We start from the raw sequence: 144,179 nt of genomic DNA on the forward strand, positions 1-144,179 counted from the left end.
AGGTTTGACATTCTTAGAGAGATTTCTCATACAGAGAGATATTTGAGAGAGATTTCACATACTTAGAGGGATTTGGGAGAGATTTGACATTCTTGGAGAGATTTCTCATACAGAGTGATATTTGGGAGAGATTTCACATACGTGGAGAGATTTGGGAGAGGTTTGACATTCTTAGAGAGATTTCTCACACAGAGAGATATTTGAGAGAGATTTCACATACTTAGAGGGATTTGGGAGAGATTTGACATTCTTGGAGAGATTTCTCATACAGAGAGATATTTGGGAGAGATTTCACATACGTGGAGAGATTTGGGAGAGATTTGACATAGTCAGAGATAGAGTGAAAACGATTGAGAGGGGATCCGTGTGTGACAAATGTGAGTGTCCGGCATCGCAATGCATGGTTCGTAAACCATGTTAAGCCTTGTTTAAGGATCTTACACATTCCCGATGAGTATGCATCATTGTTTTATCAGTTTGGCTCGCCACGTAGTACAGTTTTTAGGTTAAAGAGATCTAGTTGTACGTACTTTTCGATTCGTGTTTTCTTATTAGAGTAGCGACTTGTTTAGTAGATACTGAGCGTAAGTCCAAGTACACAAGGGTCAGTTGAGCTGACCGGTTTGACTTGTTGACTTTATTTGACTTTGAATTGACCAGAATTTGACGGTTGTCACATCATCCCCCCGTTAAAGGGAATTTCGTCCCGAAATTTGCACTTCGAATGGGCATCCAGGAATTTAGAGGAAAGATGGGGATGACTTTTCGTAGTACAAGAATTTGATTATGGCTAGGAATAACTCGCCCGATGTCACATGATTACTACTATGCATGCTTTAATCGATGCTAGATTTATCATATAAAGAAATTCGGGATTTAAATGTCGATGTTAGAAACACGTACTGATATTTGCGGGCAGTTCCGGAGTGGTTTCTCCCTCGGTGATTGCAAACACCCTCCCGCCACCACCAGCATCTCTTGTCCTTGGGCATTCCCTTTTAAAGTGTCCTGTTTCTCCACACTCGTAACAGGTTGGGCTTGCTCCAGAGCCGGGTACCTGGTTGATGGGTCGTGCTGGTGCCTTACAGAAACGAGCAGTATGCCCCTCTCTGTCGCAGTTTTTGCAATGCAACTTTCGGCAAGCCCCAGTGTGATGGAAGTTACACTTGTTGCATTTTGGAAGTGTTCCAGCGTATGGTTTCATGGGAGTTGGTGTGGTGAGGGTTGTGGCAGCATGAACAGCAAGGATCTGTTGCTTCCTAGCGAGGCCTTGGGTTGATTGGTCCTTCTTGTTATCCCAAAACTTTCTTTCATTGTTCCCTCCTCTTGCTTGGGTAAGGGTGGTTGTCATAGTGTCATGGTGGGCATGATGGTCAATGAGTTGTTGTGCTAACTCCTTGGCGCTGTCGAAGGTAGTTGGTCTTGAGGCGAGCACGCTATCTTGAATTTCGGGGGACAATCCCCAGAGGTAACGCTCCAACTTTTTGTCTTCCGGGGTGACCATAGCGGGACAAAGGAGTGCTAGATCACAAAATCGGTTGGTGTAAGTTGTAAGGTCGGAGCCTGCCATTCTGAGATTCCATAGTTCTTTCTCCAGCTTTTGCACTTCACCTCTTGGGCAATATTCCTTCAACATCATCTTCTTTAAGTCCTCCCAACTTAACGAGTTGGCCACTGCAAGCGTAAGCGACTTAACTTTGCCGTTCCACAAAGTGAGAGCTCTTCCGATGAAGGTGAATGTCGCGTACTTGACTTTGCTCGCTTCGGGGCAAGCACAAACATCAAAGATTGCTTCAGTCCTCTCGAACCATTGAATTAATGCGAGGACACCCCCACTTCCATCGAAGGAATCGGGTTTGCCATTTGTGAAGTCCTTGTAAGTGCATTCCCTTGTGCGTCCTGCACTATCCCCGTGGTTAGGGTTTGTGGCTCCAGATCCAGCACCACCAGTGCTATTTGTGCCAATTTGTGACATTGCAGCTACCACGGCTGCTGTTACTGCAGCTTGGAACATTTCGGGATCAAACTGGGGAGGTGGCGTCGGAGGTGGTGGCGCTGTGCTGCCCGAAGGTCTGGGTCTTTTCCTTGGTGGCATCGTTCTGTCATGAGTTTGCAAAAAGGAAAACTGATCAGATGGTAAGTTCCTACTAGTAAAGACAAGTCAGTTGTTATAGAATCTGATTTTTCCAGCATTTTTCTTCGATTTAAGAATTCCTTATATATAGTTCATAAAGGAAGTCCATATGAATGAAGTTCACGAGTTAGTGGGTTTTGTGGTCTCTCTTAGATTTTTCACGAGTGTGCTCAAGGCGATTGGTGCGGATCGTATGTATTCTTGTATTTTCATCAACCTCTGCGATACTATGGAGAGTTGTTCTACCCTGAATCTCGTTTCGGGCAATTCTATAGTCTAGGATTGGAAAAATTTTATCTGCTGAGTTTCCTTCGTTTATGTTGTAGAAGCTTCGTTCTCTATTAAACGACATATGTTGGTTTTGTTCTTTGCTCCAGGTTTCCAAGCACTCTACCCAAGGAGGCGTCAAGCCTTGATAGCCGGTCGAGGGTTGGGATTCGGAACAAGAGTCATCGGGGTTAAGTTCTCCACTTCAGGGTCGGAGTCAGAACCATCGGCATAGCCTTCAGCTTGGTGACCATCTACAGGGTTTGGGTAATCATTCTCTGGCTCCTCTCCGAGCCATTTGGTATCATCGCGGTTAGGGTAGTATGGGTCGTCGTGTGGATGGAAATCCAGCCATGATATCTTCGCGAGAAATGGGGATATAAGAAATAATTAAGCAAAAGTACTAATTGGCTAATTATACGATGATCTTTATCAGGTACTTCAACAAATTGTTTAGTGCATACTAATTATATGTATTCGGGACAGGATAGACCTTCGAATAAGCGACCCTAACTCTAAATCCCCAATCCAACGAGAACAGGAAGTAGAGCAAAGATCCACAGATTCTAAGTCTATGACGGTCCTGGATACATAAAATTTTAATGTATCCACTAAGCAACTATTGACCTATTGATAAAGATCTATTTAGTTCTCGCAGATGTAATTTTAATAATGCCAAAATACCCCTATGGTATTTCATTGTGGTAGTGTTGGTAGGTTTTTAGACTTGTTGCCACATCACAACCATTCTTGGGCATATGCTAATCACTCCTCGGACCAGCATAGTTGATCAGGCTATGCTATTCCCAAGACTGATCATACATCCCCAGGCTTACCTGTGATATCCAACAATCATTACTTTTGTTTTGTCCTAAAATAATGCTGACCTTAGTATGTATGCATGCATGTATACTTTTAACAAGAGTTATTTATTCTTAAAGGTATAGTGGTTTTGAAATCTTAAAATCAGAGACCTTAGTCCCAATGCATTTATAGTTTGTATATCTTATGTGGTTCGATATACTTAGTTCACTATAAACAATGCTCTGATACCAATCTGTCACACCCCCCAAACCAAGGATGGCGGAAACGTCTGGGGGTGGAGGACTTCATGTACAGTATCACAACAACGTGTATAATAGTGCTCAAAGTAAAAACAACCACCATAAATATAATTGCAAAAGTTACACCAAAGTATATGTTTATATGTTTCAAAAGCAATTACATTATGATGACAAAATAAGTTGTTGACGGTTTAGCGTCCCATCCTCAAAGCGATGAAGTTTTCCTGTTTCACTGATTTCCTGAGAATACAAGTAGTTTTAAAAAGTGTCAACACAAAGGTTGGTGAGTTCATAAGAGTTTTGTTTGAAGTAGAAACCGTTTTTCCTTGTAAAATCGATATAGTTTGATTTCCAGAAAATCCAATATTTTCTTAGTTAAGTATGAATAGAAATAATCCTACATGATGCATTAATGAACCTTAGAGCAATCCGTAGAGTTCCTCTATAATCGTCCAACATATATAAGTTATATAAGGTTTAACTTAGATAAAACGTTGAATATAGTGGGTCTGCCCCAGGTCCACAACCCAACGAGGAACAGGAGATGAGGCGGGCACCACCAATTCTAGGCCAATCATGACTAAATTCTTATATGACTCAAACATATACGCTCATCAACTATAGTTGAAATCTAACAATTCTAGAGGAAATATAGTTTTATTATCATAATAACTTTGTATAGAGACCCGACACTTTGTATTTGTACCCATAGAGATAAAAGGTGATTTTAAATCGACATAAAACTCATTTAGGTTTTAAAAATAAAATCCCGTAAACTATTGGATTGTTCCCTATGTGAGCCGTTATAATCATACTATGACTATGTGAACCTGCCACGACGTTCTCAGTGTCGCGAAAAATAAAATGACATTTGTCACCCGTAGACCTGCAGGTCCAACTGTAGCTAGCAGCAAGGTGTGGGGTGTCAATCCCAATATAGATCTATATACAAGTATCACGTTCTCCCTCAAGGAGATTCTGATTATAACTACCAGGAATTATATCCCGCACTCGGACGTACGGGGAGAGAGAGAGAGAGAGAGAGAGAGAGAGAGAGAGAAAAAAATAGAGAAACTCACAATATAGGATAACAAGTTTACATTAAATGTGTGTGAAATATAAATATTTCTTGTATGAATGTACCCTTCTTGTACGAGTGCGTAGAGTGATGTATCATAAACTATACCTATTATAGTTTATCTAAAATGTATGTAATATGTATGAATCCTTTTATGGAAATGTATTAGTGTTGTAAATATATTCAAACTATACTTTTTATAGTTAAATAATACGTGTTCCAAAATGAATGGATAATATTTAATATGAATGTCTTAGTTCCAGTTCATAATGATAAACTAACTAGGAAACACATTCAAACATTAAAACTTATGATTATACACTTTGCTCAACATAATACAAAGTGTTATGATATTTACATGCTGTTGGTAAAAATTTAGCAATTCTGCCCTGTTTTGGAAAAATCATAGAAAAATCATACGAAGTCGAAAACTAGATCCGTAAATTCTGAGAGTTCACAAAATGTGTCTAGTTTGCTCATAATTTTTATCACAATTTATAATGACCTCTAACTTGGGTGAAAAAGTCCAAAATCACAGACTGGTCCGGATTGTTGTTTGAAATGATAGGCAGTCTTGTAATAATCACCATAAATTGTAGAAAAATCGTATGGAGATGTGCAAGTAGCCATTTTAAAGCTAAAAACTTGAACTATTTGCACCTTGTACAGTTTTGAAAACAAAAATGTTTAAGATGCCCAAAACAGTCCGTGAATGGAGTTGAACTTTTCTGATGAAGGCTGTTAGAAAAATTTAGATATGTTCTTAGTGTTTTAACTTGTATTCCCCCCCTGAAAACTTGAGAAAACATGAAAATGTAGGGGTATGAACTCACCTTGAGTGATTTCAGTAGGTAAGTGTTGAAGAAGAGAAGTGTTCAACCCAAGAACACTTGAAGAATCACTTGAAGATTCGAAGCTCTAACGCTAATATGATGGAGTTTGTGTAAGATATTCATGATTTGAGTAGAATGAAGTGAAATAATCATAAGGAGGATGAATTATACTTACTAAGAGTGGAAGAACACGTGAAGATCAGCCTTGAATCTCGAGTTTGGAGTGGGAAAAGTTTGAGAGAAAGTGGTGTTTGATACTTAGTGAAATGAGGGCAAATGAGAGGAAATGAGGAGAGAGGATGTTTGTTCCAGCTCTAAAAACGTGGGAATGAGTGTAAATTGAGTGGAAATGACATTGATGTGACCTAGGTAAGGTGGGGAGGTGTGGTTAGTCAAAGAGTGGGTGTGAGGTGGTTGCTTGTGACTTTGGATAAGGCAAAGTCAACACTCCACCTTTAATAATTCACCCATTTGATTTTTATTATTTAAATAATGATTTTCATCAAAATATGTTTAAATTATGAATATTTAGAGTTTATAGTGTTAAAATATAATTTCTGGAGAAAATCCCGATTTAAAATCATGAAAAACGGGCTTAAAATGTTAAAAATATCAAAAATGGGCTGAAAATGACAAAAATGCGAAGCCTGGCCGAGGTTCGGCCCTCTTATGCTGAACCGAGAGAGAGAGGGAGGCGGAACCGAGAGAAGAAGAAGAGAGAAGGGAAGGAGCCGAGAGGAGAGGAGAAGGAGGGAAGAAAGCGAGAGGTGGGAGGGGACAGAGGAGCACGCGAGCAGAGAGTGAGAAGAGAGCAGAGAGTGAGAAGAGAGCAGAGAGTGAGCAGAGAGGCGGAGGCGGACCGAGAGTGCGGCGCGAACAGAGAGTGGGACGGACCGAGAGGGACCGAGAGGGACCGACCGCTCGGTTGTGAACAGTACTCTCGGTTCCGGTTCTTGCTTCTTGGGCTCGGTCTCGGTTCGGTTCAGCATCAGGAGGGTTCGGCTTGCTTCTTGCTCTCGGTTTCGGTTCTCTTGGCCACCAGAGGCTCGGTCTCTGGTCTCTTGGCCACCAGAGGCTCGGTCTCTCGTCCTAAGAAGCCTCTCATTCCGGTTTCAGTTCCTAAAGCCTATTTTTCTCGTTTTCGCCCCGTTTTAAGCCGTTTTTGACCCAGTTAAGGGCCGGAATGACCCGAATGATTCCAAAAAGTTACGGGAAACTTTTGAGAGGGATTTGGGAGAGATTTCTCACACTTGGAGAGATTTGGGAGAGATTTGACATTCTTGGAGAGATTTCTCATACAAAGAGATATTTGAGGGAGATTTCACATACTTAGAGGGATTTGGGAGAGATTTGACATTCTTGGAGAGATTTCTCATACAGAGTGATATTTGGGAGAGATTTCACATACGTGGAGAGATTTGGGAGAGGTTTGACATTCTTAGAGAGATTTCTCATACAGAGAGATATTTGAGAGAGATTTCACATACTTAGAGGGATTTGGGAGAGATTTGACATTCTTGGAGAGATTTCTCATACAGAGTGATATTTGGGAGAGATTTCACATACGTGGAGAGATTTGGGAGAGGTTTGACATTCTTAGAGAGATTTCTCACACAGAGAGATATTTGAGAGAGATTTCACATACTTAGAGGGATTTGGGAGAGATTTGACATTCTTGGAGAGATTTCTCATACAGAGAGATATTTGGGAGAGATTTCACATACGTGGAGAGATTTGGGAGAGATTTGACATAGTCAGAGATAGAGTGAAAACGATTGAGAGGGGATCCGTGTGTGACAAATGTTAGTGTCCGGCATCGCAATGCATGGTTCGTAAACCATGTTAAGCCTTGTTTAAGGATCTTACACATTCCCGATGAGTATGCATCATTGTTTTATCAGTTTGGCTCGCCACGCAGTACAGTTTTTAGGTTAAAGAGATCTAGTTGTACGTACTTTTCGATTCATGTTTTCTTATTAGAGTAGCGACTTGTTTAGTAGATACTGAGCGTAAGTCCAAGTACACAAGGGTCAGTTGAGCTGACCGGTTTGACTTGTTGACTTTATTTGACTTTGAATTGACCAGAATTTGATGGTTGTCACAGCGGGAGGTGTGATAACTCTGAAAAGGTGGATAGAAATGGTGGAATCGGTATTCAAGATCTGCGGATGTCCTGAGAAGTGCAAGGTGAAGTTTGCAGCTTGCACATTCGTCGATCAAGCTCTCTCTTGGTGGAATGGTCATGTGGAGGCCATGACACTCCCTTTGGTGAATGCTATGCCATGGGAGGAGCTTAAGGAAATGCTGATGGCCGAGTACTATCCAAGGGGAGAAATCCAGAACATGTAGCAAGAACTGTGGAATCTGACAGTTCAAAACTCCGACATTGATGCTTACATCTCGAGGTTTAGCGAGTTGTCTCTCTTGTGTCCAGCGACAATCACGCCCGAAGGGAAGAATATTGAAAGATTCATCTGGGGATTGGCCTCTCCATTTCAAGGGAATGTAATCACAATGAACCCGGAAACATATGACAGTGTTAAGAGACTAGCCAAGAAGTTATACGATCATGGAAACAAGAAAGGTGCCAAATCAAGAGAAATGGAAGTCGAGAAGGAAGGTGATAACAAGAAAGGCAAGAACAACAAGCGAAAAGGGCGACAAACCCAAGAGTCAACAAAGAAGCAACAAACAGTAGCAGTCCACGCTACTACTACCCAAGTTACCACAACACCACATGCTCCAGCATGATCTACACCAACTACTACCAGGCAGTACTCAGGGACCCTACCCAAGTGTAACAAATGCAGTTTTCACCAAATGGGGAATGCAAGGAGATGCATTGCACAAGTTGCAAAAAAAAGGTTCATACCGCATAAAACTGTAGAACTCAGCCTCAACAGAACCAACATTCAAACAACAACAACAACAATCGCAACAACAACAACAACAATAACTATAGGGCCAGTTACACTTGTTACGTGTCACACCCCAAAACCGGAACGGCGGAAATGTTCGGGGGTGGAGGACGTCATGTTTAGTATCGCAAGACATGCATCATAGTAATAAAAGTAATAAAAAACCATTTCATTAGAAAGAAAGTGTTTACAAAGTATGTGATTCACATAACATAGACTACAAAGTAAATAACAAAAAGACATGAAGCCACTATGCTCCTTCTTCTGAATCCCAGTGCGCGTACTTGTCTACTAGTCTCTTGAGAATACAAGCTATTTTGAAAGATTAGATCAACATTTAAGCTGGTGAGTCCATAAGATTTTAGTCATGTAATTAAGTTGTAAGTTCTTTTTAGAAAAGTCCGCCTGTTGCTCCATAAAATCCTATATTTCCTGCTTTGATGAAAGATAAGTAAAAATAACTCTACAATCCTTTCTATGAGTACTAAATGGATACAAGTTATATAAAAATCAGAGTAAACTAACAATCAATTGTGTGAATCTGCCCTAAGCCCACAACCAAACAAGGAATAGGAAATGAGGTGGAAGTCACACATCCCATTGGTTGTTAGATCATCATTGTATATAACCCTAGTGTATTCACTTGGTACTCATGGAGTTAACTGTAATGGTTCCTTTATATTTGATGAAAATATTCTTTAAGAAAATCCTTATTTATTTTAGTAAAAATGGTAACCACAGTGGTTCCTTCTAAAATCACTTAGTTTATACTAGCTATATATAATCTAATATTGAACATATAGTTAATTGTGTGAATCTACCCTAAGCCCACAACCAAACAAGGAACATGAAATGAAGCGGAAAGCACACATCCAACTACTTCTTGGGTATTAATTATATATAACCCTATTGTATAAACTAAGGTATTATAGAATTAACCACCTAAGGTCCTTTAAGTTATATTGGTTTACTAAAATGGATTAAACCCTTTACTGGCAAGTTTCTAGTTTTGAATACCAGATGTTCTATTTGAAAAGTATGTTTTGTACTAGAAAACTGTGCATTGAATTAGTGTCCTATGACCTGACCCATACCTGGTAACCCTTATGATTACTTTGTGTATACGATATATATATATATATATATATATATATATATATATATATATATATATATATATACCTATGATCGAATAAATAGTAGGCTGGGTGAATCTGCTCTAAACCCACAACCAAACAAGGAACCAGAAATGAAGCGGAAAGCACACATCCTACTACCTGTCGGATCCGATTAATATATATCTGTAGTGACATAAGAACATGGTTTGGCATGCGGAATTAAAGCTTACACAATTGAACAGGGTGACTTGGGTGTTTAAGATATGTACTGATTGTATATCGTGCTACAAAAAGGATCTAGATCTAGCCTACATAAATAACACACACTTACACACTCACTTTTACATCTCTCAAGCACACCTCTACAAGTGGACAAACCCATCTTATATAGAGGTGTTTACATGTCTCTCTCTCTCACTCTCTATCTCTCATGTGTCACAAGGCCAATACTCCACATACAAGTGGGTTTTACAAAAGTCAAACATTACAAAGTCATTCATGGAAAACATTGTACCCCAACATTCTCCCCCTCAAAGTTAGGAATGAATGACCCACTTCAAATCTTCCAAAACCAAGCAACTACGCGGTTCGAGCCTCAAAGGTGACACATGTCGAAACAAAATTCAATCTTCAATTCTTCCATGATTCTTCAATTTGGGCTCTAGGATGTGAGACAATACAATTCGAGCAGCAACGAATGATTAACTCCAAATAATCACCCTAAAGTTGCGCATAAAAACACCCCCCGAAAATCTTCAATAATTCCAAACCCATTTCGAATACATCATTTCCGAACTTCCAATTGCATCATCTCGTAAGCTTCAAAACTTCAAGATCACTTCGGTCTTCAAATCCGCGTAATATGAAAAATTCAAGTTCGAATTTCCATATAAAACTTCTCCCCTTTTTTATAATCGAAATTTGATTATAAAACTCCAAGGAAAAAGAACGTGCTCTATTTGGAATTTTTCGTATCAAAACTCCCCCTTAACATGTGGCATAAACTTTGTGCTTCAATCCGGAAAACCCAAAAAAATATTCAATTTTATTGTTGTTCACAGATTGCCTTCGACAAAATTTCTCAAAAATGGGTAGAAATTGTCAATTTCAAAATTCTGTAGTGACCCGTTGCGCTCAAAACAGCCAAAAATGCAAAACTCTCCCCTTTTTTCAAAGCTGGGTAGAAAGCATCAATTTGCACAAACTGTAAGGGCTTAAAATGCATATTCTTCAAATTCTCAGCAAAAACAGTCCTTTTTCGAAAATAGATATGAACCGCCAAATTTTTGAAACCTCAGGAACTGTTTTCAAGAAATCTGCCCTTTGTTCCCCAAACATACGAAGAGTACCCCAAAAGTCGAAGTTGGACAAAAACTGCCAAACATTTGAAAGTATAAGGATTGCATACGAAATTCTTCCTTCTTTTGTCAAAACTAACGAAACATTTTGCCAATTCGTACGAAAGATTTTAAACTTTGTCAAACTGTCGAAACTTTAAGGGCCATATACAAAACTTTGGGTTTCTTCTTCAATTCACACGAATCCACAACTCTTCGTAGAAAATCTTTTTCACCCTTTGTATGCAGTCTTTCACTCCTTCGTTAGTTTTATTCACCAAATCCAAAATACGATTTCGACTGTCTCCAAAATTGAATTCGTTAGCCTTCGAAACATCAAAGCCTTCGTCCTTTTTTTTTTTTTAAATCTTCATTATTTCTAGTCTAACCATTCGATCATTCGTTCACAGGTTCGTTTGCCCCTGAACCAAACCCATAAACAAACGAACATTGACCCTTCGTTCTTAATTACTCAGCAACAAGTCTCAAAATCATCGATTCTTGACCTAACTCACGATCGATTTCAAATTAACGAACATAGACTCCAACTTAACCATTCGAAATCCAATCGACACCAAGAAACAAACTTCCTTTCGCACATCACATTTCGATTACATCTCTAAATCAACATCATGTAAGTCGACTCCAAACTAACAGATTTTGGAATCGATATTACCACCAAACCTAAAATCGAATCCAATTAACCCATCCCTGTAGATGCGAACGAATACAAAATCGACTCCAAATCATAGCATCTAATTTTGATTAACAACCATATAGTCAAACAGTGAGAAATCAACTTCATTCGAACAATTTTGACTTTTAGGTTGACTAATCTTCAAATACAAATTCACTTTTCTCTTCTCGATTTTCATCCGATTTCCAAATCAAGATCAACAAACAACACAAATTAAGATACAAGACAAAGATCGATCACATGATTATCAATGAAAAGAGAATTTGAGAAAGAGCTCAACCAAAAGAATTATAGATCAGTGAAATTAAGAGTAAAATAGAGATGATCTTTGCTTTAAAAAACAGATTCGAACATAATCCATTCAAACGGTTTCAAGATCAATTGGATTTTACTTTGAATTTCAATCTTCATCGAACAAGACTCAAGAAGTCAACAAAAAAATTAATGCGACTTCAGAATGTTTGTTGGACAAGAAAATGACGAAGACCGCATATATGTTTGACTGAATTTCGATGAACCAATGGGCTCCACCATTAAAATCAGATTCACTAACATTTGGGCTTAAAAAAATGGACATGAATAGTAACTGACATCGAATTTGGGTTTAAAATATGGATATGAACAGTATCGAACATCAAGAACATCCACTTAAGATAACAAAATGTAATAAATGGATCCACAACACGATTTTTGGGCCAAATTCTTGATTTAAACAAATAATTGCAATTGAGAATTGAATCGAACAACAAATATGAGATTGGACCGGACTCGATCAACAAAAGAATTATTGGATCATAACAAATGGGTTTTTCAAGAAAATTTTGATCCAACTAGTCAAACGATCACAAATAAAAAAACGCAACGCACGAATTCAATGAAATTAAGAGAGATCATAGAGAGAGACTCACCAAAATTATTCAAATTGTGACAAAAATTGCCAAACCGAGAATCGTTCTTCAAAAATCACCTTGATGTTCAAGACCCGCTCTGATACTAATTGTAGTGACATAAGAACATGGTTGGGCATGCGGAATTAAAGCTTGCACAATTGAACAGGGTGATTTGGGTGTTTAAGAGATGTACTGTTTGTATATGGTATTACAAAAAGGATCTAGATCTAGCCTACATAAATAACACACACTTACACACTCACTTTTACATCTCTCAAGCACACCTCTACAAGTGGACAAACCCATCTTATATAGAGGTGTTTACATGTCTCTCTCTTACTCTCTATCTCTCATGTGTCACAAGCCTAATACTCCACATACAAGTGGGTTTTACAAAAGTCAAACATTACAAAGTCATTCATGGAAAACTTTGTACCCCAACAATATCCCTGATGTATAAACTAAGGAATCATACAATTAGCATTATAGGCCCCTCTCTACTGAATGTACTAGATTCGACTGTTTTGTTTGTCATTTTGAAAAGATATAAGTTTTCCCTAGTTTATAACTATCTTAACTCGAAAATAGTTTGCATTACCCTTAAAGTGGAACTGTCACAATATGAAAGTAATGGGAAAATGTAAGTACACAGTTTTCTTTTGAATTGACATCCTAGCATACTGATTGCCTTAAAACATGTTTGTTTTATTAAGGTCATAATGTGATGGATAGTACCCATACTATACGCTCTCCCTACATGAGATTCTGGGGACCAAACACGACTTCCACAAACAAATTGCTAGGCCATGTAAATTCACATTAAAGTTATATGATCATGTATACCCAATTTACTATCACCTTTTGTTTAGAACGATGAGTTAGTGATTATTGGTATAATTAGATCTTGTATTGTTCTTCTGCTATAGCATTTAGTATGTTCCTTCTGTTATCGTATCTTAGTATGTTCCTTCTACTATCATGTATTGTATCTTAGTATGCTCTAGTATCTAGTATGAACTGAACCCCTAAACTATACCTATTATAGTTTACTAGTATGTTTACTTGAACTGTTATTGAAAAGACTCATTTATCTACTAAGTTAGGATTGTACTTTAAAAACAGAGTTGTATATACTATAAAGTAACATAACTTAAAAAGAGTTTTTGAAATGTTTTGATCACTTATAAAAACATAAGCAACCTTTGAAAGATGTTTGTATCAAACATTTACAGAATTATCAATAATGTTCAACATGTATTCCCCCCCCCCCCCCCTTTAAAAGCATTTAAAACATTTTAAAAGATTTATTGTAAGGGTATGAACTCACCTTATGTGGGTGATTCAAACGAATATGCGCGTAAGGATGACAAGTTCCACGAATGAATTCCCAAGACACAAACAAGTCCTAATGACATATAATGGCATATATTGGCATGAATATAGTGTTTTAAACAACTAACATGTTAGGAAACACCCTTAGTGACTTGGACTAAGTGTTGGAATCACATGTGATTGATCAAAGGTAGTTTGCGGCCACCACTTGGTGTGTACGGCCATGGGTTTTCGGCCATGGAGTTTATGGTCGTAAACTCATGGTAAAATGTGCACAAGAGGGTGTTTTAAAGTCCTATCTATCATCTATTAGGGGTTCAAGGTCTAATTCTTGGATATGAAAAGGGTTTGCGACCAACATGTGACCAAAACAAGGGTTTACGGCCAAGGGAGATTCTATGGCCGTAAACTCTTGATGTTTATGCTAAGGTGGTTGTTTCAAGACTATGATCTAGTGTTTAACATGTCTAACTAGATGATATATGGAATACTCACACTTTTGAGGGCTTTTGAGGAGTCTTCGGCCACCAAGAACAAGTGTGTGTTCTTGGTGTTCTTGGTGATCTAATAAAAAAGGGATGATTTCATGGATGAAATCATGGAGTGATACTAGATCAATGAGCGAATCAACTAAAAAAAGGAAGAATTCACTTACATATTTGAAGATCAAGGTTAAAGGCTCGATGATACTTGAGAGAGAATGGAAGTTTCTTGAGTTGAAAGTGTAAGAATGAAAGAAAAGTGAAGGAAATGAGACTTAAGGGGGAGTTTACGGCCAACCTTGAGTTTACGGACGTAAACTCATGTGCTATGGCCTTGAACTACTTTTGGTGGTGTTTAAGGATTGAATGTTGTACAGTGACTCTAGAAGGTTTTTCCTAACACTCATTCCTTGAATGTACTAGGCTTAGAACACTCAAACAGACTTTGAATAGCGCTAAAAGATAGCAGGAGCGAGTCTGACTTAAGGTTGATTGTAATGACTTTACACGGAAAATTTTTTGGGTTGTCACATCATCTCCCTATTAAAGGGAATTTCGTCCCGAAATTAGCTTTCTTAGTAGTACTACTGGGGTTGTGCTCCTCTGATTGGCGGACTACTCACTCGTAGACCTAGAAACTTTTCCCGAATGTCCATAATAGGATTCATACTTGGTCCATCTATCATTACCTCGTGTATACAAGTCGTATATAGTTAGAATTAGTAAGATGGCAGATGTGCGACTCTGTCCCAGGTCCACAACCAAATAAGGAACATGAGATAAGGCGGAAACACACATACTAAATCTGTGTAATCATAATCATATACCACCCTCGCGTATACACTAAATAGTGATAGGTGGGTTGTATCCATCCTTAGCCTTTGTCTCGAACTTGATCTGCTAGACGAGTGGTAGTTCGTGATGGTCTGCTGAACATACGGTGGCAAGGCTCCAGAAGGCAAAGTACTCTTCGCACGAGTACTTAAGGTTTTAGAATACGAGAGACAAAACTGAGGTCTGGGTTGGACTGTCGTTATGAATGGTGAAGGTTTCGTGAATTTGACGTTCAAAGCGATTGAAACATATGAACTTAGTATGGTGAGGACCACACCAACTCATGACGAATGATAGCAGCGGACTCTTTACTGAACAAAGTTTGGCCGATCTGAAAGAAATGTTTGTTATACAATGATGTAACCCTAGTGTGTTCGACAATGTACTCTTTGTAAACATTCTAGTGCTTTCTGTTTTCTCCTTGATGTTAACACTTCTACGTATCATACTACGATGATCGAGTACATACAATGAAAGTGCTTTGATAACTAGTATCGATAATTTATACTACAATCCTCTTTGGTACCACAATGGTTGCCTGTCATATACAAGTTATGAATAATTAAGATGAATAAGACAATCGACTGAGTAACTCTACCTCAATTCCACAACCAAACAAGGAACTTGAGTTAACGCGGAATCACTCACTCTAGGTCTGCAAAATCTTAGCTATGCACAACCCTGATGTACATATTAAGCCATCATCGCTTCTCTGAACGAATCTTTTAGTTCTCTTGAATATTGTGACTTATTCCAATAAGTGAGTTATTATAATTACTTTTAAATGTTTTCCCTAAGTTTTAATCTTATATAAATATAAATTAATTTTTAAAGTAATCTCTATTTCGAAAACGTACCGCTGCTCGCTGACGATTCCGGGGTTGATTCTCCTGCGGTGATCATCAGAATTCATCTCACCACAGCCATAACAGGCTTGGTTTTCTTTAGCTCCGGGGACTTGGGAGATCGGTTGAGCCGGTGCCCTACAAAAACGGATTGTGTGTCCTTTTCTGTGGCAGTTCAGACACTGCATTTCCCGGCATACTCCAGTGTGGTGATAGTTGCACTTTCCACACTTTAGGAGAGTTCCAGCATATCGACTGGCAGGTGTTGGAGCAGCAGGTGTTGTAGCGGCGTATATAGTACCCATTTGTTGCTCATGTGGGGTTTCTTGTGTTGTTCGCTCCTTCCTCTTTTTCCCCGACTTTTGTTTATTGTCCCCTCCCTTAGATGGCTCGGGGATGGGGACCACCACGCCATGGAGGACTCCATGGTCAATGAGTCGCAGGCCAGACGCTAGGCGCAATCGAATGTAGTTGGTCTAAAAGACAACACATCTCCTTGAATCGGGGTAGGTAAATCCCAGATGTACCTTTCTATCTTCTTACTTTCCATGTTAACCATCCCTGGACACTGTGTTGCCAGGTCGCTAAACTTGTCAGTGTAGGTCACTATGTCCGAGCCAACCATAGTGTGCTCCCATAGTTCTTGTTCCAGCTTTTGAACTTCGCCCCTCGGGCAGTATTCTTCCGAAATTATCTCTTTTAGGTTCTCCCAACCTATTGATTTATCCATTGATAGGGTCAGTGACTTAACATGGCTATTCCACCATGTCAGGGCTCCGTCGGAGAAGGTGCATGCAGCAAACTTCACTTTGCTCCCTTCTGGGCATGAACAGATTCAGAAGAACGAATAAGTTTTCTCGAACCATCACATCAGAGCGATGACTCCTCCATTCCCATTAAAGGATTTGGGTTTTCAGTTCATGAAGTCTTTGTACCAACACTCCCTTGGGTGTCTGTGAGTAACTCCTAGGTATGTTAAGTGGGTACCGCTACTAGTCTCGTAGGTACCACTTTTGCTGATGTGAGATAGAGCAGCTGCCACGGTGGCTGATATCGTTGCTTGGAGAGTAGTAGGATTGAACTGAGGAGGAGATGGTGGAGTTTGAGTTGTAGTTATCGGAGTAGTACGTCTATTTCATATGCGAGGAGGCATCTTTGCTAAAAAGAACACAAAGATGAGATGGAAATAAGTCTATAGTAGTGGATAAAAGCTGAAAGCTAAAAGATTAGGTTATCCTAGTTCTGAATGTATCTGGTTCAGAATTTCACAGGGTTCTGAAAACAATTCATAAAAGAGTCTATACCAAATAAAATTTATGAATTAGAAATGTCTATCCTCAAATGAATATTTGAGACTTCAATAACTGTTACCAGTTGCACGAAAAGAAAATAATCTAAACACATAGTGTGAGCAGTGTCTCCGCTAACTCATTAAGTTAAACTGATTATTATTTATTAGTGTGACGCATATGATGTTTTGGTTACTTCGGCTGATCCTTCTTTGAAAACTTCTCATAAATCTGCTCTTGTTCTTCCTTGACTCTTATGTTGACTGCTATGGGGAAGTGGTTACATCTATCTGGGTTTGTTGTGCGAGAATGGAAGTGTCTAAAGAATCTATTAGATTTAGGTGAAACATCATGTGGTGATCCTTACAGAGTCATCCTATAATTACACAATGTATACAAGTTATATATAATTTAAGATTAAATAGACCTTCGAATGAGTGATCCTACTCCAAAACCACAACCAAACAAGGAACAGGTAGTGAAGCATAGACCACAAATTCTAAGTCTATAAAATCTCAATTATATAAAACCTTGGAAGTATACACTCTAAAATTATAGATCTGTCCATAAGGGTCTTTTAAGTTGTCACATAAGTTATTTATAGTGCCTAAAATACTCCTATAGTATTTTAATGTAATGTACTTGGTATGTTTAAAACTTGTTATCATGTTATAGTATCATAAAATACTCCCATAGTATCTTATCCTTATGTTCTGATCTGGAATTCCCTTGAATAGAGTTAGGTAAGTCTTAAGACTGTTGCAACACCACATCACTCCCAAATACATGTCGGTCACATCTCGCATGAATATAGTTGATCAGGCTATATTGATCCTAGCTATGATTACATAACTGTCCAGGTTTGACCGTAGTGTTCAACCTTTAAATACTTTTGTTCTGTTCTTCTTGTGATACTTGTTCTAGTATGTATATATGTATAGGCATGTATGTATACTTTTATAAGGTATCGTTATATATTTAAAATATGTTATTATCCAGAGCACTTTGGCCCCATTGTATTTATAGTTGTATATCTTTTATCAGCTGGTATACTAAGTTCACTATAAACAATGCTCTGATACCAATCTGTCACACCCTAAAACCGAAACGGTGGAAACGTTCGGGGGTCGAGGACGTCATGTTTAGTATCACAAGTCATGCATCATAGTAATCAAAGTAATAAACAACCATTTCATTAGAAAGAAAGTGTTTACAAACTATATGATTAACATAACATAGACTAAAAGTAAATAACAAAAAGACATGAAGCTACTATGCTCCTTCTTCTGAATCCCAGTGCGCATACCTTTCTACTGGTCTCCTGAGAATACAAGTTATTTTGAAAGAGTAGATCAACATTTAAGCTGGTGAGTCCATAAGATTTTAGTGATGTAAGTAAGTTGTAAGTTCTTTTTAGAAAATTTTGCATGTTCCTCCAGAAAATCCTATATTTCCTGCCTTGATGAAAGATAAGTAAAAATGACTCTACAATCCTTTCTATGAGTACTAAATGAATACAACTTATATAAAACTCGGAGTAAACAAACAATCGGTTGTGTAAATCTGCCCTAAGCCCACAACCAAACAAGGAACAGGAAATGACGTGGAAGTTACACATCTCATTGGTTGTTAGATCATCGTTGTATATAACCCCGATGTATTCACTTGGTACTCACGGAGTTAACTGTAATAGTTACTTTATATTTGATAAAAAGATTTTTTAAGAAAACCCGTATTTCTTTTAGTAAAAATGGCAACCACAGTGGTTCCTTCTATAATCACTTAGTTTATACTAGCTATATATACTCTAATATCGAACAGATAGTTAATTGTGTGAATCTGCCCTAAGCCCACAACCAAACAAGGAACAGGAAATGAAGCGGAAAGCACACATCCAACTACTTATCGGGTATTAATTATGTATAACCCTGTTGTATAAACTAAGGTATTATAGAATTAACCACCTAAGGTCCTTTAAGTTATATTGGTTTAATAAAATGGAATAAACCCTTTATTGGTAAGTTTCTAGTTTTGAATACCAGATGTTCTATTTGAAAAGTATGTTTTGTACTAGAAAACTGTGCATTGAATTAGTGTCCTATGACCTGACCCATACCTAGTACCCCTTATGATATCTTTATGTATACGAAATATATATATATATATATATATATATATATATATATATATATATATATATATATATAGCTAAGATCAAATAAATAGTAGGCTGCGTGAATATGCTCTAAGACCACAACTAAACAAGGAACAGGATTTGCAGGTATCATAAATTGAGTATATATTTTGAGTCTAAGAGAGGGAATCGATGATTTGGCACCTAAACTCGTCAAATAGGATCACGACTGCTAACTCGGATTAATGAATGGACTCGATGAGTCTGCGCTGAGGGAAGAAACCCTAAATCCTTGGACCTAAGCCCTATTTAAAGGTCCTTATGGCCTTCATTTGCGGCCACACACCCTTGAGAAACCATAAATGAACCAGAGAGCGTAGAGAGTGAAGGAAGGAGCTAATTTCATCACCTTTTAGTGCATTCTTGTGAGAATGAGAGAAGGGATTTAAGCTAGGATGGTTGAGGAGCTCAGAACTACCAATTCTTCTTCAAAAGGGTGCTATTAAGGTACGAATCCATGACTATTTTCGTGTATTTGGTGGATCTCTTGAATCTAGGGTTTCTTTAACCTTGTTTTAGTTGGAATGTGGAGTATGTGAAGTCCCATTGTGGAATAAACTTCAGATCTAGACCTTGAGAAGTCTAGAGAGTCCCAACAACCAAGCTTTATGCTGTAACATTAGAACATTGAGCCTAGGACTTACTTTTTAGAGTTATTTCTTGAAGGAGGGCCTTATGTGCGATGCATAAACGTAAAGTTTAGATCTTTACGTAATTATTGAGTATGGGGAAGTCAGATATATAGGTTAGAGAAATAGATCTGACCTCACAAGGTCATTTGAGTATGGGTATGGAAGAAACTCGTTGAGTCCATAAGAGAACTCGACGAGTCTAGTCGGGGTTGCCCCACGATTCATGACCAGTGGTAATCCATCGAGTGGAAGGTTCACTCGATGATTCGAGTGAGGCCTTATAAGGATTCAGAGGACACGCTTGGACTCGACAAGTCACCCAAGTGCACTCGACGAGTCTGGCCAAAGTTTGACCTTTGACTGGAGTTGACTTCAGTTGACCTTAGGGTTTTGTTCAAGCTGGTTCATGAGAGATCAAGGACGGGTAGAATTGACTTCTACCCATCCTTTAGAAGTGAGGACATGAGGAGGTATTGATTAGAAATGTTATTATGTTAATAGGAGGAGACTAGGTCGGGTTATCAAGCACGAGAGGTTATCCGACATCGTACGAGGTGACTCTTCTCACTATACTTCACCTAGAGTGGTAATTATGTATGACCGGAAGGTCTTATGTGCTACGAGTAGTGTGCAATGTATGTTGTTATGTGATATGTATGTGCTATATATGTTTTGAATAGTATAGTATGGACCGGAAGGTCAATAGTGTATGGACCGGAAGATCAAGATGACGAGGACTGGAAGGTCATCAGGGTAGAGCCGGAAGGTCTACCCGAGTTGTGGAACCGGAAGCTCCACTGAGACACATTGGCCGGAAGGCATCATAGATCTATAGCCTCGAGTGGCTAGTTGATATGTATGTGGTATTTTGGGGAACTCACTAAGCTTTTATTCTTACTGTTTTTGTGATATGTGTTTCAGGTACGAGTGAGGATCACGGGAAGGCGCCGGCATGATCTGTACACACTGGAGGAAGAGTAATTGGAGATTCTGGGATTTGTTATTATTATGACATTTGACATTATGAGATTTTGAGAACAATTGTATGAGTTATGGTTGTTTTTAAAAATGAAAAATTGTTTTAAATTTTTACCTTGTTACAAGTTGGTATCAGAGCCTTGGTTTGAGGGATTTGGATGCACCTTCGGGCGTATTTGAACTCAAACTGAGGATTTGAGAAAGTTTTTCATAAAATAAACAATTTTTCTAAAAAGAGTAAAAGATTTTCGAGAAAAGTAGAATAGAGCAGTGTGTACGATCAGCCATCACCCGAACGATGATTTCCCAAAATACCCTTACCTTATGTGTTACGAGATATTATGTAAGAGGCTATGCATGCTAGAGTAGGCTTGGTATTCCTATTAGGACTAGGGTGGCCTGATTTGTGATGCCTTAGCCTAGGAAATTTCTGCTACTATGAGATGCTTTGGGAGTGCGTAGGTAGCAGTGAGGAGCTTATGAGAAGTCTACCGAAGGGTAGCCTATGCTTAGCGAGATATAGAGTACTTGTGATCTAGGATCCTAGGAGGAGGACTTGGAATGAATGCTGATGCGGTGTGGAAGGTAGTATAGGGCCCATACTGGTTGGGACACGCCACAGACCAGAAACCAGCGGCGTGAGTGACGAGGAGCTTCATCAGATGATCCACGATGAGGTGGTTGCGGCTATCCACACAGAGATACCGGAGATGTTTGGGTCTATCAAGACCACCCTGATTGAGACGTTTGACGAGAGATACACAATTGTTACTGAGGCTGCGGCTGCTGACGATACTGCAACTGTGGCTGCTGCTAGACCTTAGGGAGGTGACTCGTTGCTGTTCCGGGAGTTCATCAACATGAAGCCACCAGAGTTTAATGGGACGCAGGATCCGATTACCGCGATGAAATGGATTCCTGATATCAAGGGATGATTCTACACCTATTCGTGTCCGAAGCATCTGAGGGTTCGATTTGCGCTGAACCAGCTTTGCTTAGGAGTGAAGGACTGGTGGAAGTTTGTTACGGAAAACTTTAGTCTAGCGGAGATCTCAGAGGTGACCTGGAAGAGGTTCACCAACATGTTAAGAGACAAGTATGTTCGCCCGATGGAGATGGAATGGTTGGCACTAGAGTTCTTTTCCCTCAAGCAGGGGACAGAGTCTATGACTGTGATTACACGAATGTTTCACGAGAGGGCGCTGTTTTGCCCTGAGCACGTGTCGTCTGAGCAGGCTCACAAGAGCCAGTATTTGAGCATTCTGGGGAGGGAAATGCCCGGACATTTTCCGAGCTCCAAGAAAATGCCCAGAAGAGGGAGATTGAGCTAGAGACTCGGGACAGGAAGGAGGCCGAGTCTCAGGTGAAGGATAGGCGGCCAGTAGAGTCTCAGCCGGTAGCCAAGCGTACTAAGTCCGTTGATATGAGATCTGGAGGCCAGAAGGGTCGCACTTGTGGGAAGTGCGGCAAGGGACATGACGAAGTGTGTCGAGTGGGTGCTTTCTACAAATGTGGCAAGGAGGGGCATAAATCCAATGACTTCCCCAAGGGATTTATGGTTTGCTTTCATTGCAACCAGACAGGTCACCGGAGGGACGAATGCCCACAGTTGTCACAGGGACCAACGCATGGATCTGCCCCTGCTACTGCACGAGCTATTGAGGGTCGGCCAGTGAAGGTCGAGGCACCGAAGGCTCGCAGGAGAGCCTTCCAGTTGACAGCGGAGGACGTCCACGCAACGCCCGATGTCGTGGATGGTATGTATTCTTTCATTTTTTGTTGTTATGCTGAGTTGAGATATTATGCTTATATTATGATATGCGTAGCTACTTTTCTTGTGAGTTCTGTACCTGCTTTGGTGTTATTTGACTCGGGTGCGAGTCGATCATTTGTGTCGTTAGCGTTTAGTCAGCACATCAGCATTCGACGAGAGGCATTGAGTTGACCTCTACGAGTTTCCATAGCTGATGAGCGAGTGGTGTATGCTACTGACGTGATTCGAGGATGTGTACTCGAGATCTTCGGTGTTGAGTTCCCGATAGATCTGGTCCCGATTGCGATGGGGGACGTATACGTTATAGTGGGCATGGATTGGTTGAGCCGATTTGATGCACCAAATCATATGATTCATCCCCAAAGGCTTCCTCGAGTGCCTAGAGCCTTGTAATCCTTAATTTGATGCACCAAATCATATGATTCATGGACTAACATGAGTTTACTACTGTAAACTCATGTGTTTAAGGTAGTAAACTCCCCAATAAGATCTTCATAGACCGTAAACACCTTTCCAAGGTGTTTAACTGCCTTTAACACCTTCTTATGCTCATAAAAGCGACTAGAACCTTGCATGCATGAGTTAGAACCACCAAACAACATAAGGAATGGGATAATATGAGTTTACGACCATAAAATCATGTGTTTACGGCTGTAAACTCCTCAAGGAGTGGTCACGGACCGTAAACTCCCAAAAATGGTCCATGTGAGGCCTTAAACCCTTCATAAGCCCTAGATTTGAGCCTAGCATAATTCCACAAGTGTTATAAGACCTTTTAGCATCCAAGAGCACGTCACCCACGAGTTTATGACCGTAAACTCATGGGGATAAGGTCTTAGGGCCGTAAACTCTATAAAGAGTTTACTCTTGAAGAGTAAACTCCCTAACTAGGCCATACACTCCCTTAGATGTTACCCGGGACACTCCTAGCACTTGACCAAAGTGTTTTTCGCTCATTAGGATGCTTATACGTGTTTAATTAGTATTATGATTACTAATTGTATGTAAACATATGTCATCATATGTTAATAGGTCACTAAGTGTGTTCATGTCGTTACTTGACATCGAGCACCCCACCGGCACCTCCATCCGATCAATTTACAATAGGTGAGTTCATACCCTTGAATTAGCCTTTCTAAATGTTTTTTTACATGATTTTATGGGGGGAATACAAGTTAAAACATGTTATTTATCATATCAATCATATGTGATTGATAACCCGCACGCACAAGGATTTATTACACTGTCAGCTGTTTTACCAAGTATGGTACTATAAATGGTTTTCCTAAACGTCTTTACTTGACTCTCGCGTTGTATGTTTTACTTCAAAACTAGTTATAACAGTATTTGAAACAAAGGTTTTTCTTTACTTATATTGTTTTATCAAAGTTATATTCAAAACTTGTTTATGAAAGATTTTCAAGGATTTCTAAAGGTCTTCAAACTTATTTTACAAAAGGATACCAAGTCATGATTTTCTTAAGTGTAAAGGTTTTCCAAAGTTTTCATCAAAGTTTCCTTCCATGCTTCTATGCTTCTACTTCTTTAAATGCTACTACTTCGTTAAGTACTTCTACTTCGTTAAACGCTTCTACTTCATTAAACGCATCTACTTCGTTAAATGCTACTACTTCGTTAAACGCTTTTACTTCGTTACATGCTACTACTTCGTTAAACGCCTCTACTTCCTTAAACGCTTCTACTTCGTTAAATGCTACTACTTCGTTAAACGCTTCTACTTCGTTAAATGCTTCTACTTAGTTAAATGCATGCCTGTACTTGTATAGTTATATAAATAATGTTTAAAGGACTTAGGAAGGCTAGTTCGCCCTATTTCCTTTTCCTCGTTGGGATGTGGTCTGGTGGGATCGTATATCCATCCAAAGGTCGTTTAATCATTAATTATATATCATGTATACATGTATAGACATGAAGGTTTACATCGATCAGTTCATTTCCCTTGGGTAGGAAGGGCATCCTCCCACTCGTCACTTAGAGATCAGAGACACTAGTAACTATTATAGGAATAGTTAGGAAGCTCTATTCACTCTTTCTAGTACGCAAATTCCAAAGGAGTCAGTTCATTTGTGAGCCTCTATCGTTAGTTCAACAATTACATCAGAATTCACTATACGGGATGCATCTTTAAGATGCGGATCTCCCCGTCGTCGAGTTGGTAACTAGAGTCTCCTGTAGGGAGAGCGGGCATTGTGTGTATAGATCTATACGGGATTGACACTGTCACACCCCCGAACCAGACGGCGGAAACGTCCGGGGGCTTGCCGTGACTCAATTGTATACCATAACATTGAATATATATGAAACATAACAACATTCGTTACCATTCATCAACATAGTACAACCAGTAGTGTTTACATATCAAACATTGTTTAAACATTACATTCCCAAAAATTAAATTGTTTGATTCACGCATAATAAACTGCAACCGTCATTGAATGTGATTTCCCTTGATTCACTGGTTCCCTGAGAATACAAGTATTTTGAAAAACGTCAACATATGAAATGTTGGTGAGTTCATAAGTAGTGTTTAAAATCGAATGTTTGTATTGTTTGAGAAACCACCAGAAAATCCGATATTTTCTGAAAAGAAAAGCTTTCGAAAAGGTTTGTGAAGATCCATAGGTATGCTTTGTTTGTTTCTATACTTAAAAAAAATGTTCATTGAGGGTGTATGCCTTTCAAATTTGTATGTATTGAAAACCCTAGGAAAACCCGATGTTCTCCTAGTTCCTTGAATTACGTGATGTTACATTGAAACCATTGCATAGCGTATAGTGTCAGTCCCGGGCGACGTTGGAAGGTTCTCGAGCATTGATTATTTACTACAAACCCGCGTTACACAAACGCCCAGTTCGTAGTTATACTAACGACTCCGAAGGTGTCGTCAGTACTAATCACGTTATCCAATCGCCCTGACTATGTGTAGTCCCACATCCGAAGAGAAAGAGGTCACGAAGACCCCGGTAACTCCATTAGCCGGTTGGGGATAAAATGTACGAGGGGTCCCAGACCCGCCTCGCATAAAATGTAGACCTTACTAGCAAGACCAAAGGACCCTTGGGGACCGGTGGTATACAAGCCATTGAAAGTCCATTTACGTTGTGTCGGATCGGTAAAACCCAACACTCCGTAAAAAAATGTATTCGGGCCTTAAGATCAGGTCATTGGGCTAGCTAGGCTCAACGAACAAGATTTTACACTTGTGGGGCCCAAATATGGTGCATAGACGTCTGCGCACACTCGCATGTGTATGTATAACCAAACGTTACTTGTATGAGTTGTAGTGTTAGTAGTTGTAGATTTTTATTGGCTCGAGACCGAGCCAATTCGTTTAACAACGACTTTTGGTATTGTAATGTATTGCATTTCGTTGATAGTCGTGGTGCCATCAGTTGATCAAATTGTGTATATTGAACTAGCCTTAAAATGTTCCTGTTTCCAGCCCCTCATCATTTGTAAAATTTACATTTTCAACCCTTTATTTTAAACACTTCCCGGTTTAGTCCTTAAACTATTTTTCTTGACATTTTAACACCAAAAATTATTGAAATTAATATTTTTTAACATATTTTTCATAAAAATAGTTTAAGCCCTTGAAAATGCAGTTTTCACGGTTTTAACCCCTTCTTTTCGCAACTTTTACAATTTTGGCCCAATTTGGAAAATTTTTGCAACTTTGGTCCTTATTAAATTTAAAAAGCATTTTAAACCTTTGAAAAGGAGTTGGAACACTTATAGTCCACTGTTTTACAGAAAGTTACAGTTTTGGCCCTCCAAAACAGAAAAATTCGCATAATGGGCCTTATTGGGCCGAAAGTTACATTTTTAGCCCATTAAGCTTAAAATTTATGATTTTAGTCCCCTAAATGTGTATATTTCCAGAAATTTATTTATGAAAACTGTTTTGGCACACTTCATCCATCAGAATCTGTGAAATGTCGATTTCGGCCCTTATTTTTGCATTTTTCACTTTTTAGGCCCAAAATTTGTGTTTTTAACCCAAAGAAATTATTACTAAACTACTTAGCCAATTTTTCTTGAAGCACTTTGTGTTTAGAAATATATTTGAAGTTAAAACCATGTAGCACAAGTTATATCTCGGTTTTGATGAGTTTTGAGGCTAGATCCAACATAAAAACACATAAAAGCATACATATAAGCATGAAAATCATACAAGGCATACAAACACATATAGATCTACACATATGACTTGTATTCTCCCCCCAAAAACAAGTGAAAACAGAAATCAAGGGGGTATGAACTCACCTTGGGGTGTTGGTTCGGTTTTTTGCAAGGAAATGGAAGGAAAAATGAAGTGTTTTTGGCCTTGGCTCCCTTTGATGAAGATCTCGAGTTTTGAGATGGTTCTAGGATGCTAGATCACGATTTTTGCATAGATTAGGAAAGGATTTTGATAACAAAAGAATTTAAACCATAGATCTATGCATAATCTTACCTTAGATGATGATTTACTTGCAAAATCCTCTTGGAAAGTCCCTAAATTTCGAGATTTTTGGAGGGGGGGAAGGAGAGAGTTTCTTGAGAGAATTTTTGAGAGAATTTGTGAGATGTGTGTGTGTGTTGGTTATCCTCGGCCGAAACAAGAAGGGAGAGGGAGAGAGAGAGAAGGAAGAAAAGACTTTGAGGTGATGCTTGCATGGATGAATGTGATTTTGCATGGAGAACCCATGGGTAAAAATGAGGTGGCACTTAAAAGTCAACCTCTTCTTGTGTTTGGGCCTTGGGCCGAGAATATGAAGGGAAAGAGGAAAAATTTGGGCTTTTGCCCCTAAGCCCAACATTAGAGGTAGTTTAGGGTATTTATTGGACCTATAAAATAAAATTGTGATTTTTATGCTTTATTAAGCTAGGTTAGGTTAAATTATGGATCAAAACTTGTGTTTTATTTCATTCTAGGTTCTACTTAGCCCAAAATATTGAAATAAACGAATGTGGGTCCAATTAGAGCCCAATTAGGGTCCTAAACCCATGATAGTCCAATTGGAAGCTTATTGGTCCATTTGGATCCAATAAGGAAGTCCTAGTCCTAAATGGACTTAACAAGAACTTCTAGGGTCTCCAATTGTTTGATGACTACTTATAGTACTTGTATCTTGTATTTGATTGAAGTTTTTGATTCACATTAGGTTGAATGCATAGGTTACATGGCTCAAAATTTACAGTTGTGACATCATCCCCCCGTTAGAGGGAATTTCGTCCCGAAATTCCGTTTGAAAGCTAGATTTGAGAAAACTAGAATAGGTGAGGGTACTTTTGCTTCATTTGATCTTCGCGTTCCCACGTGAATTCTGGCCCACGCTTTGCGTTCCACCGTACCTTCACGATCGGGATGCGACTCTGCTTAGTACGCTTCACCTCCCTGTCCATAATTTCGATTGGTTCTTCGACGAACAGGAGATTCTCATTGATTTCGATTTCGTCAAGAGGAATGACAAGGGTTTCGTCTGATAGGCACTTTTTCAGATTAGAAACATGAAACACGGGGTGTACACCGTTTAGCTCCGCGGGTAGTTGTAGTCTGTATGCTACTGGACCTATTCGGGCGACGATTTCGAAAGGTCCAACGTACCGCGGGTTCAGATTTCCCCGTTTTCCGAAACGTATAACCCCTTTCCAGGGTGAGACCTTCAACATTACTCGATCACCGACCTGGAATTCTAAGGGCTTTCGCCGTTTATCAGCGTAGCTCTTTTGCCGGTCACGCGATGCCTGTAATCGAGCTTTGATCAGGACAATCTTTTCTGTGGTCTCGCGAATAATTTCCGGTCCCGTTAATGCTCTGTTCGACGTATGTGTTCCTGCTAGCTGGGTGTCACCTACTTCCGCCCAACATAACGGTGATCTACATTTACGCCCGTACAGTGCTTCGAAAGGGGCCACCTTAATGCTCGAATGATAACTATTGTTATATGAAAACTCAATCAACGGTAGGTGGGTATCCCAAGACTTTCCGAAGTCTATCACACATGCACGAAGCATGTCTTCGAGCATCTGAATGGTTCGTTCGCTTTGACCGTCCGTTTGTGGGTGATACGCGGTGCTCATATCAAGATGAGTTCCCATTGCCTTGTGGAGCGACTGCCAAAAGCGTGACGTGAACCTACTGTCCCTATCCGAGATGATAGATTTTGGCACTCCATGAAGTCTTACAATCTCTCGTAGGTACAAACGCGTCAGCCTCTCCATCTTGTAGGACTCTTTGATCGGTAGGAAATGGGCAGATTTCGTCAGTCGGTCGATTATTACTCATATGGTGTCCAAACCGTCCGACGTCTTGGGCAGCTTGGTCACGAAGTCCATAGAAATCCCCTCCCATTTCCACTCAGGGATTGCCGGTTGCTGTAACAATTCGGAAGGTTTCTGATATTCCACTTTTACTTTGGCACACGTAAGGCACTTACTAACATAAGTTGCGATTTCCGCCTTCATGTTAGGCCACCAATAGTGCTGCTTAATGTCCAAATACATCTTGTCCGAACCAGGATGAATGGAGTATCGTGTCTTGTGGGCTTCCTTCATAACGATCTCCCTGAATCCCCCGATTTTTGGAACCCAAATACGGTTCATGAAGTAGTATACCCCATTCTCTTTGACTTCCAGGTTCTTCTCCATACCTCGTAACGCCTCGCTAGTTCTATTTTCCGCTTTCATAGCCTCTGCCTGGACTGATGCAATTTGAGTGGTCAGATGAGACTAAATGGTCATCGAGTGCGTTTTCGTATGGCGATTTGTGTACTCCTTCCGACTTAATGCGTCAGCTACCACGTTGGCCTTGCCTGGATGGTACTTGATCTCGCATTCGTAGTCGTTTAACAACTCCACCCATCTTCGTTGTCTCATGTTCAGCTCCTTCTGATTCAAGATGTGCTGGAGGCTTTTGTGGTCTGTGAAGATGGTGCGCTTTGTACCGTACAGGTAGTGCCTCCAAATTTTTAGGGCGAAGACCACAGCTCCCAGTTCTAGGTCATGGGTTGTGTAATTTACTTCGTGCGTCTTTAGTTGGCGGGACGCATATGCTATCACTTTTCCACGTTGCATGAGAACGCAACCTAAGCCTTGATTTGACGCGTCACAGTAAACTACAAAATCTTCCGTTCCTTCGGGTAGAGATAGTATAGGAGCGCTACAAAGAGCTTGCTTCAAGGCTCGAAACGCAAACTCTTGTCGGTCTGTCCACTTGAATGGCACACTCTTTTGCGTAAGCAAGGTAAGTGGCTTGGCGATTTTAGAGAAGTTTTGGATGAATCTCCTATAGTAGCCTGCTAGGCCTAAGAACTGACGAATCTCTGTGGGCGTAGTCGGAGTTGCCCATCCTTCCACAGCTTTGACCTTAGAGGGATCCACATGAATTCCATCTTGACTAACTACATGACCTAGAAAATTCACGCTCCGTAGCCAAAACTCACACTTCGAGAGTTTGGCGTAAAGCCTTTCCGATCGCAGTGTTTCTAGGACTTGTCGGAGATGTTGGCCATGCTCCTCTTTGCTTCGAGAATAGACGAGGATGTCATCGATAAACACAATGACGAAGTTGTCCAAGAACGGTCGACAGATTCGGTTCATTAGGTCCATAAATGCGGCGGGTGTATTTGTTAGACCGAAGGGCATTACGACGAATTCATAATGTCCATAGCGGGTTCGGAAAGCGGTTTTAGGAATATCTTCTTCTCGGACCCTGAGTTGATGGTATCCGGACCGTAGATCAATTTTAGAAAAATAGCTAGCTCCTTGGAGCTGGTCGAATAGATCATCGATTTGTGGGAGTGGGTAGCGGTTTTTAACAGTGAGTTTATTCAACTCTCTGTAATCGATGCACATTCTGAAAGATCCGTCCTTCTTCTTAACAAAGAGCACCGGAGCTCCCCATGGCGAGTAGCTAGGTCGGATAAATCCCTTGTCCAGAAGCTCACTGAGTTGGCTGGACAATTCCTGCATCTCAGCAGGTGCCAATCGATATGGTGATTTAGCGAGAGGAGTTGCTCCTGGGACGAGGTCGATTCGGAACTCAACCTGTCTCTCTGGGGGTACTCCTGGAAGATCTTCAGGAAACACGTCCGGGAATTCACACGCTACCGGAATGTCTTGGATGTTAATTTCTTCTTTGGTCTTGTCCACTATGTGGGCCAAGAACGCTAAGTTGTTCTTTCGCAGATGTTTTTGTGCTTTGATGCACGAGATAAGACGAAGATTCGTGCTAGGCTTGTCTCCGTAAATTACTAGGGTTTCGTGATTCGGGAGACGAAGGCGAACGGCCTTCTCGTGGCACAAAACCTCAGCATGGTGGGGGCTTAACCAATCCATGCCGATAATCACGTCGAAACTCCTAATTGACACTGGCATCAGATCTATTCGTAAAACATGTTGGTTAAGGGTTAGGGTACATCCAGTGTAGATTTCCCTAGTGGATTCGGTCTTCCCATTGGCCATTTCCACCGTATAGGTTTCATTTAGCTTTTGGGGTTGTTGTTTTAATAAGTGTTTAAACTTCTCGCTTACGAAACTTCGCTCCGCTCCGGTATCAAATAAGATGCATGCATAAGTGTGGTTTAGGAGGAACGTACCGGTCACAACTGCAGGGTCCTGAACTGCATCACTCTGACCCATAGTCAGCATTCTTCCTGCTCCTCTGTTTCCTGAGTTGTTGTTGTTAGGACAGTCTCGGCGGACGTGTCCAGTTTTCCCGCATCCGTAGCAGGTGTAACTAGGTCCTGCGCTGTTGCCGCTGGCATGAGGGTTGTTGTTGTAGCGAGGGTTATTGTTGTTGATTCCCTGATTCTGGTTCTGAGAAGGATAAGTCCTGCAGAACCTTGCAGTGTGTCCCCTTCGGTTGCAACTGGTGCAATGGAACTCCCTACATTCTCCTTGGTGATGGAAACCGCACTTGTTGCATTTGGGATGAGTACCGGAATAGGGTCTTGAAGTGTTTGAAGTAGCTGAGGCTGGAGCATGTGGTGTGGCTGGAACCGGTGCAGTGACAGCGTTAACTGCCACTGTCTGCTGCTTTTTAGAGGCCTCGGGGCCCTGACGCCCCTTTCTCTTGCTGTTCCATCCTTTCTTACCATCACCCTCCTTTTTCTTCTCAGTCTCTACCGGTTTCTCGCCCTTCTTGTGGTTATGATCATATAGCCTCTTTGCCAGTCTCTTCGCACTGTCAAAAGTTTCAGGGTTCGCAGCTATCACATTTCCTTGGATGGGGGATGTCAGTCCCCAAATGAATCGTTCAATCTTCTTTCCCTCTGATGTGATCATACCCGGGCACAAAAGAGATAGTTCGCTGAATCTCGATATGTAAGCATCGATGTTCCCATTCTGCACCGTGAGATTCCATAGTTCCTGCTCCATCTTCTGTATTTCGCCTCGGGGGCAGTACTCAGCCGTCAACATCTCTTTCATCTCTGCCCAGGGAATAGAGTTGGCGACCGGGAGTGTCATAGCTTCCACATGACCATTCCACCAAGTGAGTGCTTGGTCCACCAAAGTGCAGGCCGCGAACTTCACTTTCATCTGCTCGGGGCACTCGCATATCTCGAATACCGATTCTACCTTCTCGATCCATCGCTTTAGGGCGATCACTCCTCCGGTACCGTTGAAAGTTCGGGGTTTAGCGTTCGCAAAATCCTTGTAGGTGCACGTTTTAGTAAGTCCTTGGTTCGTCCCGTTGTTCGAACTTCCAGATCCTTGCCCGTTACCTCCTCCGTTGTTCCCTCGGTGAAGTTGTGCCATAGCCGCTGTGACTGCAGCAGACACGGCTGCCTGGAAAGCAGTGGAGTCAGCTTCGGGCGGGGTTGGTCCTGGGTTTCCGCGAGTAGTTGGGCGAGGCATCTTCTTGTCACGAAACGGAAAGATGTTGAGTGTACGTGGTTTCTGTGAGGTTGTGATCCTACTAACTAGGTGTATGGCACGAACTTAAGTACTTCTATCATTTAGCATACAATCATAGATTCGCAACACATAGCAAAACACGTAAGAGTTCACTAATATCATCCTATGCCTCTCCCACTATTGCAGACTAAACAGACGTTCTCTTTTTGGTGCTAGAAGGGTATAGTTTTAGGTTCCCTAGCTATCCCGATCTCATCAAGACGTGTGTTAGTTTTACCTTGGGGAGAAAGTAGTTGATCAGGCTACATTCACTCCTTGGTATCACTAAGAACAGTCCCGAATTAATCGAGATACCAGTGTTATTGTGTTTGATTCAGCGTTGGATCCTTATTCCTAATGCAAGCAAGTGTGTTTTATTTACTTGTTCTATTCAGAGTTATGTTAGTCCCTCTTTTTGGTTTATAGTTGCATATCAATGTATGGCTCGACATGCTAGTTCACTATAAACAAAGCTCTGATACCAACCTGTCACACCCCCGAACCAGACGGCGGAAACGTCCGGGGGCTTGCCGTGACTCAATTGTATACCATAACATTGAATATATATGAAACATAACAACATTCGTTACCATTCATCAACATAGTACAACCAGTAGTGTTTACATATCAAACATTGTTTAAACATTACATTCCCAAAAATTAAATTGTTTGATTCACGCATAATAAACTGCAACCGTCATTGAATGTGATTTCCCTTGATTCACTGGTTCCCTGAGAATACAAGTATTTTGAAAAACGTCAACATATGAAATGTTGGTGAGTTCATAAGTAGTGTTTAAAATCGAATGTTTGTATTGTTTGAGAAACCACCAGAAAATCCGATATTTTCTGAAAAGAAAAGCTTTCGAAAAGGTTTGTGAAGATCCATAGGGATGCTTTGTTTGTTTCTATACTTAAAAAAAATGTTCATTGAGGGTGTATGCCTTTCAAATTTGTATGTATTGAAAACCCTAGGAAAACCCGATGTTCTCCTAGTTCCTTGAATTACGTGATGTTACATTGAAACCATTGCATAGCGTATAGTGTCAGTCCCGGGCGACGTTGGAAGGTTCTCGAGCATTGATTATTTACTACAAACCCGCGTTACACAAACGCCCAGTTCGTAGTTATACTAACGACTCCGAAGGTGTCGTCAGTACTAATCACGTTATCCAATCGCCCTGACTATGTGTAGTCCCACATCCGAAGAGAAAGAGGTCACGAAGACCCCGGTAACTCCATTAGCCGGTTGGGGATAAAATGTACGAGGGGTCCCAGACCCGCCTCGCATAAAATGTAGACCTTACTAGCAAGACCAAAGGACCCTTGGGGACCGGTGGTATACAAGCCATTGAAAGTCCATTTACGTTGTGTCGGATCGGTAAAACCCAACACTCCGTAAAAAAAATGTCTTCGGGCCTTAAGATCAGGTCATTGGGCTAGCTAGGCTCAACGAACAAGATTTTACACTTGTGGGGCCCAAAGATGGTGCATAGACGTCTGCGCACACTCGCATGTGTATGTATAACCAAACGTTACTTGTATGAGTTGTAGTGTTAGTAGTTGTAGATTTTTATTGGCTCGAGACCGAGCCAATTCGTTTAACAACGACTTTTGGTATTGTAATGTATTGCATTTCGTTGATAGTCGTGGTGCCATCAGTTGATCAAATTGTGTATATTGAACTAGCCTTGAAATGTTCCTGTTTCCAGCCCCTCATCATTTGTAAAATTTACATTTTCAACCCTTTATTTTAAACACTTCCCGGTTTAGTCCTTAAACTATTTTTCTTGACATTTTAACACCAAAAATTATTGAAATTAATATTTTTCAACATATTTTTCATAAAAATAGTTTAAGCCCTTGAAAATGCAGTTTTCACGGTTTTAACCCCTTCTTTTCGCAACTTTTACAATTTTGGCCCAATTTGGAAAATTTTTGCAACTTTGGTCCTTATTAAATTTAAAAAGCATTTTAAACCTTTGAAAAGGAGTTGGAACACTTATAGTCCACTGTTTTACAGAAAGTTACAGTTTTGGCCCTCCAAAACAGAAAAATTCGCATAATGGGCCTTATTGGGCCGAAAGTTACATTTTTAGCCCATTAAGCTTAAAATTTATGATTTTAGTCCCCTAAATGTGTATATTTCCAGAAATTTATTTATGAAAACTGTTTTGGCACACTTCATCCATCAGAATCTGTGAAATGTCAATTTCGGCCCTTATTTTTGCATTTTTCACTTTTTAGGCCCAAAATTTGTGTTTTTAACCCAAAGAAATTATTACTAAACTACTTAGCCAATTTTTCTTGAAGCACTTTGTGTTTAGAAATATATTTGAAGTTAAAACCATGTAGCACAAGTTATATCTCGGTTTTGATGAGTTTTGAGGCTAGATCCAACATAAAAACACATAAAAGCATACATATAAGCATGAAAATCATACAAGGCATACAAACACATATAGATCTACACATATGACTTGTATTCTCCCCCCAAAAACAAGTGAAAACAGAAATCAAGGGGGTATGAACTCACCTTGGGGTGTTGGTTCGGTTTTTTGCAAGGAAATGGAAGGAAAAATGAAGTGTTTTTGGCCTTGGCTCCCTTTGATGAAGATCTCGAGTTTTGAGATGGTTCTAGGATGCTAGATCACGATTTTTGCATAGATTAGGAAAGGATTTTGATAACAAAAGAATTTAAACCATAGATCTATGCATAATCTTACCTTAGATGATGATTTACTTGCAAAATCCTCTTGGAAAGTCCCTAAATTTCGAGATTTTTGGAGGGGGGAAGGAGAGAGTTTCTTGAGAGAATTTTTGAGAGAATTTGTGAGATGTGTGTGTGTGTTGGTTATCCTCGGCCGAAACAAGAAGGGAGAGGGAGAGAGAGAGAAGGAAGAAAAGACTTTGAGGTGATGCTTGCATGGATGAATGTGATTTTGCATGGAGAACCCATGGGTAAAAATGAGGTGGCACTTAAAAGTCAACCTCTTCTTGTGTTTGGGCCTTGGGCCGAGAATATGAAGGGAAAGAGGAAAAATTTGGGCTTTTGCCCCTAAGCCCAACATTAGAGGTAGTTTAGGGTATTTATTGGACCTATAAAATAAAATTGTGATTTTTATGCTTTATTAAGCTAGGTTAGGTTAAATTATGGATCAAAACTTGTGTTTTATTTCATTCTAGGTTCTACTTAGCCCAAAATATTGAAATAAACGAATGTGGGTCCAATTAGAGCCCAATTAGGGTCTTAAACCCATGATAGTCCAATTGGAAGCTTATTGGTCCATTTGGATCCAATAAGGAAGTCCTAGTCCTAAATGGACTTAACAAGAACTTCTAGGGTCTCCAATTGTTTGATGACTACTTATAGTACTTGTATCTTGTATTTGATTGAAGTTTTTGATTCACATTAGGTTGAATGCATAGGTTACATGGCTCAAAATTTACAGTTCTGACAGACACCCCCGCACACTGACTGCTAGCTACATTCTACAGCCTACCAAGCCAAGGGGTGACAAGTACTCTAGTGTGGATCAGTATGGTTATGAGTATCTCCGTGTTTACCTTATAATTCATGGCCTTAAGGTAACGAGAATTAACACTGTATTTCTGAAACAACACTCTTAGGATCACTCTTTGTTTTAGACCTTGCTAGCTGTATCTTTCATTTGATACTGTCTGGGGTCTGTGTCTCCTTGTTTTAGACCTTGCTAGCTGTATCTTTCATTTGATACCGTCTGGGGTCTGTGTCTCTTTGTTTTAGACCTTGCTAGTTGTATCTTCCATTTGATACTGTCTGGGGTCTGTGTTTCTTTGTTTTAGACCCTGCTAGCCGTATCATACATTTGATACCGTCCAGGGTCTGTGTTTCCTTTTGTTAGACGGAGCCAGGCGTATCATTCATTTGATACTCTCCTGGAGTCTATGATTTCTTTTGCCTAAGTCAACAGTATTTTTCTACTGAGGCATATGTTATTTTCCCCTGGTATTTTTACTAGTGATATTCTCCTACTTCCTTTAAAATCAAATACCGTATTTTGGTAATGATAGTATTTCAGGGAAAACTTCTCTATAAAACATAACACTGTCAAGTCTTGGTAGAAGACTACTTTTAATTAGAAAATATAGGACTTTCTGGAGAGGACTCTAATACACTGTAGACTCTAAACTACTACTTTTATAAAGTTATGTTTGGATAAAATGCTTACTTACACAAACGACACTAAATACTTATGAACTCACCAGAATTTATAAAAATTCTGATACTCGCTTTCAAAATAACTTGTATTCTCAGGTCAGCATTAGACAGGTACTTCCCAGGAGCTTTTGGTGATGTCAGCCTAGTACCAAGCTGCACCTATATTACTACTTGTATTACTTTGATGTTGCTATGAATTGTAACTTATGTAAAACTATTACTATTAATGCAATGGTTGTTGTACTTTGATTACTATACTGCATATGTTGTGATACTTGACATGACGTCATCCACCCCAGAACGTTTCCGCCGTTCCGGTTTTGGGGTGTGACAGATTGGTATCAGAGCATTGTTTATAGTGAGCTAAGTATATCAATTCATAAAAGATATACAGCCTATAAATGCATAGGGATAAAACACTCTGACCAAGAATTATACTTTAAAATATAACCATATTTTACCAAAGTATAAGAACATCCAGAATCTAAACACTCGAACACAATTATCACAAGAAGAACAAGAATAAAAGTCTTCGGATGTTGAGCATTACCGTCAAACCTGGGCAGTTATGTAATCGTAAGCTGGAATAAATGTAACCTGATCAACTACATTTATTCGAGATGCAATGAACGTGTGCTTGGGAGTGATAGTGCTGTTGCAACGAGTCTGAAATTTACCAACCAGGAATGCTAGAGCTAAACACAACGTTTAAAATACTATGGGAGTATTTTGGAATACTAAAAGACTCACATTAATCCCAGAATCATATTCAGAAGTTAAGAAACAAACAAGAAGTTAAAATACCATAGGGGTATTTTATGATCCATAGATAACCTTGTGTGAAGAACGAAAAAGATCCTTATTGATATACCTACAATTACAGAGGGTATACTCCCAAGGTTATATATAATAAGGATCCCATAGACTAAGAATGTGTGGTTTCGCTCTACTTCCTTTTCCTTGTTGGGATGTGGATATAGAGTAGTATCACATATTCGAAGGCCTATCGGATCTAAGCTATATATGATTTGTGTACCCTATGTAATTGTAGCAGGACTCGATATGGATCACCCAGTGAAATGTTAATAATCTCTTAGGATTCTTTAGACATTTCCATTCTCGCACGAACCCTATAGAAAACCCTATCCACTTCAGTACTCGATAGAGAGTTGGTTCAGACCCAGAAGAGGTTCATTGAGAAGATTTCCCATTTCGTAAATAAATGAACTAGGTCGAGACTATTGAAATCACCAAGTGCCTATATCTTTTAGGGACATGGTGGGAAATTCGCCTAAACTTCCGAGATTTCGAGTCATCCATCATGAAGTGCTGACACCCAGAGTCAGAATCAGAAGTAAGACGGAGTAGAAATCAATATGTCTATAGGAGAAGAGAACCCTATGTAACTACCCGAAGGAAACCAACGCCGATCCCGGTCAAGGATACGAGGTAGACAGAGGGAGCCAGTGCATGGAACCCAAGAAGTGTCTTTTCCTCGTGTTCGTCACGCTAATACACCCATAAAATAATAAAATTTAGTGAGTTAGTGATTACCCTACTCACACTATGTGTTAGGTAAATCGCCTTTTCCCATTGCAAGTAATACGATTAGAGCGGATCTCCACACCTCTATTGAGAGTGTTTAGCCATATGTCTCCATGAGCCTTTCTTTCCGCAGTCTTCGTTCTGAACTGTTCTCAAATCTTTCCAAGCCGGAGAGTGAACCTTTCCCAGTATAAAGGTAACTTAGTAGGAACGACTTCCATCTTATGGCTTTTTTCGGTACTCATACTCCTACCTTGAATACCCAGACTAAATCATAGGGATGTAGGTTGACACTCAGACAACTAATATCTGAGGCATGGGAAAATTTATGCCTAATATAGTAAGGATAGATACGTACAGGGTTAACCATCATCTCTTATCAGCTTGTGTTCCTTTCCGTGTAGGAAAAACCTGAAGGGTTTTGAGGCATTCTAACACTTCCTAAGTGTACATGCAACCCTAATAACCTTGGATCTATGTTTGTCTAATTATCATGCAAAGTTGAATTTCCAAGGTTATATTCCTATCTAGCATACATGGGGAACAATTTTAACTTGAATGAAAGATAGAATAACTTACCTTGTTGTTGCTTATGTTCCTTGAAACCTTGTGAGCCTAGCACCCCAAGTGTGATGCCTCAAATGCTTCACACAACACCAAATGCTCTTGGAAAGACTCTTGAGATAATACACACTTCTCAAAATCGGCCAAGCCCTCTAGTTTCTTAGTGTCCAACTTGTGTAGCCAATTTTGGTGGAGAATATGCTTCTTATATAGTGTTGACACATCTAGGGTTACACCATGTAAACCCTAATGTGTCATGACTCTTCATTTCCATGACCCATGGGTTTGTAACTCCCATGGAGCATCCTATGGGTAGAACCCAACTTGATAATCCATGGAGCCTCTTAGCCCACTCTACAAGATATGGATGATTTACATAATCAACCCATATATTTAATTAGTTATCCTTTGATCACTTAATTAATTCCAAATTAATTCTTGATCAAACTAATCAAATAATATTATTAATATATTAGAACTTATAATATATTAATAATCTCCAAGTGTTATTCCTCTCATTTAGTCTAACCAATTGCATGGTGCCATGCAACCCAAATGGACCATGCCGGGTCGGGTCAAGTACAAGTCCGAAATAGTTATGGACTTAGACACCTTATCCAACAGTCTCCCACTTGGATAAGTCTAATAACTATATCTCTAGTACTTCAGGAACCGACCGGCAATCGTAGCTCTTTCAAGGTCTCTCGGAACTGAGAAGATGATGATACGCCATTTAAGATAAGTGATCATATAATCCTCTGTTCTAGATATCAGCCGGACAAATACATGGAACATCGTCTTGCTTATTGTCCAGCATTTGTTTCCCGATTTCCGATTTGTTTGACATAGAACTTAATTGAACACATCAACTTAGTTCTGACCGGGCCCGGTACATGGGTCAAAACAAAATCATCGAGGGGCCCAGATATCAGCTTCTAATCCAAGAAGGAACAGATAAACTTCGAATCATATGTTTGTTCTACCACTCATTGAATTACACACAAAAGTACGTTTTATAACATCGAGTTACCAATGCGGTTTCGTACAGTCAATGCATAACCAACTTGTAAGTAACTAATCATATCTCTAGGTTTGAAGACTTATATGATATTACCGTCTCACGATCACTCGAGATAGAATTCCATGAAGTGATTCCAGTGAGCGTGGGTTGAGTCCAATGCTCAGAACTTATGAGCACTCATGATTGTTGTAGCCTTGTCCAAGACCTCTACAACCAAACATGACAGTCTTGATTCATATCTACTTCCAACATATGACCGACTGTGGAGGTTTGAATAATATGTTATACCAAACAAAATTATTCTGGAAGTCAAAACATGCAAAAGAAATATAGTAAACGATCGATAAGAGATAGCAACACTTTACTCATAAATAAAACACTTTTATTCATCATCAAATGTCAATTACACTTTACAAATTTCGAGATTATCTAACTACTAAATCTAATATCATCCTTCAGCCCTATGCTCCGAGCATGCTGAAGATGCTTAACCCGAGTCAGTCCCTTTGTGAGGGGATCTGCTGGATTCTCATCTGATGATACCCTCTTTGCCACGACGTGTTCTTCTTCGATCCGATGTCTAATGAAATGGTATTTTCTGTCGATGTGTCTGGATCTCCCATGATCCCTTGGTTCCTTGGCTAAGGCAACAACACTTTCACTATCACAAAAAATTTCCATTGGCTTTTTAATAGCTGGTACAACTCCAAGGTCTCCAATGAAGTTCTTCAGCCATATCGCCTCCTTTGCTGCCTCGCTAGCTGCAATATACTCTGATTCACAAGTAGAATCTGCCACTGTCTCTTGCTTGGAACTCTTCCAAGAAATTGCTCCTCCGTTTAGGGTAAAGACCCAGCCCGACTGAGAGCGGAAATTATCCCTATCAGTCTGGAAGCTAGCATCACTATACCCTACAACTCTCAAGTCATCACTCCCACCGAGGGTAAGAACCCAGTCCTTAGTCCTCCGTAGGTACTTGAGGATATTCTTTACCGCAGTCCAGTGTGCCTTGCCAGGGTTCCCCTGATACCTGCTAACCATGCTCAAGGCAAAAGCTACATCGGGTCGAGTACACGTCATAGCATACATGATCGATCCTACAGCCGAAGCGTAAGGTGTTCGACTCATTTCTGCTATCTCAGCCTCAGTGCTAGGGCTTTGTGTCTTACTCAATCTGGTGTTACTCTGGATGGGTAACTCTCCTTTCTTGGAATCCTGCATGCTGAATCTCTCCAGCACCTTATCCAAGTAGGTACTCTGACTAAGTCCAATTAGTCTTTTACTCCGATCTCTCAAGATTCTTATCCCTAGAATATAGGCAGCTTCACCAAGGTCCTTCATAGCGAAACACTTCCCAAGCCAGGACTTTACTTCCTGCAGGGTTGGAATGTCGTTTCCTATGAGTAGTATGTCATCCACATACAATACCAAAAAGCTAACTATACTCCCACTAGCCTTGACATACACACAAGATTCATCTTCACTCCTAGAAAAGCCAAATTCCTTGACCTTTTCATCAAAGCAAAGATTCCATCTGCGAGGTGCTTGCTTCAATCCATAAATGGATTTCTCAAGCTTACACACTCTATTAGGGTACTCGTTGCTGACAAAACCCTCTGGCTGACTCATGTAAACATCTTCAGCCAACTTTCCATTAAGGAAAGCGGTTTTGACATCCATCTGCCATATTTCATAATCATGAAATGCAGCTATGGCTAACAGAACCCGAATAGACTTAATCTTGGCTACTGGAGAAAAGGTCTCATCATAGTCCACTCCAGGAATTTGAGAGAAGCCCTTTGCAACCAGTCTAGCCTTATAAGTGTGTACTTTACCATCCATGTCGGTCTTCTTCTTGAAGACCCATTTGCACCCTACTGTTTTACGACCTAGTACATTTTCAACCAAGTTCCAAACTTGATTGTCATACATGGATTGTATCTCGCTATCCATAGCCTCTTTCCATTTAGCAGACTCGGGGCCTGCCATGGCTTCCTCGTAGCTGTTAGGGTCATCTTGACTTACTAGTGTTTCATCACTAATAAGTGTCTCACCTTCTACAGTAATATGGAATCCATAGTAATGCTCAGGTGCACTCCTAACTCTCGTGGAACGTCTCAGAGGTACAGATTTGTCAATTGGCTCAACAGGAGTTTCCTCCTCAAGTTGAGGGCTAGAGTTTGAAGTTCCTTCACCGCTTGACTCTTGAATTTCTTCAAGATCAATTTGCCTCCCACTGTCTCCTTGGCTTATAAATTCTCTTTCTCGAAAGACTCCTCTTCTTGCTACAAAGACCACATTGTCACTAGGTCTTTAGAAGAGGTAACCAAAGGATCGCTGTGGGTAACCGATGAAAATACACCTCTCGCTTCGAGGTTCGAGCTTATCATGAGTCTCGCGTCTCACGAAAGCCTCGCAACCCCAAATCTTGATGTGGTCTAGTTTAGGTACTTTACCAGTCCACATCTCGTGAGGAGTTTTGGCAGCTTTCTTTGTAGGGACTAGATTAAGAATATGGGCGGCAGTCTCTAAGGCATACCCCCAGAATGAGATTGGTAGCGTAGCTCGACTCATCATGGAACGAACCATATCTAACAAGGTTCCATTACGCCTCTCAGCCACACCATTCAACTGTGGTGTCCTGGGAGGTGTCAATTATGAGACTATCCCACATTCCCTTAGATAGTCGAGGAACTCTGAACTAAGATACTCACCACCACGATCGGATCGAAGCATCTTAATGTTCCTGCCCAATTGATTCTCGACTTCCTGTTTAAATTCCTTAAACCTCTCGAAAGTCTCTGACTTATGCTTGATCAAGTAGACATATCCATATCTACTATAATCATCAGTAAAAGTCAAATAATAACGATTAGCATCCCTTGTGGCATGTTTGAATGGTCCACACACATCCGTGTGTATAAGGTCCAACAAACCTTCACCCCTCTCACACGAACCTGTGAAGGGTGACTTTGTCATTTTTCCAAGTAAGCATGATTCGCAACTATCATCTGACTTTAGGTCAAACGACTCCAAGACTCCATCCTTTTGGAGTTGGCCTATGCGTTTCTTGCTTATATGTCCAAGACGACAATGCCATAAAGATGCTTTATCCAAGTTATTATTAGTAGAATCAATACACAAAACATTATTTCCTAAGTTATCTACAACAGATACAGCTTCATACACACCATCACAAGGTAATGATTTAAAATAAAGAACATTATTAAAGAAAGCATCAATTGAACCAACTTCATTATTAAATGAAAAGGTAAACCCTTGTTTGTACAAAGCATGAAAGGAAATAATATTTCTTGCCATTCCTGGCGAGTAACAACATTTATTCAAATCTAAACTAAACCCACTACTTAGCGATAAAGTATAAACTCCAATCTTGGTAACAGGTATAGCTTTCCTATTCCCCATGATCAAGTTTATCCTTCCTTGCTCCACATCCTCACTTCTTCTTAGTCCCTGCAAGTCACAGCAAATATGAATACCACACCCGGTATCAAGGACCCAAGAATTAGAATGGGGTGAGTTATTAGAAATGATAGTGTAAATACCTGCATGGTTGGGTTTAACTTTCCCATCCTTCACATCTTGCTGGTATTTTGGGCAGTTCCGCTTCCAATGAGCTTTTTCATGGCAATAGAAGCATTCAGCCTCTTTTGGGTCAGAAGAAGGAGTAATGAAACCTTTCTTGGTTCCACTTGAAGAAGAACCGTCAAGGGTCCGAACCTTGGTACCCTTAGAAGAGCTCTTTCTCTTCCTCCCTCGACTATTCCCGATTGGCAAAACCGGAGTAGAGTTTTGAGTAGGAGTGATAGCAACTGACTTCCCCTTAAGACCTGATTCTACGGTCTTGAGAAGTCCCTGAAGTTTGCAGAGGGTGACTTCTTCCTTGTTCATGTGATATGTCATGCGGAATTGATCATAGCACGATGGTAAGGAATGCAAAATAATATCTATTGCAAGATCCTCCGGGAAGTTCACATTAAGCTTTAGCAAACGATCCACATACCTTTGCATTTTCTGCATGTGGCTCGTGACGGATTCCCCGTCCTTCATCATGGTTGTTATCATGGAGCAGATGATTTCATACCTCTCTTGTCTTGCACTTTGATGGTATCTTTCCATCAAATCTTGGTGCATTTCATAAGGGTAGAAATCCTCATAAGACTTTTGGAGTTCCGCTGTCATCGTGGCCATCATGATGCAAGCCACTTTCGTAGCATCCCTTTCATGTGCCCGAAATTCAGCGATCTCCTGAGGAGTTGCAGTGGACTCATCAATCTCCTTAAGCTCCTTGTCAAGGACATATTCTTTGTCCTCGTAGCGGGTAATCATCCTGATGTTTCTGATCCACTCATTGAAGTTGGATCCATCAAAGGTGACTTTCCCACACAAGTTCATAAGGGTAAAGGAGCCATTAGGATTAGAGCCAGAAGCATTGTTGAAAGACATCTGAAGGAAAGAGAACAAGATTAGTTTAGATATAAGAGAATCCTTAATAAAACACCCAAATGTAATATTAAGGCTAGGATCCAATCACAATATAATATAAGTTAGAAGAGGTATGCCGTAATCTAAGCTATATCATATTTGAAAGGTAGGTGAATGACGATTCACCAATTTCCACCACGAAAACCGCAATATTTTAGTATTAGGTTTTTGAATGGTTCTTAGAAATTCCTAGATTCTTTGAGATTCAATGAACTTTTCAAAGGCATGTTTCAATCTCGAGTGTGACCTCCAAGTTTTGTGACTGGGATACCGAGGATCACAAAACGAGGTGTGAAGTAACCATGCAAATCACTTGGTACCCTTAAAGTTTATCACTCAATCGATGTGCCGGTTAACCACACACACTCCATCGATACTATAATAAACCCTAAGTCACCCTTTACCTACCTTGTTAAGTCCAAGTTAGTGTGCCGGTTAACCACACACGCTCCACCAACGACTTAATCAAAGTGTAAAGTGTAATTTCATGGAATAGCACCTTATTCACATTTTTCCTAAAGTAACTAAGATTGGGAATTTAATAAAACATTTAGTTACTTTATAATATTCATCATACTTTGAATGAGAATTAATAAGTCCTTGTCTTACCCGTTCGGCTAACGACCCTCCACCGATCAAGCAAGCGGTGGGTGAGAGTGGACACCCATTAAGTCACCATTTTATAGGCAACAACCTTATACCCACCTTATAGACCGGCTTCGTGAATGAGGCGTACTAGCGGTAAGACGACTTTGTTCTTATACATATATATATATATATATATATATATATAATTATTAAATCATAATAATATAAGTATAAGGGTTGAATTTTAACTTTTAAAATTCTAGGGGTTGGAACTAAAGTTTTAACTTAACTTTACTTGTTCCAAAACTTGAGGGCAAGTTTTGTAAACTTTCAAAACTTTTCATTTCTTGTAACTTATGAGTTTAATAGAGTAATAAAATGAGAACTTTTCATTTTTTCTAACTCTTGTGTTCTTTTAATGGTTTTTTTAATCCAAGAGACTTTTGGTTTTCCATAACTTGAGGATAAGTTATGGACTCCATTAAAACACATTATGATCATGAATTAATCTACCACATAGGTTACAAATAATTCCTATGATCATCTAAACATCATAAGAATCAAGAATATGAATATGAACACTTTCAAGAATCAAAATCACATTGAATCTTTGTAATTTTGATAACTAGTTGTTGTAAATGAGTTAGAAAAGACATTACACCTTCTAAAACAAGTTTTCAAGTACCAAAACATTTTAGGGTAATGATTATAATTCATTTCCAGCAACTCAAGTCGAAATTCTGCACTCTGTCGACCCTACTCGCCGAGTGCATAAACCTACTCGCCGAGTAGGTTGAAGATACACAAGAACTCGACGAGTCCTCCCCATGGACTCGCCGAGTCCATCAGTCAGACAACAAGATTTTCGACTTTCTTCAACTTTTAAGCACAAATAACAAACAAACAAGCCTTGGCTCTGATACCACTGAAGGGTTTTGAGGCATTCTAACACTTCCTAAGTGTACATGCAACCCTAATAACCTTGGATCTATGTTTGTCTAATTATCATGCAAAGTTGAATTTCCAAGGTTATATTCCTATCTAGCATACATGGGGAACAATTTTAACTTGAATGAAAGATAGAATAACTTACCTTGTTGTTGCTTATGTTCCTTGAAACCTTGTGAGCCTAGCACCCCAAGTGTGATGCCTCAAATGCTTCACACAACACCAAATGCTCTTGGAAAGACTCTTGAGATAATACACACTTCTCAAAATCGGCCAAGCCCTCTAGTTTCTTAGTGTCCAACTTGTGTAGCCGAGTTTGGTGGAGAATATGCTTCTTATATAGTGTTGACACATCTAGGGTTACACCATGTAAACCCTAATGTGTCATGACTCTTCATTTCCATGACCCATGGGTTTGTAACTCCCATGGAGCATCCTATGGGTAGAACCCAACTTGATAATCCATGGAGCCTCTTAGCCCACTCTACAAGATATGGATGATTTACATAATCAACCCATATATTTAATTAGTTATCCTTTGATCACTTAATTAATTCCAAATTAATTCTTGATCAAACTAATCAAATAATATTATTAATATATTAGAACTTATAATATATTAATAATCTCCAAGTGTTATTCCTCTCATTTAGTCTAACCAATTGCATGGTGCCATGCAACCCAAATGGACCATGCCGGGTCGGGTCAAGTACAAGTCCGAAATAGTTATGGACTTAGACACCTTATCCAACAAAACCATGCCTCCGAAGAAGCGTAATCCCTCCGCTGGCAAGAAACCAACTCTCCTATTCGATGAAGCTACGTTCCAGGCTGCATTCTTGGCAGCCGTAGCAACTGCCATGGCTCAACTGAATGCTAACAATGCCAGTGTTAGCAAGAGCCCTATCAGGAATTGCGAGCCTAGTAATGGACAGCAGCAACCAACACCTGCATACCTAGCCTCCCAAGAACCTCAACCAACTCTACCGAAGAGAAACTTTAAGAACGGGGAAGGAAGTACCTCAGCTTAAGGACCTTCCGAATGGTAATGAGCTGAGATAGTCAATACCCCTACCAACCCTTCCATCCCAACACCTACAAGGCCAAACCTAGGAAACCAGAAAATGGTGACGGTCACGGACATGCAAAGTTGTAAAACAGAGAGAAGGAAACAAAAACGTCAAGCTCGAAAGGAGCACCAACGACTCCACGGACTTGTCGCGCAGCAGCAGCAAGTGGAAACCCCCACCCCTTCAATGCCAGCACGACCCATTTCACAAGTCCCTGGCATCGGGACCAACCCTACACACAAAGGTGGTGATAAATTCGGACTCTTTAAAGGGAAATTTTCAAAGTGGAGGAACGAGGAGGGCACCCATGTCTACATAACTCTGACTAAGTACCTCACTCCCACCACCAATACTAGTACGAACCTGTCATGTCATCAGTGCGGTGAAACAGGACACCTCAAAAGGGATTGTCCAATAATAAAGAACTACGGCGTAGACGGGATGATACTAAGGATCACTACAGCAGGAAAAACGACAGGGGCACGGGAAGAGTCTAACTCTAATGCTTAGGGAGAAGCATCAAGGAACCCGGTAGATTTTGGTAGGTCTCTCAATCTCAGATAACTAACCGAAAACATTAAAAGGTTAATTCTAAATGTAAACACTTCCCCGTTAAGGCGAAAGTCGCAGCACTGTATTAACATTTAAAATTTCATCAGGTAAAACTATAATGGCTAGATATATATGTTGCAGCCATGTATAATTGAGATGGATAGACCTAGAGTGAGTGAATTCCGTCTCATTTCTTGTTTCTCGTTTGGTTGTGGATTTAGGGCGGAGTCGCTCAGTCAACAGTCCTCCCCATCTTAAATTATACATGACTAGTATATGTTAGGCGATTATAGAAAGGCCTTGTGAGAATCCATTCATGAAAGGTACTCTACTCAGAAACACTCAGGACCCTCTATAGTTCCGCGTCGACTCTATCAGTCCAAGTATTCGCGACAGTGATACACGGGACAAAACCCGAGACGCCTAGAACTGGTGTGCCTGTTCAGCACATGACCCTATCGATCCTCATTCTATGTCATGTCGATGTATGCCAACTTCGACGCCTTTATCAATCATCGTTCAACTTAGTGCAACCGTGTGTAACTCCCTAGTTCTGTGTAAAAAGAACTTTCACCGTAGCCATTTCGGCAAATAAAGGTTCTTCCGAACCTAAACATAATAAAAATAATAAAGACTAATGCGTTCCGTCAGTCGTCACTCTTATTTCAAACCTTCCGAAGTACCCAGGAGGAGGGTACCACGCGCTGTTAACCAAACCCTTCTTAGACAGATAGAACCCGAAGCGAAAGACACTGCAGGTATTCCAGAAGACGATAACCACCCGAAGCCTACTCCGTAGATCTCCCAGAAATACCTTCGCACCTCACAATCAGATTCGTGAAGCTAGAGGAAAGAAATCATGAGATTGAGCTACTATAATGATCACAAATCTGAAATTTGTTGTCATCCCGGTTAAGCCAACATAGTAGCTAACACCCTCGGTTGTTAAGGAAATCTGAGTCGTAAGATGTCAAGTACATCGACTACGACCATCCACTCATGCTTAATCCCACCAATTTAGGCATCTCAGCTGAGTCCCCAAAAAACCTGGAAGCTATAACAGGTTGAACTCTGAGAAGAGTGGATGAGGAAAATTAAAAGTCCGGAGCAACGAAACCCTATACTCACTAGATTGGACCTAGATAGAGAAAACTCATAACCTCTGGTACAGTAGTTGCAGAAGATGTTCGCACTACTCAGGCACTTCGTCCACCCCATTACCGACGAGTAGTGCCTAGGACACTCTTCCCCCCTCACGTGAGAGAAGTCACCATCGCCATGTAGACGATAGACTGCATTCTCCGGAGTGAACACTAGAATACCGAGAACCACAGGATAACCACCACAGCCAAGAATACTTGAATAAAGTGCGAAAGTAGGTTGTGTTAAGCCTTATAACCCAGATCCGGAATAGATTATAGACTTGACGCCAGTCTAGGTGTTAGTCGATGGGTCATACAAGAGCATACGCTTTCTACAACTAAGACAAACCAACGCCTTAGAGAATAGGGCACGCCTTAGCGATTCATTGGACTACTAGGTGTTCCACGAATACTATTTCACGCAGAAATAGCAGAACCACCTCCCAAGATAGTCCAACTCTTCGGAAAATCTCTAAGGATTGAGTTAGCCCTGAGCAGAGCCTGTTGTTCATGAAACAGCAAGGCAAGTAAGAGCATGATCCTTTCCCGTTAAGGATCATTTTGTGAAGGCGCTAAGTAGATGATAATGTAAAGTTTAAAAACTTTCTAAGCACTCGTCTGGTGAAACCCTATCTCCCTGACCTTGAGAGTTTCCGTGAGCAACATCTCAAGAATCAAAAGTGTAGGTTCATTTTGCACAAGATTGAGATAGACACTCAACAGCAAACAGATACCGGTAGACATGCAATCCATCCGATGATCCAGAAAACCTCTGAAAGCCAAGCAACAGGAAACGTGAATCCGAGGATAACCCGAGCTTTCTAAGAACCAACCTGAAGGACTACACCCCAAGTATGAGAGAACGTTTGGAACTTCGGAATGGCGATCACTCCAGTAATGATCTCGCCATAGAAGTACACTATGTTCTAAGTACTGAAAAAGCTCTACCCTTCCGAGAGCTTAGGACCATCTGAGATTCTTTACAAAGATTGGTCCAACCTTCGTCAGACCACTACTACTTTCGGAAATTCCACAAGTTTCACCCCAAATCAATCCACTTCTTAGACTTGATCAGTGTTTGCCCGACGTCACTCTTTGTATCCCACTCATCTTGATAGACACCATTAGAACCCTAACCTCATAGACGAACCTGTAGGAATCGCTAACTGCTTGAGACGGAATCCACATCCCGTAAGTGAAGGTTCGCTGGAAGGCCAAGCGAAGACCGGAGTTCACTTGGGAGTGCGAGGAAAAACCGAATAGGAAGCACCCTCATACCTCTACCTGATTGTTCATGATTACTTCTTTGCCTAAACCTGAATTTCGGGACGAAATTCCCTCTAACGGGGGGATGATGTGACAACCCAAAAATTTTCGTTAGTTTTAACGTCAAAATTAATTACGTCAAAAATTAGCCAAATTTATCCCAAAAATATTTTTGACCGGATTTAAACCCGTTGGAATATTTTAAATAATATTCGTCAAGCAAACCAAAATTAACGTGGTATAATTTTAAAAATTTGTCGTGTTTAATAGTAGCCGTGAAAAACCCCGTTCGCGGTTGGTGTCAGGTGAACCCCCAACCAGGCCAATAACTCCACCCTATATAAGGGTTGAGTGGGTTTTATTCCCACCTTTTTCCCACCTTATACTCTCCCTCTCTCTACTTTCTCTCTCTACAAACCGGGTTTTGGTCAAAAATCGCACCTTCGAGCTTCAAATCGGTAAGTTAACCTCCCTAGCTTATTTTTTATCTCTTCTAGCTTGTAAATTTGTGGCTTAAATATCCAAAAACCCCAAGAACAACAGTTTACGGTCTTGGGATCATCCCAAAACTGTAAACCCCTTGGAAGAGGGTTTTGGAGCCCAAAAACCCTTCCAAAGCACTTCTAATGCTTAGATACGACTTGTGGACTTACACACACGAACTTAGAACACCAAAAACTTGAATTTTGGAGAGTAAACAAGAGTTTATGGTCTAAGAGCATCCTTAGACCTTAAACTCATCTTCATGGTCCATAAACACTTATTTAAGTGTTAAACTACACCTTAAACATCCCCAAAGGCTTCCTCGAGTGCCTAGAGCCTTGTAATCCTTCATTTGATGCACCAAATCATATGATTCATGGACTAACATGAGTTTACTGCCATAAAATCATGTGTTTAAGGTAGTAAACTCTCCAAGAACATCTTCATAGACCGTAAACACCTTTCCAAGGTGTTTAAGTGCCTTTAACACCTTCCTATGCTCATAAAAGCGACTAGAACCTTGCATGCATGAGTTAGAACCACCAAACAACATAAGCAATGGGCTAATATGAGTTTACGACCGTAAACTCATGTGTTTACAGCCGTAAACTCCTCAAGGAGTGGTCACGGACCGTAAACTCCCAAAAATGGTCCATGTGAGGCCTTAAACCCTTTATCAGCCCTAGATTTGAGCCTAGCATAATTCCACAAGTGTTATAAGACCTTTTAGCATGCAAGAGCATATCACCCATGAGTTTATGACTGTAAACTCATGGGGATAAGTTCTTAGGGCCGTAAACTCTATAAAGAGTTTACTCTTGAAGAGTAAACTCCCTAACTAGGCCATACACTCCCTTAGATGTTACCCGGGACACTCCTAGCACTTGACCAAAGTGTTTTTCGCTCATTAGGATGCTTATACGTGTTTAATTAGTATTATTATTACTAATTTTATGTAAACATATGTCATCATATGTTAATAGGTCACTAAGTGTGTTCATGTCGTTACTTGACATCGAGCACCCAACCGGCACCTCCATCCGATCCATTTACAACAGGTGAGTTCATACCCCTGAATTAGCCTTTCTAAATGTTTTTTTACATGATTTTATGGGGGGAATACAAGTTAAAACATGTTATTTATCATATCAATCATATGTGATTGATAACCCGCACGCACAAGGATTTATTACACTGTCAGTTGTTTTACCAAGTATATGGTACTATAAATGGTTTTCCTAAACGTCTTTACTTGACTCTCGCGCTGTATGTTTTACTTCAAAACTAGTTACAACAGTATTTGAAACAAAGGTTTTTCTTTACTTATATTGTTTTATCAAAGTTATATTCAAAACTTGTTTATGAAAGATTTTCAAGGATTTCTAAAGGTCTTCAAACTTATTTTACAAAAGGATACCAAGTCATGATTTTCTTAAGTGTAAAGGTTTTCCAAAGTTTTCATCATAGTTTCCTTCCATGCTTCTATGCTTCTACTTCTTTAAATGCTACTACTTCGTTAAGTACTTCTACTTCATTAAACGCTTCTACTTCATTAAACGCTTCTACTTCGTTAAATGCTACTACTTCGTTAAACGCTTCTACTTCGTTAAACGCTTTCACTTAGTTAAATGCATGCTTGTACTTGTATAGTTATATAAATAATGTTTAAAGGACTTAGGAAGGCTAGTTCGCCCTATTTCCTTTTCCTCGTTGTGATGTGGTCTGGTGGGATCGGATATCCGTCCGAAGGTTGTTTAATCATTAATTATATATCATGTATACATGTATAGACATGAAGGTTTACATCGATCAGTTCATTTCCCTTGGGTAGCAAGGGCATCCTCCCACTCGTCACTTAGAGATCAGAGACACTAGTAACTATTTTAGGAATAGTTAGGAAGCTCTATTCACTCTTTCTAGTAATAAAATTCCAAAGGAGTCAGTTCAGTTGTGAGCCTCTATCGTTAGTCCAGCACTTAAATCATAATTCACTATACAAGATGCATCTTCAAGATGCGGATCTCCCCATCTTCGAGTTGGTAACCAGAGTCTACTGAAGGGAGAATGGGCATTGTGTGTATAGATCTATACGGGATTGACACCCCCGCACCCTGACTGCTAGCTACAGTCCACGGTCTACCAAGCCAAGGGGTGACAAATGTCATGTTTATTCTGACGCTTGCAGGGTGTCAAGTACTCTAGTGTCGATCAGTATGGTTACGAGTATCTCCATGTTTACCTTATAATTCGTGGACTTAAGGTAACGAGAATTAACACTGTATTTCTGAAACAACACTCTTAGGATCACTCTTTGTTTTAGACCTTGCTAGCTGTATCTTTCATTTGATACTGTCTGGGGTCTGTGTCTCCTTGTTTTAGACCTTGCTAGCTGTATCTTTCATTTGATACTGTCTGGGGTCTGTTTCTCTTTGTTTTAGACCTTGCTAGCTTTATCTTTCATTTGATACTGTCTGGGGTCTGTGTTTCTTTGTTTTAGACCTTGCTAGCCGTATCGTACAGTTGATACCGTCTGGGGTCCGTGTTTCCTTTTGTTAGACTGAGCTAGGCGTATCATTCATTTGATACTCTCCTGGAGTCTATGATTTCTTTTGCCTTACTCAGCAGTATTTTTCTGCTGAGGCATATGTTATTTTCCCCTGGTATTTTTACTAATGATATTCTCCTACTTCCTTTAAAATCAAATATCATATTTTGGTAATGATAGTATTTCAGGGAAAACTTCTCTCTAAAACATAACACTGTCGAGTCTTGGTAGAAGGCTGCTTTTAATTAGAAAATATAGGACTTTCTGGAAAGGACTCTAATACACTGTAACTCTAAACTACTACTTTTATAAAGTTAGTTTTGGATAAAATGCTTACTTACACAAACGACAATAAATACTTATGAACTCACCAACATTTATAAAAATGTTGATACTCATTTTCAAAATAACTTGTATTCCCAGGTCAGCATTAGACACGTATATCCCAGGAGCTTTTGGTGAAGTCAGCCTAGTACCAAGTTGCACCTATATTACTACTTGTCTTACTTTGATGTTGCTATGAATTGTAACTTATGTAAAACAATTACTATTAATGCAATGGTTGTTGTACTTTGATTACTATACTGCATATGTTGTGATAGTTGACATGACGTCATCCACCCCAGAACATTTCCGCCATTCCGGTTTTGGGGTGTGATACTATGAGTTCGTGGTGATGCCTTTCGGGCTAACCAATGCACCAACAACATTCATGGATCTCATGAACAGAGTATGCAGACCGATGTTGGATAGATTAGTGATTGTGTTTATAGATGATATCCTGGTGTATTCGAGATCTAGAGATCAGCATGAGGAGCACCTGAGAGAGATTCTTGAAGTTTTGAGGTCGAAGAGGCTTTACGCCAAATTCTACATGTGTGATTTCTAGTTACGAGAGGTCCAGTTCTTGGGACACCTCGTCAACCAGAATGAGATATTGGTCGATCCGGCCAAGATTGAGGCGGTTATGAGCTGGCAGGTGTCGAGATCCCCCACCGAGATCAGGAGTTTTCTAGGGTTGGCCGGCTACTATAGGAGATTTATCAAGGATTTCTCCAAGATTGACGTTGCTCTCACCAGGATGAACCGGAAGGGCGTTGCTTTTACGTGGGGACCAGAGTAACAATCCTCGTTTGAGACTCTTCACCATAGGCTGTGCGAAGCTCCGGTGTTAGCCCTTCCAGAGGGAATGGAGGATTTTAAGGTGTATTGTGACGCATCGATATCGGCGTTGGGTGTGGTGCTTATGCAGAGAGGACATGTGATAGCGTACGCATTGAGGCAGCTGAAGCCTCACGAGGTGAGGTATCCCACCCACAATTTGGAGTTGGGGGCGGTGGTGTTCGCCCTCAATATATGGCGCCATTCTTTGTATGGGGTTTGGTGTACCATATACATGGACCACAAGAGTTTGAAGTATCTGATGGATCAGCCCAACCTAAATATGCGCCAGAGGAGATGGTTGGATGTAGTAAAGGATTATGATTGTGAGATCTTGTACCACCCGGGTAAGGCTAACATAGTAGCCGATGCCCGGAGCTATAGGGCGGAGGATGCCTCGATATGAGATACTTGTATGAGGATGACAATGATGACTCCGGTGTTAGATACCATCTGAGAGGCCCAGACAGAGGCGGTGAGACCGGAGAACCGCAGGAAAGAGCGGGTGATTGGGCAGGTATATGAGTTTGTTACCGATGGCCGAGGGCTTATGACCTTTCAAGGTCGGATTTGGGTGCCGTTTACGAGCGGGGCACGTACCATCCTGATGGAGGAGGTGCACAGATCGAGGTTCTCGATCCATATCAGGGCCACTAAGATGTATTTCGACCTGAAGAGAGAGTATTGGTGGCCCTATATGAAGAGGGATGTGGCGTGGTTTGTTGAGAGGTGCTTGACCTATCGCAGGGTTAAGGCCGAGCACCAACGTCCGTATGGAAAGTTGCAGCCACTTAAGGTTCCCCAGTGGAAGTGGGAACAAATTTCCATGGATTTTACCACCAAATTGCCAAGGACCGCAAGGGGTGTCGATGCAATTTGGGTGATCGTTGACCTGCTGACGAAGAGCGCTCACTTCCATGCTATCAGCGAGAGCTCTTCCGTAGAGAGACTAGCAGAGATGTATGTGAGAGAGGTGGTATCGCGACATGGAGTACCGGTCTCGATTGTGTCAGATCGAGATGTACGTTTCACCTCCAGATTCTAGAAGAAATTCCAGGTTGCATTACAGCACCGCTTACCACCCACAGACGGACGACCAGAGTGAGCGGACGATTCAGACGCTCGAGGACATGCTTCGAGCATGTGTGTTGGACTTCGGAGGAAGTTAGGACACGTACTTACAATTGGCTGAGTTTTCCTATAACAACAGCCACCATTCGAGTATTGGTATCCCTCCCTTCTAGTTGTTGTATGGGAGGAGGTGTCGGACTCCCATCTACTAGGGAGAGGTAGGGCAACGAGTGATGGGTAGCTCTGAGATAGTGCTTCATACGACTGAGCAGATACATCAGGTAAGACAAAGGTTGCTGACAGCTCAGAGTCACCAGAAAAGTTACGCAGATAGGAGATGATCTGAGCTCAAGTTTCAGGTTGGTGACTTCGTACTCCTGAAGGTATCTCCTTGGAAAGGAGTGATCCAATTCAGGAAGAGGGGCTAGCTGGGGCCCGGTACATTGCTCCTTTCAGGTTGACCGCGAGGGTGGGAAAGGTAGCGTATCGTTTAGAGCTACCTGCAGAGTTGAGCCAGATACATGATACCTTCCATGTGTCTCAGTTGAGGAAGTGTATAGACGACGGGTCGGCGGTGGTACCACTAGAGGATATACAGGTGGATGCGAGCCTAAATTATGTTGAAAGGCCAATCGCGATACTGGATCGGAGGATCAAGATTCTGAAGAACAAGGAAGTGCTCTGGTTCAGGTCTAGTAGCAACATCGGAGAGGGTCCGAGCTGACTTGGGAGCCGGAGTTGGAGATGCGGGAGCAACATCCGGAGTTGTTTGCAGAGCGAGACTTCGAGTGCGAAGTCTGATTCTAGTTGGGGAGAATTGTAACATCAGGATTTGTAGGTATCATAAATTGAGTATTTATTTTGAGTCTAAGAGAGGGACTCGATGAGTTGGCGCCTAAACTCGTCGAGTAGGATTGCGACTGCTGACTCGGATTAATGAATGGACTCGACATATCAGAAAGTCGACTCGACGAGTCCGCGCTGAGGGCAAGAAACCTAAATCCTTGGGCCTGAGCCCTATTTAAAGGTCCTTATGGCCTTCATTTGCGGCCACACACCCATGAGAAACCCTAAATGAACCAGAGAGCGTAGAGAGTGAAGGAAGGAGCTAATTTCATCACCTTTTAGTGCATTATTGTGAGAACGAGAGAAGGGATTTAAGCTAGGCTGGTTGAGGAGGTCAGAACTACCAATTCTTCTTCAAAAGGGTGCTATTGAGGTACGAATCCATGTCAATTTTCGTGTATTTGGTAGATCTCTTGAATCTACGGTTTCTTTACCCTTGTTTTAGTTGGAATGTGGAGTATGTGAAGTCCCATTGTGGAATAAACTTCAAATCTGGACCTTGAGAGGTCCAGAGAGTCCCAACAACTAAGCTTTATGCTGTTACATGAGAACATTGAGCCTACGACTTCATTTTTAGAGCTATTTCTTCAAGGAGGGCCGTATGTGCGATGCATGAACGTAAAGTTTAGACCTTTACGTACTTATTGAGCATGGGGAAGTCAGATCTATAGGTTAGAGAAATAGATCTAACCTCAGAAGGTCATTTGAGTATGTGTATGGAAGAAACTCATCGAGTCCATAAGAGAACTCGACGAGTTGAGTCGGGGTTGCCCCGCGATTAATGACCAGTGGTAACCCATTGAGTGGAAGGTTCACTCGACGAGTTGAGTGAGGCCTTATAAGGATTCAGAGGACACGCTTGGACTCACCGAGTCACCCGAGTGCACTCAACGAGTCTGGTCAAAGTTTGACCGTCGAATGGAGTTGACTTCAGTTGACCTTAGAGTTTTGTTCAAGCTGGTTCATGAGAGACCAGGGAGGGGTAGAATGGTCCTCTTTCCACCCTTTAGAAGTAAGCAGATGAGGAGGTATTGATAAGAAATGTTATTATGTTAATAGGAGGAGACTAGGTCGGGTTATCAAGCATGAGAGGTTATCCGACATCATACGAGGTGAGTCTTTTCACTATACTTTACCTAGAGTGGTAATTATGTGTGATCGGAAGGTCTTATGTGCTACGAGTAGTATGCGATTTATGCTGTTATGTGATATGTATGCATTACGTATGTTTTGAATAGTATGGTATGGACCGGAAGGTCATTATGATATGGACCGGAAGGTCAACAGTGTATGGACCGAAAGGTCAAGATGACGAGGACCGGAAGGTCTACCAGAGTTGTAGAGCCGGAAGGTCCACCGAGACACATTGGCCGGAAGGCATCATAGATCTATAGCCTCGAGTCTAGTTGATATGTATTTGGTATTTTGGGGAACTCACTAAGCTTTTATGCTTACCGTTTGTGTGATATGTGTTTCGGGTACTAGTGAGGATCGCGGGAAGGCACCAACATGATCTGTACACACTGGAGGAAGAGTTATTGGAGATTCTGGGATTTGTTATTAATATGACATTTGACATTATGAGATTTTCAGAACTATTGTATGAGTTATGGTTGATTTTAAAAATGAAAAATTGTTTTAAATTTTTACACTGTTACACTTTCGGATCCGATAAATATATATCCCTAATGCGTAAACTAAGGAATCATAAAGTTAGCATTATAGAACCTCTCTACTGAATGTACTAGACTCTACTGTTATGTTTGTGGTTTTGAAAAGATGTAAGTTTTCCCTAGTTTATAACTATCTTAACTTGAAAATAGTTTGCATTAACTTTGAAGTGGAACTGTCACAATATGAAAGTAATGGGAAAATGTAAGTGCACGGTTGTCTTTTGAATTGACATCCTGACGTACTGATTACATTAAAACATTTTGTTTTATTAAGGTTATAATGTGATGGATAGTACCCATACTATACGCTCTCCTTGCAAGAGATTCTGGGGACCAAACACGACTTCAACAAACAAATTGCTGGGCAGTGTAAATTCACATTAAAGTTATATGATCATGTATACCCAATTTACTATCACCTTTTGTTTAGAACAATGAGTTAGTGATTATTAGTATAATTAGATCCTATATTGTTCTTCTGCTATATCATTTACTATGTTCCTTTTGTTATCGTATCTTAGTATGTTCCTTTTATTATCATGTATTGTATCTTAGTATGTTCTAGTATCTAGTATGAACTGAACCTCTAAACTATACCTATTATAGTTTACTAGTGTGTTTACTTGAATTGTTATTGAAAAGACTTATTTATCTACTAAGTTATGATTGTACTTTAAAAATAGAGTTTTATAAACTATAAAGTTGTAGGGTTTTGAGCATTCTAACACTCCTAAGTGTACATGCAACCCTAAATACCTTGGATCTATGTTTTCTCTATTATACATTCAATTATGAACATCCAAGGTATTATCCTAATCTGGCATACAAAATAATGAATATAACAGATAGAATACATACCTCTTTGATGTAGAATGTCTTCATGAAGCTTGAGTGCCCAGTGCCTCAAGTGTGACACCTCAAATGGTTCACACAACACCAAATACACTTGGAATAACTTGAGAGAAACTTGAACACTCCTAAAATCGGCTAGCCCTTTCTAGAATGATACTAGTGCCGATTTTTCCCAAAGAATATGATCTTATATAGTTGTTACAATTAGGGTAAACCTTAATTGTCATGACCTTCCATTTCCTTGGATCCATGGGTTCAAATACACCATGGAGCATCCATGGACCATCCTATGGGCTTTAGCCCAACTTGATTATCCATGGAGCATTAGCCCACTATACAAGTATGGATGATTTACACGATCAACCCATATATTTAATTAGTCTTCTTTTGATCACTTAATTAATTCTGATTAATTCTTGATCAATACTAATTAAATAATCCTATTAATATATTAGAACTTATAATATATTAATCAACCTTAAGTGTTATTTCTCTCATTATTGTCTATCCAAGTGCATGATGACATGCAACCCAAATGGACCATGTCGGGTCGGGTCAAGTCTTACCAATTATAGTTATGGACTTCGACATTAATCCAATAGTTTCGCACTTGGATAAGTCTAAAACTATTGTTGCGAATGACTTCAAGAACCGACAGGCAATCGTAGCTCTCAAAAGCTTCTGTCGAACTCTGACCTTGTAGATGAACTCTGATCTTTGTCAATGACTTGTCCATTAGATAAGGGATCATATATTCCTCCATTCTAGATATCATATGGACTGAGACATTGATTATAATCATTCTCTCTGTCCATTTGTTGTTTCCCGATTTCCGATTTATGACGACTGACTAACTGAACAAATCAAATCAGTCCTAGCCCAGCCGAGCACTTACATTTGTCATCACCAAATCATTGAGGGGCCCACAGATATCGCTTTTATCCCGAAGGTAAAAGGAATGGATAAACTTCTACTCATATAGCTTGTTCTACTAGTTGTTGAATCATACACAAAGGCACGTTTTATAACATCGAGTTACCGAATGCGTTTTCGTGCAATCAACGTACAACCAACTCATAGTAAGCACTCATATCTCTAGGTTTGAAAAATATAAGATATTATCGTCACATGATCACTCTTGATAAAATCCATGAAGTGATTCCAATGAGCGCGGGTGGAATCCAATACTCAGAACTTATGAGCACTCATGAGTGGTGTAACCCTTTTGTCCAAAATCTTAGACCTCTACAAGCCAACCCATGACGGTCTTAATTCATATCTACTTCCAACATATGACCGACTGTGGATGGTTTGAATAACTTAGTCATCCATAACAATGACCTAGTTTATTCTGGAAGTCAAAACATGCAAAATGAAACACAATAATAATGGAATCTAATATGGTCTCAGAACTTATGAACATAAATAAAACACCTTTTATTTATCACCATATGATTACACATTATTCATTGTATACTGTTTCAGCTATCAACTTTATTCTTGAATTAAAACAATAGTTGTCCCATGTTCCAAGCATGTACACTATGCTTTTCTAAACACTAGCCACGCCATACACCAAGTATGCATACTATGTTTGTCTATGATCTTTACTTTGTGAAATAGATCAATTGAACATAACTCCAATGATCCTCTTTTCACAGTCCCAATTCCTTACTACAAATGCAAGAATTCCAAATTCACGCTATTTACTGAAATCTGTTAGATTCTAAACTTATATGCATTGATCCTCTTGTAATGATTATGCACAAAGTCAGAAAGACTTGACAACAACCATTACAGAGCATTCCAAAGGAGATCAGCTCCTTGGAAACATCCGTCTTGCATTATGTTTCCTAATCTTACACAGATTGAATAATTTCTAACTTTGAAACATTTCCATATTCCATTTTTACTATCACTTCTGAACAAGAGTTGCCTCCTTATAAATTATGTCAATATGGTCCTTCCAGAATTATCAATATACTTCCAACTATCCTTGAGCAACCAACCTTTGGTAAACCTTAGATTGTCCTCGACAATTGTTTAATCCTTTTAGTCATATCCAATTCTAGACCTTTTCCCTTCTTAATGCCCCAGGCAGTTGGAAAATTTTAGAAAGGATGAATATAGCACATGTAATCGATCCTATATCCAAAGCATATAGGACACGATTCATGATGTCTCATATAAATACTAAACCAGTCTTTTGCTATAATATTTCCATTTCAATTTGCCAAGTTCTCATAATTCAGATTATGAAAAGTGATGTCGTCATCAAAATCGAATTTAGAACGCAAATAATGAACCCGTATATAGAATTTCCTTATGTTGAGCCATTCCAACATGAAATTCATATATATTCTTGACTAAATTTTATTAAAATCTCATGATCTAAGCTTATAGATTTGAGATGAAGTATAATTTCCTCTCCCTTAATTATAGCAAAACAACTCTTTCCCAATTGAAACCTTTTGTTTTCTATAATTAACATTGCTAACTTGCAATACTTATCATAATTATCATGCTCCCACTAACATGATGATTATTAGCATAACACTTATGCTCCCACTAGCTTTGACATGTACTTAGAAATCAGCTGGTCTTCTAGAAATCAATACTTTATTGACTTTCTTACCAAAGTTCAGATTTCTGATACTAGATTGCTTTGATAAAACTTTGTCATAATCATACACCTTATCTTAGATAGCTCACAGGTGTGTCTAAACAATTTTAAGAACTATGAAAGGGGATGCCGTAATCATAGTCTTGATTGTTTAGACCTTTGCCACTTCTCACAAGTCCATGTTAGTGTGCCGGTAAACCACACACGCTCCAATAACGACTTTGAAAATGCAAATATCACAATTGCTATCTAGCTAAAATCTACTTAGTGAAAGTGTTTCCTTACCATCATTTTCATGAATCGGAGAGAAACCTTATTACACTTAGATTTAATGGTGTATGTGTTCTTATCCATGTGAATTGTCAAAACCATAGTCCCAAGACAAGGATAATGACAAATCCAAACTCATATGGACTGAACTCAATCTTAATTTCTTGCCACCTGGCAGCTCAAGGGTCTGCCATTGCTTTCAAGTTGTTGTACAACCAATTGAGAACTCTAAGAACTCATATGCAAAGCTGACTTTAATTGGAATGGGTATAGAATATGTCAAAATGATAGGTTATGGACCTCAAGTTGTGTGATAGTGAAGAACTTCAGGTTTTATTCTTGATTAGTTATTGGGACTTTCAAGACCTTTAAGACTCCCACTGTCCTCTTGACCTATAAGACTCCCTTGTCAAACATCCAAGAGATAGTGCGGATTCTAATCAAGACAAACACTTCACACAATTGGCCTTAGCTGGTCTTTGTTTTTTCCAAAACATCACAACTTACCAATTTCAAATGTACAAGAGTAGAAAACTTTTACTCTTACATTTGACAAGTGTTTTAAACCTTCTTTAAGACATGTCACTCAAGTTACAATCTTGGAGTATGACTCTAAGACTTATATTGGAACGAAGTATGACTCATCTTCTTGATTTAACCATTTCAAAAATTCAAGATTCCTCTTCTTAGTCATAAGAATGCACTAAGATTCCCTTAGAGAACTAATTGTGATATGGTTTCTTAATCATTAAGATGATCACAAAACTGATACTAAAGTACTCTCCCATCTTTTCAGATTTGAGAAACTTTTATCTTTCTGCCTAAGTTGATTCTTCTTATTCGCTCTGCCTTACATTGGAACCTTTTCCAATGTCTCAGAATTACACTTAAGCTTGTAAGTATAACCATATTTACTGAGCTTTAGTAAATTATGACGAATAATCTTATCGATCTTTTGTGGTGGACTTGACCAGTGCACAAGAATGTGTACTCGATACCTTAGTCCTTCACTTGAATCACATATACCTGTGAACAAGGAACTAGTCTTAATTTTCCAAAGATGAAAAATTCTCATCCATCATGCTATACAACTTGCATGATTCCAATTTCTGTCCAATTCAAACTTGGGTGATGAGGATCTTTCCTTATTTGGTAAATTTGGACATTACCACAAATGAAAGAATCAATTTCATATTTCCGCTCTTGCTATTAATGGAATCATATAAGCAACAATTTTTCCTCAAATGCCATTGTAAGGATATTTTAAAATAAATAAAATCATCATTTTTCCTTTTATTTTAAAAACTTTGCGGAAAAACTATCTTTACAATGCAAAAGAGCATGAAAACTTTGTTGTTATCTATTCCTAAGCAATATCTCATAACTCCTAAGAAGTAGCTCAAGAGTCCGATCTTCAAACTATGCGATAGAAATCCATCTACGCGATCATATTCAGCATATTCTTTCTTTAAGTTTCTTCATTTTTCTTTGAAACATCAACATGTGACCCAGTCACATCATGTATCAAGAATCTCATAATAGAAACTTAGCAGAGTTAGATAGTGGACTTTACTTGAAGTAGAGTCAAACTTATTGACTTTAACACCCTTAGGTAAATTAGCAGCTTCGCAACCAATGCCCCTTCCCTTGGCAATATAAACATATGGACCCTTTGGTAATGGTACACAAGACTATCACAGACTTAGCTTTTCTGTTTACCATTTGGTCAACCGAGTTGACTATGGCCGATCCCTTTCCATTGGGAAGAGAGAGCTTTACTAGATATCCAATGTCATTATTGTCAATGTCCATAAAGTTTTAGGAAGTTGATCTTAGAAAATAGATAAGATCATTAAGGGTCTTGTCATAGTCTGTTTCATAGGTGTCCCAAAAGAACTCACTATGTGACTTAGAAAGTAGTTGAGCCACCAACTTTCTCAAGACTTTGACACCCAACTCTCCCGGCTTGTCAATATGTGACTACATCTCCAAGATGTGATCACACCTAGACCATGCCTTGCCAATAAGGCTTGAGTGACTTTGAACTTGTGGGTTAGGGAGAATAATTGGAGGAGGTGAAAGATGTATGATATCCATGGGACATCATCTTCACTTAGGAAAGCTTGTTTTAAGAGATTTGGGAAGATCATAAATGTCTAAACCAGACATCTTTTTCAGAGATATTCAAGATAGTTGATTTAAAGTCCTTAATATAACACCCAATACGAAATATTAAGGCTAGGACCCAACAAACTAATTTATAACTTAGAAGAGGTATGCTGTAATCCAAGCCATAAAATATTTGAAGGTAGGTGAATGATGATTCATCAATTTCCTCCATGAAAACGCAATAAATTATTAGGTTTTTCTTGGATTTGAAACTCCTAGATCTTTTGAGATTCATTGAACTGTTCAATGGCATGTTTCAATCTTGAGTGCGCCCTTCAGGTTTTGTGACTGGGATGTCGAGGATCACAAAACAAGGTGTGAAGTAACCATGCAAATTACTTGGTACCTTTAAGTGTTTACCCCTCAATCGATGTGCCGGTTAACCACACACACTCCATCGATACTATGATAAACATTAAGTTACCCTTTGCCTACCTTGTTAAATACGAGTTAGTGTGCCGGTTAACCACACATGCTCCACTAACCGACTTAAACAAAGTGCAAAGTGTAATTTCATGGATTAGCACCTTATTCACATTTTCCTATGTAACTAAGATTGGGTATTAATAAAAGGTTTAGTTACTTAGTATTTATCATTAATACTTTTAATGAAGGGAGAATTCTAGTCCTTGTCCTACCCGTTCGGCTAACGACCCTCCACCGGTCAAGGAAGCGGTGGGTGAGAGTGGACACCCATTAAACTGCCATATTATAGGCAGTAACCTTATACCCCCTTATAGAACGGCTTCGTGAATGAGGCCTACTAACGGTAAGACTGACTTTACTCTTATACATATATATAAATATTATCAACTTATAATATTATAAAGTATAAGGGTTGAATTTTAAATTTTAAAATTCTAAGGGCTAACTTGGAATTAAAGTATTCATAACTGAAAACTTTTCAAATTCCAAAACTTGAGGGTAGGTTTTGAAACTACTCAAAACTAATTAATTCCATAACCTATGTGTTTAAAGTAGTTTTAATCCAAAAACTCTTCAAGTTCCATAACTTGAGGACAAGTTATGGAAGACTTTAAGCTAATAAAAGAATTAACTTTTCTTTATTTTATAACTTATGGAATTAATTAAGGTTACACATTTTATTACTTAATGAAGTGACTCTTGAACTTGCATAACTTGAGGACAAGTTATGGAGTCATAAAACCATTCAATGAGTCAAGACTCTTCATTTTGTAACCTTTGCCAACTTTTATGAGTTTTATGAAACTTAAATGTGACTTTTCATATAACTTGCGGACAAGTTACAAAAACACATTTTAGAATCAACCCTTAGATTAATTTGGATTGAAAACAACAATTTCACATAACTTCCTATTAATCTAAGCAACTCATAAGAACAAGATAATTCAAATCAAACTTTTTTAAGTAATTAGTCTAAACCTTAAACTAATACAAAACATGAATCTATTGACAGTTATCTTTGAAATTGGATTAGCATGAACATTACCACATTAAAAACAAGTATATAAGTCCAAAAACATCTTAGGGTAATGTTCCTAGTCCAATTCCAGCCAAAAAACTCGAAAATATGCTGTCTGGGGCTTCTACTCGTCGAGTGCATTAACCTACTCGACGAGTAGGATGATTCTCCTCATGGACTCGACGAGTTCATCAGTGGACTCGGCGAGTCCAGTGCCCAGAAAGCCAGAAAATCGGTTTTTTCATCATTTTTCAGCAATTTGCATCAAGTATAATTGAAAACAAGCCTATGCTCTGATACCAATGTAGGGTTTTGAGCATTCTAACACTCCTAAGTGTACATGCAACCCTAAATACCTTGGATCTATTTTTTCTCTATTATACATGTAATTATGAACATCCAAGGTATTATCCTAATCTAGCATACAAAATAATGAATATAACAGATAAAATACATACCTTTTGATGTAGAATGTCTTCATGAAGCTTGAGTGTCTAGTGCCTCAAGTCTGACACCTCAAATGGTTCGTACAACACCAAATACACTTGGAATAACTTGAGACAAACTTGAACACTCCTAAAATCGGCTAGCCCATTCTAGAATGATACTAGTGCCGATTTTCCCAAAGAATATGATCTTATATAGCTATTACAGTTAGGGTAAACCCTAATTGTGATGACCTTCCATTTCCTTGGATCCATGGGTTCAAATACACCATGGAGCATCCACGGACCATCCTATGGTCTTTTGCCCAACTTGATTATCCATGGAGCATTAGCCCTCTATACAAGTATGGATGATTTACACGATCAACCCATATATTTAATTAGTCTTCTTTTGATCACTTAATTAATTCTAGATTAATTCTTGATCAATACTAATTAAATAATCCTATTAATATATTAGAACTTATAATATATTAATCAACCTTAAGTGTTATTTCTCTCATTATAGTCTATCCAAGTGCATGATGCCATGCAACCTAAATGGACCATGCCGGGTCGGGTCAAGTCTTACCAATTATAGTTATGGACTTAGACATTAATCCAAAAAAAGTAACATCACTTAAAAGGAGTTTTTGAAACGCTGTCACAACTGGAAATTTTGTGTCATGTAATCTATACACTCAAGTTAATGTGAATCAAAAACTTAAGAGCAGGTGTGATACCTACTATTATGACATCAAAAACTTAAATCCAATACATCATACAAGTGCTACAAATAGTCATCGAACAATTGGAAACCCTAGAAGTTCTTATTTAGGTCCACATTGGACTAGGACTTCCTTGTTGGACTCAATGGACCAATAAGCTTCCAATTTGACTATCATGGGCATAGAACCCTAATTGGGCTCTAATTTGACCCACATTAATTTATTTCAACATTTTGGGCCATTTGGGCCTAGAATGAAATGAATTAAAAGCTTTGATCCATGAATAACCTAAACTAGTCCAACAAAAATGTAAAAATCATACTACATTCTTTTAGGTTGAAACACACCCAAACAAACTCTAATATTGGGCTTAGGGACAAAAAGCCCAAATTTTTCCTTTTCCTTCAAGATTCTCGGCCCAAGGCCCAAGTCCAAGAAGAAGTGGTGAGGAGTTGACTTTGGTTTGCCACCTCATTATTGTCTTTTGGATATCCATGCAACTTATTCCATATCTCCATGCATATCACCTCAAGGGTCTATTTCTCTCTCTCTCCCTCACTCTCGGCCATTGCAAACACACACACACCTCACAAACTCTCTCAAGAACACTCAAGAAAACTTCTTCCCTCTCCACTCAAAGATCTCGAAATTTAGGAAGCATTCAAGAGGAAATTTCCACAAATTCTTCATCTAAGGTAAGATTATGCTTGGATCTATGACTTAGATTCTTTTTGTCATCAAAATCTTTTCCTAATCCATGCAAAAATCGTGATCTTACATCTTAGAAGCATACCAAACTCGAGATCTTCATGAAAAAGGTGCTAAGGCCAAAAATCACCAAGTTTTCTTCCATCTTTTCTTCAAAAACCGAAATCACACACTAAGGTGAGCTTCATACCCCCTATTTTCTGTTTTTATGAGTTTTTTTTTTTTTGGGGGGGGGGGGGGGGGGAATACAAGTGAAAGTGTAGATCTATATGTGTTTTGTATGCCTTGTATGATTCTATGCTTATATGTGTGTTTTATGTGTTTATAATGTTGGATCTAGCCATAAAACCCCTAAAAATCGAGATATACTTTATGTTAAATGATACTAGCATCAAATATATTTCTACATACAAAGTGTTCCAAGAAAAATAGCTAAATGGCTTAGTAACATTTTCTTTGGGCTAGAAACTCAATTTTTGGACATAAAATGTTAAAAATCTAAAGTTAAAGGGCCCAAAATGGCATATCACGAATTCTGATGGATGAGGAGTGTCAAAACAGTTTCAATAAAATATTTTCTGGAAATATACTCATTTGGAGGATTACAAACATAAATTTCAAGCTTAATGGGCTAAAAATGACATTTTCGGCCCAATAAGGCCCATTATGCGAAATTTTCTGTTTTGGAAGGCCAAAACTATGTTTTTCTGTAAAACAGTGGACTAGTAGTGTTCCAAGTACTTTTCAAAGGTTTAAAATGCTTTTCAAATTTAAAAAGGACCAAAGTTGCAAAAAATTTCCAATTTGGGCCAAAATTGTCAAAACTGCGAAAAAGAGGGGTTATAACCGAGAAAACTGCATTTTCAGGGACATAAACTGTTTTCAATGAAAAATATGCTGAAAAATATTAATTTCTATAATTTTTGGTGTTAAAATGTCAAAAAAAACGATTTAAGGACCAAACCGGAAAGTTATTTAATTAGAGGGTTGAAAAAGTAAATTTTACAAACAATGAGGGGCTGAAAACAGAAAACTTTCAAGGCTAATTCAATACACGCAACTTGATCAAATATTGGCACCGCGACTACCGAAGAAATACAATACACGACAATACCAAAAAAATCGTTGTTAAACGAATTGGTTCGGTCTCGAACCAATAAAAATCCAAAACTACTAACGCAACGATAACTCGATTCATACAAGTAACATTTGGGAATTCAATACACACGTGAGAGTGCACAGACGTCTACGCACCATCTTTGGGCCCCAAAGTGTAAAATCTTGTTTGTTGGGCCTAGCTAGCCCAATGACCTGATCTTAAGGCCCGAAGACTTCTACCTTACGAGGTGTTGGGTCTTACATGATCTAGCACAGCATAAAAGGACTTTCAATGGCTTGTATACTATTGGTCCCCAGGGGTCCTTTGGTATTGCTAGTAAAGTCGGTATTTCATGCGAGGCGGGTCAGGGACCCCTCGTACCTTTTTTTATCCCCAACCGGTTAATGGAGTCATCGGGGTCTTCGTGTACTCTTTCTCTTCGGATGTGGGGAAGTCAGGGCGGTGGATAACGTGATTAGTACGGACGACGCCTACAGGATTGTTAGTATAGTTATAAACAGGTTGTTTGTGTAACGCGTGTTTATAGCAATTAATCATGCGCAAAAATAATCCAACGTCGCTTGGAATTGATAACTTCACGTGTTGCAATGGTTTCATTTTAACTTCATGGAATTCAAAGAATTAGGAAAACATCGGGTTTTCCTAGGGTTTTTCAATACATTCGGTTTTCAAAATGTACACAATTTTGATGAACATTTTCTTTACAATTATAGAAACAAACAAGCATACTTATGGATCTTCACAAATGTTTTCAAAAGCTCTTTTCAGAAAATATCGGATTTTCTGGTAGTTTTCAGAATGATACAAAACATTTCTTTTCAAATACCGCTTATGAACTCACCAACATTTCGCATGTTGACGTTTTTCAAAATACTTGTATTCTCAGGGAACCAGTGAATCAAAGGAAAATGTACTTAGCGATGGCTTGCAGTTTACTTATTAACGAATCGAACAATTTATTTTTGGGAATGTAATGTTTAAACAATGTACTTCATGTAAACTTTATTGGTTGTACTATATTAATGCATGGTGACGAATGTTGTTACGTTTCATATATATTCAATGTTATGGTATTCAATTAAGTCACGACAGCCCTCGGACGTTTCCGTCGTCTGGTTCGGGGGTGTGACAAACGCTTTGATCACTTATAAAACATAAGCAACCTTTAAAAGATGTTTGTATCCAACATTTACACAATTATCAATTGTGTTCAACTTGTATTATCCCACCCCCCCTTAAAAGCATTTTAAACAATTTAAAATATTTATTATAGGGGTATGAACTCACCTTATTGAAGGGTTTTGAGGCATTCTAACACTTCCTAAGTGTACATGCAACCCTAATAACCTTGGATCTATGTTTGTCTAATTATCATGCAAAGTTGAATTTCCAAGGTTATATTCCTATCTAGCATATATGGGGAACAATTTTAACTTGAATGAAAGATAGAATAACTTACCTTGTTGTTGCTTATGTTCCTTGAAACCTTGTGAGCCTAGCACCCCAAGTGTGATGCCTCAAATGCTTCACACAACACCAAATGCTCTTGGAAAGACTCTTGAGATAATACACACTTCTCAAAATCGGCCAAGCCCTCTAGTTTCTTAGTGTCCAACTTGTGTAGCCGATTTTGGTGGAGAATATGCTTCTTATATAGTGTTGACACATCTAGGGTTACACCATGTAAACCCTAATGTTTCATGACTCTTCATTTCCATGACCCATGGGTTTGTAACTCCCATGGAGCATCCATGGAGCATCCTATAGGTAGAACCCAACTTGATAATCCATGGAGCCTCTTAGCCCACTATACAAGATATGGATGATTTACATAATCAACCCATATATTTAATTAGTTATCCTTTGATCACTTAATTAATTCCAAATTAATTCTTGATCAAACTAATCAAATAATATTATTAATATATTAGAACTTATAATATATTAATAATCTCCAAGTGTTATTCCTCTCATTTAGTCTAACCAATTGCATGGTGCCATGCAACCCAAATGGACCATGCCGGGTCGGGTCAAGTACAAGTCCGAAATAGTTATGGACTTAGACACTTTATCCAACAGTCTCCCACTTGGATAAGTCTAATAACTATATCTCTAGTACTTCAGGAACCGACCGGCAATCGTAGCTCTTTCAAGGTCTCTCGGAACTGAGAAGATGATGATACGCCATTTAAGATAAGTGATCATATAATCCTCTGTTCTAGATATCAGCCGGACAAATACATGGAACATCGTCTTGCTTATTGTCCAGAATTTGTTTCCCGATTTCCGATTTGTTTGACATAGAACTTAATTGAACACATCAACTTAGTTCTGACCGGGCCCGGTACATGGGTCAAAACAAAATCATCGAGGGGCCCAGATATCAGCTTCTAATCCAAGAAGGAACAGATAAACTTCGACTCATATGTTTGTTCTACCACTCATTGAATTACACACAAAAGTACGTTTTATAACATCGAGTTACCAATGCGGTTTCGTACAGTCAATGCATAACCAACTTGTAAGTAACAAATCATATCTCTAGGTTTGAAGACTTATATGATATTACCGTCTCACGATCACTCGAGATAGAATTCTATGAAGTGATTCCAGTGAGCGTGGGTTGAGTCCAATGCTCAGAACTTATGAGCACTCATGATTGTTGTAGCCTTGTCCAAGACCTCTACAACCAAACATGACAGTCTTGATTCATATCTACTTCCAACATATGACCGACTGTGGAGGTTTGAATAATATGTTATACCAAACAAAATTATTCTGGAAGTCAAAACATGCAAAAGAAATATAGTAAACGATCGACAAGAGATAGCAACACTTTACTCATAAATAAAACACTTTTATTCATCATCAAATGTCAATTACACTTTACAAATTTTGAGATTATCTAACTACTAAATCTAATATCATCCTTCAGCCCTATGCTCCGAGCATGCTGAAGATGCTTAACCCGAGTCAGTCCCTTTGTGAGGGGATCTGCCGGATTCTCATCTGATGATACCCTCTTTGCCACGAGGTGTCCTTCTTCGATCCGATGTCTAATGAAATGGTATTTTATGTCGATGTGTTTGGATCTCCCATGATCCCTTGGTTCCTTGGCTAAGGCAACAGCACTTTCACTATCACAGAAAATTTCCATTGGCTCTTTAATAGCTGGTACAACTCCAAGGTCTCCAATGAAGTTCTTCAGCCATATCACCTCCTTTGCTGCCTCGCTAGCTGCAATATACTCTGATTCACAAGTAGAATCTGCCACTGTCTCTTGCTTGGAACTCTTCCAAGAAATTGCTCCTCCGTTTAGGGTAAAGACCCAGCCCGACTGAGAGCGGAAATTATCCCTATCAGTCTGGAAGCTAGCATCACTATACCCTACAACTCTCAAGTCATCACTCCCACCGAGGGTAAGAACCCAGTCCTTAGTCCTCCGTAGGTACTTGAGGATATTCTTTACCGCAGTCCAGTGTGCCTTGCCAGGGTTCCCCTGATACCTGCTAACCATGCTCAAGGCAAAAGCTACATCGGGTCGAGTACACATCATAGCATACATGATCGATCCTACAGCCGAAGCGTAAGGTGTTCGACTCATTTCTGCTATCTCAGCCTCAGTGCTAGGGCTTTGTGTCTTACTCAATCTGGTGTTACTCTGGATGGGTAACTCTCCTTTCTTGGAATCCTGCATGTTGAATCTCTTCAACACCTTATTCAAGTAGGTACTCTGACTAAGTCCAATTAGTCTTTTACTCCGATCTCTCAAGATTCTTATCCCTAGAATATAGGCAGCTTCACCAAGGTCCTTCATAGCGAAACACTTCCCAAGCCAGGACTTTACTTCCTGCAGGGTTGGAATGTCGTTTCCTATGAGTAGTATGTCATCCACATACAATACCAAAAAGCTAACTATACTCCCACTAGCCTTGACATACACACAAGATTCATCTTCACTCCTAGAAAAGCCAAATTCCTTGACCTTTTCATCAAAGCAAAGATTCCATCTGCGAGGTGCTTGCTTCAATCCATAAATGGATTTCTCAAGCTTACACACTCTATTAGGGTACTCGTTGCTGACAAAACCCTCTGGCTGACTCATGTAAACATCTTCAGCCAACTTTCCATTAAGGAAAGCGGTTTTGACATCCATCTGCCATATTTCATAATCATGAAATGCAGCTATGGCTAACAGAACCCGAATAGACTTAATCTTGGCTACTGGAGAAAAGGTCTCATCATAGTCCACTCCAGGAATTTGAGAGAAGCCCTTTGCAACCAGTCTAGCCTTATAAGTGTGTACTTTACCATCCATGTCGGTCTTCTTCTTGAAGACCCATTTGCACCCTACTGTCTTACGACCTGGTACATTTTCAACCAAGTTCCAAACTTGATTGTCATACATGGATTGTATCTCGCTATCCATAGCCTCTTTCCATTTAGCAGACTCGGGGCCTGCCATGGCTTCCTCGTAGCTGTTAGGGTCATCTTGACTTACTAGTGTTTCATCACTAATAAGTGTCTCACCTTCTGCAGTAATATGGAATCCATAGTAATGCTCAGGTGCACTCCTAACTCTCGTGGAACGTCTCAGAGGTACATATTTGTCAATTGGCTCAACAGGAGTTTCCTCCTCAAGTTGAGGGCTAGAGTTTGAAGTTCCTTCACCGCTTGACTCTTGAATTTCTTCAAGATCAATTTGCCTCCCACTGTCTCCTTGGCTTATAAATTCTCTTTCTCGAAAGACTCCTCTTCTTGCTACAAAGACCACATTGTCACTAGGTCTGTAGAAGAGGTAACCAAAGGATCGTTGTGGGTAACCGATGAAAATACACCTCTCGCTTCGAGGTTCGAGCTTATCATGAGTCTCGCGTCTCACGAAAGCCTCGCAACCCCAAATCTTGATGTGGTCTAGTTTAGGTACTTTACCAGTCCACATCTCGTGAGGAGTTTTGGCAACTTTCTTTGTAGGGACTAGATTAAGAATATGGGAGACAGTCTCTAAGGCATACCCCCAGAATGAGATTGGTAGCGTAGCTCGACTCATCATGGAACGAACCATATCTAACAAGGTTCGATTACGCCTCTCAGCCACACCATTTAACTGTGGTGTCCTGGGAGGTGTCAATTGTGAGACTATCCCACATTCCCTTAGATAGTCGAGGAACTCTGAACTAAGATACTCACCACCACGATCGGATCGAAGCATCTTAATGTTCCTGCCCAATTGATTCTCGACTTCCTGTTTAAATTCCTTAAACCTCTCGAAAGTCTCTGACTTATGCTTGATCAAGTAGACATATCCATATCTACTATAATCATCAGTAAAAGTCAAATAATAACGATTAGCATCCCTTGTGGCATGTTTGAATGGTCCACACACATCCGTGTGTATAAGGTCCAACAAACCTTCACCCCTCTCACACGAACCTGTGAAGGGTGACTTTGTCATTTTTCCAAGTAAGCATGATTCGCAACTATCATCTGACTTTAGGTCAAACGACTCCAAGACTCCATCCTTTTGGAGTTGGCCTATGCGTTTCTTGCTTATATGTCCAAGACGACAATGCCATAAAGATGCTTTATCCAAGTTATTATTAGTAGAATCAATACACAAAACATTATTTCCTAAGTTATCTACAACAGATATAGCTTCATACACACCATCACAAGGTAATGATTTAAAATAAAGAACATTATTAAAGAAAGCATCAATAGAACCAACTTCATTGTTAAATGAAAAGGTAAACCCTTGTTTGTACAAAGCATGAAAGGAAATAATATTTCTTGCCATTCCTGGCGAGTAACAACATTTATTCAAATCTAAACTAAACCCACTACTTAGCGATAAAGTATAAACTCCAATCTTGGTAACAGGTATAGCTTTCCTATTCCCCATGATCAAGTTTATCCTTCCTTGCTCCACATCCTCACTTCTTCTTAGTCCCTGCAAGTCACAGCAAATATGAATACCACACCCGGTATCAAGGACCCAAGAATTAGAATGGGGTGAGTTATTAGAAATGATAGTGTAAATACCTGCATGGTTGGGTTTAACTTTCCCATCCTTCACATCTTGCTGGTATTTTGGGCAGTTCCGCTTCCAATGAGCTTTTTCATGGCAATAGAAGCATTCAACCTCTTTTGGGTCAGAAGAAGGAGTAATGAAACCTTTCTTGGTTCCACTTGAAGAAGAGCCGTCAAGGGTCCGAACCTTGGTACCCTTAGAAGAGCTCTTTCTCTTCCTCCCTCGACTTTTCCCGATTGCCAAAACCGGAGTAGAGTTTTGAGTAGGAGTGATAGCAACTGACTTCCCCTTAAGACCTGATTCTGCGGTCTTGAGAAGTCCCTGAAGTTTGCTGAGGGTGACTTCTTCCTTGTTCATGTGATATGTCATGCGGAATTGATCATAGCACGATGGTAAGGAATGCAAAATAATATCTATTGCAAGATCCTCCGGGAAGTTCACATTAAGCTTCAGCAAACGATCCACATACCTTTGCATTTTCTACATGTGGCTCGTGACGGATTCCCCGTCCTTCATCATGGTTGTTATCATGGAGCAGATGATTTCATACCTCTCTTGTCTTGCACTTTGATGGTTTCTTTCCATCAAATCTTGGTGCATTTCATAAGGGTAGAAATCCTCATAAGACTTTTGGAGTTCCGCTGTCATCGTGGCCATCATGATGCAAGCCACTTTCGTAGCATCCCTTTCATGTGCCCGAAATTCAGCGATCTCCTGAGGAGTTGCAGTGGACTCATCAATCTCCTTAAGCTCCTTGTCAAGGACATATTCTTTGTCCTCGTAGCGGGTAATCATCCTGATGTTTCTGATCCACTCATTGAAGTTGGATCCATCAAAGGTGACTTTCCCACACAAGTTCATAAGGGTAAAGGAGCCATTAGGATTAGAGCCAAAAGCATTATTGAAAGACATCTGAAGGAAAGAGAACAAGATTAGTTTAGATATAAGAGAATCCTTAATAAAACACCCAAATGTAATATTAAGGCTAGGATCCAATCACAATATAATATAACTTAGAAGAGGTATGCCGTAATCTAAGCTCTATCATATTTGAAAGGTAGGTGAATGACGATTCACCAATTTCCACCACGAAAACCGCAATATTTTAGTATTAGGTTTTTGAATGGTTCTTAGAAATTCCTAGATTCTTTGAGATTCAATGAACTTTTCAAAGGCATGTTTCAATCTCGAGTGTGCCCTCCAAGTTTTGTGACTGGGATACCGAGGATCACAAAACGAGGTGTGAAGTAACCATGCAAATCACTTGGTACCCTTAAAGTTTATCACTCAATCGATGTGCCGGTTAACCACACACGCTCCATCGATACTATAATAAACCCTAAGTCACCCTTTACCTACCTTGTTAAGTCCAAGTTAGTGTGCCGGTTAACCACACACGCTCCACCAACGACTTAATCAAAGTGTAAAGTGTAATTTCATGGAATAGCACCTTATTCACATTTTTCCTAAAGTAACTAAGATTGGGAATTTAATAAAACATTTAGTTACTTTATAATATTCATCATACTTTGAATGAGAATTAATAAGTCCTTGTCTTACCCGTTCGGCTAACGACCCTCCACCGATCAAGCAAGCGGTGGGTGAGAGTGGACACCCATCAAGTCACCATTTTATAGGCAACAACCTTATACCCACCTTATAGACTGGCTTCGTGAATGAGGCGTACTAGCGGTAAGACGACTTTGTTCTTATACATATATATAATTATTAAATCATAATAATATAAGTATAAGGGTTGAATTTTAACTTTTAAAATTCTAGGGGTTGGAACTAAAGTTTTAACTTAACTTTACTTGTTCCAAAACATGAGGGCAAGTTTTGTAAACTTTCAAAACTTTTCATTTCTTGTACCTTATGAGTTTAATAGAGTAATAAAATGAGAACTTTTCATTTTTTCTAACTCTTGTGTTCTTTTAATGGTTTTTTTAATCCAAGAGACTTTTGGTTTTCCATAACTTGAGGACAAGTTATGGACTCCATTAAAACACATTATGATCATGAATTAATCTACCACATAGGTTACAAATAATTCCTATGATCATCTAAACATCATAAGAATCAAGAATATGAATATGAACACTTTCAAGAATCAAAATCACATTGAATCTTTGTAATTTTGATAACTAGTTGTTGTAAATGAGTTAGAAAAGACATTACACCTTCTAAAACAAGTTTTCAAGTACCAAAAAATTTTAGGGTAATGATTCTAATTCATTTCCAGCAACTCAAGTCGAAATTCTGCACTCTGTCGACCCTACTCGCCGAGTGCATAAGCCTACTCGCCGAGTAGGTTTAAGATACACATGAACTCAACGAGTCCTCCCCATGGACTCGCCGAGTCCATCAGTCAGACAGCAAGATTTTCGACTTTCTTCAACTTTTAAGCACAAATAACAAACAAACAAGCCTTGGCTCTGATACCACTGAAGGGTTTTGAGGCATTCTAACACTTCCTAAGTGTACATGCAACCCTAATAACCTTGGATCTATGTTTGTCTAATTATCATGCAAAGTTGAATTTCCAAGGTTATATTCCTATCTAGCATACATGGGGAACAATTTTAACTTGAATGAAAGATAGAATAACTTACCTTGTTGTTGCTTATGTTCCTTGAAACCTTGTGAGCCTAGCACCCCAAGTGTGATGCCTCAAATGCTTCACACAACACCAAATGCTCTTGGAAAGACTCTTGAGATAATACACACTTCTCAAAATCGGCCAAGCCCTCTAGTTTCTTAGTGTCCAACTTGTGTAGCCGATTTTGGTGGAGAATATGCTTCTTATATAGTGTTGACACATCTAGGGTTACACCATGTAAACCCTAATGTGTCATGACTCTTCATTTCCATGACCCATGGGTTTGTAACTCCCATGGAGCATCCATGGAGCATCCTATGGGTAGAACCCAACTTGATAATCCATGGAGCCTCTTAGCCCACTATACAAGATATGGATGATTTACATAATCAACCCATATATTTAATTAGTTATCCTTTGATCACTTAATTAATTCCAAATTAATTCTTGATCAAACTAATCAAATAATATTATTAATATATTAGAACTTATAATATATTAATAATCTCCAAGTGTTATTCCTCTCATTTAGTCTAACCAATTGCATGGTGCCATGCAACCCAAATGGACCATGCCGGGTCGGGTCAAGTACAAGTCCGAAATAGTTATGGCCTTAGACACCTTATCCAACACTTATGTGGGTGATTCAAACGAATATGCGCGTAAGGATGAGAAGTTCCACGAATGAATTCCCGAGACACAAACGAGTCCTAATGACATATAATGGCATATATTGGCATGAATATAGTGTTTTAAACAAATAACATGTTAGGAAACACCCTTAGGGACTTGCACTAAGTGTTAGAATCACGTGTGATTGATCAAAGGTAGTTCGTAGCCACCACTTGGTGTTTACGGCCATGGGTTTTCGACCATGGAGTTTACGGCCATAAACTCATGGTAAAATGTGCACAAGAGGGTGTTTTAAAGTCCTATCTATCATCCATTAGGAGTTCAAGGTCTAATTCTTGGATATGAGAAGGGTTTGCGGCCAACATGTGACCAAAACATGGGTTTACAGCCTAAGGAGATTCCATGGCCGTAAACTCTTGATGTTTATGCTAAGATGGTTGCTTCAAGACTATGATCTAGTGTTTAACATGTCTAACTAGATGATAGATGGAATACTCACACTTTTGAGGGCTTTTGAGGAGTTTTTGGCCACCAAGAACAAGTGTGAGTTCTTGGTGTTCTTGGTGTTCTTGGTGATCGAATAAAAAAGGGATGATTTCATGGATGAAATCATGGACTCATACTAGATCAATGAGTGAATCAAATAAACAAAGGAAGAATTCACTTACATATTTTAAGATCAAGGTGAAAGGCTCGATGATACTTGAGAGAGAATGGAAGTTTCTTGAGTTGAAAGTGTAAGAATGAAAGAAAAGTGAAGGAAATGAGACATAAGGGGGGAGTTTATGGCCAACCTTGAGTTTACGGTCGTAAACTCATGTCCTATGGTCGTGAACTCCTTTTGGTGGTGTTCAAGGCTTGAAAGTTGTACATTGACTCTAGCAGGTACTTCCTAACACTCATTCCTTGATTGTACTAGGCTTAGAACACTCCAACAGACTCTAAACAATGCTAAAAGATAGCAAGAGTGAGTCTGACTTAAGGTTGATTGTACTGACTTTACAAGGCAAAAAATTTCGGGTTGTCACATTACGGGTGTGGAGGAATTGGTCATTTCAAACGTAAATGCCCCAAAGCCAACAACCAAGGGGCAGGAGGATCAGGAAGGGTATTGACGTTGGATCAATGTGAACCAGTTCAAGACCTAACGGTTGTTACTGGTACGTTCCCACTTAACAACACTAACGCATGCATTTATTTGATAGCGGAGCCGAGCGAAGCTTCGTTAGTAACAAATTCAAACACTTACTAAATCAACAACCTCAGAAGCTCAACGAACCCTTCACAGTGGAAATGGCTAATGGGAAAACTGAATCAACCAAAGATATTTACGTAGGTTGCATATTAACACTAAACAACCATGCGTTTCAAATAGATTTGATTTCAGTAAATATTAGGAGTTTTGATGTTATAATCGGCATGGATTGGTTAAGCCCCCGTCATGCTGATATTATGTGTCGCGAGAAGGCCGTTCACCTTCACCTTCCCAATCACGAAACCCTAATAATATATGGTGATAAACATGGCCCCAATCTTCGTCTCATCTCATGGATCGAGGCACGAAAATCCCTGCACAATAAAAACTATGCCTTCCTCGCTCATGTTGTGGATAAAGCCAAAGAAGAAGTAAACATTAAAGACATCCCAGTGGCATGTGACTTCCCAGATGTATTTCCATAAGACCTGTGACAACCCAACTTGTTCCGTTACATTTCCCTGTTACCGTTAACGGAATATTCCAGTTTATAAAAGTTCCGTTAATTAGAGGTCGTCAATTAAATAAACATTTCATTTGTTTATATTTAATATGCCTTTAAGTCGTGATAAAAGGAAATAAAAACACATAACACATATTTCCATTTAATTGGAAAATATTAGTTTATTATCACGACCACTAAATCGGGTGCGACCAAAAGCCCCGTTAAACGACAGTATCGGGTAGAATATCACTGAGCTCCAACTCCCACCCATATATAAGAGGGAGTAAACTCCATTTGGAGCTTTTCCACCCTCTCTCTCTAGACTCGTTTTCGACCCGAATCCGCAACCAAACGCTTCCAAATCGTAAGTCCGCTTATCCTAACTTCTTCTAAACATTATGATTTGTGTTTATAGCTTAAAAATCGGACTTGAAAGCTTTTGAAAAGGAGTTTACGGCCCAAGATTCTCCTTAGGCTGTAAACCCCTTAAATGAGGCCAAAAAGACCCTAATTTGTCCCTAAAAGCTTGGAAAGAAATGGAGGATTTAGCCTAGGAGTGTTTGATCATATAAAACAATCATTTTGAGGCATAAAAGAGAGTTTATAGCCCAGACATATGCCAAGGCCATAAACACCTCCAAACCTTGTTAAAATGCCCCAAAAACACTCCCAAACCACCCTTGGGCTTAATACATAATTTAGGGACTTGATGTTTCGGGCTTAGAAAAAATTAAACACTATAAAATGAAGGCACAAAAGGAGTTTACGGCCCAGGCATGTACCAAGGCCGTAAACACCCCTAAACATGCCCAAATGATAGTTTTAAATCCCCCAAATGGCCTCACACTTCATTATAAATTACTAGCAAGGTAATAGGGGCTTGAAACTTCAATAAACTCAAGGAATGATAGTTTACGGCCGTAAACTCCCTTAGGAGTTGTCCCTGGGCCGTAAACTCCATTAAGATGCCCTTAAAGACCTTAAACCCACTCATACTATATAGTATTGGACCTAGAATAATTCCATGAACAAGTTAGAAGCCTTAAAACACACTAGATCCCCTCACCATGAGTTTACGGCCGTAAACTCATGGTGAGTAGTCCCTGGGCCATAAACTAAGTGATAAGAGCGTACTCTCAGAGACTAAACTCCATTCCTAAGCCATACACACCTTTAGACGCTACCCGGGACACCCCAAACACTTTACCAAAGTGTTTTCCGCTCCTTTGAGCACGTATACTTGTTTAATTAGTATTAAATATACTAATTGTATGTGAACATATGTTATCATATGTTAAATAGGTCATTGAGTGTGTTCGAGTCGTTACGTGACACCGAACACCCAACTGGCACCCTCGCCGGACCTACTTACACCAGGTGAGTTCATACCCCTGAATGAACCTTTTAAATGTTTTTACATGTTTTATAGGGGGGAATACAAGTTAAACATGTCAGTTATCATATCAATCACATGTGATTGATAACCCGCATGCACAAGATTTTACCACACTGTACACTGTTTTACCGAGTAGGATACTATGATGGTTTCAAAAGGGTTTTCATTTGTTTCAAAACTCTTACTTATACTGTTTTATCTGAATTCATTTTAAACTGGTTTATAAAGTTTCCAAGGATTTATAAAGTTTTTCAGACTTATTTTACCAAAGAATACTAAATGTGATTTTCCCTGAGTATAAAGGATTTTCCAAGGCTTTCATCGAAGTTCCCTTTTTTCGACGTATACTTTTACTTGTTTGTTACTGTTGCTTCACTTTTACTTATTTAAAACTCCTACTTGATAACGCACTTCCTTCGTGATATGTTTATACTGGTTATTGTCTCTATATCGCTTATACTTGTAGCCTCTTATACTTGATAGACGCTTTTACTTCACGAGTTGTCGTTCCCACTTCGCGATACACTTATACTTGGTACACTTATACTTCACGATTCGATTATCCTACACTATACACTTATACTTCACGACTCAGATATTCCACTGCACGCTTATACTTCACGACTTGGATAATCCACTATACGCTTATACGTCACAAGTCAGTTATTCCACACTATACACTTATACTTCACGATATGATTCCACTTGATACACACTCAAGCGTAGTTAGATGTATGTATGTGCTTGTATAGATGCATATAAATAATAATTGAAGGACTTAGGAACGCTTGTCCGCCCTATTTCCTTTTCTTCGTTGAGATGTGGTCTGGTGGGATCGGATGTCCATCCGAAGGTCGTTTGATTCATTAGTTATATATTATGTACACAAGCATAGACATATGGGTTTACTTCAGTCAATTCAGTTATGAGTCTCTACCTCCAGTTCAGCACTTACATTAGAAACCCAATATTTGGAAGTCTCTACCCACTATTTGGGATGCATCTTCAGGACACGGCCTTCTCCGTCGTCTAGTTGGTAACCAGAGTCTCCTGTAGGGAGAGCGTACATTGTGTGTATAGATCTATACGGGATTGACACCCCCGCACCCTGACTACTAGCTACAGTCCACGGCCTACCAAGCCAAGGGGTGACCAATGTCACATTTTATAGACGCGTGTAGGACGTCTGGAACTCTAGTCAGTATGGTTACGAGTATCCCGAGTTACCTTATAATTCATGGTCTTAAGGTAACGGTATTCACCGACAATTTACACTGTATGCTGGTAACCCATTTTTCAGAGTCACACTATTTAGACCTTGCAAGATGTAACTTTCATTTGATACTGTCTGCGGTCTGTATTCTCTGTTTTAGACCTTACTAGACGCATCATTCATTTGATGGTGTCTGGGGTCTGTATCCACTGTATTCGCTGTATTCACTGTATTTACAGTATCCACTGTATTCACTGTTTTAGACCTTGCTAGATGCATCATTCAGTTGGTACTGTCTGGGGTCTGTGTTCACTGTATTAGACCTTACTAGTTGTACCTTTCAATTGTTACCGCCTGGGGTCTGTGTCTCTTTCTGTTAGACTGAGCCAGGCGTGTCGTTCGTTCTATTGCACTGTAAACACTTAAACTATTACTTCATAAAGTTATTTGACTAAATGACACTAAATACTTATGAACTCACCAGCATTTGTAAAAATGGTGATACTCGCTTTTTAAATAATTTGTATTCTCAGGTCAGCATTAGACAGGTACACCCCCGGAGCTGTTAATGAAGACGGCTTAGTACCTTGTTGTACTTATTATATTTGTTTGTATACTTTGAGTTGTTGTAATGTAAACCATTTAAAACTATTACTATTAATGCAATGTTTTGTTGTACTTTGATTACTATAATGCATGTGTTGTGATACTTGACATGACGTCATCCACCCCAGAACGTTTCCGCCATTCCGGTTTTGGGGTGTGACAGATTGGTATCAGCGCATGGTTTATAGTGAGCTAAGTATATCAATTCATAAAAGATATACAACCTATCAACACAAAGGGATAAAACACTCTGACCAAGAATTATACTTTAAAATATAACCATATTTTACCAAAGTATAAGAACATCCAGAATCTAAACATTCGAACAAAAGTATCACAAGAAGCACAATAATAAAAGTCTTCAGATGTTGAGCATTACCGTCAAACCTGGGCAGTTATGTAATCGTAAGCTGGAATAAATGTAACCTGATCAACTACATTTATTCGAGATGCGATGAACGTGTGCTTGGGAGTGATAGTGGTGTTGCAATAGGTCTGAAACTTACCAACTAGGAATGCTAGAGCCAAACATAAAGTTTAAAAATACTATAGGAGTATTTTGGAATACTAAAAGACTTACACTAATCCCAGAATCACATTCAGAAGATAAGAACTAAACAAGAATTAAAATACCATAGGGGTATTTTAGGATCCATAACTAACCTTATGTGAAGAACTAAAAAGATCCTTATTGATATACCTATAATTACAGAGAGTATACTCCCAAGGTTATATATAATAAGGATCCCATAGGCTAAGAATGTGTGGTTTCGCCCTATTTCGTTTTCCTTGTTGGGATGTGGTTCTAGAGTAGTATCACATATTCGAAGGCCTATCGGATCTAAGCTATATATGATTTGTATACCCTGTGTAATCGTAGAAGGACTCGATATGGATCACCTTGTCAAATGTTAATAATCTCTTAGGATTCTTTAGACATTTCCATTCTCGCACGAACCCTGTAGAAAACCCTATCCACTTCATTGCTTGACAGAAGAGTTGATGCAGGCCCAGAAGAGGTTCATTGAGAAGATTTCCAGTTTGGAAATAAATGAACTAGGTCTGGACTATTGAGATCACCAAGTACCTATATCTTTTAGGGACAGTGGTGAGAGATTCGCCTAAACTTTCGATATTCCCAGTCATCCACCATGAAGTGATGACACCCAGAGTCGGAATCAGAAGGAAGGCGGAGTAGAAATTCAATATGTCCATACGAGGATAGAGCCGTAGGTAACTAACCGAAGGAAGCCAATGCCGATTCCAGTCAAAGATACGAGGCTGACGGAGGGAGCCAGTGCATGGAACCCAAGAAGAGTCTTACCCTCATGTTTGTCACGCTAATACGCCCTTAAAAGATTACAAATTTAGTGAGTTAGTGGTTACACTACTCACGCTATGTGTTAGGTAAATCGTCGTTTCCCGTTGCCAGTTACACGATTAGAGCGGATCCCCGCACCTCTACTTAGAATATTTAGCCATAAGCCTTCATGAGCCTCTCTTTCCGCGGTCTCGTTCCGAACTGTTCTCAAATATCTCCAGGCCAGAGAGTGAAACCTTTCCCATTATAAAAGGTAACTTAGTAGGAATGACTCGCATCTTATGGCGTTTTTCCGATACTCACACTCCTACCTTGAATACCAGGACTACATCATAGGGATGTAGGTCGACACTCAGACAACCAGTACCCAAGGCACGGGAAAGTTTATGCCTAATACAGTCAGGACAGATATGTCCAGGGTTAGCCATCATCTCTCATTATCATGTATTCCTTTCCGTGTAGGAAAAACCATGCCTCCAAAGAAACGCAACCAGTCCACAAGCAAGAAACCTACTCTCTTATTCGATGAAGCTACGTTCCAAGCTGCAGTCTCAGCAGTCGTAGCAGCTGTCATGGCTCACTTGAATGCTAACAACGCCAATGTTAGCAAGGTGCCCGTCGGGATTTCCGATCCTAGCAATGGACAGCAACAACCAACCCCTGCATACCCAGCCACCCAGGAACCTCAGTCGAATCCACTAAAGAGAAAACTCAAGATCGAGGAGGGAAGTACCTCGGCTCAAGGACCTTATGAAGGGCAACAAGCTGAGATGGTCAAATTCCCTGCCAACCCTACCATCCCCACACCTAGGAGACCATACTTAGGAAACCTTCCCCATTGCAGCAAGTGCAGCTACCATCATCATGGTGTCTGTCGGGAACTCTATTGTGCTAGGTGCCACATGTTGGGGCATACTGCTCGCGTCTGCAGAACCCCGATTGAGTTCATTACATCAACCACAAATGTGGCGACCCGTACAGTTTGCCACCTATGTGGTGAAATGGGACACTTCAAGAAGGACTACCCAACCGAAGGAAAGACAAAGAAACAGGAGGAGCCTAACTTTACTGCTTAGGGAGAAGCATCAAGGAACCTAGTAGATGTTGGTATGTCTCTTGATCTCGGATACCTAAACTGAAAACAATAAAAGGCTAATTCAAATGTAAATACTTCTCCAATAAGGCGAAAGTCGCAGCACTGTTGTAAAATTTAAAAATTCATCAGGTAAAACTATAATGGCTAAACATATACATTACGGCCATGTATAGTTAAGATGGAAAGACCTAGAGTGAGTGAAGGCCACCTCATTTCTTGTTCCTCGTTTCGTTGTGGATTTAGGGCGGAGTCGCTCAGTCAACAGTCCTCCCGACCTTAACTATACATGACTAGTATATGTAGGCGGTTATACAAATGCCTTGTGAGAATCCATTCATGAAAAGGTACTCTATTCGGAAACACTTAGGACTCTATATAGTTCCGCATCGACTCTATCGGTCCAAGTATCCGCGGTAGTGATACATAGGACAAAACCCGAGACGCCTAGAACTTGTGCGCCTGTTCGGCGCATGACTCTATCGACCTTCACTTTATATCATATTGGAGTGTGCCAACTTCGACGACTCTATCGATCATGGTTTGACTTCGTTCAACCATGTGTTCATCCTTAGTGCTGTGTAAAAAGAACTTTCTCCGTAGACATATAAAGGTTCTCCCGAACCTAAACCTAACACAAATAATCATACCTATTGCGACTCGTCAACCGTCCCTCTTATCTCAAACCCTCCGAAGTACCCAAGAGAGGGTACCGTGCGCTGTTGACCGACCCCTCGTAGTCAGATGGACACCGAAGTGAACGACACTGCAGATACTCTAGAAGACGACAACCATCTGAAGCATACCTAGTAGACTCCCTAGAAAGACCCTTCATCCTATCCCATGGAACGGGAGCTAGAGTCAATAGGACCCTACAGATTGAGCTACTATAAATCTGAAGTTTTTGCTATTCCGCTTGAGCCAACCTAGTAGCTAACACCCTCGGTTGATAAAGAAACATGAGTCGTAAGAGTCAAGGACATTGACTGAGACCATCCATTCACGCTTAATCCCCTGAATTAAGCATCGCAACGGATATCCCAGGAATCTGAAAGCTGCGATGAGTTAAACTCTGAAAAGAGTGGATGAGGAGATTAAAGTTCCGAGTGATGGGAACCTATACTCACTAGATTCAACCTAGACTGAGAAAACTCAGAACCTTCGGAGGAGTAGTGGCAGTGGATGCTCGTACTACTCAGGCACTTCGTCCATCCCGTTACAGACAAGTAGTGCCTAGAATCCTCCACCCTCTCGCATGGAGGAACGCCCTGTAGACGATAGACTTCATTCTCCAAAGTAAACACTAGAATACCGAGAACCACAGGATAACCTCCGCATCTAAGAATACTTGATCAAAGTGCGAAAGTAGTTGTGTTAAGCCTCATGACCCAGATCCCGAAAAGATTATAGACTTGACACCAGCCTTGGTGTTAGTCGAGGGGTTATGCAGGAGCATGCGCATTCCGCACTAGAATAAACCAAAGACTTAGAGATTCATTGGACTACTAGGTGTTCCATGAATACTATCTCACGCAGAAATAGTAGAACCACCTCCTGAGATAGTCCAACACTCATCTAGTGAAACCTTGTCTCCCCGACTCTGAGGGTTTCTGTGTCTCAAGAATCCTTAGTGCAGGTTGATTTTGCACGAGCTTGAGATAGATACTCTACAGCAGACGGATAACCATAGTCACGCAACCCATTCGATGACCTAGAAAGCCTCTAAAAGCCAATTGATGGGAAAACGCAAAACCAAAGACAACCCGAGCTTCCTAAGAACCAACCTGAAGGACTACACTACCAGTACGGGAGAGAACGTTAGGAACTTCGGAATGGCGATCACGCCGGTGATGATCTTGCCATAGAAGTACACTATGTTCTAAGTACTGAAAAGCTCTACCCTTCTCAGAGCTTAGGACCATCCAAGAATCCTCACAGAGATTTGGTCCAACCCTCGTCAGACCACTACTACTTTCAAGATATCCCACAAGTTTCATGCCCGATCGATCCATTTCTGAGACTAGATATGCGATTACCCGACGTTACTCTTCGTACCCCACTTATCTTGATAGAAACCATTGAGAACCCTAACCTTGTTGGTACACCAGTCGGAACCCACTAACTACACGAGACAGAGTCCACATCCCGTAGGTGAAGGTTTGTTGGAATGACAAACACAGACCAGAGATAACTTGATAATGCGAGGGCAAACAGAATAGGAAGTACTCTCTTACCTCTAATTGGCCATTCATACCTACTTCCTTGCCTAGACCTGAATTTCGGGACGAAATTCCCTCTAACGGGGTGATGATGTGACAACCCAAGTTGTTCCGTTACATTTCCCCGTTACCGTTAACGAAATATTCCAGTTTATAAAAGTTCCGTTAATTAGAGGTCGTCAATTAAATAAACATTTCATTTGTTTATATTTAATATGCTGTTAAGTCGTGATAAAAGGAAATAAAAACACATAACACATATTTCCATTTAATTGGAAAATATTAGTTTATTATCACGACCACTAAATCGGGTGCGACCAAAAGCCCCGTTAAACGACAATATCGGGTAGAATATCACTGAGCTCCAACTCCCACCCATATATCAAGGGGAGTAAACTCTATTTGGAGCTTTTCCACCCTCTCTCTCTATACTCTCTCTCTAGACTCATTTTCGACCCGAATCCGCAACCAAACGCTTCCAAATCGTAAGTCCGCTTATCCTAACTTGTTCTAAACATTATGATTCGTGTTTATAGCTTAAAAATCAGACTTGGAAGCTGTTGAGAAGGAGTTTACGGCCCAAGATTCTCCTTAGGCCATAACCCCCTTAAATGAGGCCAAAAAGACCCTAATTTGTCCCTAAATTCTTGGAAATAAATGGAGGATTTAGCCTAGGAGTGTTTGATCAATTAAAACAATCATTTTGAGGCATAAAAGAGAGTTTACGGCCAAGGCATATGCCAAGGCCGTAAACACCTCTAAACCTTGTTAAAATGCCCCAAAAACACTCCCAAACCACCCTTAGGCTTAATACATAATTTAGGGACTTGATATTTCGGGCTTAGAAAAAATTAAACACTATAAAATGAAGGGACAAAAGGAGTTTACGGCCCAGGCATGTACCAAGGCCGTAAACACCCCTAAACATGCCCAAATGATAGTTTTAAATCCCCCAAATGGCCTCACACTTCATTATAAATTACTAGCAAGGTAATAGGGGCTTGAAACTTCAATAAACTCAAGGAATGAGAGTTTACGGCCGTAAACTCCCTTAGGAGTTGTCCCTGTGCCGTAATCTCCATTAAGATGCCCTTAAAGACCTTAAACCCACTCATACTATATAGTTTTGGACCTAGAATAATTCCATGAACAAGTTAGAAGCCTTAAAACACACTAGATCCCCTCACCATGAGTTTACGGCCGTAAACTCACGGTGAGTAGTCCCTGGGCCGTAAACTAAGTGATAAGAGTTTACTCTCAGAGAGTAAACTCCATTCCTAAGCCATACACACCTTTAGACGCTACCCAGGACACCCCAAACACTTAACCAAAGTGTTTTCCGCTTCTTTGAGCGTGTATACTTGTTTAATTACTATTAAATATACTAATTGTATGTGAACATATGTTATCATATGTTAAATAGGTCATTGAGTGTGTTCGAGTCGTTATGTGACACCGAACACCCAACCGGCACCCTCGTCGGACCTACATACACCAGGTGAGTTCATACCCCTGAATGAACCTTTTAAATGTTTTTACATGTTTTATAGGAGGGGGATACAAGTTAAACATGCCAGTTATCATATCAATCACATGTGATTGATAACCCGCATGCACAAGATTTTACCACACTGTACACTGTTTTACCGAGTAGGATACTATGATTGTTTCAAAAGGGTTTTCATTTGTTTCAAAACTCTTACTTATACTGTTTTATCTGAATTCATTTTAAACTGGTTTATAAAGTTTCCAAGGATTTATAAAGTTTTCAGACTTATTTTACCAAAGAATACTAAATGTGATTTGCCCATAGTATAAAGGTTTTTCCAAGGCTTTCATCAAAGTTCCCTTTTTCGACGAATACTTTTACTTGTTTGTTACTGCTGCTTCGCTTTTACTTATTTAAAACTCCTACTTGATAACGCACTTCCTTCGTGATACGCTTATACCGATTATTGTCTCTATATCGCTTATACTTGTAGCCTCTTATACTTGATAGACGCTTTTACTTCACCAGTTATCGTTTCCACTTCGCGATACACTTATACTTGGTACACTTATACTTCACGATTCGATTATCCCACACTATATGCTTATACTTCACGACCCGGATATTCCACTGCACGCTTATACTTCACGACTTGGATAATCCACTGTACGCTTATACTTCACAAGTGAGTTATACCACAGTATACACTTATACTTCACGATATAATTCCACTTGATACACACTCAAGCGTAGTTAGATGTATGTATGTGCTTGTATATATGCATATAAATAATAATTGAAGGACTTAGGAATGCTTGTCCGCCCTATTTCCTTTTCTTCGTTGAGATGTGGTCTGGTGGGATCGGATGTCCATATGAAGGTCGTTTGATTCATTAGTTATATATTATGTACACAAGCATAGACATATGGGTTTACTTCAGTCAATTCAGTTATGAGTCTCTACCTCTAGTTCAACACTTACATTAGAAATCCACAATTTGGAAGTCTCTACCCACTATTTGGGATGCATCTTCAGGACACGGCCTTCTCCGTCGTCTAGTTGGTAACCAGAGTCTCCTGTAGGGAGAGCAGACATTGTGTGTATAGATCTATACGGGATTGACACCCCCGCACCCTGACTACTAGCTACAGTCCACGGCCTACCAAGCCAAGGGGTGACCAATGTCACATTTTATAGACGCGTGTAGGACGTCTGGAACTCTAGTCAGTATGGTTATGAGTATCCCGAGTTACCTTATAATACATGGTCTTAAGGTAACGGTATTCACCGACAATTTACACTGTATGCTGGTAACCCATTTTTCAGAGTCATACTGTTTAGACCTTGCAAGATGTATCTTTCATTTGATATTGTCTGCGGTCTGTATTCTCTGTTGTAGACCTTACTAGACGCATCATTCATTTGATGCTGTCTAGGGTCTGTATCCACTGTATTCGTTGTATTCACTGTATTCACAGTATCCACTGTATTCACTGTTTTAGACCTTGCTAGACGCATCATTCAGTTGGTACTGTCTGGGGTCTGTGTTCACTGTTTTAGACCTTACTAGCTGTACCTTTCATTTGGTACCTCCTAGGGTCTGTGTCTCTTTCTGTTAGACTGGGCCAGGCGTGTCGTTCGTTCGATACTCTCCTGGAGTCTGTGAATCCTTTGCCTTAGTCAGTAGTCCTCACTGCTGAGGCATATGTTATTTCCCTGCTGTCTCTTGCCTTCTTTAATAATCAAATTCCATATTTTGATAATGATAGCCATTAAGGGAAAACTACTTCTTACCACATAACACTGACCAGTCTTGGTAGAAGGCTGCTTTTATTAAAGAAAATATAGGATTTTCTGGAAAGAACTCTAATGCACTGTAAACACTTAAACTATTACTTCATAAACTTATTTGACTAAATGACACTAAATACTTATGAACTCACTAGCATTTGTAAAAATGCTGATACTCGCTTTTCAAATAACTTGTATTCTCAGGTCAGCATTAGACAGGTACACCCCCGGAGCTGTTGATGAAGACAACTTAGTACCTTGCTGTACTTATAATATTTGTTTGTATACTTTGAATTGTTGTAATGTAAACCATGTAAAACTATTACTATTAATGCAATGTTTTGTTGTACTTTGATTACTATAATGCATGTGTTGTGATACTTGACATGACGTCATCCACCCCAGAACGTTTCCGCCGTTCCAGTTTTGGGGTGTAACAAGACCTTCCTGGAATACCCCCGGAAAGATATGTTGAATTTCGAATCCACCTCATACCAGGAGCCACAACAATTGCCAAATCACCCTAGAGGTTAGCTCCCGCCGAAATGCAGGAGTTATCTAGCCAACTAAGCGAATTGTTGAGTAAAGGATTCATCAGACCAAGCTTCTCACCCTGGGGAGCTCCGATCTTCTTTGCCAAGAAAAAGGACGGATCGTTCAGAATGTGCATCGATTATAAGGAATTAAACAAGCTCACTGTCCAAAAATGATACCCTCTCCCTCGGATTAACAATCAATTTGACCAGCTTTAAGGAGCTAGTTAATTCTCCAAAATAGATCTAAGATTGGGTTATAATCAACTTCGAATCCGAGAAGAGGATATTCCAAAAACTACTTTCCGAACTCGATATGGTCATTACGAATTTGTTGTGATGCCCTTCAGTCTAACAAATGCCCCCGCAACATTTATGGGCCTCATGAATCGATTCCGCCGCTTGTTCCTTGATAATTTCATGATCATCTTCATCGAAGATATTCTTATATACTCCAAAAGCGAAGAGGAATATGGACAACATCTCTGTCAAATCCTGGAAACCATAAGGGCTGAGCTTTTATATGTAAAACTCTCAAAATGCGATTTCTGGATTCGCAGTGTAAACTTTTTGGGTCATGTAGTCAGTGAGAAATGGATTCATGTAGACCATTCCATGATCAAGGCTATTGAAGGTTGGGTGATCCCAAAGACACCCACAGAAATTCGACTATTCTTCATCTCGCAGGCTACTACCGAATGTTTTGTTGGGTTTTGAGCATTCTAACACTCCTAAGTGTACATGCAACCCTAAATACCTTGGATCTATGTTTTCTCTATTATACATACAAATATGAACATCCAAGGTATTATCCTATTCTAGCATACAAAACAATGACTATAACAAGATAGATTACATACCATTTTGATGTAGAAAGTCTTCATGAAGCTTGAGTGCCAAGTGCCTCAAGTGTGACACCTCAAATGGTTCACACAACACCAAATACACTTGGAATAACTTGAGAGAATTCTATACTTTATGAAAACCGGCTAGCCCTTTCTTACTCTCTCTAGTGGCCGATTTTGTTCAAGAATAAGATGCTTATATAGTTAGGGTTACACCATGTAAACCCTAATTGACATGGCCTTTCATTTCCATGATCCATGGGTACAAAAACACCATGGAGCATCATATGGGTTTTATCCCAACTAGATAATCCATGGAGCATTAGCCCACTATATAAGTATGGATGATTTGCACAATCAACCCATATATTTAATTAGTCTTCTTTTGATCACTTAATTAATCCTAGATTAATTCTTGATCAATACTAATTAAATAATCTTATTATTCTTATTATTTATATACTAGAACTTACAATATATTAATAACCATAAGTGTCTTATTTCTCTCGTTTAGTCTATCCAAGTGCATGATGCCATGCAACCCAAATGGACCATGCCGGGTCGAGTCAAGTCTTACCAATTATAGTTATGGACTTAGACATTAATCCAACAGTCTCCCACTTAGCTAACTCTAAAACTATTATTGCGTATGACTCCAGGAACCGACTGGCAATCGTAGCTCTCAAAAGCTTCTGTCGAACTCTGACCTTGTAGATGAACTCTGACCTTTGTCAATGACTTGTCCATTAGATAAGGGATCATATATTCCTCCATTCTAGATATCATATGGACTGAGACATGGATTATAATCATTCTCTCTGTCCATTTGTTGTTTCCCGATTTCCGATTTATGACGACTGGCTAATTGAACAAATCAAATCAGTCCTGGCCCGGCCGAGCACTTCCATTTGTCATCATCAAATCATCGAGGGGCCCACAGATATCGCTTTTATCCTGAAGGTAAAAGGAATGGATAAACTTTGACTCATATGGCTTGTTCTACTACTTGTTGAATCATACACAAAGGCATGTTTTATAACACCGAGTTACCGAATGCGTTTTCGTGCAATCAATGTACAACCAACTCATAGTAACAACTCATATCTCTAGGTTTGAAGAATATAAGATATTATCATCTCATGATCACTCGTGATAAAATCCATGAAGTGATTCCAATGAGCGCGGGTTCAATCCAATACTCAGAACTTATGAGCACTCATGAGTGTTGTAGCCCTTTGTCCAACACCTTAGACCTCTACAAGCTAACCCATGACAGTCTTAATTCATATCTACTTCCAACATATGACCGACTGTGGATGGTATGAATAACTTAGTCATTCCGGAAGAATAACCTAGTTTATTCGTGAAGTCAAAACATGCAAACTGAAACACAATAATAATTGAATCCAATATGGTATCAAAACCTATGAACATAAATAAAACACCTTTTATTTATCACCATATGATTACACATTATTCATTGTATACTGTTTCAGCTATCAACTTTATTCTTGAATTTAAAACTATAGTTGTCCCATGCTCCAAGCATGTACACTATGTTTTCTAAACACTAGTCATGCCACACACCAAGTATGCATACTATGTTTGTCTATGATCTTTACTTTGTGAACTAGATCAATTGAACATAACTTTAATGATTCTCTTTTCACACTCCCAAATCCTTACTGCAAATGCAAGAATTCCAAATTCATGCCATTTACTGAAATCTGTTAGATTCTAAACTTATATGCATTGATCCTCTTGTAACGATTATGCACAAATTCACAAAGACTTGGCAACAATCATTACAGAGTATTCCAAAGGAGATCAACTCCTTGGAAACATCCTTCTTGCATTAAGTTTCCTTAATCTTACACAGATTGAAATTTCTGACTTTAAAACATTTCCAGATTCCATTTTGACTATCACTTCTGAACAAGAGTTGCCTCCTTACAGATTATGTCAACATGGTTTTTCCAGAATTATCACTATACTTCCAACTGTCCTTGAGCAACCAATCTTTGGTAAACCTTAGATTGTTCTCGACAATTGTTTAAGCCTTTTAGTCATATCCAACTCTAGACCTTTTCCCTTCTTAATGCCCCAGGCATTTGGAAAAATTTAGAACGGATGAATATAGCACATGTAATCGATCCTATATCCGAAGCATATGGGACACGATTCATGATGTCTCACATAAAGACTAAACCAGTCTTTTGCTATACTATTTCCATTTCAATTTGCCAAATTCTCATAATTCAGATTATGAAAAAGGGATGCCGTAATCATAATCGAATTTTAGAACGCAAATAATGGACTCATATACAGAATTTCCTTATGTTGATCCATTCCAACATGAAATTCATATATATCCTTGACTAAATGATTAAAACCTCAATCTAAGCTTATAGATTTAAGATGAAGTATAATTTCCTCTCCCTTAAATATAGCAAAAAAACTTTTTCAACCCCTACAACCTCACGAATTGAAACTTTTGTTTTCTATAATTAACATTGCTAACTTGCAATACTTATCATAATTATCATGCTCCCACTAACATGATGATTATTAGCATAACACTTATGTTGGATAAGGTGTCTAAGTCCATAACTTATTTGGTATATACTTGACCCGACCCGGCATGGTCCATTTGGGTTGCATCTCACCCGAACTATTTATGGATAATTTTATGAGAGTTATACACATATGTTTATTAATATATTATAAGTTATAATATATTAATATGAATTTATGTTATTTAATTAGTATTAGTCTTAAATTAATTATGAATTAATTTAGAGATTAAAAGGAAGACTAATTAGATTGTGGACTATTGGTTTTATATAGTGTGGGCTAACACTCATTTGTTAATGGGCTAGGCTTATATGGAAGTCCATGGATGATCCATGGAGCTTTTAACCCATGGATCCTTGGAAAGGAAAATACATGGGTTATTAGGGTTTCACCCTAATCATGTACACTATATAAGCATGCTTATGTTGCATTAAATAGCCACTAGTGGCACTAGTTGTGTGAGTTTTGTGTGTGACCGAAAATTAAAAGTGTGTGTACTCTCTCTAAAGTTTTCCAAGAGTTTGTGGTGATTTGTGATTCCATTTGAGGCATTCACACTATTGGTGCTTGGCCCTTAAACTCCTTAGGAATTGAACTCATCATCAAAAGGTATGTAATCTCATCTAATTCTTTTATGTTTAAAAGTACCCCATGCCATGTTAGATAGGTTATGAACCTTGGAAAATTATTATTTTGCATGTATTTAGACAAACATAGATCCAAGGTTTATTAGGGTTGCATGCACACTTAGGAAGTGTTAGATTGCTCAAAACCCAACAGTGGTATCAGAGCCTTGGCTTGCTTGTTTGATACTTGATGCAAAATAGTGAAAAAAGTTGAAATTGTTGTTGTCTGGCTGATGGACTCGCCGAGTCCATGGGGGGACTCGCCGAGTACAAGGCAAAATTCATCCTACTCGCCGAGTAGGTTCGTGCACTCGGCGAGTAGAATGATCAGAATGCAGAATTTCGATTTTTGCTGCTGGAAATGGACTAGAAACTTTACCCTAAACTGTTTTGATGTTTTAAAACTTATTTTAGTTGGTGTAATGGTTGTTCTAATCCATTTAGAATAGCATATATCAAAGTTCCATGATTTTTATGTGTTCATATAATTCTTGAAATTTTGATGATCATGTTCATGTTCTTATGAATTTAGAAGATGATAGGAATTATTTGCTGAATTGTCTAGAATTAATTCTTGATCATTTATGTGTTTTAATGGAGTCCATAATTTGTCCTCAAGTTATGGATATCCAAAGGTCACTTTTCTTTAACACACATTTAAACACATAAGTTACATGAAAATGAAGAGTCTTCATTTTTATGAACCTTTAATTCATAAGTTATGAAATGAAAAGTTTTGGATTGTTCAAAACTTGCCCTCAATTTTTGGAATTTGTAAAGTCTCACAGAAACATTAATTCCATACCCTAGAAGTTTTAAAAGTTAAAATTCTACCCTTATACTATTATAACATTAATGGTTAATTATTATATATATGTATAACAATAAGTCGTTTTACCGTTAGTAGGCCTCATTCACGAAGTCAGTCTATAAGGTGGGTATAAGGTTGTTGCCTATAAAATGGCGACTTAATGGGTGTCCACTCTCACCCACCGCTTGCTTGATCGGTGGAGGGTCGTTAGCCGAACGGGTAGGACAATGACTTTAAATTCTCATTAAAAGTATAATGATTATTATAAAGTAACTAAATGTTTTATTTAATTCCCAATCTTAGTTACTTTAGGAAAAATGTGAATTTGGTGCTACCCCATGGAATTCACACTTTGTACCTTACCAAGTCGTTGGTGGAGCGTGTGTGGTTAACCGGCACACTAACTTGGACTAGTAAGGATCACGAAGGGTAACTTAATGTTTGTCATAGATGAATGGAGCGTGTGTGGTTAACCGGCACATTGATTAGGTGATAATATTAAGGTACCAAGTGAATTGGTATGGTTATTCACACCTTGTTTTGTGATCCTCGGCATCCCAGTCACAAAATTTGAGAGGGCACACTCGAGATTGAAACATGCCATTGAAAAGTTCAATGAATCTCAAAAGATCTAGGAATTTCAAATCCAATTAAAACCTAATAAATTATTTCGTTTTTCATGGTGGAAATTGGTGAATCGTCATTCGCCTACCTTCAAATATTTTATAGCTTGGATTACGGCATCCCTCTTCCAAATTATAAAATATTGTGTTGGGTCCTAGCCTTAATATTTCATATTGGGTGTTATATTAAGGACTTTGAATCAACTAACTTGATTTTCTCCCATTATAGATGTCTGGTTCAGACAACTATGATCTTCCCAAATCTTTTGAAGATGGTGTCCCTCAACATCATGCTTCACTTCCTCCACCTCCTCCAATTATTCTCCCTCACCCATAAGTTCTTGAAAAGTTTAAAGTCACTCAATCCCTATTGGCAAGCATAGTCTATGTGTGCTCACATCTTGGAGATAAAGTCACATATTGACAAGCCGGGAGAGTTGGGTGTCAAAGTCTCGTGAAAGTTAGATGTTCAATCACTTTCTTAGTAACATAGTGAGTCTCTTTGGGACTACTATGAGGCAGACTATGACATGACCCTTAATGATGTTATCTATTTGCTTGGTGTTGTGGAATCAGCAATGATTTGGAACACCAGTAAAGCAAATTTGATTAAAAGAACAACTTCCCAAGTCTACATGGACATTGACAATGGTAGCATTGGATATCTAGAAAAGGATTTCTCTTCCCGATGGAAAGGGATCGGCTATAGTCAACTCGGTTGACCAAATGGTAAAGAGAAAGGCTAAGTCTGAGATAGTCTCATGTGCCATTACCAAAGGGTCCATGTGTTTTGTTGCCAAAGGAAGGGGCATTGGTTGCGAAGCTGCCCTATTCACCTGAAAGGTCATAAGGTTGATCAAGTCAAGAGGTTTGACTCTACTTCGGGTAAAGTCCACTGTCTAACTCTATTAAGTTCCTATTTGGAGATTCTTATTACATAATGTGAATGGGTCACATGCTGATGTTTTAAGAATCAAAGAAAAGATAAGAAGCTTAAAGTAAGTATATGTTGATTCTGATTGCGAAGGTGGGTTTCGATCGCATGGTTCGGTAATCAGAATTTTGAGCTGTTGCTTAAATATATTGTTTATGAATAGACAACAACAAAGTTTTCATGTGGATTGTAAGGATAAGTTTTTCCGCAAAGTTTTAACATAAAAGAAAAAAAGGAGTTTTAATTTTATTTATTTTAAAAATATCCTTACAATGGCATCTGTGGAAAATTGTTGCTTATATGTTTCCAGTAATAGCAATATTGGAAAGTGGATTTGATTCCTTCATTTGTGGTAGTGTCTGAATTTACCGAATGAAGAAAGTTTTTCTCACCCAAGTTTCAATTGGATAGAAACTTGGAATCATACAAGTTGTATTGTATGATGAATGAGAATTTTCATCTTTGAAAATTAAGAATAATTCTTTGATCACATGTATATGTGAGTCAATTGAAGGACTAAGGAATTAGGTACACTGAGTGTGCGCTGGTCAAGGTCTACCACAAAGATTGATTTGTCATGATTTACCAAAGATTAGTAAATATGATTATACTTATAAGGTTAAGTATAATTCTGTAACATTGGTAAGGTTACAATGTATGACAAAACAAATGAGAAGAATCAAATTTGGCAGAAAGATAAAAGTTTCTCAAATCTGAAAGGATGGGAGAGTACTTCAGTATCGTATTTCATGATCATCTTAATGATTATGAAACCATATCACAAATTCATGCTCTAAGGACGTCTTAGTGCATTGTTATGGCTAAGAAGAGAGGTCATGAATTGTTGGATTGGTTAAAATCAAGAAGATGAGTCATACTTCGTTCCAAAACAATTCTTAGAGTCATACTCCAAGATTGTAACATTGGGTGACATAAAGGAAGATTTATTAACACTAGTCAAATGTAAGAGTAAAATGTTTTCTACTCTTGTACATTTGAGATTGGTAAGTTGTGATGTCTTGGATGAGACAAAGACCAACTAAGACCAATTGTGTGAAGTGTTAGTCTTGATAAGAATCCGCACTATCCCTTGAATATTTGTTTTGTCAAGGAATGGTTCTTGACTGTGGAAACTTATAGGTCAAGGGGACAGTGGGAGCCTTAAAGATCCTGAAAGAGTTTGAAGAGTTAATCAAGAGTAAAACCTGTAATTTATCACTAGCACACAACTTAAGGTTTGCAACCTATCGTGTTGACATAATTCTTATTTCTGTACCTACTTCAAATAAGTTGAATTTGCATGTGAGCTATCAGAGTTCAACTTGGAAGCATTGGTAGGCCTTGTGCTACCAAGGTGACAAGAAACTAAGATTGAACAAGTTTAATCCATATAAGGCTGAATTTGTCACTAACCTTATCTTATGATTATGGTTTTGACAAATTCACATGGATAGGAACTCATACACTATAAAATCTAAGTGTCATAAGGTTTCTCTCCGATTCATGAAAATGATGGTGAGGAAACGCTTTCACTAAGTAGATTTTACGTAGATATCAATTGTGTTATTTGCATTTTCAAAAGTCGTTAGTGGAGCGTGTGTGGTTAACCGGCACACTAACATGGACTTGTGAGAAATGGAAAAGGTCTAAGAAATTGAGACTATGATTATGGCATCCTTTTTCATAGTTCTTGAAATTGTTTAGACACACATGTGAGCTATCTAATAAAGGGTGTATGAATCTAAATTTCAGAAGTCTAGTAGATTTCTGGAAATATGTCAGAGCTAGTGGGAGCATAAGTGTTATGCTGATAATCATCATGTTAGTGGGAGCATGATTATTACATTTAGTGTTGCAAGTTAGCAATGTTAATTATAGAAAACAAAGTTTCAATTCGTGAAGTTGTAGGGGTTGAAAAGTTGTTTTGCTATAATTAAGGGAGAGGAAATTATACTTCATTTCAATTCCAAAAGCTTAGATTGAGATTTTGATCATCTTTAGTCAAGGATATATATATGAATTTTATGTCTGAATGGTTCGACTTAAAGAAATTCTATATATATTGCGTTCTCAAAATTCAATTATGACTACGACATCCCTCTTCATAGTTAAATTTTGAAAACATGGCAAATAAAAAAAATATTGTAGCAAAAGACTGGTCTAGTATCATGTCTTTATGTGAGACATCATGAATCGCAAAAAGACTTGTCTAGTATCATGTCTTTATGTCAAAGATCATGAATCGTGTCCCATATGCTTCGGATATAGGATCGATTGCATGTGCTATAATATTCATCTTTTCTAAATTTTCCAAATGCGTAAGGCATTGAGAAGGGAAAATTCTAGAACTGGATATGACTAAAGTGATTAAGCAGTTGTCGAGGATAAATCTGAGGTTCGCCAAAGATTGGTTGCTCAGGGAAAGTTGGAAGTATGATGTAAGTTGTCGAAAAGGACCGTATTGACATGTTCTGAAAAGAAGTAACTCTTGTTCGGAAGTGGTAGTCAAAATGGGACTATGGAAATGTCTCCATAGGTGGAAGTTATTCAATCTATGTAAGATTAGAAAACCTTAATGCAAGAAGGATGTTCAAAGCAATGTACTTTGAATATGAGACTTCGTTCCATAGAGGTTGACCTTCTTTGGAATACTCTGTAATGACTGGTGACAAGGTTTTGGTGACTTTGTGCATAATCATTACAAGAGGAACATTGCATAAAAGTTTAAAATCTAACAGTTTTTTTTGGTAAATGATAGGAATCGGGGATTCTCACATTTACAATAAGGATTTGGGATTGTGAAATGAGTATCATTGTAATCATGTTCAATTGATCTACATCACAATGAAAGGATCATAGACAAACATAGTGTGCAAACTTGGAGTATGGCATAACTATTGTTTAGAAAAACAAAGTGTACATGCTAGGAGCATGGGATGACTGTTGTTTTTATTCAAGTCTTAAGTTGATTGTTTGAAACATTATACAATGAATAATGTGTAATCAATATGGTGATAAATAAAAGGTGGTTCTATTTATATTCAAAAGGGTTCTGAGACCATATTGGATTCGATTATTATTGTGTTTCACTTTGCATGTTTTGACTTCCAAAATAGCTAGGTTATTCTTTCCCAATGACTAAGTTATTTAAAAACTCCACAGTCGTTCATATGTTGGAAGTAGGTATGAATGAAGACTGTCATGAATCGAGTTTGTAGATGGCTAAATGGGTTTAGTCATAGCAATGGTTGCTACAACATTCATGAGTGCTCATAAGTTATGAGTATTGGAATAAACCCACGCTCACTTGTATCACTTCATGGAATTTATCTCGAGTGATCGTGAGACGGTAATATCATATAAATCTTCAAACCTAGAGATATGAGTTGTTACCTATGAGTTGGTTGTGCATTGATTGCACGTAAACGCATCAGTAACTTGATGTTATAAAACGTGCCTTTGTGTACAATTCAACAAGTAGTAGAACAAGCATATGAGCCGAAGTTTATCTGTTCCTTCTAGAAATAGAAGCGATATCTGGGCCCCTCGATGATTTTGTTGTGACCTATGTACCGGCCGGTCAGAACTAAATTGATGTGTTCGATTAAGTTCTTTGTCAAAGAAATCGAAAATCGGGAAACAAACTGCTGGACAATAAGTACGACGTTGTTCCATGTATTTGTCCGGCTGATATCATGAGAATAGAGGAGTATATGATCACTTATCTAAAATGGCACTTCATAGTTCAACGGAGTTTTCGAGAGCTACGATTGTTGGTTGGTTCCTGAAGTAACATATGCAAATATAGTTATTAGACTTATCCAAGTGGGAGTCTGTTGGATAAGGTGTCTAAGTCCATAACTTATTTGGTATATACTTGACTCGACCCGGCATGGTCCATTTGGGTTGCATCTCACCCAAACTATTTATGGATAATTTTATGAGAGTTATACACATATGTTTATTAATATATTATAAGTTATAATATATTAATATGAAGTTATGTTATTTAATTAGTATTAGTCTTAAATTAATTATGAATTAATTTAGAGATTAAAAGGAAGACTAATTAGATTGTGGGCTATTGGTTTTATATAGTGTGGGCTAACACTCATTTGTTAATGGGCTAGGCTTATATGGAAGTCCATGGATGATCCATGGAGCTTTTAACCCATGGATCCTTGGAAAGGAAAAGACATGGGTTATTAGGGTTTCACCCTAATCATGTACACTATATAAGCATGCTTATGTTGCATGAAATAGCCACTAGTGGCACTAGTTGTGTGAGTTTTGTGTGTGACCGAAAATTACAAGTGTGTGTACTCTCTCTAAAGTTTTCCAAGAGTTTGTGGTGATTTGTGATTCCATTTGAGGCATTCACACTATTGGTGCTTGGCCCTCAAACTCCTTAGGAATTGAACTCATCATCAAAAGGTATGTAATATCATCTAATTCTTTTATGTTTAAAAGTACCCTATGCCATGTTAGATAGGTTATGAACCTTGGAAAATTATTATTTTGCATGTATTTAGACAAACATAGATCCAAGGTTTATTAGGGTTGCATGCACACTTAGGAAGTGTTAGATTGCTCAAAACCCAACAACTTATGCTCCCACTAGCTTTGACATATACTCAGAAAGCTCGACTTCTAGAAATCAATACTTTATTGACTTTCATACCAAAGTTCAGATTTCTGATACTAGATTGCTTTGATAAAACTTTATCAAAATCATACACCTTGCCTTAGATAGCACACTTTTATGTCTAAACAATTATGAAGAGGGATGCCATAATCATAATGGTTAGACCTTTTTGCCACTTCTCACAAGTCCAGGTTAGTGTGCCGGTAAACCACACACGCTCCACTAACGACTTTGAGAATGCAAATATCACAATTGCTATCTAGCTAAAATCTACTTAGTGAAAGTGTTTCCTCACCATCATTTTCATGAATCGGAGAGAAACCTTATGACACTTAGATTTAATGGTGTATGTGTTCTTATCCATGTGAATTTGTCAAAACCATAATCACAAGACAAGCGTAATGACAAATCCAATCTCATATGGACTGAACTCAATCTCAATTTCTTGCCACCTGGCAGCTCAAGGGCCTGCCATTGCTTCCAAGTTGTTCTGCAACCAATTGAGAACTCTAAGAACTCATATGCAAAACCAACTTTAACTGGAATGGGCATAGAATAAGTTAACACGATAGGTTATAAACCTCAAATCATGTGCTAGTGAAGAACTTCAGGTTCTATTCTTGATTAGTTCTTGAGACTTTCAAGACCTTTAAGACTCCCACTGTCCTCTTGACCTATAAGACTCCCTTGTCAAACATCCAAGAGATAGTGCGGATTCTAATCAAGACAAACACTTCACACAATTGGCCTAAGTTGGTCTTTGTTTTATCGAAAACATCACAACCTACCAATGTCAAATGTACAAGAGTAGGAAACTTTTACTCTTACATTTGACAAGTGTTTTAAACCTTCTTTAAGACATGTCACTCAAGTTATACTCTTGGAGTATGACTCTAAGAATTGTTTTTGGAACGAAGTATGAATCATCTTCTTGATTTAACCACTTCAACAATTCATAGTTCCTCTTCTTAGTCATAAGAATGCACTAAGATTTCCTTAGAGAACTAATTGAGATATGGTTTCTTAATCATTAAGATGATCACAAAACTGATACTAAAGTACTCTACCATCTTTTCAGATTTGAGAAACTTTTATCTTTCTGCCTAAGTTGGTTCTTCTTATTCGCTCTGCCATACATTGGAACCTTTTCCAATGTCTCAGAGTTACACTTAAGCTTGTAAGTATAATCATATTTACTGAGCTTTAGTAAACTATGATGAATAGTCTTATCGATCTTTTGTGGTCGGCTTGACCAGTGCACAAGAATGTGTACTCGATCCCTTAGTCATTTACTTGACTCACACATTCATGTGAACAAGTAGTTAGTCTTAATTTTCCAATACTTGAAATTTCTCATTCATCATGCTATATAACTTGCATTATTCCAAGTTTCGGTCCAATTGAAACTTGGGTGATGAGAATCTTTCCTTATTTGGTAAATTTAGACACTACCACAAATGAAAGAATCAATTTCATATTTCCACTCTTGCTATTAATGGAATCATACAAGCAACAATTTTTCCTCAAGTGCCATTGTAAGGATATTTTAAAATAAATAAAATCAAAAATTTTCTTTTATTTTAAAACTTTGTGGAAAAACTTATTCTTACAATCCATATGAAAACTTGTTGTTATCTATTCCTAAGCAATATCTCATAACTCCTAAGAAGTAGCTCAAGAATCCGATCTACAAACTACGCGATAGAAATCCATCTACGCGATTTGATTCAGCACATTCTTTATTTAAGTTTCTTCACTTTTCTTTGATTCTTAAAACATCACCATGTGACCCAGTCACATCATATATGAAGAATCTCAGAATAGAAACTTAGCAGAGTTAGATAGTGGACTTTACCTGAAATAGAGTCAAACTTATTGACTTTAACATCCTTAGGTAAATTTGGCAGCTTCGCAACCAATGCCCCTTTCTTTGGAAATATAAACATATGGACCCTTTGATGAAGGTACACGGGACTATCACAGACTTAGCTTTTCTCTTTACCATTTGGTCAACCGAGTTGACTATGGCCGATCCCTTTCCATTGGGAAGAGAGAGCTTTACTCGATATCCAATGTCATTAGTGTCAATGTCCATAAAGTTTTTAGGAAGTTTATCTTAGCAAATAGATAAGATCATTAAGGGCCTTGTCATAGTCTATTTCATATGAGTCCCAAAGGAGCTCACTATGTGACTTTGAAAGTAGTTGAACCACTACCTTTCTTAAGACTTTGACACCCAACTCTCCCGGCTTGTCAATATGTGGCTACATCTCCAAGATGTGATCACACCTACACCTTGCCTTGCCAATAGGGCATGAGTGACCTTAAACTTTTCAGGAACTTGTGGGTTAGGGAGAATAATTGGAGGAGGCAAAAGAAGCATGATTTCCATGGGACATCATCTTCATTTAGGAAAGCTTGTTTCAAGAGATTTGGGAAGATCATAAATGTCTAAACCAGACATCTTTTGGGAGATATTCAAGATAGTTGATCTTAAGTCCTTAATATGACACCCAATATGAAATATTAATGCTAGGACCCAACAAACTATTTTATAACTTAGAAGAGGGATGTCGTAATCCAAGCTATAAAATATTTGAAGGTAGGTGAATGACGATTCACCAATTTCCACCAAGATAAACGAAATAAATTATTAGGTTTTTCTTGGATTTGAAACTCCTAGATCTTTTGAGATTCATTCAACTGTTCAATGGCATGTTTCAATCTCGAGTGTGCCCTTCAGGTTTTGTGACTGGGATGCCGAGGATCACAAAACAAGGTGTGAAGTAACCATGCAAATTACTTGGTACCCTTAAGTGTTTACCCCTCCATTGATGTGGCGGTTAACCACACACGCTCCATCGATACTATGATAAACATTAAGTTACCCTTTGCCTACCTTGTTAAATACGAGTTAGTGTGCCGGTTAACCACACACGCTCCACTAACCGACTTAAACAAAGTGCAAAGTGTAATTTCATGGATTAGCACCTTATTCACATTTTCCTAAGTAACAAAGATTGGGTATTTATAAAAGGTTTAGATACTTAGTATTTATCATTAATACTTTTAATGAAGGGAGAATTATAGTCCTTGTCCTACCCGTTCGGCTAACGACCCTCCACCGGTCAAGGAAGCGGTGGGTCAGAGTGGAAACCCATTAAACTACCATTTTATAGGCAGTAACCTTATACCCCCCTTATAGACTGGCTTCGTGAATGAGGCCTACTAACGGTAAGACTGACTTTGCTCTTATACATATATATAAATATTATTAACTTATAATATTAAAAAGTATAAGGGTTGAATTTTAACTTTTAAAATTCTAAGGGCTAACTTGGAATTAAAGTATTCATAAGAGAAAACTTTACAAATTCCAAAACTTGAGGGCAAGTTTTGAAACTATTCAAAACTAATTAATTCCATAACTTATGTGTTTAAAGTAGTTTTAATCCAAAAACTCTTCAAGTTCCATAACTTGAGGACAAGTTATGGACGACTTTAAACTAATAAAAGAATTAACTTTTCTTTATTTTATAACTTATGGAATTAATTAAGGTTACACTTATTTATTTATTTATTATTTAATGAAGAGACTCTTGGTCCTCCATAACTTGAGGACAAGTTATGATGTCATAAAACCATTTAATTAGAACTAGACTCTTCATTTTGTAACATTTGCCAACTTTTATGAGTTTTATGAAACTTAAATGTGACTTTTCATATAACTTGAGGACAAGTTACAAAAACACATTTTAGAATCAACTCTTAGATTAATTTGGATTGAAAACAACTATTTCACTCAACTTTTTTTATTAATCTAAGCAACTCATAAGAACAAGATAATTCAAATCAAACTTTTTCATGTAATTAGTCTAAACCTTAAACTAATACAAAACATGAATCTATTGACAATTATCTTTGAAATTGGATTAGCATGAACATTACCACATCAAAAACATCTTAGGGTAATGTTCCTAGTCCAATTCCAGCCAAAAAGGTCGAATTTATGCTGTCTGGGGTCAAGGTGAAGCAGTTCAAGACCTAACGATTGTTACTGGTATGTTCCCACTTAACAACACTAACGCATGCATTTATTTGATAGCGGAGCCGAGCGAAGCTTCGTTAGTAACAAATTCAAACACTTACTAAATCAACAACCTCAGAAGCTCAACGAAGCCTTCACAGTGGAAATGGCTAATGGGAAAACCAAATCAACCAAAGATATTTACGTAGGTTGCATATTAACACTAAACAACCATGTATTTCAAATAGATTTGATTTCAGTAAATATTAGGAGTTTTGATGTTATAATCGGCATGGATTGGTTAAGCCCCCGTCATGCTGATATTATGTGTCGCGAGAAGGCCGTTTACCTTCACCTTCCCAATCATGAAATCCTAATAATATATGGTGATAAACATGGCGCCAATCTTCGTCTCATCTCGTGGATCGAGGCACGAAAGTCCCTGCACAATAAAAACTATGCCTTCCTCGCTCATGTTGTGGATAAAGCCAAAGAAGAAGTAAACATTAAAGACATCCCAGTGGCATGTGACTTCCCAGATGTATTTCCAGAAGACCTTCTTGCAATACCCCCGGAAAGACATGTTGAATTTCGAATCCACCTCATACCAGGAGCCACATCAATTGCCAAATCACCCTAGAGGTTAGCTCCCGCCGAAATACAGGAGTTATCCAGCCAACTAAGCGAATTGTTGAGTAAAGGATTCATCAGACCAAGCTTCTCACCCTGGGGAGCTCCGATCTTGTTTGCCAAGAAAAAGGACGGATCGTTCAGAATGTGCATCGATTATAAGGAATTAAACAAGCTCACTGTCAAAAAATGATACCCACTCCCTCGGATTAACAATCAATTTGACCAGCTTCAAGTAGCTAGTTGATTCTCCAAAATAGATCTAAGATTGGGTTATAATCAACTTCGAGTCCGAGAAGAGGATATTCCAAAAAATACTTTCCGAACTCGATATGGTCATTACGAATTTGTTGTGATGCCCTTTAGTCTAACAAATGCCCCCGCAACATTTATGGGCCTCATGAATCGAGTCTGCTGCTCGTTCCTTGATAATTTCGTGATCGTCTTCATCGAAGATATTATTATATACTCCCAAAGTGAAGAGGAACATGGTCAACATCTCTGTCAAATCCTAGAAACCATAAGGGCTGAGCTTTTATATGTAAAACTCTCAAAATGCGAGTTCTGGATTCGCAGTGTAAAGTTTTTGGGTCATGTAGTAAGTGAGAAAGGGATTCATGTAGACCCTTCCAAGATCAAGACCATTGAAGGTTGGGTGATCCCAAAGACACCCACAGAAATTCGACTATTCTTGGTCTCGCAAGCTACTACCGAATGTTTTGTTGGGTTTTGAGCATTCTAACACTCCTAAGTGTACATGCAACCCTAAATACCTTGGATCTATGTTTTCTCTATTATACATACAAATATGAACATCCAAGGTATTATCCTACTCTAGCATACAAAGCAATGACTATAGCAAGATAGATTACATACCTTTTTGATGTAGAAAGTCTTCATGAAGCTTGAGTGCCAAGTGCCTCAAGTGCGACACCTCAAATGGTTCACACAACACCAAATACACTTGGAATAACTTGAGAGAATTCTACACTTCATGAAAACCGGCTATCCCTTTCTTACTCTCTCTAGTGGCCGATTTTGGTCAAGAATAAGATGATTATATGGTTAGGGTTACACCATGTAAACCCTAATTGACATGGCCTTTCATTTCCATGATCCATGGGTACAAAAACACCATGGAGCATCATATGGGTTTTAGCCCAACTAGATAATCCATGGAGCATTAGCCCACTATATAAGTATGGATGATTTGCACAATCAACCCATATATTTAATTAGTCTTCTTTTGATCACTTAATTAATCCTAGATTAATTCTTGATCAATACTAATTAAATAATCTTATTATTCTTATTATTAATATACTAGAACTTACAATATATTAATAACCATAAGTGTCTTATTTCTCTCGTTTAGTCTATCCAAGTGCATGATTCCATGCAACCCAAATAGACCATGTCGGGTCGGGTCAAGTCTTACCAATTATAGTTATGGACTTAGACATTAAACCAACATGTTTATCCATAATTTATCCAAGATAGCCAAGCCCCTCCCCACCTTGACACAAAAACCGATATTTTTCAATTGGATGGAAAGGCAAGAAGTTTCCTTTCAAACTTTGAAGTGAGCGCTCTATAGTGCACCAATTCTATCTTTACCAGAGGGAATCGAAGACTTTGTGGTCTACTTCGATGCTTCAAACCAATGTTTAGGTTATGTCCTCATGCCGTGTTGAAAGGTGATAGCTTACGCATCCAGGCAATTGAAGATGCATGGGGCAAATTACGCCACCCATGATCTCGAGCTGGGAGCAGTGGTCTTCACCCTAACGATTTGGAGGCACTGCCTCTACGGTACAAAGTGCACCATCTTCACCGACCACAAAAGCCTCCAGCACACACTAAACCGAAAGGAGTTGAACATGAGGTAGCGAAGGTGGGTTAAGCTGCTAAATGATTACCTATGCGAGATCAAGTACCACCCAGGCATGGCTAATGTGGTAGCCGATGCCCTGAGCAGGAAAGAATACTCAGGTCGCCGGGTGAAGACATTATCAATAACCATCCACTCTCACCTAACCTCACAGATCAAGGGAGCCCAAGCAGATGCATTGAAGCCGGAGAACGCCAAAAATGAAACACTACATGGGATGGAGAAAAACTTTGAAACCAGGGAGGACGGAACATACTACTTGATGAATAGAATCTGGGTCCCTAAACACCGGGGGATTCAGAGAGATAGTTATGAATGAGGCTCACAGAACATGATATTTCGTACATCGAGGTTCGGATAAGATGTACCTGGACATTAAGAAACATTATTGGTGGCCAAATATGAAGGCATAGATCACCACTTACGTAGGCAAGTGTCTCATTTGCGCCAAAGTGAAAGTGGAGTATCAAAAGCCCTCGGGATTTTTACAATAGCCAGTAATACCCGAGTGGAAATGGGAAATGATTACTATGGACTTCATAAACAAATTACCTAAGATAGCAGGATTGGATGTTATCTGGGTGATTGTCGATAGGTTAACTAAATCCGCTCATTTCTTGCCAATAAAAGAATCGTACAAGATGGAAAGATTAACATGAATCTATATCAAAGAGATCATGAGACTTCAGGGAGTACCAATATTTATTATCTCAGGTCGTGATAGTAGATTTACTTCACGGTTTTGCCAGTCACCCCAGAAGGCTATGGGGACACAAATAGACATGAGCATTGCCTACAACTCTCAAAAAGATGGTGTCACACCCCAGCCATCAGCGGAAACACCGGGCAGTGTAACGTCATTTCTCGTATCATAGTTATCAACTTCCTGAAAACACATGCATTTAAAATACGTCAACATAAAGTTGGTGAGTCCACAGGTTTTGACTCCATATAAAAATAAGACATATTCTGAGTTTCAAAAGTATAGTTTTGAAAGTATAATTTTGACTCTCCAACGTTTACTATATATATATATATATATATATATATATATATATATATATATATATATATATATATCCTAGGTATAAAAGTTTACTTACCAAATAAGTATATACCTATAAGTCATACATACTATGAATATAAGTGTTTGTAATTCCATTCAAACGAAAGTTGCTATGTATAAATCTTATTTCAGTTGTATACGAGTAAAACCACTACGTATAAATCTATTTCAATTCTATACGGGTATGTGGGCTAGGTATAATTATCTACTTAATATACAAGTAGTAACTAGGGTATAAGTAGGGGAAACTTATACTTAACATTAATACTTGTATAGAGATGAAGTATAATGTTTCTAACAAGTTGCTACCATGAGTCTGTAACCGCTGCTTGACAATAAAACCTCTGACAAAACAATACACTCATGATTTACCATGAGAAACAATACACTCATGATTTACCATTAGAAACAAACACCGCGTGCTTCATCGACGCCGGAATAAAAATAAAAGGAACGAATCGTCACTCGCTTGTCTTGGATTGTAATTAACAACCACGAGTAGGGTCGTCAACCCGTATCTTATTCATACATGACTTCCTCGCTCACACGAGATTAATGGTTACAGGTCAGAGGACTTCCACTAAGATCCTCAATCTTAGTTGATGAATGAGGTAGCTCATGTAGACTTTGACAACGTTTTATAGTCCTAACAACAAAAGCATTTTCATGTCTAAAACCCTAAGTTACTAGACTATGCTTTTAACCATTACTCCTAATTTCATAACATTTAGGCAGTATAACAACTATAACTTGAAGTAAAACCAGGTTTTATCTTGACATAAAACCAATAACAACAACAAAATATAACATACCAACTTTTATCTTGTCATAAAACTAACAATAACAACATATAACATATCAAGTTTTATCTTGACATAAAATCAATAATAACAACATACTTTACATATAATACTTCTTAATACCACTTTGGAACTATATCACACACGAAATATATATATATATATATATATATATATATATATAATCCTAAGTATAACTCAAGATCTACATTTTTATAATAACATACTAATAAGCTATTAATAGTTGTATATATTCAGTATATTATATTTAGAACAACTATATCCCGGTTAATATAATTGTCTATGTTGATATCAATACACTATCATATAGACATAATATTATCGTGTATACAATATTTAGCATGCGTTTTCCCCCGAAAATATTAGAAAGTGGGAACGTGAAACTCAACTTAATAGCGTGATTTTATGTAATCTAAGTAGAAACAGTCAGCGGTACGAGGTCGTCGGGGCTCGGGAAGCGAAACGGCTTCAGCAAGCGAGAGAGAGAGAGAGAGAGAGAGAGAGAGAGAGAGAAAAGAAATGGTGTAAGGAGAGAGGAGGACGCACTTGCTATTTATACGCTGACTTTTAGCCTCTCACGATGTGAGAATGATAGATTAACGTTGTGAGCTATGGCAAGAGTCATCTCGTAGCTTTAACACGTGTTTTCTATCCTCGAATAGTGTCCTGCAGCGTCCTCACATCATGAGAAAACCTTGCTCACGTCGTGATATTTTGGGTTATCATTCAGGAGACTTCTAGCTTCGAAATGTGGCTTTTTGACTCCTCACATCGTGAGTTTTGATGCTCACATCGTGAGTCCAATCGGGTAAGGGTTTTTGACACGTGTCATGCTCTCATGCAACTGTAACTTCGGAAGGTCGTAACTTTTGCATACAGACTCCGTTTTTGACATTCTTTATATCCATGCGCAGGTAATTCCGAGTACTAAAACTTTATTTTAGATTTAAGTAGCTAATTCTAAGTCTATTTTAAATTCCTATTATTATAGAGATTTATAGTGTTAAGGTTTATCATAACTTCTTCACGCAAAGTTAGATTTAGACTTTCTCTATATTTTTGGAATCGTGTGGACGTATACTTTGAGTTGTATCATAAATTATGTATGAAAGTTCATACTTTATCATGAATTATATAGAAAGTTTGTCACTTTACTAGTTTAACAAAATCACATTACATGATTGGCATAATCACATGTGATTGTTTTTGACCTATTTTGACTGGTGTTACATTCTCCCCCCGTTAGAATAATTTCATCCCGAAATTGATCTTGTGGATGGGAAAACATTAATTAGTTAGGAAAACATTGTGGATATTGCTTAGCACTTGATGTAACTTAAGTTGATATGCGACAGAACCAATTCTTTCTGGAACTTCAATAGGTTCTATTTATCGCGGGTTTAGTTTGCCTCGTTTCCTGAATCGAATCATGCCTTTCCAAGGAGAAACCTTCAACATTACTCCATCTCAAACTTGGAAATCTAAAGGCTTACGTATTATGTCAGCATAGCTCTTTTGATGATCACGTGTTGCGTTTAATCGATCCTTAATTTGCACTATCTTTTTAGTTGTCTCGTGGATTATTTCTGGTCTAGTACGTAAGGTATTTCATGTACGTTCTCTAGCCATCTGCGTATCTCCAACATCTGCCCAACATATTGGGGAATGACATTTTCTTCCATAAAGAGCCACAAACTGTGCAACCTTGATGCTGGTGTGATGACTATTGTTGTAGGAGAACTCAATTAATGGTAAATGAGTATCCCATGCATTTACAAAGTCAATAACACAGCCTCGGAGCATATCTTCTAAAGTCTGAATAGTTCTCTCACTCTGACCATCAGTTTATGGATGGTAAGCTGTGCTCATATCTAGACGTGTTCCTAAAGATTTTTGTAGAGATTGCCAAAATCGTGAAGTGAATCTACTATCTCGGTCAGAAATAATAGAATTTGGAACTCCATGCAATCTGACAATTTCCTTAAGATAAACTCTATTCAGGTTCTCTATCTTGTCGTTCTCCTTAATTGGTAAGAAATGGGCGGACTTAGTCAATCTATTGACTATTACCCAAATAGTGTCGAACCCATTAGGAGTTTTAGGTAACTTAGTGATGAAGTCCATTGATATCTGCTCCCATTTCCATTCAGGTATTTCCGGTTGTTGAAGTAAACCTGAAGGATTTTGATTTTCTACCTTTACTCCAGAACAAGTAAAGCATTAGCTCACATAAGTAGCAATTTCAGCCTTCAAGTTTAGCCACAAATAATGTACTTTTAAATCTAAGTACATTTTGTCAGAGCCTGGATGCACGTAATACCTAGACTTGTGGGCTTCTTCTAAGACCAAGTCCCTGACTCCACCGAAATTAGGCGTCCAAATTCGGTTCATAAAGTGTCGCTTTCCGTCATCTTTTTGTATAAGTTGCTTTTCCATTCCTCGCAAAGCTTCGTTCTTGATTTTTTTCTTCTTTTAGAGCCTCAAGTTGAGCTTCTCTAATATGTGCGGTAAAGTTAGAAGGGATAGTTATGGTTAATGCTCATACCTGATGGGGTTTAATATATTCTTTCCGGCTCAAGGCATCTACTACCATGTTTGCCTTTCTGGGATGATAACGAATCTCACATTTGTAGTCATTCAACAATTCGAACCATCTTCGTTGTCTCATATTAAGGTCTTTTTGGTCAAAGATGTACTGGAGACTCTTGTGGTCGGTAAAAATAGTACACTTAGTACTGTATAATATCTCCAGATTTCTAGTGCAAAAATTACAGCTCCCAATTCAAGATCATGGGTAGTGTAATTATTCTCATGCACCTTAAGTTGTTGTGATGCGTAGGCGATAACCTTTCCTCTTTGCATCAACACACATCCCAATCCTTGATTTGATGCATCGCAGTATACAATGAAATCTTTTGTCCCCTCTAGAAGGAATAGGATTGGTGCACTACACAACATTTGCTTCAGTTTTCTGAAAAGCAACTTCTTGTTTGTCTTCCCAGTTGAACTTCGTATCCTTCTGGGTTAGTGTTGTAAGCGGCTTGCCTATTTTGGAGAAATTATCTATGAATTAATAGTAATAGCCAGAAAGTCCTAAGAATTGACACACTTCTATTGGCGTCTTTGGTGCTTCCAATTCTTAATTGCTTCAATCTTGCAGGGTTGGACATGAATCCCTTTGTTGCTAACTACATGGCTTAAAATTTTGAACTTCTCTAATCCAAAATTCACATTCGGAGAATTTGGCGTACAACTTTTCTTTTCTTAGTAGTTCCAAGATTATTTGCAAGTGTTGACCGTGTTCTTCCTTGGTTTATGAATATATCAATATATCATCGATAACTACTATCACAAATTTATCCAAGTACGGTTTGCAAACACTATTCATGAGGTCCTGGAACATTGTTGGATCGTTGGTCAATCCAAAGGCATAACTAGGAACTTAGATTGACCATACCGAGTCCTAAATGTTGTCTTCGGAACATCGTCTTCTTGTACTTCAAGTTAATGGTATCCTGATCTGAGATCTATCTTTAATCTTCTAGAATCTTCAGGTGTTTTAGTCTATCAACCACCGTATCCAATTTTAGTTGTGCATCGGTCTAACCATAATTAAACAAAGGTGATCAGTCTATGTTTAGTTGTGGTTTGTCCCATGTACAATAAAACTCGACTAAATAGTTTGACCTAAAACCTTGCGTTTAATTCTTATCGAGGGTTTGGGTTTTCTATATTTTTGGGTTATATATATGTGTTCTCATTACAGGACTAAGTTCATACATAACTCTATATCTTTTTGTTTGTTGTATTAATGGGTATTATTAATTATTGTTTGTTACTTGAGGTCTACCTGATAAGGCACCGGCTAGTCAGGACAGTCGGAGGGCAGGATCATTTTAGCATATAGTTGTTCTGAAATCCAGCAATCCAAGCAACGTGTCCATCTTGTCACCGCTCGCGTAAGTAGTCCTTCAGTAGTATAATTACTTATACTTTATATTTGTAGGCTAAGGGATATACCTAAACCTAACAGAGTAAGCCCTAAACTATAGTCGTGCTTTCCTAAGAAAGTACTAATTCACTATGGTTAATAGCTCTGATACCAATCTGTCACACCCCGACCGTCGGTGGAAACATCGGGCAGTGTAACGTCATTTCTCGTATCATAGTAATCAACTTCCTAAAAACACATTGTAACATCCCGAAATATCAAGAGTAGAGTTGAAGGGCTAAAAGAGTAAATTGGGAAAGAGTGACTCGGCGAGTCCATGGATGGACTCGACGAGTAGAGTCGCGATTTGGTCGCGTGTTAAGTAGCCGACTTGGCGAGTCAATGAGGTGGACTCGGCGAGTAGGCGCTGAGTGGAGAAAACCCTAATTCTCGGGGTTGAGCCCTATATAAAGAACACTATGTTTCCTTCCCAGCCTCTTTATCACCCCTTGAGTCCCAGAAACCCTAAAGTCGGGGAGAAACCCCATTGTTGAGCAAATTGGAGCTTGGAGAGGTGGTTGTTGAAGAGATCTTAGAGAAGGAGAGGCTTGGAGCAAGGGGCTTTGCTTGGATTCAAGTTTCATTACAGTTGGGGCGTTCTTTTTAGGTAATATCTTTTCTTTGAGCTGCTATTTCCTTGATGCATCATTTTGGGGGTATTAGAGATTATATATTTGGATGTGTTGGAGTTTAGAGGTTAGATATGAGGTTGCTACCTCAGATCTGGAATGGAGAAGAGTTGGAACGCATGAAAGTCCCTGTGTTGAGTGTTGGATGGAGCTATCATGTCCCAAACCTTAGCCCTAATGTGCAAAATGCATAGATCTCTTTGGATTCACATAAAGTTTGCCACTTTACGTGATGGATGAGTTGTAGGAGGCTAGATCTATGTTTTGGAGCAATTGCATGGCCTGGAATGCTTCTGATTGGATTCAGACCGGTGGTACTCGGCGAGTCACATGGGTGTACTCGACGAGTTGCTTGAAGATGAGCTGGAACTCGACGAGTTGGAAGAACAACTCGGCGAGTTGGATGGAGATGACCTGGAACTCGGCGAGTTGTATGAACAACTTGGCGAGTAGGTTGAAGATAGCCTTAGACTCGGCGAGTCTGTTCTTGGACTCAGCGAGTCTTGTCGAAGAGTTCCAATATTTTCTGGTTGAGTCGAGAATCGGCGAGTCAAGGGATGACTCAGTGAGTTGTGGGCGAGTGGACTCAGAGTTGTTGGACTCGGCGAGTCTCGGGGTGACTCGGCGAGTTAGGTCACGGATTGAGGGAAGTTCTGAGTATGGGGACTCGGCGAGTCATCGGGTTGACTCGGCGAGTAGAGTTAATCAGGGGTTGACTTTGACCTTGTCTTTGACCATGGGTTGACCAGTGGTTTCCAGGGGCATTTTGGTAATTGTTGATTATTGTTTTGAGTTCAGTGCATTGGTGGTTGTCCAGTGGTGGAGATCGTATCAGTGATCGGAGCAGCTTGGGTTATCTGTTCAGTCGGCAGTTTCGAGGTGAGTTATCCTCACTATATCAACAGGGTCTAAGGCACCAAGGCCGGCCCTTATCGGATTGAGATCCGGGTAGTTGTTATCATGTTACTGCTTTGATATGTTTGCATCCTGTGAGCTAGGATGGCATATGTTAGAGACCTGATTGAGATCGGTATCCTGAGATATAGGGAGATGCTATGTTAGTGACCTGTTAGGTCGGAATCCTGGTTAGGATGGTGGTATGTTATGTGATCTGTTTGATCTGCTTGTTGACTGTGAATTGCTATATGATTGTATGTATATGTGCACATGGTTGTTTGGACTAGAGTTGGGTTGAGGCGGGTCCTGCTGTGTGTTGTAGGCCAAGATACCCAGGGCGGACCGGTTGTCCCGAAGGCCCAGCGAGCGGTCCGGATAGGCTGTAGGCCCCGAAAGGGGCGGACCAGACGTGCCGAAGGCTCGGAGAGTGGACCAGATAGACTGAAGGCCCGGTGCGGGCGGACCAGTCATACTGTAGACTCAGAGAGTGGACCAGGTGGATTGAAGGCCCGGGAGCGAGCGGACCAATCACACTGCAGACTCGATGTATGTGAATAGACTTAGAGGGTGGACCAGGTGGACTGTAGGCCGGTGCGGCGGACCAGTCACACAGTAGACCCGAAGTGCATGGCTGTTCTGTGATCGGATATGTTATGGCATGTTATGCGTGTATGGTATTTGTGGTTGGTATTTTGGGGATATCTCACTAAGCTTTCGGGCTTACAGTTGTGGTTTTATGTTTTTTAGGTTCTTCAAGGGATCGTGGCAAGGCGAAGGCGTGATCGTACCGCTCCTCATGATTTTGTAGTATTGTGATTCTGGGAACACGTTAAATGTTTTGTATTGAAAACCTTTTTGTAAAGATTTAATGGAATCGAGATGTTTTTGAAAAATTTAAAACTTGTTGTATTTTTCGGTCATTACAAGTTGGTATCAGAGCCTTGGTTTGAGTGAATTGGAGGAACATTCGTGGAGAGTTTTCAAAAGAGTATTTAAAATGGTTTTCAAAATGAGTAAGGGAGGACGCGGAGGTACGATCAGTCGGAGCCAGTAAGTAACCCCAAAATACCATGCATGTTATTTGTTTTTGAGCTTTGATAGAACAGCATGCTAGTGATAGGCTAGGGATCTTCAGGATTTCATGATATGTTGCCTGATTTGTGATGCCTGTAGCCTAGGGTTCCTTATGGGATATTTTCAGTGTTCCTCTAGTGGTGAGGGTTGAGCGTTGTTATGCATGTTTCTCTAGGGCGTTGTGGTAGTACTTCATACAAATATGGGTAGGTGTGGAAGGTAGTATGGGCCCGTACTACTAAAAGCACAGGACCCATACGCGTATCAGGGAAACCATGATCTCTAGGGTTGGGTTGAGAGAGTTGGATCCCAGGATGGTGGGAAGAGTCTGAGATTTTGTGTGGTGTTTTTCAGTATGGAGATTCCGAGGCATGATGAGAGTGGATCCGGATCAGGATCGGGAGCTGGAGAGAGAGTTCCGGGTGGATCGGTGTCACCGGAGGTTATCGGTCAGATGAGCACGAGCGAGTTGGATGCGAGGATTCGTGAGATCCTGCATGATGAGATTGATGAGTTGTTCCGGGCTGAGTTGCTGGAGTTGTTTGGTTCGATCAAGACCGCCATGGTTGAGTATTTTGATGAGCGCTATGCGGCTCTCGCAGAGACGGCTGTCGCGGGGGCTGTAGCGGCAGCAGGGGGAGGAGCTGGTCGGGGTTTTCAGTATCGGGACTTCGCTAATATGAAGCCTCCCACTTTCGATGGAGTTCAGGACCTGATCGTCGCTATGAGATGGTTATCAGACATGGAGGGGTGTTTATTCACGTGTTTATGCCCTGCTGATCAGAGGGTGAGGTGTGCTCTGAACCTGCTGAGGCTCGGGGCAAAGGATTGGTGGAGATTGACCACGGGGTTATATTCAGATGCGCAGAGGGTTGCGGTATCATGGGATCAGTTCCGAGAGATGTTCATCACTCGTTATGTTCCGCAGGTTGAGAGGGAGAGATTGGCTCAGGAGTTCCTTGAGCTGAAGCAGGATTCGGAGTCGGTGACTGAGATCACCAGAATGTTCACTGAGAGGGCAATGTTTTGCCCAGAGTTCGCTTCGGAGCAGGCTCAGATGTCTCGATATCTGAGCATGCTCAAGAGGGACATCAAGCAGTTTGTGTATGTGCTGAGGTGTGGGACATTGTTGGAGTTGCAGGAGGCGGCTAGGCGGTGTGAGTTAGAGACTAAGTTGCAGTTATGTGAGCTGAGGCAGGCTTCAGTGCAGTCGCAGCCGGCGCCGAAACGGTCCAAGACCGTTGATGTTAGAGAGGGGGATCTGAGCAGCCACACTTGTAGGAAGTGTGGGAGGGGTCACACCGGGGTTTGTAGGTCCGGTGGTGCATGCCGCAAGTGCGGAAATGAGGGGCACTATGCAAGGGATTGTCGGCAGTCAGCGCCAGTGTGGGATTTGAGGATTTGCTATCATTATCATTAGGTTGGGCATTTGAGGGTCAACTGTCCTCAGCTTGCTGCAGGACCGGTGCAGGCTCCAGCACTGGCCACTTTGAGGATCACAGGTGGAGGTCAGGGTGGAGCAGAGCCCCAAGGGCTCAGGGTCGTGCTTTTCAGCTTGTAGCAGAGGAGGTCAGGGCAGTGCCGGATGCAGCTGCGGGTATGTTTCTTTCTTGATGTCTTGTTATCTTGTGATTATTGTAGTGTATTGTATTGTGCTGGAATCTTTGTGTGGTTTTCGATGCAGTATTCGTCATTTTGTGGGATTGTGGTTTTGGTTATGGGTTATTGTTTTGGGAATTCCCTTGGTTATCATTCATGAGGGTTATTAGTGGAAACCTGGCATTGGGTTATAGGTCGGGTAGTATCTGCTTTCTGAGGAGTGGTTAGATGCAAACTGAGTTTCTTTCGAGCAGGTTGATCGGTGTTGATGTGAGATCTCGTTGAGGTTGTTTATGCTTGTGAGAAGCAGTCCGCATGTAAGTGTTTTCTTTGTGAAAGAATTGTTCTGGGAGGTCGGTGATTGCGACCGGTGGTTGATAGTTAGTGCCCAAGTGGGGGAGAATTGGAGAATTCTCCGGGAGATCGATGAGTAATTGAAAGTGCTTAGCTGTTGGGATTCAGCAAGTGTTCTGTCAGCCCAGAGTATAGGCTGATAGGAGTAAGTGTCGGGCATGCGGGGCGGGATAAGACCTAGGGAATTTGATTGTGGAGGGCATGGGAGCAGGCCGGGATTGAGTATGTTTGATGGAGTTAGAGTTCGGAACCCCTAAAGGGCTAGAACGGTATGCATGGGAGGATTTCCGGGGGGGGGGGGGGGGGGGGATAGCCCGGAATGTTGAATGCTAGTTGAGCGTTGCGGATAGACTGAAGGTCGGTAGGCTAACCAGTCAGGCCGAAGGCTCGGAGAACTGTCCAGCCAAACTGAAGGCACTGAGAGCGGTCCAGATTGGCTGAAGGTTCTGAGAGTGGTCCAGATGGGCTGAAGGCCTGGTGAGGCGGTCCAGTCATGCTGAAGACTCTGCAGGTATTGTTGGATCAGTTTGAGGATATGGATTGTGTATGTTGCAGTGTGATTGCATTAGAAGTTCTGGCCCCGGGTAGTGATCTTGATTAGTGGAGATAGTGCAGGGGCTTGAGAGTCCCTGCGATGAGAGTCAGAGTATGTGTGTGTTGGATGGATAGCGGATACGCTAAAAAGGGTGGTGTAGCGTTGGGCGTGCACCGTGGCACTTGTCACTACAAGAAAAAAGGCCTTTTACGACGCGCAAAACACGACGCTCTTTGATTTATGTTACGCATTAGAGAGCGACATTAAAAAAGTGTCATCTCTTCAAAAAATTTAAGGATTTAGGTCGCGCATTACTGAGTGCCCTTAAATTAGTGTCTCATGTAAAAATATTAAAAACACGGAGGGCACCTATAATAAAAAGGGCGTCCTCTACAAATGTCGCTTTATAATTTTAATAAACGCGTGTTTCTGGGACTCCTTGATAGGTAAGGGGGGAAACTAAATCCCCCAAAATTTTGAACACCCGCTTCCTCTTCCTCTCTGCTCTCTACCCTCCAAAATCGACTTCATTCTCTCCCTTCTTTCTCTCTACAAACCCCTTCCTCTCCGATTGACTTTCACTTCCTTCTATGTGCAAACCCTAATCAAACATAACACATTTGAAATAGTAATATCTTCTTTCACAAAATAGAAGATTGATCTCCTCTCCTTCGTCTCCATCTGTTCACTAACATCTCCTCTCCTTCGTCTCCGCCCCTCACCCACCCCCACTACATTTAACCCACACTGACTCTTCAAGTCTGCACAACGTAAGCTAGGGATTTTTTTGATCGGAGACTTACGCCCCATTCACTTCACTCTCGATTGCGACATCGTTCAAAAACTAAGACTCCTCCACCGCAATGGTGTTGTGACTCCTCAGGCTAGAACATCGGCGACTACACACCTATCAAATAATATCTCTCATACTCGTCATAGAAGAATGACATATATCACCATTGGTACATAAGATTAGATATCAACTCCTCAGGCTCACCGTTCCACCTCTTCCCCACCCTAATACATTTACTAAGACTCCTCAGGTTTACAAGCCCAAGGTTTGATTGCACTAAGGTATGAAAAGGACGCTTCTACCCTACCCTATTTCTTCAGTCATTCAACAAATAAGGGGGCACGCAATTTCTCATTCATATCTCGACTTCATCTTCTCAATCAAGAAAAAGGATTATGATTTTTCCCTAAATGTGCGATTTCATCTAGTATTGTCAATTTCTACTTTATGCCTCTGATTTTTTCCTGTATCTACTTCTCATCTCTGTAAACAACTTTATTTCACGTTTCAGCTTATAGCTATTGGCTTAGAACTAGCTGCTGTTTGGGAAGCTATCTATCAACCACATGTAACAGGTATCCAATTATTAATATATACAACTAGGTTACAAAAATAACTTCTTAAAATCAAGAACCAACTATTTAAACTAACGTTATATAGTCTCTTATATGTGATGTAAATAAGCTATTGAGGTAGTTTTTGATCAATTTTAATTCTTTTTTTTTTCTAGCTATTGAGCCAATTCAAGATTACAAAGAGAGATGGGGTTTGTCATTTTGTTTTCAGTTTTAGTCTTAAGTTCGTATTCCTACCCTTATATGTTAACTTATTTGCTGAATTATATGTTTTGAAAAGAAGAATGGAGTTGTATGCTCTCAAAGTGGTGATAATTCCAATAAATAGATCAAAAAAGAAAGGGGAGGAGCTATGCACTCCAACTGTTTGAAGAAATGCTTGAAAGAGCCATCTCACCTAAGTCAGACCTTATAACATCACCTGACGTACACATGACTGTGAATTTATGGCCCTCACTAGAAATTTACTCTTTTGCAGTTTTTTACCTGCCTAGCTAATGAATATGAAAGAAGGCATATGTCAGCTTCCTCTATTGCAAGGTAATTTAATTCCATATCTATTGAGGTAGTTTTTGATCATTATGAAAGAAAGTAACAAATTCATTTTCAATCTATTCATTAAAGTGTAAATAAGCTTACTAAGATAAAAAATGATAAAAAATTAATGCTAATGTTTCCTCACCACAGGTCAACTCTATTTTATAAATTTCAACTTATAAGTCAAACTTTCCATTTATGTGATTGTACACTCACTTTTCACTTTCTATTCCTCTATCAGACATTAAAGTGCTTGGGTCAATTTGTTCAGAACTTTCAAAGCCTAACAAAAAGTCAGTTCATGGGTAAGTTTGTCTTTTTTTCATTGTCCCCCTTTTCCAAATCAGCTCTGTTATTGTTCATAAAGCTTAAAAAGACTGCTTTTTCCCAGAGGTTTTGGTTCCATTATGGCAAACATTCTTCTAAAAAAAACTGAATTTTTTAACACATGATCATGAGACAAGTATCTTTTTAACACATGATTTTATATAATAATAATACTAGAAACCAGCCCATCCAGCAGGTCGTGAAGCTGAATTACTTTCTTTGTTTTTGAACTCCTCCCCATAACTAGAATGCCCGGAATTAGTGGTGATGATAGGGATATTAGGTGTTGTGTTTACCTGAGAGTGAGAACTAGCAGAGGCAGGAACCGTTGTGAAGCTTTCTTCTCCAAAACCCCATCTGGTGGTGCGGCCTTCAGCTGCTTTCTTGTTCTGGTGCCCATTGTTTCTTATAATCTTATTCTAATAGATTTGGAGTTTTTTGTGGGATTCTCCTCAGGAAATGCCTGCCATGAATTTTGTTCAGGGGAATCTTTATCAAATAATCCCTTTTCAACCTCCCAAACTCTTCCATCTTTCACTTTCCGCTATTAAAACTAAACAAACAAATTAATACCATTCTTTTTGCCTATAAGAAACCAACTGAATTGAAGAGGAGTAACCTAATGTTAACGGTACAAACATGAAAAAGAAACAGCCCCATAAAGTTGTGTAGATTAAGTGTTTTACCCATTAACTCTATTAAGTAAAAAAGAAGCACGTTAGTGTCTCTTTATGCAAGCTTAACCTTAAAGCTTAACCTTATCTTAAACTTAAAGCTTCTTACTGCTCCTAAGTTAATTTACATTTATGCCCTTTGTTTTCTTTTTCATTACATACAACAATGAAGTAACTGATGTCTGTTTCTTTCTACTCATACATATGTCTAGTTCACCATAAAACTCCTTCATTGTAGCAATATCTTTTTTCCTTTCCTCTTCAAGTGCTTCTTTCTCCTCCTGAAGTTCAGTTACTTTCTTCAACATATCCTGTCCTCGTTTATTCTCTTTAAGTATTTGCTTACGAAGAGACTCCAACTCCAAATCTGACATTTCCACTTGCGTTCCCAACCTTGAAAGTGAACCCATTGACCAATATGTGTTTGATCTTTGTTTTTGATGAGGTTTTGAGTTCCTTGAAACAGTTGTATTTTGATTAACATTAAAAAGCAATCTATAAGAAAAATCCAGAATTTGTTGTATTTAGTGGCATATATATTATATAATGTAATTAATCTTTCTTTAGCAAAATCAAGGATATTCCCGTTTTCACTACTATCACGTAATTGATTCTTCAATCTGAGTGATTCAGACCTCAGAGACTCATTCTCTTCAGAATCCCTGAAACTACCCCCAAAAATCGATGAATATTATTACATTGATTCATGTTAAAGAAATTTAAAATTGATTATTAATTAATTACCTCTATTCATCCGTTCGTTGCATCTTTTGGATGAACACCTGTCCCATTTCATTATTTCAAAAATATTAATAAATAAAATATCAACAACCTTTATAGGTTATATATAAAAAAAACTTACATGTAAAATTGCACTAGAGTCTGAAGCTGTTAAGGGGAGAGAGTTTTAACGCCATTGTGAATTTGGCAGCAACTGAATGTACATGATTCACATTTCACATGAAATAACATTTTTTTTTAAACTTTCTATTTAACATGTTATTATGAATTGTACTCAGGGTCTCCTTGTGTATTTTTGCAAAAGCTACCTTCTTAAATGAGATGAAATATTGACATTGGTTTATGAAGATGGAGATGAGTGGCCAAGAAAGTACCTCCCTAGGAAAACAGGACTTGGTGGAGGATGGAAATTGTTTGCTGAAGATCATTAACTAGTTGATGGCGATGCATTAATTTTCCAACTCATAAAACCCACAGTTTTTAAGGTTATTTTCTTAATCTCTATTATTTAAATTTCAAATCTTTATTACTCCATTATTAATCCCAAAAAGTAAATAAAAGTGTTTGTTTTTAATTCGGGCTATGTGATTGTAGGTGTGGTCATCGTTGTTGTTGTATCGAACTATCTTGGATGCTAATGAGGAGAATGATAATGTTAACCAGATCTCTCATTTTCTTTTCCTGTCAAATTTCAAAGCACACTTCTTTTTGGATTTTGATTTTGTTATTATAAGTTTTATTTTATGCTTTGATATAGTTACTCTTTTAGCCACTACATAATTTTAAAAAAGTCTGTTTTCACATTCTGGTTAACCATAGTCAAGTAATAACTCATCTGATTGGATCAACTCTTTTCCTCTCTTTTTGTTGTGACTTATAGTCTTCTTCTAATTACAATTTACAGGTACAATATGGTTGAGCAAGGCTTAGTAAAAGAACAAATATTCTCTTTAGGCTAAACAGAAATGAAGCTGATTGTGAAAAAGACTTAATTGCCCTTCTCACCCTCATCATTATATCTTTTACATATTTCTTGCAGTTCAATGTGGGATTCTAGAACATCTGGTAAGCAGATTTGATATTCTTAACTCATTGTATCGTGTAAATTTGTTTGTTTGTTTTTATTATAATAATCTATATATGACTGATGTGGTTGGTTGATTTGTTATAAAAAAGCTTCTATTGATTTGTTATAAAAATATTATATGAAAGGATGGCTCATATATAAGGGCATACTTAGTATCTGTTTCATTTTGACTTAATGGACTTAATGACTCAATCAAAATCCTCTTACAATCTAGAAAAGGAACAAGCTTTATCAAGATAGACATCATTATTTACGTATGTTAAGGGGAAAAAAGGAGCAAGGGCATACTTAGTTTTTAGTTTTGACCTTGTTTTTTTAATAAATTACAGGTGGTTCCATTGTTAATGAAAGCTATCCTCTTACAAACTTATGCAGGTAACAATATTGTTCATAGCTGGGCTGTTAAGGTTCCTGTTTGTTTTCATTTATGCAGGTAACAATCTTGTTGAAAGGACTTATGAATCAGATAGTAATGGTAACAAGTTTAACACTCGAGTCCATACGATTAGATGTTAATGGTAACAAGTTTAACACATATGTCTTTGTTATACATACAAATTAAATGCAATGGATTGTATTTTTTGTATATGGTATTTTATTTTATATTATGCAATGGATTGCATTTTTTGTATATGATATTTTATTTCTATTATGAGAGATTAAATGAAAATTTAATTTATAAATTAATAAATATATAAATATATTTTTTAAAAAAAACATTAAAATTACGATACGCAAAAATGTGTGTCGTCTTCATTTATGACATGGCCTTTCTTGACTGGTGCTTCCTTGATACGCATTGCGTGTCATAAACACGCGCGTCGTAAGGTTACGACACGCAAATGCGTGTCGTCTTCCTTTATGACAGGGCCTTCCTTGATACGCAATGCGTGTCATAACCGCGCGTCGTAAATGCGCGTCATAAATGCGCGTCGTAAATGCGCATCGTCTCTCTTTATGACAGGGCCTTCCTTGACGCGCATTTGCGCGTCGTCTGAGCGTTTTACGACGCGCAATGAGCGTCGTAAAAGGCCTTTTTTCTTGTAGTGTGTTGGAGTGACAATATGGCCAAGTGGATTCCTTGGAAAAGGAAGTGAGAGAGGTGTGTAACTCCGAGAGGGAGTGCAAGTTCACGGAAGTGAAAGCGGCAGAGCAGAGTTATGATTAGAGTAATTCGAGTATGGTTTTTGAGCAGCGTGTTTGCGGCAGTGGAATAGAAGCTCATCCGGTTTGGGATGTCAGTTGAGGTTGCGGAGGAATTCCGCAGATGTAGAGCCAAGAGACTCAGAAGGGATGCAGGGAGAGAGTCTTGGGCTCTCAGTGTGATTCTGATCAAGGTATTGGATATGTATTAGTGGTTCATCCTGGGGGATGTTGGAGGATATCATCAGTGTATCAGGTTTTCCCAACCTGAGGGTGCTGGAGAAAGTTCAGCATGTGTACGTGATTGCAAGAGGAGAACTCGTGGGAGTTGCTCTGAGATTGAGAATGGGTCTTTCCGTCGTCACGGAATGCATAGAGTGGGATTCGGATCGAGGATCCGAAGGTTCATGGCTTTCTAGCCCTTATGGGTCGAGTGATTGTTGGGATTTGGGGCAGTGATGCTTCATGGGTAATTTTCGGTTGTTGAGTGTGATTATCAGAGGGTACAGCCGGTGCCCGGCTCGAGACGGTGGTCAGGACATCGTAAGGAAAGAGAAAGTGTGTTTGAGTTTCGATGGGTATGCCTTGAGGGACTTGGCCCGGTTAAGGCCAGGTGGCGCGTTGTGGGAGTATCTTTGGGATTGAATTGTTGTAGGCTTCGAGGACGAAGCCTAATTTAAGTGGGGTAGAATTGTAACATCCCGAAATATCAAGAGTAGAGTTGAAGGGCTAAAAGAGTAAATTGGGAAATAGTGACTCGGCGAGTCCATGGATGGACTCGGCGAGTAGAGTGGCGATTTGGTCGCGTGTTAAGTAGCCGACTCGGCGAGTCAATGAGGTGGACTCGGCGAGTAGGCGCTTAGTGGAGAAAACCCTAATTCTCGGGGTTGAGCCCTATATAAAGAACATTATGTTTCCTTCCCAGCCTCTTTATCACCCCTTGAGTCCCAGAAACCCTAAAGTCGTGGAGAAACCCCATTATTGAGCAAATTAGAGCTTGGAGAGGTGGTTGTTGAAGAGATCTTAGAAAAGGAGAGGCTTGGAGCAAGCGGCTTTGCTTGGATTCAAGTTTCATTGCAGTTGGGGCATTCTTTTGAGGTAATATCTCGTCTTTGAGCTGCTATTTCCTTGATGCATCATTTTGGGGGTATTAGAGATTATATATTTGGATGTGTTGGAGTTTAGAGGTTAGATCTGAGGTTGCTACCTCAGATCTGGAATGGAGAAGAGTTGGAATGCATGAAAGTCCCTGTGTTGAGTGTTGGATGAAGCTATCATGTCCCAAACCTTAGCCCTAATGTGCAAAATGCATAGATCTCTTTGGATTCACGTAAAGTTTGCCACTTTACTTGATGGATGAGTTGTAGGAGGCTAGATCTATGTTTTGGAGCAATTGCATGGCCTAGAATGCTTCTGATTGGATTCAGACCGGTGGTACTCGGCGAGTCACATGGGGGTACTCGGCGAGTTGCTTGAAGATGAGCTGGAACTCGACGAGTTGGAAGAATAACTCGGCGAGTTGGATGGAGATGACCTGGAACTCAGCGAGTTGTATGAACAACTCGGCGAGTAGGTTGAAGATAGCCTTAAACTCGGCGAGTCTGTTCTTGGACTCGGCGAGTCTTGTCGAAGAGTTCCAATATTTTCTGGTTGAGTCGAGAATCGGCGAGTCAAGGGATGACTCGGTGAGTTGTGGGTGAGTGGACTCAGAGTTGTTGGACTCGGCGAGTCTCGGGGTGACTCGGCCAGTTAGGTCGTGGATTGAGGGAAGTTCTGAGTATGGGGACTCGGCCAGTCATCGGGTTGACTCGGCGAGTAGAGTCAGTCAGGGGTTGACTTTGAACTTGTCTTTGACCAAGGGTTGACCAATGGTTTCCAGGGGCATTTTGGTAATGTTGATTATTGTGTTGAGTTCAGTGCATTGGTGGTTGTCCAGTGGTGGAGATCGTATCAGTGATCGGAGCAGCTTGGGTTATCTGTTCAGTCGGCAGTTTCGAGGTGAGTTATCCTCACTATATCAACAGGGTCTAAGGCACCAAGGCCGGCCCTTATCGGATTGAGATCCGGGTAGTTGTTATCATGTTACTGCTTTGATATGTTTGCATCCTGTGAGCTAGGATGGCATATGTTAGAGACCTGATTGAGATCGGTATCCTGAGAGATAGGGAGATGCTATGCTAGTGACCTGTTAGGTCGGAATCCTGGTTAGGATGGTGGTATGTTATGTGATCTGTTTGATCTGCTTGTTGACTGTGAATTGCTATATGATTGTATGTATATGTGCACATGGTTGTTTGGACTGGAGTTGGGTTGAGCCGGGTCCTACTGTGTGCTGTAGGCCAAGATACCCAGGGCGGACCGGTTGTCCCGAAGGCCCAGCGAGCGGTCCGGATAGGCTGTAGGCCCCGATAGAGGCGGACCAGACGTGCCGAAGGCTCGGAGAGCGGACCAGATAGACTGAAGGCCCGGTGCGGGTGGACCAATCATATTGTAGACTCAGAGAGTGGACCAGGTAGATTGAAGGCCTAGGAGCGGGCGGACCAATCACATTGCAGACTCGATGTATGTGAATAGACTCAGAGGGTGGACCAGGTGGACTGTAGGCCGGTGCGGCGGACCAGTCACACAGTAGACCCGAAGTGCATGGCTGTTCTGTGATCGGATATGTTATGGCATGTTATACGTGTATGGTATTTGTGGTTGGTATTTTGGGGATATCTCACTAAGCTTTCAGGCTTACAGTTGTGGTTTTATGTTTTTCAGGTTCTTCAGGGGATCATGGCAAGGCGAAGGCGTGATCGTACCACTCCTCATGATTTTGTAGTATTGTGATTCTGGGAACACGTTAAATATTTTGTATTGAACACCATTTTGTAAAGATTTAATGGAATCAAGATATTTTTGAAAAATTTAAAATTGGTTGTATTTTTCGGTCGTTACACACATGCATTTAAAATACGTCAACATAAAGTTGATGAGTCCACAGGTTTTGAATCCATATTAAAATAATACATATTCCGAGTTTCAAAAGTATAGTTTTGAAAGTATAATTTTGACTCTCCAACGTTTACTATATATATCATAGGTATAAAATTTTACTTACCAAATAAGTATATACCTATAAGTCTCATATACTATGAATATAAGTGTTTATAATTCCATACAAACGAAAGTTGTTACGTACAAATCTTATTTCAGTTCTATACGAGTAAAACCACTACGTATAAATCTATTTCAACTCTATACGAGTATGTGGGCTAGGTATAGTTATCTACTTAATATACAAGTAGTACCTAGGGTATAAGTAAGGGAAACTTATACTTAACATTAATACTTGTATAGCGACGAAGTATAATGTTTCTAACAAGTTGCTATCATGAGTCTGTAACCGCTGCTTGACAACAAAACCTCTAAAAAACAATACACTCATGATTTACCATGAGAAACAATACACTCATGATTTACCATGAGAAGCAAACACCGCGCACTTCATCGACGCCGGAATAAAAATAAAAGGAACGAATCGTCACTCGCTTGTCTTGGGTTGTAATTAACAACCACGAGTGGGGTCGTTAACCTGTATCTTATTCATACACGACTTCCTCGCTCACACGGGATTAACGGTTACAGGTCAGAGGACTTCCACTAAGATCCTCAATCTTAGTTGATGAATGAGGTAGCTCATGTAGACTTTGACAGCGTTCTATAGTCCTAACAACAAAAGCATTTTCATGTCTAAAACCCTAAGTTACTAGACTATGCTTTTAATCATTACTCCTAATTTCATAACATTTAGGCAGTATAACAGCTATAACTTGAAGTAAAACCAGCTTTTATCTTGACATAAAACCAATAACAACAACAAAACATAACATACCAAGTTTTATCTTGTCATAAAACTAACAATAACAACATATAGCATATCAAGTTTTATCTAGACATAAAATCAATAATAACAACATACTTTATATATAATACTTTCGAATACCACTTTGGAACTATATCGCACATGAAATATATATATAGAATTCTAAGTATAACTCAAGATCTACATTTTTATAATAACATACTAATAAGCTGTTAATAGTTGTATATATTCAATATATTATATTTAGAACAACTATATCCCGGTTAATATAATTGTCTATGTTGATATCAATACACTATCATATAGACATACTATTATCGTGTATACAATATTTAGCATGCGTTTTCCCCCGAAGATATTAGAAAGTGGGGCCGTGAAACTCACCTTAATAGTGTGATTTTATGTAATCTAAGTAGAAACGGTGAGCGGTACGAGGTCGTCGGGGCTCGGGAAGCGAAACGGCTTCAGCAAGCGAGAGAGAGAGAAAAAAGAAATGGTGTAACGAGAGAGGAGGCCGGACTTGCTATTTATGGGCTGATTTTTGGCCTCTCACGACGTGAGAATGATAGATTCACTTCATGAGCTATGGCAAGAGTCATCCCGTAGCTTTAACGCGTGTTTTCTAGCCTCGAATAGTGTCCTGCAGCGTCCTCACGTCGTGAGAAAACCTTGCTCATGTCGTGAGCTTTTGGGTTATCATTCCATAGACTTCTAGCTTCGAAATGTGGCGTTTTGACTCTCCTCACGTCGTGAGTTTTGATTCTCACGTTGTGAGTCCAGTCAGGTTAGGGTTTCTGACACGTGTCGTGATCTCAGACAACTGTAACTTTGGAAGGTCGTAACTTTTGCATACGAACTCCGTTTTTGACGTTCTTTATATCCACGCGTAGGTAATTCCGAGTACTACAACTTTATTTTAGAGTCCAATAGCTAATTCTAAGTCTATTTTAAATTCCTCTTATTATAGAGATTTATAGTGTTAGGGTTTATCATAACTTCTTCACGCGAAGTCAGATTTAGACGTTCTCTATATTTTTGGAATCGTGTGGACGTATACTTTGAGTTGTATCGAAAATTATGTATGAAAGTTCACACTTTATGATTAATTATATAGAAAGTTTGTCACTTTACTAGTTTAACAAAATCACATTACATGATTGGCATAATCACATGTGATTGTTTTTGACCTATTTTGACTGGTGTCATAGATAGACAGAGCAAGTGAACCATCCAAACACTCAAAGACATGGGATACCTACTTGCCTCTGATTGAATTCTTGTATAAAAACAACTATTACACGAGTATAGGGGTTTCTCTTTTTGAGGCCTTACATGGTCGCAAATGCAGATCACCTCTACGCTAGGATGAGGTGGGTGACACCCAGCTTCCAAGAGGGCAATCACTGAGCAGCACCCTTATAGTACTAGAAATCATTCAGGAAACTACAGAGAAGATAATCCAAATCAAATCTCGACTCCAATTGTCACGTGACCGAAAAAAGAGTTATGTTGACAAACGACGACAACCTCTGTAATTCCTAGTCGGAGATCGAGTATTATTAAAGGTCTCTCCTTGGAAAGGGATGATCCGTTTTGGGAAAAGAGGAAAACTAAATCCATGATACATCGGGCCGTTCGAGATTCTTGCCCGAATTGGTCTGGTGGCTTATAAGTTGTAGCTACCTGCGGAGCTCAGCAACGTACACCCTGTGTTCCATGTTTCGAACTTGAAAAATTGCTTATTTGATGAAACCCTTGTCATTCCCCTAAAAGAGATCGAATTAAATGAGAATCTCATGTACATCGAAGAACCGGTTGAGATAATAGATAGGGAAGTGAAGTGTACAAAACATAGTCGCATTTTGATTGTGAAGGTTCGATGGAATACTAAGCATGGACCGGAATTCACATGGGAACGCTAGTACCATATGAAGCAGAAGTATCCTCACTTATTCTCTCATTCGTGATCCTATCATTCAAAAGAATTTCGGGACGAAATTTCCTCTAACGGGCGGGGATGATGTCACAACTAGCATTTTAGCTAGGGAATTATGTCCTCATGTAAACATAAACTATTGTAAGACTAGTACTCTAAATGGATATAATACACAATGCTCAAACAAAATCATCCATTTGTATCAAAACTCCTGAGTAAAGTTAAAAACCTAATACAATACGTCCTATATACTTAACTATGGGTCTGAAACCCTAAATATCCCAGTTCAAATTCAGTATGGACTAGGATCCTCTTATTGGGCCTAATGGGCCAGTAAACTTTCTATTTGATGATTTTGGGCCAATGAAACCCATTCAGGCTCTAGTTTGGCCCACATTCGTCAAACCATAGTAATTGGGCCATGTTCGGCCTAAAATCACTCACTTATTTATTATGGGCTATAATGGGCCGTGAACTATTCTATTTAACCTTTATAGGCCATGAAGCCATCTCCTCATCTTAATTGGGTCGTGAACCTAATTGGGTCGTGAACTCATTTGGGTCGTGAACCCATCCTTTCCCCATTCACGGCCCACCCTAAAAAAATTATGGGATATTAGGAGTGCCACCTCATGTTTACAAGATGGATTCCCATGAAATTATCCAACAATCTTCCATACTAATCACATGTCTGAATCCAACCATCATATCTCATCCTCTCTCATCTATTTCTCTCTTTATATTCATGGCCTAGGGCCATTCTCCCTCATGAAGATCAATCAAGCTCCATTTCACTTCTAAACCATCAAAAAAATCCCCTATTTTCTTCCAAAAATCACGAGTGTGTGGGTGGGTGTTCAAGAGGTTCCACACCAAATATCTCAACTTGGTAAGTTCTTATTTAACTCTATGGTTTAACTTCAAGTTTACACTAAAAAACCTCTCCTTAAACCACTCTCATTTCATGATCATGCTCTTAAAACTCCTTATAATTCGAAGATCTCTTCTCAAGAGCACTTCTAGGGCTGAGATCCTCCTCAACCTTCATCAAAGACCAAAAATAACAACCCAAAGTGAGTTCATACCCCCTATTTTCGGTTTTTACAATGTTTTGGGGGAGAATACAAGTTGTGTTATGTAGATCTATTTTTTTATGCATGCATATGTGTGTTTTCATGTTATATGTTGTGTTAATGTTATGAAAACATGCTAGATCTTTACCAAACTCAAAATATCTACTATATTTGGTGATGTTTGAAACTAAACCATCTTATGTGACATACTATATGGTGGAAAGGATTAAACATGCTAAAATCATGTGAAAACTAACCAAAATCGTATAAAGGGCCATTTTTGACAAAATAAACAAAAAGTGAGGTTCTTATGTAACTCATGATTTTGAAAGGACCAAAAGAGTCATTTTTAAATCAAAATGGATCTTTGTGATGTTCATGGTCTTAGATGGGCCCAAATTGAAAAATTTTCACAAATGGGCTTCTATATGGGCCTTCACGGTTTTAATGGGCCAAATTTGCCAATTTACACAAAAATGGGTCTAATTTATGTAACCCACGGTTATTAGGGGTTATAAAGGATTATTTTTACTTAACATGACTAGTTGTAATATTTGAGACCCTATAAGGACTAAAAATGTAAATATTTTCACAAATCTGGCCTTTTTTGGGCTTCTCACGGCTTTGGGCCAAAATTTGTAACTTTTGACTTTTGTGGGCTTAAATGTCATTTTCAACAAAGTTGTGCCAAAAATGTAAATTTTTGATAAGAAAAGTTAAAGATGTGAAATTAATAACATTTGGGCCAAAAAGATGAAACTAGCAGAAAAGCACATTTTTACAAAGATCATGCCAAAAATGATATTTTTGACAAAAGCGAGTTCAAAATGTTATTTTTAAAAAAAGTGGGCCGTTTATGCCATTTGGGTAAATAACTGAATCAAAACAAGCAATAATATAACAAATGGGCTAATTTTGCCATTATCATGTTATTGGGCCTTAGTGACCAATTTATATGCTTGATAGGTCATGAATACTCTTTACATGTTTATTGGGCCTTGTTGACCCATTTACATGCTCGACGGAAATTGGATACTCCTTGCGTGCTATTTGGGCCTATAAATACCATAGTTGTCCTTTTACATATATTTTGGTCCCATGTTATATAATCTCATTCCTTATGAGCCTAGAAATGATTTAGATGGTTAGTGGGCCATAGTTTTTCACTTACATGTTCATTTGGCGTGGAATGTGATTTATATGTTTCTCTTTGCGTAAATTCGATTAAGGATCTAGTGAGACGTGTCGGTTGACACCTATTGAATGTACGACCATAGCCTGTAGTTATAACCAGAGTCACTTTGAGGGAGAGCGGGGGTTTGTGTATAGATCTATACGGGGATGACACCCCACGCCTGAGTTGTTCGCTATAGTTAAACGAAACCAGTCTAGAGTGATGAAAACCTTACCTTATTCCGTCGGCGTTCGTAAACGCCAAGACAGGCGAAATTGTCATTATCTAGTATGGTTATAACACCTCACTTAGAGGAATCAACATTATAAATTTACGGGAGACCATTCTCTTTTCTCATTGGATTATTTAGTAACATACTCGCGCCGGTACTCGACCTCGTGGGTTGATATACCATCATTCTATTTCACAGACAACATCGGTTTGTCTGGGGGCATTCTCTTTACATTCTCTTCATTCTCATGTTGCATACTAGTAAACAATAACACACATGCATTAGTACAAGATCGGACACGAACATACTAAATGGTTTTCAAAAAATATAGGATTTTTCTGGTGGTTAAAAAATTATACAAATCATTTTCCCAAACATGCTTATGAACTCACCAACTTCTTTATGTTGACATTTTCAAATTAACTTGTATTCTCAGAAAACCGTTGAGCAGGTTGGGCGGAACGAACTAAGGGATAGTTTGTTATATTTTGTTTCAATATACTTTAATTATTTTGGCATGTAATATTCAAAACACAATACTCTATGTAAACAATGTATGTTGTTATATTACATGTGTGATGATAATGATGTTATGTTTCAATTATATACTATGTGATGATACTACAACAATGGAGTCATGCACCAGTGCCTGGACATTTCCCCCATATGGCTCGGGGGTGTGACAAAAACTGTTTCTATCCATTGATGGACTTGCACACCTCAGATAGAAATTTTGAAATAATTTTTGGACTCAGTCTATTGTATAATATTTAATTTTTAAAATAAAATTATGTTTTTAACAAAAGTATTTTCATAATTCGAAAAATCGGACCGAGTCCAATTAAATGAGAATCTTTAAACACGATTTCTCGGAGTTTTACTATAATACCCTACTCAGGTATTTTTTTTTCCATTTTGAACCCTTATATATACTCCTTCTTGTTTTTGGACTTGTTTTGCAAAGTTGGAATGTAGCACCTGGTTCCTGGTATGTTTTCAAATTCAAGTATTTTGGTATTCTACTCTGGGACTCGGCGAGCTGGAGGCCCAACTCGTCGAGTAGATTCGACATTATGCAGGGGTTTTGGTGATCTACTCAACGAGTCGGGGAACTGACTCGACGAGTAGGAGTTGTCTAGACAAATCCCTAATATTTAGGTTTTGCACCATATTTAAACACTTTATCTCTTCCCAAACCAGCCTCCATCACCCCCCCCCCCCCCAACTCAGAGAAGACCTAGATTGAAACCCTAACCTTGTTTGAGTGATCTTGAACAATTTTTTATGTGTTTTGTGGTGGTTTGAATTTTGAAGAACAGAAGGAAGCTTGGAAGATCAAGAGAAGACTACTAGATCCAATGTTTTTGACTCATTTCCATCCCATTCACGGTAAAAAGCTTCAACCTTGACTTCTCATTTGATAGATCTCCTCTAGGGCTTAAGTCTTATCTTTTTGGGCCATTTCTAAGGCCATTTTCTGATTGAGTGTGTATCATGGAGTTACGCTTCAGATCTTGAACCATTGAGGGTTCCCATGGAATAATGGTGCCAACTTTATGGCCATGGGAAGCCCATTCATCTTATAAACCCCTTTTCATGGATTTTGGAGCCAAAAACCCCATGCATGGACATGAAGTTCGTAGCTTTACGTATGAAATGGAGCCTAGGAGTTCAGATCTATGGTTTTGATGCATTAAGACCCATTATAATAGATTGTATAGTTTTGGCCAAAGAGGGACTCGGCGAGTCACTTGGGTGACTCGCGAGTCAGATCGCATTTTACCCCAAACGTCTTCTAGAAATGGTTTTGGTTGAGTGGAAGGAACACTCAGACTACTAGGGGTTTGTTTTGGACTTGGAAATCATAGGACTTAGTGAGTGGATGAACAGACTTGACGAGTTCAAGGTAATGTCCCAACCACATGAAGACGGACTCGACGAGTTCAAGGATGAACTCGGAGATTCATAGACTAAACATCTTCATATGGATGAAGATGAACTCGATGAGTTCAAGGACAAACTCGGCGAGTTGGTTGTAGATAGTCAGATGTGTTGTTGAAGGCGAACATGTCGAGCTCTTTCTAGACTCGATGAGTAAGGACGGGATTATGGCAGTACGTGAACATGGGGACTCGGTGAGTGATGGACCAACTCGGTGAGTCGAGTCAACTAGATGTTGACTTTTACCATAGTTGACTTTGACTAGGGTTTAGGTAGACCCTTGTAAGGGGGTTATGAGTATGTATTAGTAATTGATAAAGGTTGTTGTGTAGTCATTGAGGAGTAGAGACGAGTTAATTCCCGTGCCAAGGACTGTGCAGATACTACGCGACATCGAGGTGAGTTACCTTCCAGTACAAGTGGGTCCAAGGCACCAAGGTCGGCCCACTAGTAGTTGATTAGAGTTGAGATGATTGTCTTTGTGATAATTTGCTGGTTTGCTACTACCTGATATGTTTATGTGTTAGCATGATATGTTATATGTGATAGTGGTAGTAGGAAGGGACTAGCCCCCAAGTTCAGTTGTTAGGACCGGAGCGTAGGTCGGGCACTCCAGATATGCCTGACAATATGTTTATGTTATGATATATGCGGTAGTAGTGGTAGGGGGTGAAATAGTCCCCGGGTTTTTCTTGTTAGGACCGAAGGGTAGGTCAGCACCCCAGAATGGCGTGACACGGGTAGGTCAGCACCCCAGAACGGCTTGACATGGGTAGGTCGGCACCCCAAAATGGTCGGACCGGGTAGGTCGGGCACCCTAGAATTGTCCGACAGTATATATGCTATGTGACTATGTGGTATGTGGTAAGATGGGGGAACTCACTAAGCTTCATGCTTATAGTTTTTAGTTTTTGTTTCAGGTACCTCTTCAGCGAAGGGGAAGGAGTCGGCGCGGTAGATGCACATCTCACACACATCCGTTTTCCGCATTTTGTGATTCATGGGATTGTACTCTAATTTTATTACTACTTGATGATATGATTTCGGAGACATGATTACTATGGTGTTATGGATTGTTATATTCTCGACTATGTTTTGATAAATGATTTTATAAGTTAATTAAAAATGAAAATTTTGGCTTGAAAATTTGGGATGTTACAAGTTGGTATCAGAGCCTTGGTTTGAGGGATTTGGACACACCTTCGGGTGTGTCTGGACTAAAACCAAGGGTTTGAAAGATTTTAAAAGAAAAATGTTTTTCCCAAAAGATAAAGTAAGAAGTATGGAGAAAGAACAAGGTGTCTGATGTGCACGACCGAGCAAGCTCAAGTAAGTTTTCCCCAAGATACCCATACATGTTATGATATGATATGATTATGTGAACTGCATGCTAGATTAGGGCTAAGGATATAGGAAGATGCCTGATATGCCTGCTATATGTGCTTATTGAGCTGCAAGATAATATTGATTAGTCAGTTATATGATAACTTAGATAGAGTATGTTTGATTGGGTTACTCAATGCCCTAATGTTATTGCTTTGTACTAATAGGAGTTCTAACTATCTTTAGCTAACTAATGGATGAATACATCACATTACATATTATGAGGATTGAATAATTTCAGGAGGTTAGGTTTAGCCCTATTTCGCAACTCTTGTCTGAGTCTGACCATTGTATGGTAGGACCTCTCATTCGAAGAATTATCTGGTCTTAGTGATATTTAATGGTATTTGTGGGTTAGTTAGGTCAAGGTAGCAGGAACTTCTTACGCAGCTGATGGAAGAGAGTGGATTGGAGAGTTACCCTAGGGTAAGCCTAGGATGTGATTAGCAAAGAGTGCAGCAGTAGTAGAAGGGACTTGGTGAAGTCTAAGCAATCCTTGAGGAAATAAAGATAAATGTGGAAGGTAGTATGGGCACGTACTACTGAAAGCAGAGGATCCGTACTCGAGTCAAGGAGGGCGGAGACGGAATCAAGGAACTATAGAGTGTATTGGACCTCCCGAGATTTATGTATGATTCTGATGATTATATGTTTTGTTTCAGAATGGTGATGATCACACGTCTTGGAGGGGGAGGTTTAGGATCAGGATCAGGCTCGGGTGCAGGTTCCGAGCCAGTGGATGAGGGGCTACGCGACTTCATCACATATGAGATCACGAGAGGCATCCTTGAGTCGACCCCGGTGATTTTCGGGTCGATCAAGGTAGGGATTATTGAGCTGATGGAGGACCTGTTGGATAAGGTGTCTAAGTCCATAACTTTATTTGACATATACTTGACCTGACCCGGCATGGTCCATTTGGGTTGCACTTCACCCGAACTATTTGCGTAAACCTTTGAGAATTGTATGTTTATGATTTGTTAATATATTATAAGTTATAATATATTAATATGAAATCATATTATTTAATTAGTATTGATCATAAATTAATTTAGAATTAATTTGGTGATCAAAAAGGTGACTAATTAAATATGGGATCTTGTATTTTATGTAGTGTGGGCTAATATTCATTTGGAATGGGCTTGGCATGCATGGAACTCCATGGATAGTCCATGGATCTTTTAACCCATGGATCCTTGGAAAGGAAGAGTCATGGGTATTAGGGTTTACATGGATGTAACCCTAATTCCACAAACTATATAAAGGAGCTTGTGATGCTTGAAAGGGCACTAGGTGTGTGCGTGTGTGTCTGTGCAAAGTGGTGGCTGATTTCTATAAGCTAACATACACTCTCATAATGTTTTTTCAAGTTTGTGGTGATTTGTGATTTCCATTTGAGGCATCCACATTATTGGTGCTTGGCTCTCAAACTCCAAGGAATCAACTCACTATCAAAATGTTTGTAATTCTTCTAGCTTTTATGTTTAATGTTCCCCATGCCATGCTAGATAGGTTATGAACCTTGGAAAAACAAAAGTTGCATGTATTCATAGTAAAACATAGATCCAAGTTTTCTAGGGTTGCATGTACACCATAGGAGTGTTAGGATGCTCAAAACCCTTCAGTGGTATCAGAGACTAGGCTTGTTCACTTGATACTTGATGCAAACTTGTTTTTCAAAAGCCAAAGACTGCCCAGACAAGAAGACTCGACGAGTTGTGGCCAAAAACTCGCCAATTTTATGTGTTATTTCATGAACTCGACGAGTTCCTTGATCAACTCGACGAGTTTGTCATCCAGTGAGCAGTTTTAGGAGCTTTGCTGCTGGAAATGGACTAGAAACATTACCCTAAACTGTTTTGTTTTTTTCAAACCTATTTTAGATGATGTAATGGTGGTACTAATCCATTTACAATGGCCCATATCAAAATTCCATGTATTATATGTGTTCATATGGTGTTATTGCATGAACTCGACGAGTTTGTCATCCATTTAGCAGTTTTTGGAGCTTTGCTGCTGGAAATGGACTAGAAACATTACCCTAAACTATTTTGATGTTTTAAAACATGTTTTAGATGGCGTAATGGTTGTATTAATCCATTTACAATGGCCTATATCAAAATTCCATGTATTATATGTGTTCATATGATTCTTGAAATTTTATATGATATTCATGTTCTTATGAGTTATTGTTAGATCATAGGAACTACTTGCTAAATTGTTTAATGATTAATTCTTGATCAATTATGTGTTTTAATGGAATCCATAATTTGTCCTCAACTTCTGGATTTCCAAAGGTCACCTCCTTTTAATGAACATTTAAAACACATAAGTTACAGAAAAATGAAGAGTCTTCACTTTTATGAACCCTTAACTCAAAAGTTATGAAATGAAAAGTTTTGAAGAGTTTCAAAACTTGCCCTCAAGTTTTGGAATTTGTAAAGACACACACACTTTAATTCCAACCCTTAGGATTTTAAAAGTTAAAATTCAACCCTTATACTATTATAAGATTAATGGTTAATATATATATATATATATATATATATATATATATATATATATATATATATATATGTATAAGATTAAGTCGTTTTACCGTTAGTAGGCCTCATTCACGAAGCTGGTATATAAGGGGGGTATAAGGTTGTTGCCTATAAAATGGCAGCTTAATGGGTGTCCATTCTCACCCACCGCTTCCTTGATCGGTGGAGGGTCGTTAGCCGAATGGGTAGGACAATGACTTTAATTCTCATTAAAAGTATAATGATTATTATAAAGTAACTAAATGTTTTATAAATTCCCAATCTTAGTTACTTTAGAAAAATGTGAAAATGGTGCTAACCCTTGAAATTCACACTTTTTACCTTACCAAATCGTTGGTGGAGCGTGTGTGGTTAACCAGCACACTAACTTGGACTAGTAAGGATAACAAAGGATGACTTAATGTTTATCATAGATCGGTGGAGCGTGTGTGGTTAACCGATACATCGATTAGGTGATAATGTTAAGGGTACCAAGTGAATTTGCATGGTTATTCACACCTTGCTTTGTGATCCTCAGCATCCCAGTCACAAAACTTGAAGGACACAATCGAGATTGAAACACGCCATTGAAAAGTTCAATGAATCTCAAAAGACTCTAGGAATTTCAAACCAATTAAACCTAATAATTCATTTCGTTTTCATGGTGGAAATTGGTGAATCATCATTCACCTACCTCAAATATGTTATAGCTTAGATTACGACATCCTTCTTCTAAGTTATAATATATTGTGTTGGGTCCTAGCCTTAATATTACATTTGGGTGTCTTATTAAGGACTCTATATATCTAATATAAACTTGTCTTTCTTCTTTTCAGATGTCTTCTAACAATACTTTGGGTTCTAACCCTACTGGCTCCTTCTCTCTCATGAACCTTTATGGGAGAGTCATCTTTGATGGTTCCAACTTTATGGATTGGATCCGGAATATCAGGATGGTCACATGTTACGAGGACAAGGAATATGTCCTCAACAAGGAGCTTAAGGATCTTGAGCCAACTGCTACTCCTGAGGAGATCGGTGCATATGATGCACATGAGAGAGATGCTACCAAAGTGGCATGCATCATGATGGTCACTATGACAGCCGAGCTCCAAAAGTCCTATGAGGACTACTATCCTTTTGAGATGCACTAAGATTTGATGGACCGCTACCATCAGAGTGCTCGTCAAGAGCGATATGAAATCATCTCCTCCATGATAACAACCCAAATGAAGGATGGTGAACGCATCACGGGCCACATGCAGAAAATGCAAAGGTATGCAGACCATTTGCATAAATTGAATGTGAACTTCCCTGAGGAGTTGGCAATTGACATCATTTTGCACTCCCTACCCTCATGTTATGATCAATTCCGTATGACATACCAGGTGAACATGGAGGATGTTACACTCAGCAAGCTTCAAGGACTTCTGAAGACCGCTGAAAGTGGTCTTAAAGGTAAGTCGGTTGTTACTACTCCTACTCCTACAGCTACCCCTATTTTGGCTATCGGGCAAGGCAAAGGGAAGAAGAGGAAGACCCGTTCGAATGGTACCAAGGGAGAGTCTCTTGATGGCTCCTCATCAAGTGGAACAAAAGGTGCTTCTGCTACTATTTCTGCCATCCCAAAGGATGTTGATTGCTTCTATAGCCAGAATAAGGGGCACTAGAAGCGAAACTCCCCAAAGTACTCGCAGGATGTCAAGGATGGGAATGTGAAACCATCCCATGCAGGTATTTACACTATATTGTCTTATAAATCACCATATTCTAACTCTTCGGTCTTTGATATAGGTTGTGCTATTCACACATGTTCTGATTTGTAGGGCCTAAGAAGAAGTGAGGATGTGGAGCACGGGAAGATAAACTTAATCATGGGGAATAGGAAGGTTTCACCTGTTACCAAGATTGGAGTTTATACTTTGTTGCTAAGTAGTGGGTTAAACTTAGATTTGAATAAATGTGTTTATTCGTCTGAAATGACGAGGAATATTATTTCCTTTCATAGTTTGTAAAAAAAAGGGTTTACCTTTTCTTTTGATAATCAAGTTGGTAGTATTAATGCTTTCTTTAATAATGTTCTTTATTTTAAAGCATTACCTTGTGATGGTGTGTATGAAACTGTGTCAGTTGTAGATAACGTAGGAAATAATGTATTGTGTATTGATTCTTCTACTAGCTTGGATAAAGCATCATTGTGGCATTGTCATCTTGGACAAAAACAACCTTCACTGGTTCTTGTGAAAGGGGTGAGGGTTTGTTGGACCTTATACATATTGATGTATGTGGACCCTTCAAAACTGCCATAAGGGATGCTAATCACTATTATCTAACTTTTAATGATGATTATAGCAGATGGCTATGTCTACTTAATCAAGCATAATTCAGAAACTTTTGAATGGTTTAAAGAGTTTAAACAGGAAGTAGAAAATCAATTGGGCATGAACGTTAAGATGCTTCGATCTGATCGAGGTGGTGAGTATCTTAGCACAGAGTTCCTCGACTATCTTAAGTAGTGTGGGATTGTCTCACAATTGACACCTCCCAGGACACCACAGCTGAATGGTGTGGCTGAGAGGCGTAATCGGACCTTGTTGGACATAGTTCCCTCCATGATGAGTCAAGCTTCGCTACCAATCTCTTTTTGGGGGTATGCCTTAGAGACTGTCGCCCATATCCGTACTCTAGTCCCTACAAAGAAGGTTGCCAAAACACCTCATGAAATGTGGACTGGGAAAGTTCCCAACTTGGACCACTATAACATCCCAAAATTCAGGTACATCTATTTTACCCTTCTTCTTTACCAAATTGTCAAGTTTAGCCCCTAAGTGAAAATTGTTGCAAATGAGTACGTTGGGCGTACTGAAGAGTACGATGTGCATACTCATGCGCTTATTATGGACGCGGACTCAATTAGGTACATTGGGCGTACCAAAGTTAGGCTGGCGAAACTGGCTCAGATGCAAAACCCTAATGAAACTTGAGGACTATAAAAGGAATGATGTGGTCCTTACCCCAGCCACCATTTTGCAGAGAGTGAAACCCTAAGAGAGCAATACCATCGTTCTAAGCTTGTGTGTGTGTTTTTGAGCTTCATATTGTCCTTGTGTGATTGAGATGAAGAAGAGGTGGTCATTGAGGAGGCTAGAAGTTGGAGTACAAGTTTAAATTTGAGTTCTATAGAGGTTGGAGCTTCACTTGGAGATAAAAAGCTCAAATTTTTCCTTTTCATCTTTGATTTGTGCTTTATGGACCCATTTTTAGGGTTTTTGGTCCCAAGGGGGAGACTTTATGAGCAAATGGTCTCCATAAGCTTAGATTTGCCCTATTTACGTGTAATATGTGTTCTAAGTTCATAAAAATACCATCTTGGACGTTGATATTATGTCATGCATGAGATGAGGGCTTAATGAGGAAAGAGGAAAGGTGTTTGGAGTGATTGGTGACCTTTACAGCCATGCAAAGGCTTAAAGGTTTCGAATTTATGGATTAAGTGGCCTTAGAATAGTCAGATCTGAAATTTAAGCTTATGTCTTAACTGTTAAGACCAAAAATCAAAAAGGGTATAAGACTGGGACTTACGTTGGGCGTAATCCCAATACGTGCAGCGTACGGGGTGGAGCTCCCCGATTCTGTGAAGCATCGGAGTACGCCCAGCGTACAGAGTAGTTACGCACCGCATACTCCGGAGAGTTGACTTTTGTTGACTTTTAGGGTTTAGTCAATATTTGATCGGTTGAACCATTAGAGGGGTAAAATGGTCTTTTACCCTTCTGAGGGAATTTAAAGAAGGGTTAGTCTAGCCTTTGAGAGTTGTATTGATTATGAGTATTTATTTTAGGTGATTAGGCGGAGGCTAGATCTGTATATAGAGTTCGAGATTTATCCGAGTTACCCGAGGTGAGTCTTCTCACTATACTTTACCAAGAGTGGTAATTAGAGTTATGTGACAGAGTATCTTGTATGCTATTTATATGATGTGATACACTGCATTATTTTTTTGTGATTCATGCTATGTATGATTCAAAGTTTACAGAGTTAGGACCGAAAGGTCCACAGAGTTACGGCCAGAGGGTCCACATAGTTATGGGACTGGAGGGTCCCACTGAGACCCGAGGGTCATATAGAGTTGTAGCCTCGAGTGGCTAATATGTGTTGTATGTGGTATTTTAGGGAACTCACTAAGCATTTATGCTTACAATGTTATGTGTTATGTGTTTCAGGTACTAGCGAGGATCGCAGAAAGGCGTTGGCATGATCCGTACACACTGACAGAGGATTGTATTTTTGTGATCTTGGGATATGTTTTATTATGATGACATTTGATGAACATGAGATTTGAGAATACTATATGAGTTTTATGTTGTTTGAAAAAGTAAAAACAAAAATTGTTTTAAATTTTCACGGTGTTACAACCACATCAAAATTTGGGTTTGCGAGGCTTTTATGAAACACGAGACACACGATAAGCTCAAACCTCGAAGTGAGAGGTGTATTTTCATCGGCTACCCACATAAATACTTTGGTTACCTCTTCTACAGACCCAGTGAGAATGTGGTCTTTGTGGCAAGGAGAGGGATCTTTCGTGAAAGAGGGTTCATGAGCCAAGGAAACAGTGGGAGGCAAATTGACCTTGAAGAACTTCAAGAGTCAAGTGGTGAAGGAACCTCAAATCCTAGCAATCAACCTGAGGATGAAACTCCTGTTGATCCAACTGAAGAGTGTGTACCTCTGGGGCATTCCACGAGAGTTAGGAATGCACCTGAGCATTACTATGGTTTCCATATTACTGCGGAAGGTGATACACTTATCAGTGATAGTACACTAGTAAACTTGGATGAACGTAACAGCTA

The sequence above is a fragment of the Lactuca saligna genome, chromosome 2 (assembly GCF_052625555.1).
Source record: "Lactuca saligna cultivar CGN05327 chromosome 2, ASM5262555v1, whole genome shotgun sequence".
Taxonomy (NCBI): Eukaryota; Viridiplantae; Streptophyta; class Magnoliopsida; order Asterales; family Asteraceae; genus Lactuca; species Lactuca saligna.